The sequence below is a fragment of the Somniosus microcephalus genome, unplaced genomic scaffold (assembly GCF_052327205.1).
Source record: "Somniosus microcephalus isolate GS21.2 unplaced genomic scaffold, FLI_Smic_1.0 unresolved_chr8, whole genome shotgun sequence".
NCBI classification, from domain to species: domain Eukaryota; kingdom Metazoa; phylum Chordata; class Chondrichthyes; order Squaliformes; family Somniosidae; genus Somniosus; species Somniosus microcephalus.
In genome coordinates, this window is record NW_028225186.1 from 35,818,729 (window position 1) to 35,962,907 (window position 144,179).

The following is a 144,179-nucleotide window of genomic DNA, read 5'->3' on the forward strand; positions in this document are numbered from 1 at the left end:
TTCTTCCTGCCTAATAGATTTGGAAGTCTGAAGACTTCCTCCTAATGGATTAGGCAAACGACGAATAGCCACAGTCCTTTACATTTTTGTTTATCGCAAATCATGGTAATATGATATGATTGGTATTACGGAAACATGGCTCCAGTGTGAGCAAGGCTGGGAACTGAACATCCAGGGGTATTCAATATTCAGGAAAGATAGGCAAAAAGGAACAGGAGGTGGGGTAGCATTGCTGGTTAAAGAGGGGATTAACACGATTGAAAGGAAGGATATTAGCTCTGATGATGTGGAATCTGTATGGGTAGAACTGTTGATGCGCTATCAATTACTCATAAAAGACTGAGATTTAAGAGAGTAACTAAAGGCTTTTATTAACAAAAGAATGAAGGTCTGCCTCGAGTGGTCGACCGGTCCAGAAATACAAAGGGCTGGGGAGCAGTCACCTTTATACTAGGACTTGTGGGAGGAGTCAGCCGAGGCATGTCCAGGCATGTACACAGTGGAATACAAACAGTGGTTTACTACATTCACCCCTTGTTTAAAATTGAGTCCGGCGGGGTGAAGTGTATTAAAAGTTAGTGTATTGGAGTCTCTCCGGAGGTCTTGTCTGCCGCTGTGATCGGCGTGGCGACGGCAGGGGTAGCGGAGCGTCTGGCGTCGAGTCCTGCATGGGCTGTGGCACAGGCGTGTCATCCTCGTAGATATCGAGTGGGTCGCGGGGCCCAGGCCTGCCGTCTGCTGGGGCTGGATATCGGATCGTGGGAGGGATGGTAGTGAGTAGTGGGTTACTGCAGCCCCCGAGGGTGCAATGTCTCTTATGGAGACTGTGTCCTCCCGCCCGTCCGGGTATGCAATGTAAGCACACTGGGGGTTGGCGTGGAGGAGGTCGACCCTCTCGACCAGGCTGTCCATTTTATGGGTCCTCACGTGCCTTCTCAGTAGGACCGGCCCTGGGGATGTCAGCCATGGCGGTAGCGATGTTCCCGATGTGGACTTCCTTGGGAAGGCAAACATTTTCTCATGAGGGGTGGCATTAGTGGCAGTGCAGAGCAGTGACCTAATAGAGTGGAGCGCATCGGGGAGCACATCCTGCCAGCGAGAGGTTGGAAGGCCCCTAGACTTTAAGGCTAGCAGGGCGGCCTTCCAAACTGTCGCATTTTCTCTTTCCACCTGTCCGTTCCCCCGGGGGTTGTAACTGGTGGTCCTGCTTGTGGCAATACTCCTAGTTAGCAGGTACTGACGGAGTTCGTCGCTCATAAACGATGAGCCCCGGTCGCTATGGATATAGCTGGGGAAACCGAACAGGGTGAAGAGGTCGTTCAGACATTTAATGACCGTGGCACTGGTCATGTCCGGGCAGGGGATGGCGAACGGGAAACGGGAGTACTCATCAATAATATTGAGGAAGTACACATTGCGTTCAGAGGAGGGGAGAGGCCCTTTAAAATCAACGCTCAGGCACTCGAAGGGGCGAGTGGCTTTTATCAGGTGGGCCCTGTCTGGTCTATAAAAGTGCGGTTTGCACTCAGCGCAGACTTGGCAGTTCCTGGTCATGGTCCTGACCTCCTCAATAGAGTAAGGCAGGTTGCGGGCCTTGATGAAGTGGAAGAACCTGGTGACCCCCGGGTGGCAGAGGTCATTGTGGAGGGCCCGCAGTCTATCGATCTGCGTGCTGGCGCAGGTGCCATGCGATAGCGCATCCGGGGGTTCATTGAGCTTCCCGGGCTGGTACAAGATCTCGTAATTGTAGGTGGAAAGTTCGATTGTCCACCTCAAGATCTTGTCATTTTTGATTTTGCCCCTCTGCTTGTTGTTAAACATGAAAGCAACTGAACGTTGGTCAGTGAGCAGGGTAAATCGTTTTCCGGCCAGGTAGTGCCTCCAATGACGCACAGCCTCCACAATCGCCTGTGCCTCCTTCTCAACAGCGGAGTGTCTGGTCTCCGGGCCTTGGAGGGTTCGTGAAAAGAAGGCCACGGGTCTCCCCGCCTGATTGAGGGTAGCGGCCAGGGCAAAGTCGGACACGTCACTTTCCACCTGGAAGGGGATGGATTCGTCCACTGCGTGCATGTGGCTTTGGCAATGTCTTCCTTGAAACGGTGGAAGGCTAAGCGGGCCTCTGCCGTCAAGGGAAAAGAGGTGGACTTGATCAGCGGATTGGCCTTGTCCGCATAGTAGGGGACCCACTGGGCATAATAGGAGAAAAACCCTAGGCACCTCTTCAGGGCCTTGAGGCAGTGGGCAGTGGGAGTTCCATAAGGGGATGCATCCGGTCGGGGTCGGGGCCGATGACTCCGTGTTCCACAACACAGCCAAGGATGGCGAGGCGGTTTGAGCGGAATATGCACTTCTCCTTGTTATATGTCAGGTTCAGGAGTTGGGCGGTGCGGAGGAATTTTTCGAGGTTTGCGTCATGGTCCTGCAAGTCACGGCCGCAAATGGTCACATTGTCCAGATATGGGAAAGTGGCCTGCAACGCATTTTGATCTACCATCCGGTCCATCTCCCTTTGGAAGACGGAGACCCCGTTGGTGACGCCAAAGGGAACCCTAAGGAAGTGGTAGAGGCGGCCGTTTGCCTCAAAGGCAGTATACTGGCGGTCCTCAGGGCGGATAGGGAGCTGGTGGTATGCTGATTTCAGGTCAATGGTCGAGAAGACGCGGTACTGCGCGATCTGGTTGACCATATCAGCTATGCGGGGGAGTGGGTAGGCGTCCAGCAGGGTGTAGTGATTTATTGTCTGGCTGTAGTCGATGACCAGGCGCTGCTTCTCGCCGGTCTTAACGACCACAACCTGGGCTCGCCAGGGGCTGGTGCTGCCCTCAATAATCCCTTCCTTCGGGAGCCGCTCCACTTCAGTTTTAATGAAAACCCTGTCCCCGGCACTGTATCGCCTGCTCTTTGAGGCGATGGGCTTACAGTCGGGGGTGAGGTTAGCAAACAGTGGGGGGGGGGGTGACTCTGAGTGTGGAGAGGTTGCACCTAGTGCGCGGCGGGCAATTTGGGAGCTGCTGGCTGCGGACTGTGAGTGGGGGTAGGGGTCCACCGTACGCCATCGTAACACTTTTAAGGTGGCACTGAAAATCTAACCCCAGCAGGACGGCAGCTCAGAGGTCGGGCAGGACGAGAAGTTTAAAATGATCATACACGGTCCCGTCTACTACGAGTGTCACTACTCAGTAGTCACCGATGTCCACCGACTGGGACTCGGAGGTCATAGAAATCCGCTGGTGCGCAGGCAGGACTGGGAGAGAGCAACGCCGCACCATGTCGGGGTGGATGAAGCTCTCCGTGCTCCCAGAGCAACGAGGAGGATCTCGGGAGAAAACCCGGCGACCAGCGAGGCCGGAGACCAGTCGGGAGCAGTGAGTCGGAGCCCGGTATAAAAACCGGAGAGAGGCGAGGCCCGAGACCACAGCTGGGGCAGTCGGGAGAGCAGGAGGCCAGTAACTGCTGGGGCAGTCGGGAGAGCAGGAGGCCAGTAACTGGTGAGTTTAAAAGCTCCCCTTTCGCGGGCTTTTTCTTTCACAGCTGGTGCAGTCGGGAGAGCAGGAGGCCAGTAACTCTTATATAGTTGGAGCTGCTGCTAAACCCGAAACACTACAGTGTAGTGTCTCCCACCCTTCCACCTCCTCTAACCTTTTAGGGGTTAGGGGAAGTTGAAAAGGTAGGTCCAATTTATTTTATTTCAGGAGCCTAACCTCGGTGGAAAAGGTTCCAGGACAGGAGGCGGCAGTGAAAATACAACACCAGAAAACAGGTAGGTGACTGGTTGGTGAATACTTTCACAAACTTATTCTAAGTAGAATTCAATAATTAAGCTAAATCGTAGTAAATAAAAGGGTATTGTAAGGGTTAAGTCATGGAAGAGCAGCTCGGATCCGTGTCATGCTTCTCCTGTGCCATGTGGGAAATCAGGGACACTGTCCCTGACAACTATGTGTGCAGGAAGTGTGTCCAGCTGCAGCTCCTAGCAGACCGCATGGCGGCGCTGGAGCTGCGAATGGACTCACTCTGGAGCATACGCGATGCTGAGGATGTTGTGGATAGCACATTCAGTGAGTTGGTCACACCGCAGGTAAAGGCTAGCTCAGACAGTAAATGGGTGACCAAAAGGCAGGGTAAAGGCAGGAAGGTAGTGCAGGAGTCACCTGCGGTCATCTTCCTCCAAAACAGGTTTACCGTTTTGGGTTCTGTTGGGGGAGATGACTTATCAGGGGAAGGCACCAGCAGCCAGGTTCAGGGCACCATGACTAGCTCTGCTGCACAGAAGGGCGGGAAAAAGAGGGATAGGGCTATAGTGATAGGGGATTCAATTGTAAGGGGGATAGATAGGAGTTTCTGTGGCCGAGACCGAGACTCCAAGATGGTATGTTGCCTCCCTGGTGCAAGGGTCAAGGATGTCTCGGAGCGGGTGCAGAGCATTCTGAAGGGGGAGGGGGATCAGCCAGTTGTCGTGGTACATGTAGGTACCAACGATGTAGGTAAAAAGAGGGAGGAGGTCCTACAAGCTGAATTTAGGGAGTTAGGAGCTAAATTGAAAAGTAGGACCTCAAAGGTAGTAATCTCTGGATTGCTACCAGTGCCACGAGCTAATAAGTTTAGAGAGAGTAAGATAGATAAGCTAAATACGTGGCTTGAGCAGTGGTGCAAGGGAGAGGGATTTAAATTCTTGAGGCATTGGAACCAGTTCTTGGGGAGGAGTGACCTGTACCAAGGGGACGGTCTACACCTGAACTGTGAGGGAGCCGATGTCCTCGGGGTAATATTTTCTAGGGCGGTTCGGGAGGATTTAAACTAATTTGGCAGGGGGATGGGAACCTAGGTAGTGGAAAAGAGGGAAGTCATATGAAGTTAGAAATAGATGGTAGAAAGGTGAGAAGCAATAAGCAAAGGAGAGAAACACAAAGGGCCAAACTAATTCATAATGAGAGTGTGAAAAAAGCAAGCCTGAAGGCTTTGTATCTTAATGCTAGAAGCATTAGGAACAAGGTGGATGAATTAGTTGTGGAAATAGAGGTAAACAAGTATGATTTGATTGGGATTACAGAAACGTGGCTGCAGGGTGGGCAAGGCTGGGAACTTAACATCCAGGGATATACAATATTTAGGAAGGATCGGCAAAAAGGTAGGGGAGGTGGGGTAGCATTGCTGGTAAAGGAGGGGATTAATGCAATGGAAAGGAAGGATATTAACTCGGATGAAACGGAATCTGTATGGGTAGAAATGAGAAATAGCAAGGGGAGGAAAACGTTAGTGGGTGTGATATATAGGCCTCCAAATAGTAATATGGAGGTGAGGGAAGGCATAAAAAGGGAAATTAGAGAAGCGTGCGATAAGAGCACAGCTGTCATCATGGGTGACTTTAATTTACATTTTGATTGGACTACCCAAATTAGTAAAAATTCTGAGGAGGAGGAATTCCTGGAATGTTTTCGGGACGGTTATCTGGACCAATATGTCGAGGAGCCGACTCGAGATCAGGCCATTTTAAACTGGGTATTGTGCAATGAGAAGGGACTTATCAGCAATCTTCTTGTACGAGGCCCCTTGGGTCAGAGCGATCATAATATGATCGAGCTCTCAGTCGAGATGGAGAGTGAGGAAATTGAATCAGAGACTAAGGTCCAGAACTTAAATAAAGGGAATTACGAGGGTATGAGACGGGAATTGGGTAAGATTGATTGGGTGGTGTTTCTGGGGGAATTGACAGTGGATAGACAATGGCAAGCATTCAAAGATAGAATGGAAGAATTCCAGAACATGTTTATACCGGCTTGGCATAAAAATAAACCTAAAAAGGTGACTCAACCGTGGATAACGAGGGAAATTAGGGACAGCATAAAATCAAAAAAAAGGGCATATCAACTGGCAAAAAAAAGCACCAGACCGGAAGATTGGGGGCAGTACAGGATACAGCAAAAGAGGACAAAGGGATTAATCAGGAAGGGGAAAATAGAATACGAAATAAACTTGCAGCAAACATAAAGACAGACTGCAAAAGCTTTTATCGGTATATCAGGAGGAAAAGACTGGTAAAATCCCAAGTCGGTCCCTTGCAGTCCGATTCGGGAGAATATATAATGGAGAATAAGGAAATGGCAGACCAATTAAACTCATACTTTGGTTCTGTATTCACAAAGGAGGACACAAATAACCTCCCAGGAATATCGACAAACATAGGGACTAATGAGAGGGAGGAGCTGACAGAAATTAGTATCTCTAGGGATATGGTGTTGGGTAAGTTGAGGGGACTGAAGGCCGACAAATCCCCGGGGCCTGATAAACTACATCCTAGGGTACTTAAGGAGGTGGCCCTGGAGATAGCAGATGCTCTAAGGATCATCTTCCGGAACTCCATTGACTCGGGAACAGTACCCGTGGATTGGAGGGTAGCTAATGTTACCCCAATATTTAAAAAGGGGGGTAGTGAGATAGCAGGGAATTATAGACCAGTAAGCCTTACATCGGTTGTGGGCAAAATGCTAGAGTCCATTATTAAGGATAAAATAGCGGAGCACTTGACAAATGGGGAAAGGATCGGACAGAGTCAACATGGATTTACAAAGGGTAAATCGTGTTTGACTAATCTGCTGGAATTTTTTGAGGAAGTAACTGGTAAAATAGATGGGGGAGAGCCAGTGGATGTGGTGTACCTTGACTTCCAGAAAGCCTTCGATAAGGTTCCACACAAAAGATTATCATGCAAAATTAAGGCTCATGGGATTGGGGGCAAAGTATTAACGTGGATAGAGAACTGGCTGGCGGATAGAAAACAGAGAGTTGGAATAAACGGCTCGTTTTCGGAGTGGCAGGCAGTGACCAGCGGGGTGCCGCAAGGATCTGTCCTGGGACCCCAGCTGTTCACAATATATATAAATGATCTGGATCAGGGAATTGGATGCACTATTTCCAAATTCGCTGACGACACTAAACTAGGAGGAGGGGTGGGCTCTGATGAGGATGTCAGGAGGCTACAGTGCGATTTGGACAGGTTGGGGGAATGGGCGGATACGTGGCAGATGCACTATAATGTGGATAAATGCGAGGTTATCCACTTTGGGGGTAAAAACAGGAGGGTGGATTATTATCTAAATGGCAATAGATTGGGAGATGGGGAAGTGCAGAGGGACCTGGGTGTTCTTGTGCACCAGTCACTGAAGGAGAGCATGCAGGTGCAACAGGCGATTAAGAAGGCAAATGGTATGTTGGCCTTCATATCAAGGGGGTTCGAGTATAGGAATAGGGATACCTTACTACAACTGTACAAGGTGCTGGTGAGACCGCATCTGGAGTATTGTGTACAGTTTTGGTCGCCCCATCTGCGGAAGGATGTTCTTGCCATGGAAAGAGTGCAGCGGCGATTCACCAGGCTGATACCTGGAATGGCGGGAATGACCTACGAGGAGAGATTGAATAGTTTGGGCTTGTACTCACTGGAGTTTAGAAGATTGAGAGGGGATCTCATCGAAACATATAAAATTATGGCAGGCCTGGACAGGCTGAATTCAGAGAGAATGTTTCCAATGGTAGGGGAGCACAGAACCAGGGGCCACAGTCTAAAAATAGCGGGCAAATCATTTAAAACAGAGATGAGAAAGAATTTATTCTCTCAAAGAGTGGTGAGCCTGTGGAATTCCCTGCCACAGAGGGCTGTGAAGGCTAATTCAATAAATATTTTCAAGAGAGAATTGGATATATTTCTGAAGGCTAAGGGGATTAAGGGTTACGGAGAAAAGGCGGGGACGGGGTACTGAACTGGTAAGATCAGCTATGATCTCAGACGAAGATCAGCCATGATCTCATTGAATGGCGGAGCAGGCTCGAAGGGCCGAATGGCCTACTCCTGCTCCTATCTCTATGTTTCTATGTATCGTGGCCATTTACCTTAACGTCCATTGTGGAACTGGCCAGATGGTGCGGTCTCGCTTGGTCCAGTGAAACGGATGCCAGCGTAGGGGTCGGTGTGTCGCTGCGGGTATCAGATGAGGCGGTGTTGGGGGCCTGCTGCGTTCCGGCTGTCATCCAAGATGGTGGCGTCCATGATCCCCATGTGGCTGGAGGCGTCCAAAATGGCTGCAGTACCGGTGGCTCGCACATGGCCGGGGAGGCCCAAGATGGCGGCCCGCATGGCCCACACGCGGCGCTGCTGGGGTTCGGAGTGGCTTTGGCCCTGCAGACTTTAGCGTAGTGTCCCTTCTTCCCGCAGCCCGAGCAGATCGCGTTTTTCGCCGGGCAGCGCGCTCTGGGGTGTTTTGCCTGGCCACAGAAGTAGCATTTCTGGCCTTGGGGCACTGCTGCCTGGCCTTGGGACACTGCTGCGGTAGTTAGGCCGTTGCTGGGGTGTGGCTGGGGTGGCACGGCGCTATGAGGCGGTCCTACGATGTCCCAGGCTGTCATTCCCCGCGGCGTCCACGGTGCAGAGGAGTAGGCATCCATGCCCCGGTAGGCTGCATCCAATGATAGTGCGAGTTCAGAGGCCTTGTTGAGGTCGAGGTCACTCTGCTCCAACAGTCGCTGTCGGGTGTTATTGGATCTGTGGCCTGCTACAAAAGCATCCCGGATAAGTTCCTCTGTGTACACGGCGGCCTTTACATCCTTACAACCAAAGGCCCGGCCAAGCACAGACAGTGCCTGAAGGTATTCCACGGTCGATTCCCCAGGTTGTTGTTTACGACTCCCCAGAAGGTGCCTGGCGTACACTTCGTTCACTGGGCGCGTGTACTGGTCCTTGAGGAGCTTGATAGCGTCCGCATACGAGGTTGCATCTTGGATGACCGAGTACACTCGGTGGTTCACTTTGGAGGTCAGGACATCCAGTTTGTCCTTGTCCGATTTGATTGCTGCGGAGGCGGTCAGGAATTTTTCGAAACACTTAAGCCAGTGAGTAAACTTGGTGGATGAGTCCGCCTCCCGATGATCTAAGTCCAGGCATGCTGGTGTGAGGATCTTCTCCATTATAAAGATTTTGTTAATAAAATTGATGCGCTATCAATTACTCATAAAAGACTGAGAGTTAAGAGAGTAACTAAAGGCTTTTATTAACAAAAGAATGAAGGTCTGCCTCGAGTGGTCTACCGGTCCAGAAATACAAAGGGCTGGGGAGCAGTCACCTTTATACTAGGACTAGTGGGAGGAGTCAGCCGAGGCATGTCCAGGCATGTACACAGTGGAATACAAACAGTGGTTTACCACAACTGTGAAATACCATGGGGCAGAAAACGTTAGTGTGAGTGATATACAGACACCCAAACAGTAATGCAGAGCTTGGGGATGGCATTAAATGGGAAATTAGAGACTCATTCAATAAGGAGACAGCAGTTATCATGGGTGAGTTAAATTTACATATGGATTGGGCTAACCAAATTAATAACAATACCGTGGCGGAGGCATTCCTTGCGTGCATAAGGAATGGTGTCATGGACCAATATATCGAGGAACCAACTAGAGATCAGGCCATCTTAGACTGGGTACAATGTAATGAGAAAGGATTAACTAGCAATCTTACTGTGCGAGGCCCCTTGGGTCGGAGCGATCGTAATATGATCGAATTCTTCGTTAAGATGGAGAGTGAAATAGTTGACTCAGAGATTTGGTCCTGAATTTAAATAAAGGAAACCTCGATGGTATGAGGCGTGAGTTGAGTAGGATTGATTGGCGAATGTTACTCAAAGGGTTGACGGTGGATTGGCAATGGCAAACATTCAAAGTTCGCATGGATGAATGATGTAACTTGGTCTGGCATTAAAATAAAACAAAAAATGTGACTCAACCATGGCGTACAAGGAAAATTAGGGATAGCATAAGATCCAAGGGGCGGACATATAAATTGGCCAGTAAAAGCAGTAAACCTGAGGATTGGAAGTAGTTTAGGATTCAGCAAAGGAGGACAACTGGATTAATTAAGAGGGGGAAAATAGAGTTTGGGAGTACGCTTGCAGGGAACATAAAAACTGACTGTAAAAGCTTTTATTGATATGTGAAGAGAAAAAGATTGGTGAAGCCAAGCATAAGTCCCTTGCAGTCAGAATCAGGGGAATTTATAATGGGGAACAAAGAAATGGCAGGCAAATTAAATACATACTTTGGTTCTGTCTTCACAAAGGAGGACACAAATAACCTCCCAGAGAAGTCGGGGAACTTAGGTTCAAAAGAGAGGGAGGAATTCAATGAAATCAGTATTTGTAGGGAAATGTTGTTAGTGAAATTGACGGCATTGAGGGCCGATAAATCCCCAGGGCCTGATAATCTACATCCTAGGGTCCTTAAGGAAGTGGCCTTAGAAATAATACATGCACTGCTGGTCATCTTCCAAAATTCTATAGATGCTGGAACAGTTCCCATGGATTGGAGGATAGCTAATGAAACCCCACTATTTAAAAAAATGTGGTAAAGCGAAAATGGGGAAATATAGACTGGTAAGCCTGACATCGGAAGTGAGGAAATGATAGTGTCCATTATAAAATATGTAATAGCAGAGCACTTGGATAACAGCGACAGGATTGGACAAAGTCAAAATTCATTTAGCAAAGCTAAATCATGCTTGACTAATCTACTGCACTTTTTGCGGATGTAACTGGCAGAGGCAGAGGCCCGACCAGTTCGGGGGAGGAGCAGCAGCGGAGGAGGTGAGGAGCCCGGTTTAAAAACCGGCGCCAAAGGCAGAGGCCCGACCAGTTCGGGGGAGGAGCAGCAGCGGAGGAGGTGAGGAGCCCGGTTTAAAAACCGGCGCCAAAGGCAGAGGCCCGACCAGTTCGGGGGAGGAGCAGCAGCGGAGGAGGTGAGGAGCCCGGTTTAAAAACCGGCGCCAAAGGCAGAGGCCCGACCAGTTCGGGGGAGGAGCAGCAGCGGAGGAGGTGAGGAGCCCGGTTTAAAAACCGGCGCCAAAGGCAGAGGCCCGACCAGTTCGGGGGAGGAGCAGCAGCGGAGGAGGTGAGGAGCCCGGTTTAAAAACCGGCGCCAAAGGCAGAGGCCCGACCAGTTCGGGGGAGGAGCAGCAGCGGAGGAGGTGAGGAGCCCGGTTTAAAAACCGGCGCCAAAGGCAGAGGCCCGACCAGTTCGGGGGAGGAGCAGCAGCGGAGGAGGTGAGGAGCCCGGTTTAAAAACCGGCGCCAAAGGCAGAGGCCCGACCAGTTCGGGGGAGGAGCAGCAGCGGAGGAGGTGAGGAGCCCGGTTTAAAAACCGGCGCCAAAGGCAGAGGCCCGACCAGTTCGGGGGAGGAGCAGCAGCGGAGGAGGTGAGGAGCCCGGTTTAAAAACCGGCGCCAAAGGCAGAGGCCCGACCAGTTCGGGGGAGGAGCAGCAGCGGAGGAGGTGAGGAGCCCGGTTTAAAAACCGGCGCCAAAGGCAGAGGCCCGACCAGTTCGGGGGAGGAGCAGCAGCGGAGGAGGTGAGGAGCCCGGTTTAAAAACCGGCGCCAAAGGCAGAGGCCCGACCAGTTCGGGGGAGGAGCAGCAGCGGAGGAGGTGAGGAGCCCGGTTTAAAAACCGGCGCCAAAGGCAGAGGCCCGACCAGTTCGGGGGAGGAGCAGCAGCGGAGGAGGTGAGGAGCCCGGTTTAAAAACCGGCGCCAAAGGCAGAGGCCCGACCAGTTCGGGGGAGGAGCAGCAGCGGAGGAGGTGAGGAGCCCGGTTTAAAAACCGGCGCCAAAGGCAGAGGCCCGACCAGTTCGGGGGAGGAGCAGCAGCGGAGGAGGTGAGGAGCCCGGTTTAAAAACCGGCGCCAAAGGCAGAGGCCCGACCAGTTCGGGGGAGGAGCAGCAGCGGAGGAGGTGAGGAGCCCGGTTTAAAAACCGGCGCCAAAGGCAGAGGCCCGACCAGTTCGGGGGAGGAGCAGCAGCGGAGGAGGTGAGGAGCCCGGTTTAAAAACCGGCGCCAAAGGCAGAGGCCCGACCAGTTCGGGGGAGGAGCAGCAGCGGAGGAGGTGAGGAGCCCGGTTTAAAAACCGGCGCCAAAGGCAGAGGCCCGACCAGTTCGGGGGAGGAGCAGCAGCGGAGGAGGTGAGGAGCCCGGTTTAAAAACCGGCGCCAAAGGCAGAGGCCCGACCAGTTCGGGGGAGGAGCAGCAGCGGAGGAGGTGAGGAGCCCGGTTTAAAAACCGGCGCCAAAGGCAGAGGCCCGACCAGTTCGGGGGAGGAGCAGCAGCGGAGGAGGTGAGGAGCCCGGTTTAAAAACCGGCGCCAAAGGCAGAGGCCCGACCAGTTCGGGGGAGGAGCAGCAGCGGAGGAGGTGAGGAGCCCGGTTTAAAAACCGGCGCCAAAGGCAGAGGCCCGACCAGTTCGGGGGAGGAGCAGCAGCGGAGGAGGTGAGGAGCCCGGTTTAAAAACCGGCGCCAAAGGCAGAGGCCCGACCAGTTCGGGGGAGGAGCAGCAGCGGAGGAGGTGAGGAGCCCGGTTTAAAAACCGGCGCCAAAGGCAGAGGCCCGACCAGTTCGGGGGAGGAGCAGCAGCGGAGGAGGTGAGGAGCCCGGTTTAAAAACCGGCGCCAAAGGCAGAGGCCCGACCAGTTCGGGGGAGGAGCAGCAGCGGAGGAGGTGAGGAGCCCGGTTTAAAAACCGGCGCCAAAGGCAGAGGCCCGACCAGTTCGGGGGAGGAGCAGCAGCGGAGGAGGTGAGGAGCCCGGTTTAAAAACCGGCGCCAAAGGCAGAGGCCCGACCAGTTCGGGGGAGGAGCAGCAGCGGAGGAGGTGAGGAGCCCGGTTTAAAAACCGGCGCCAAAGGCAGAGGCCCGACCAGTTCGGGGGAGGAGCAGCAGCGGAGGAGGTGAGGAGCCCGGTTTAAAAACCGGCGCCAAAGGCAGAGGCCCGACCAGTTCGGGGGAGGAGCAGCAGCGGAGGAGGTGAGGAGCCCGGTTTAAAAACCGGCGCCAAAGGCAGAGGCCCGACCAGTTCGGGGGAGGAGCAGCAGCGGAGGAGGTGAGGAGCCCGGTTTAAAAACCGGCGCCAAAGGCAGAGGCCCGACCAGTTCGGGGGAGGAGCAGCAGCCCAGGAGCGGAGCGGAGAGGCAGCAGTCGGCGAGACTCGGGGCCATTTAAAAAACAGCTGAGGCGGAAGTCCAGCTCTTGAGCTTTTTTTCAGAAGCGGACCTGGTGGGAAGCACCCAGGTGAAAGGTATTTAAGGAGGGTGGTGGCTTAAACCCGAGTTCCTACAGAGTAGGAACCCCCACCGCCCCCCTCCTCTAACCTAGTAGTCTTTTAGCAGCTGTATAAAAACAGAGGTCACAAATTTTTTGGTCTCAGTTTCTTTTCAGCAGGGCAGGAACCGGGAGGAGCGGGAAGTCGGCGTAGGACCAAGGGGACAAGACCGGGAAGTCAGTGAAAGACCAGGGAGGTAAGACTAACTAGTAAGTACTTTCCTCAAACCTTCCTAGAAAGTAAAACCAAAACTAGTGGGATTTGGTTAGTTTAAAAAGGAATAAGAGGAGTACAGTATACATTGGTCTAAGTAAGCTTCGGGAAAACAAAAGTCGATAAATAAACTAAAACTAGAAAATTAAAAAGTAATATAAGGGTTAAGTCATGGCAGTAGAGCTCGGACCTGTGTCATGCTCCTCCTGTAACATGTGGGAAATCAGGGACGCTTCCTGTGTCCCTGACGACTATGTGTGCGGGAAGTGTGTCCAGCTGCAGCTCATGTGGGACCGCATGACGGCCCTTGAGCTGCAGATGGACTCACTTTGGAGCATCCACGATTCTGAGAGGGGTGTGGATAGCACATTTAGTGAGTTGGTCACACCGCAGGTTAAGGCCAGCGTAGACAGTACATGGGTGACCAAAAGGCAGAGCAAGGGCAGGAAGGTAGTGCAGAAATCCCCTGGGGTTGTCTCCCTTAGCAACAGGTTCACCGTCTTAGGTACTGTTGTCGGGGGGGGTGACGCATCGGGGGAAGGCACCAGCAGCCAGGCTCATGGCACCATGACTGGCTCTGTTGCAAAGAAGGGAGGGAAAAAGAGTGGCAGGGCTATAGTAATAGGGGATTCGATTGTAAGGGGAATAGATAGGGGTTTCTGTGGTCGCGACCGAGACTCCAGGATGGTATGTTGCCTCCCTGGTGCAAGGGTCAAGGATGTCTCGGCGCGGGTGCAGAACATTCTGGAGGGGGAGAGGGAACAGCCAGTTGTCGTGATACATGTTGGTACCAACGACGTAGCTAAAAAAAGGGAAGAGGTCCTACAAGTAGAATTTAGGGAGTTAGGAGCCAAGCTAAAAAGTAGGACCTCGAAGGTAGTAATCTCTGGATTACTACCAGTGCCACGTGCTAGTAAGAGTACAGAGAACAGGATAGTTAGGCTAAATACGTGGCTTGAGCAGTGGTGTAAGAGGGAGGGTTTTAAATTTTTGAGGCATTGGAACCAGTTTTGTGGTAGGTGTGACCTATACAAAAGGGACGGTCTACACCTGTGCAGAGATGGAACTGATGTTCTCGGGGTAATTTTTGATAAAGCAGTTCGGGAGCATTTAAACTAGTATGGCAGGGGGCTAGAAACCTATGTAGTGAAATAGAGGAAAGTGAAAGGCAGACAGAAATAAATGGTAAAAGGGTGAGGAACAAAAAACAAAGGGCCAAACTAATTCATAAAAAATGTGAGCATAAAAAAAGCCTGAGGGTTTTATACCTTAATGCGAGAAGCATCAGGAACAAGGTAGATGAATTAGCTGTGGAAATAGAGGTTAATAATTATGATCTAATTGGGATTACGGAAACATGGTTGCAGGGTGAGCAGGGCTGGGAGCTTAACATACAGGGGTATTCAGTATTTAGGAAGGATCGACAAAAAAGAAAGGGAGGAGGGGTAGCATTGCTAGTAAAAGAGGGGATAAATGCAATTGAAAAGAAGGATATTAACTCAGTTAATACAGAATCTATATGGGTGGAGCTAAGAAATAGCGAGGGGCGAAAAACATTAATAGGAGTGGTATATAGGCCTCCAAATAGTAAAATAGAGGTTAGGGAGGGCATCACGAGGGAAATTAGAGAAGCGTGCAATAAGAGCACAGCTGTCATCATAGGTGACTTTAACTTACATATAGATTGGACTAGCCTAATCAGTAAAAATAATGAGGAGGAGGAATTCCTTGAGTGTTTAAGGGATGGTTATCTGGATCAATATGTCGAGGAACCAACTCGGGAACAGGCTATATTGGACTGGGTACTGTGCAATGAGAAGGGACTAATCAGTAATCTTGTTGTACGGGGACCCTTGGGTCAGAGCGATCATAACATGATCGATTTCTCACTCGAAATGGAGAGCGAAGAAATTGACTCAGAGACTAAGGTCCTGAATTTAAACAAGGGGAATTATGATGCCATGAGACGGGAACTGAGTAGGTCTGATTGGACAACGTTCCTGGGAGGACTGGAGGTAGATAAACAATGGCAAACATTTAAAGATAGAATGACAAAATTGCAAAAATTGTTTATACCAATCTGGCATAAAAGGAAATCTAAAAAGGTGACTCAACCGTGGATAACAGGGGAAATTAGAGACAGCATAAAATCCAAAGATAGGGCGTATAAAATAGCCAAAAAAAGCGCCAGAGCGGAAGATTGGGAACAGTTTAAGATAGAGCAAAGGAGGGCAAAGGGCATGATCAAGAGGGGCAAAATAGCTTACGAAAACAAGCTGGCGGAAAATATAAAAACTAACTCCAAAAGCTTTTATAAATATATCAAAAGGAAAAGACTGGTGAAAACCAAAGTTGGTCCATTGCAGTCAGATACGGGGGAATATATAATGGGAAATAAGGAAATGGCAGATCAACTAAATGCATACTTTGGTTCAGTCTTTACGAAGGAAGACACAAAAAACCTCCCTGGGATATCGGGAAAAATAGGGACATTGGCAAAGGAGGAACTGACGCAAATCAATATCTCTAAGGATATGGTGTTAAGGAAGCTAAAAGGATTGAAGGTGGACAAATCCCCAGGGCCTGATAACATGCATCCTAGGGTACTGAAGGAGGTGGCCCTAGAGATAGCGGATGCACTAAGGATGATTTTTCAGAATTCATTAGATTCGGGAACAGTGCCGATGGATTGGAGGGTAGCTAACGTTACCCCACTATTCAAAAAGGGGGGTAGGGAAAAAGCAGGTAATTACAGACCTGTAAGCCTTACATCAGTTGTGGGCAAAATGCTGGAGTCCATCATTAAGGATGAAATAGCGGAGCACTTAGCAAATGGGGACAGGATAGGACAGAGTCAACATGGATTTACAAAAGGTAAATCGTGCTTGACTAATCTATTGGAATTTTTTGAGGGAGTAACTGGTAGAATAGATGGGGGAGAGCCAGTAGATGTGGTGTACCTGGACTTCCAAAAGGCCTTCGATAAGGTCCCACATAAAAGATTAGCATGGAAAATTGAGGCTCATGGGATAAAGGGGAAAGTTTTGGCGTGGATAGGGAACTGGCTGTCAGATAGAAAACAGAGAGTTGGAATAAACGGCTCATTTTCTGAATGGCAGGCAGTAACAAGTGGGGTACCACAGGGATCTGTCCTGGGCCCCCAGCTGTTCACAATTTACATTAATGACCTGGATCAGGGAGTCGGATGCAGCATTTCCAAATTTGCAGACGACACTAAACTAGGAGGGGGGGTGGGCTCAGAGGAAGAGACCAGGAAGCTCCAGAGCGATTTGGACAGACTGGGCGATTGGGCGGATAAATGGCAGATGCACTATAATGTGGACAAGTGCGAAGTTATCCACCTTGGGTGCAGGAACGGGAGGGCAAATTATTATTTAAATGGCAATAGATTGGGAGAGGGGGAAGTACAGAGAGACCTGGGTGTTCTTGTACACCAGTCACTGAAGGCGAGCATGCAGGTGCAACAGGCGGTCAAGAAGGCAAACGGTATGCTGGCCTTCATAGCAAAAGGGTTAGAATACAGGAACAGGGATACCTTGCTGCAGCTGTACAGGGCACTGGTGAGACCACACCTCGAGTACTGTGTACAGTTTTGGTCGCCTCATCTGAGGAAGGATGTTCTTGCCATGGAGGGGGTGCAGCGGCGATTCACCAGGCTGATACCAGGAATGGCGGGAATGACCTATGAGGAGAGACTATGTAGTTTAGGGATGTACACACTGGAGTTTAGAAGATTGAGAGGGGACCTCATAGAAGTGTATAAAATTCTGACAGGTCTAGACAGACTGGATGCAGAAGGAATGTTTCCCTTGGCGGGTGAGAACAGAACTAGAGGACATAATTTAAGGATAAGGGCTAAACCATTTAGGACAGAGATGAGGGGGAATTTCTTCACTCAGAGAGTGGTGAAACTGTGGAACTCATTGCCACAGAGGGCAGTGTACGCCAGCTCATTAAATATATTTAAGAGGGAATTAGATATATTTCTACGGGCAAAAGGGGTTAAGGGTTACGGAGAGAAGGCGGGGACGGGATACTGAATTAAAGGATCAGCCATGATCTCATCGAATGGCGGAGCAGGCACGAAGGGCCGAATGGCCTACTCCTGCTCCTATCTTCTATGTATCTATGTATCTATGTAATAGTTAAGGAAGAACCAGTGGATCTTCTGCATTTGGTCTTTCAGAAGGCTTTCGATAAAGTCCTGCCTAAGAGATTAACTTGCAAAGTTAAAGCACATGCGATTTTGGGTAAGGTACTGTCTTGGATAGAGAACTGGTTGGCAGACAGGAAGCATAGAGTTGGAATAAATGAGTCTTTTTCCGAGTGCCAGGCAGTGACTAGTGGGGTACCGCATGGATCGGTGCTAGGACCCCAGGTATTCACAATATATATAAATGATCTAGACGAGTGAATTAGATGTAATATCTCCAAGTTTGCAGACAACACAAAGCTGGGTGGTCGTGTGTGCTGTGAGAAGGATGCAAAGGATCTCCAGTTTGATTTGGACAGGTTGAATGATTGGGCAGATGCATGACAAATGCAGTATTATGTGCAAAAATACGAGGTTATCCAGGAAGACAGATTATGATCTGAACCGCAATAGGTTGTGAAATGGGGAAGTGCAACGAGACCTGTGTGTCCTTGTGAACCAGTTGCTGAAGTTAAGCATGCAGGTGCAGCAGGCGGTTAAGAAGGCAAATGGTATGTTGGCCTTCATAGCGAGAGGATTCCAATACAGGAGCAAGGGTGTCTTGCTGCAATTGTACAGGGCCTTGGTGAGACCACACCTTGAGTATTGTGTGCAGTTTTTGTCGCCTTATCTGAGAAGGATGCACTTGCCATGGAAGGAGTGCAGCGAAGATTCACCAGACTGATACCTGGGATGGCACGAATGACGTATGAAGAGAGATTGGGTCGATTAGTCTTATTTCGCTTGGGTTTAGAAGAATGAGAGGGGAACTCATTGAAACTTTTAAAGTTCTAACAGGACTAGACAGACTAGATGCAGGAACAATGTTCCCAATGGCGGGGGAGTCCAGAAACAGGGGTCACAGTCTAAGGATAAGGGGTAAGCCATTTAGAAATGAAATGAGGAGGAATTCCTTCACCCAGAGAGTGGTGAACCTGTGGAATTCTCTACCACACAGGGAAATTGAGGCCAATTCATTAAATATATTCAAGAAGGAGTTAGATATATTTCTAAAGGCTAAAGGGCTCAAGGGAGAAAGCAGAGTCGGGTAATTAATTTGGAGGATCAGCCATGATCTCATTCAATGGCTGAATAAGATCGAGGGGCCGAATGGCCTACTCCTACTCCTATATTCAATTATATTTTTCTATGCACCTGACATTACCTGGCGGTCACCCAACCTTGTACTGGCCAAAACTGATTCTGCTGAAATTTTGAGATCAGACAAGATCGGGCTTTTTCAAACTAACATGGCCATAGGCATCTGCTGCTTGGCTTTCAATTTACATAAAGGCACCTAGAGCTGTCGTCCTTTTTTCTTCATCTATGTGTTCATCCAACCATACAGCACTCAAGTTCAATTGCTTTATTTTTACTCCCATGCCCCCCAACTCTTCTTGGTGCTCTTTCACCCACATAAGCAAACTACAAGCCCTACCATTCATTGCCTGCTAATATACTGAAAAATACCTTCCTTTCACCATTCACTCACTCTCTCCCAAATTATCGACTGACTATTCATTCCCCCTCCACCCCACCGCAAATTCACTCGCTCAACCAAATCAATCATTTGTGTGAAAATGCTGCTCCCTTATGCCTCAAAATAAAGAAAATCGTGGCACTGTCTTTTCTCGCAAGTCGTGTTGCCAGCTCAGATTGGAGGGATTCCTGGATGTATGGTCGCACCACCATCTCACATCATGACATCTGACCATGTGCTGCCTGATCATGTGACATCTACCAGCTCGACTTCTACCAATATAATTACATTGCAGCCAGGATTGCATATCGAGTCCATGCAGGCTCTCTGTAAAGAAATCCAGTCAGTCCCATTCGCTCAGTCAATCCCCGTGGCCCTGCAAATTTATTTCCCTCAGGTGCCCATTCAATTTCCTTTTGAATTCATTGATAATCTCCGCTTCCACCATCCTCGTTGGCAGTGAGTTCCAGGTTATTAACATTCACTGCATAATAAAATTCTTCCTCACATCCCCGCCGTATCTCTTGCCCAAAACCTTAAATCTGTGTCCCCTAGACCTTGTACCATCAGCTAATGGGGACAGGATTTATTTCTCTATCTTAACAAACCCGTCATAATCTCGTACACCTCTATCAAACCTCCCCACAATCTCCTTTGCTCCAAGGAGAACAACACACGCTTCTTCAACATAACCTTGTAGCTAAAATCCCTCATCCCTGGAAACATTCTCGTAAATCTCCTCTGCACCCTCTCAAATACCTTCATATTCTTCCTAATGTGTGGTGACCAGAACAGGACACAATGATCTAGTTGTAGCCTAAGCAGAGCTTTATAATGGTTCAGCATAACTTCCCTGCTTTTGTACTCAATACCTCTATTTATGAAGCATAGGATGCCATATGCTTTGATCACTATTCTTTCAATATGTCCTGCCACCTTCAAAGATCTATGCATATGAACCCCCATGTCCCTCTGTCGCTGAACACTCTTTAGAAGTGTGCCATTAATCTATATTCCCTCTCGCTATCCTTTCAGCCAAAATGCATCGCCTCATAATTCTCAGTATTAAATTCCATGTGCCTTTTGTCTGCCCATTCTGCTAGCCTATCTATGTTCTGTGGCAATCGATTGGTATCCTCCACACCTCCAAGTATCATCGGCAAAATTCGAAATTTTACTCTGTATTCCTATATTCAAGTCATTTATATATAGCCAAAAGGGCTGTGGTCCTATCACTGATACTTGGGGAAAATTCACAGTCTACCATCCTCCGGTCTAAAATACTACCATTTAGCACGACTCGATGTTTTCTGTCTGAAGCCAATTTGTAATCCAAGCTGTCACTTACCCTCCTATTCCATGAGTCTCAATTTTGTTAACCAGCGTTTTATGTGGTACTTTGTTTGAAATGCTTTCTTAAAATCTATATATACAACACCCGCTTCATTTCCTACATCAACCTTCTTTGTTACTTCATCAGCAAATTCAATTTGATTAGTCAAATACGATCTGCCTTTTACAAATCCGTGCTGGCTCTCCTTCATTAACTTTAACCTCTCCAAGTGCCTGTTAATTGTTTCCCTGATATTTGTTTCTAAAACTTTACCCACCACTGTTGTTAAATTCACCAGTCTGTAGTTACTTGGATTGCCCTTACACACTTTCTTGAACAAGGGTGTCATATTTACCAATTTCCAATCCTCTGGCACCTCCATCGCATCTAGGGTAAGATTGGAAGATTATGGCAAGCCATTCCACTATCTGCACTCCAACTTCCCTTATTAACCTGAGATGCAAGACTGTGTCCAATTATGCCCATTTTTAAGCCAGTTCTCCGTTATAGCCCCTATTTCATAACATTATGTGTCAACTTGTGCCTGTGACTCATCAATCTTATTTGTAACACTCCTTGCATTAACACACATGCATTCCAACTGCATGCTGGTTGGCTCCATCCAAAATGCCTATCCTCGTACTTCTCTGTATTGAATTCCATGTGCCACTAGTCTGCCCATTCTGCTAGCCGATCTATGTGCTGTTGCAGTCGATTGGTATACGCTACATCTCCAAGTTTGGTATCATGGGAAAATTTCGACATATTGTGCTGTATTACCAGAACCAAGTCATTTATGTGTATCAAAAAATGCAGTGGTCCGAACACTGACACTTGGGGAACACCACTGTCTACCATCCTCCAGTCTGAAAACATCCATTTACCTCCACTTGCTATTTTCTGTCCATAAGCCAATTTCTTATCCAAGCTGTCACTGACCCTCCTATTCCATGAGCCTTAATTTTGTTAGCCAGCATTTTATGTGGTATTTTGTCTCAAGTCCTTTAATAAAATCCATATAGATGACATCCACTACATTCTGTACAACAAACTTCTCTGTTACTTCATCAAAAAAATCAATTAGTTTAGTCAAGCACAATCTGCCTTTTAAAAATCCATGCTGGCTGGTCTTAATTAACATTAATTGTTAATGTTTTCCCTCATTAATGTTTCGACAATCTTACCCACCACTGATGTTAAACTGACCAGCCTGTCGTTACTCGGATTGTCTTTACACCCTTTCTTGAACAAGGATGTCACATTTACAAATTTCCCATCCTCTGGTAACTCTCACGCATCTAGGGAAGATTGGAAGATTATGGCAAGTCCTTCTGCTATCTTCACCACAACTTCTCTTAGGAACCTGAGATGCAAGACAGTTTCCAATTATGCCCGTTCTTAAGCCAGGTCCCCGTTAATGTCTCTATTTCATAACCTTGTGTTGCAACTTGCGCCTGCGACTCAACAATCTTATTTGTTACACTCCTCGCGTTATCACACATGAATTCCAATAGCATGTTAGTTGACTTTGCTTTTTTCGTCACTTTAATGCTGTTCTTTCTACATTATTCTCTTTTCTGTTTCTGATTGGCCCTCCTTGTTTTCTATGCATTTTGTCTCTCCTCTCTTCTGCTGCATCGTGGAGACTCACCACCAGTGTGTGTTTTTTTGGTTATCATGTTCTTCTTATGCTTTTCCAGCACTCTGTCTCCACCCCCTTGTCCTTTTGTCACTCCTGCTCAAATGTTTGTGGTCTATCAGCATTATAAATAGAAATTGAAAAGTTAATTGAAAACCTATCTTTACTGCTCTGCTGCTATGATAGCAGCCCGTACACAGTCTGGCCCCACTGTGGCTGTATCACAGACCCCGGGGAGAGCAGACCGGCCCCATTCTGTCTGTATCACAGACCATCGGGAGAGAAGACTGGCCCCACTGTGTCTGTTTAATAGACTCCGGTGAGTGCAGACCGGCCCCACTGTGTGTGTATCACAGGGGACTGCAGACCGGCCGCACTGTGTCTGTATCACAGACCCCGGGCAGAGCAGACTGGCCCCACTGTGTCTGTATCAGAGGCCTGGGGGAGAGCAGATGGGCCCCACTGTGTGTGTTCCACAGACCCCGGGAAGAGCATACCGGCCCCACTGTGTCTGTATCACAGATTCCGGGGACAGCAGATTGGCCCCACTGTTTGTGTATCACAGACCCCAGGGAGAGCAGACGGGCACCACTGTGTCTGTATCATAGACCCCAGGGCGAGCAGAATACTCATCTTACAGATCCTGATAGCTCGATTTCCAGACACAAACATCTCAATTCACAGACCAAGACAGCACCATACCCAAACTTTAAAGCTCATTTCAAAGACACAGACAGCTCCAGTCAAACACCGAGACAGCTCCATTAACAGTCTCAGAGAGCCATTTTGACAGACACAGACAGCTACACTCACAGACCCAGACAGCTCCATTCGCAGACATAGACAGCTTCATTCACAGACTCAGAAAGCTACATTCACAGATACAGACAGCACAATTCACAGACCCAGACAACTCTTTTTACAGACTCAGACATCTCCATTCACAAATAAAGACAGCTCAAATGACGGACCCAGGCAGCGCAATTCACAGACACAGACACGGACAACTCATTTCATAATCACAGACATCTCCATTCACAGACCCAGACGTCTCATTTCAAAGACACTGGCAGCTCATTTCACAGACCCAGGCAGCGCCATTGACACACACAGTCAAATCATTTCACAGACTCAGACAGCTCCATTCATAGACACAGACATCTCAATTCACAGTCTCTTGAAGCTCATTTCACAGAAACAGAAAGCTCCAATCACATACCCAGACATCTCAATTCAAAGACACAGGGAACTCATTTCACAGACCAAGACAGCTTCATTCACGGACAAAGAAAGCTCCATTCACAGACTCAGACAGCGCCATTCACAGACACAGAAAACTCATTTCACAGACGCAGACAAATCCATTCACAGACCCATATATCTCAATTCACAGACTCTTGAAGCTCATTTCAGAGACTCAGAAAGCTCTATTAACAGACCCAGACATCTCAATTCAAAGAGACAGATAGGTAATTTCACAGACCTAGACAGCTCCATTCACAGACCCAGACAACTCATTTCACAGACCGAGACAGCTGCAGTCACAGAACCGTACATCTCAATATAAAGTCCCAGACAACTCATTTCATAGACACAGACTGCTCCATTCATATACACACAGCTCTATATTAGACTCAGAAAGTTCCATTCAAAGACACCGACAGCTCCAATCACAGAACAAGACAGCTCCATTCACAGTCCCAGTCAGCTCAATTCACAGACCCAGACAACTCATTTCACAGACTCAGACAGATTCACAGATACAAACAGCATCATTCGCAGACTGAGCAATCTCCATTCACAGATCCAGGAAGCTCCATTCACAGACCCATACAATTCATTTCCCAGACCCAGACAGCTCCATTCACAAACTCAGTCAGCTCAATTCAGAGGCCCAGACAACTCGTTTAACAGATTTATAAAGCTCCATTCACAGACTCAGACAACTCATTTCACAGACTCAGACAGATTCACAGATACAAACAGCATCATTCACAGACTGAGAAATCTCCATTCACAGATCCAGAAAGCTCCATTCACAGACCCAGACAAGTCATTTCCCAGACCCAGACAGCTCCATTCACAAACTCAGAGAGCTCCATTCACAGGCCCAGACAACTCGTTTAACAGATTTATAAAGCTCCATTCACAGACTCAGACAGCTCCATTCACAGAACAAGACAGCTCCATTCACAGTCCCAGTCAGCTCAATTCACAGACCCAGACAACTCTTTTAACAGACTCAGGCATCTCCATTCAACGACCCAGACATCTTAATTAAAAGAACCAAACAATTCATTTCAAAGTTCCAGGCTGCTCCATTCACAGACACAGGCAGCATCATTCACAGACACAGAAAGCTCCATTCACAGTTCCAGATATCTCCATTCACAGACTCAGACAGCTCAATTCACAGACCCAGACAAGTCATTTCGCAGACCCAGATAGCTCCATTCACAACTCAGAGAGATCCCTTCACAGACCCAGACAGTTCTTTTCACAGATTTAGAAAGCTCCATTCACAGACTCAGACAGCGCATTTCTCAATCTCGGACAGCTCCATTGACAGCCTCAGAAAGCTCCATTGCCAGGCTCACAAACATATTTTCAGAGACTAAGATATCTCCATTCACAGACTCACAAGGCTCATTAACAGACCCAGACAGCTTCAGTCACAGACCCAGAAAGCTCCAATCAGAGACTCAGACAGCGCATTTCTCAGCCCCAACAGCTCCATTCGCGGACACGGAAAGAGCATTTCACAGACCCAGACAGCTCCATTCCCAGAATCAGAAAGCTCATTCCAAGGTCCCAGACAGCTAAGCTCACAGACTCAGACAGCTCCATTCACAGTCCCAGAGATCTCCATTCACAGACTCAGAAAGCTGATTTCACAGAACCAGACAGCTCCAATCACAGACCCAGAAATCTCAATTCAGATACCCAGACAGAACCATTTACACTCAGAAAGCTCATTTCACAGACCCAAACAGCTCCATCCACAGACCCAGACAGAACCGTATACAGCCTCAAAAAGCTCCTTTCACAGAACCGGGCAGCTCAATTCACAGTCTCAGGAAGCTCTTTTTACAGGTCCAGACAGCTCGAATCAGAGACTCAGACACCTCCATTCACAGACCCAGACAGCACTATTCACAGACTCAGACAGCTCCATTCAGAGACCCAGGCAAAGCATTTAACAGACAAAGACAGCTCTATTCAAAGGACAAGACAGCTCCATTCATAATCACAGAAAACTCAGTTCGCAAACGCAGATATCTCCATTCACAGACCAAAACAGCTCCATTCACATACACAGACAGCTCAATTCAAAGACCCAGACAGCTCATTACACAGACCTAGACAGCTCCATTCACAGACCCAGACAGCTCCAGTCACTGTCCCAGACAGCACCATATAGGGACCCAGACAACTCAATTCAAAGACGCAGATAACTCATTCCACAGATGCAGACTGCTCATTCTCAGACACAGACAGCTCCTTTCAAAGTCTCAGAAAGATCCATTCACAGATCCAGACAGCTCCAATCACAGACCCAGGCAACTAATTTCACAGACACAGACAGCTCCATTCACTGACCCAAACATCTCAATTCAGATATCCAGACAGCACAATACACACACAGAAAGCTCATTTCACATACACAGACAGCTCCATTCACAGACGCAGACAGCACCATATACAGCCTCAGCAAGCTCTTTCTCAGATCGGGCAGCTCCATTCAAAGTCTCAGAAAGCTCATCTTACAGATCCTGATAGATCGATTTCCAGACACAAATATCTCAATTCACAGACCAAGACAGCACCATATCCAGACTAAGAAAGCTCATTTCACAGACACAGACAGCTCCAGTCAAATACCCAGACATCTCCATTAACAGTCTCAGAGAGCCATTTTTACAGACACAGACAGCTACAGTCACAGACCCAGACATCGCCATTCACAGACATAGACAGCTTCATTCACAGACTCAGAAAGCTACATTCACCGATCCAGACAGCACAATTCACAGTCCCAGACAAATCATTTCACAGACTAAGACATCTCCATTCACTAATAAAGACAGCTCAATTGACGGACCCAGACAGCGCCATTCACAGACACAGACACGGACAAATCATTTTATAAACACAGACATCTCCATTCACAGACCCAGACGTCTCAATTCAAAGACACTGGCAGCACATTTCACAGACCCAGGCAGCGCCATTGACACACACAGACAAATCATTTCACAGGCTCAGACAGCTCCATTCATAGACACAGACATCTCAATTCACAGTATCTTGAAGCTCATTTCACAGAAACAGAAAGCTCCAATCACATACCCAGACATCTCAATTGAAAGACACAGGGAACTAATTTCACAGACCAAGACAGCTTCATTCACAGACACAGACAGCTCCATTCACAGACCCAGACAGCGCCATTCACAGACAAAGACAACTCATTTCATAGACTCAGACAGATCCAATCACACACACATATATCTCAATTCACAGAATCTTGAAGCTCATTTCACAGACTCAGACAGCTCCACTAACAGACCCAGACATCTCAATTCAAAGGGACAGATAGCTCATTTCACAGACTCAGGCAGCTCCATTCACAGACCCAGACAACTCATTTCACAGACCGAGACAGCTGCATTCACAGAACAGCACATCTCAATTCAAAGTCCCAGACAGCTCATTTCATAGACACAGACTGCTGCATTCAAATACCCGCAGCTCCGTATTAGACTCTGAAAACTCCGTTCACAGACTCGGAGAGCTTCATTCACAGAACAAGAGAGCTCCATTCACAGTCCCAGTCAGCACGATTCACAGACTCAGACAACTCATTTCACAGACTCAGACAGCTCCATTCACAGACACAGACAGCGTCATTCACAGACACAGAAAGCTCCATTCACAGATCCAGAAAGCTCCATTCACAGATCCAGACAAGTCATTTCCCAGACCCAGACAGCTCCATTCACACACTCAGAGAGCCCCATTCACAGAACGGGACAGCTCTTTTCATAGATTTAGAAAGCTCCATTCACAGACTCAGACAGCTCCATTCACAGACCCAGACAGCACCATATACAGACCCAGACAACACATTTCACAGACTCAGATGGTGCCATTCACAGAACAAGTAAACTAAAATCAAAGGCGCAGACAACACATTTCATAGAACCAGACAGCTCCATTCGGAGACTCAGAAAGCTCCATCCATAAACCCAGACCACTCATTTCACAGACACATACAGCTGCATGCACAGACCCAGACATCGCAAATCAGATACCCAGACAGCAACATGCACTCAGAAAGCTAATTCCACCGACCCAGACATCTCCATTCACAGACACAGTGATAACCATATACATGCTCAGAAAGATCATTTCATGACTCAGACAGCTCCATTGACAGTCTCGGAAAGCTCATTTCACAGACCCAGACAGCTCGATTCACAAACTCAGACATCTCCTTTCACAGGCCCAGACCGCACCATACACAGGCTCTGAAAGCTCATTTCACAGACACAGACAGCTACAGCCAAAGAACCAGACAGCTCCATTCACAGTCTCAGAGAGCTCTTTTCACAGACACAGACAGCTCCACTCACACACCCAGAGCGCTCCATTCACAGGCACAGACAGCTCCACTCACAGACTCAGAAATCTCCATTCACAAATCCAGACAGCTCTATTTACAGTCGTTCCAATCAACTGATTTCACAGATTCAGACATCTCCATTAACAGAACAAGACTGCTCCATTCAAGGACCCAGACAGCTCCATTCACAGACAGAGACATCTACTTTCAAAGATTCAGATATTTCCTTCACAGACCCAGACATCTCAATTGAAAGACCATGATAGCTCATTTCTCAGCCCCAGACAGCGCCATTCCCAGATCCAGACTGGTCCATTCACAGACACAGACAGCACCAAATACAGGCAACTCAGTTCACAGATCCAGACAGCTCCATTCACAGGCCCAGACAACTCATTTCACAGACAGGGGCAGCTGCATTCACATAACCGGACATCTCAATTCAAAGACGCAGACAACTCATCCCATAGACACAGAATTCACATACACACAGCTCCATGTTAGAATCAGAAAGCTCCATTCAAAGACTCAGACAGCTCCATTCACAGAACAAGACAGCTTCATTCACAGTCCCAGTCAGCTCAATTTAATGACCCAGATAACTCATTACAAAGTGCCAGACTGCTCCATTCACAGACACAGACAGCATCATTCACAGACTCAGAAAGCTTCATTCACAGATCCAGAAAGCTCCATTCACAGACCCAGACAAGTGATTTCCCAGACAGAGACAGCTTCATTCACACACTCTGAGAGCTCCATTCAGAGACCCAGAGAGCTCTTTTCACAGATTTAGAAAGCTCCATTCACAGACTCAGATAGCTCCCTTCACAGGACAAGACAGCTCCATTCACAGTCCCAGTCAGCTCAATTCACAGACCGAGACAACTTATTTCGCAGACTCAGAGAGCTCCATTCAGAGACCCAGACAGTTCTTTTCACAGATTTAGAAATCTCCATTCACAGACACAGGCAACGCATTTCACAAACTCGGACAGCTCCATTCACAGCCTCAGATAGCTCAATTCACAGACTCACAAACATCTTTTCAGAGACTAAGACATCTCCATTCACAGACACACAAGGCTCGTTTAACAGGCCCAGACAGCTCCATTCTCAGACCCAGGCAGCTCCAATCAGAGACACAGACAACGCTTTTCACAGCCTCAATAGCTCCATTCACGGACACAGAAAGAGAATTTCACAGACCCAGACAGCTCCATTCACAGATACAGGAAGCTCATTTCACGGACAAATACAGCTAAATTCACAGACTCAGACAGCTCCATCCACAGAACCAGACAGCTCCATTCATAGACTCAGAAACATCATTTCACAGACCCAGACAGCTCCATTCGCAGTCACAGACAACATATTCCACAGTCCTAGACATCTCCATTCAAAGACTCAGACAGCTGCATCCACAAACTCAGGCAGCTTGTCATGAATCTTATCATTCATGAAGAAATGACTCGTTAACTAACACTGGGCGGACAAGCTGGTGGTGCCGTCCAAGTGGTATAAATACTCGGGCGCGGGCACAGCTTGCCCAGGAAGATTTTGTAACCAGGAAATAGGGATGTAACTAGAATATCATGGTTGTGAAACAGTTGATAAAAGCCATGTTTTATACTCAACCAAGTGCTCAGTCAGCTTTTTACGTCATAGCTCATTTCACAGACACAGACATCTCCATTGACTGATTCGGACAGCTCCATTCACAGACACAGACATCGCCATTCAAAGACACAAACAGCTCCATTCACAGACCCAGACAACTCATTTCACATTTCTGATATCTGCATTCACAGACCAAGACAGATCAAATCACTGTCCCAGACAGCTCCATTCACAGAAACCGACAACTAATTTCACAGACTCAGACAGCCCCATTCACAGACCCAGACATCTCAGTTCAAAGACCCAGACAGCTATTTTCACAAACCCAGACAGCTCCATTCACAGACTGAGATAGCTCCATTTACAGACCCTGACAGCACCATATACAGACGCAGACAACACATTTCACAGACTCAGACGGTTCCATTTACAGACCCAGAAATCTGAATTCAAATACGCAGACAACTGATTTCATAGAACCAGACAGGTCCATTCTTAGACACAGACAGCTCCATTCAGAGACTCAGAAAGCTCCATTCATAGACCCAGACAAATCATTTCACAGACACAGGCAGCTCCATGCACAGACCCAGACATCTCAAATCAGAGAACCAGACAACACCATACACTCTGAAAGCTCATTCCACAGACCCAGATATCTCCATTCACCGACCCAGACAGCACCATATACACACTAAGAAAGATCATTTCACAGACTCAGGCAGCTCCATTCACAGACTCAGTCATCTCCATTCACAGACTCTGAAAGCTCATTTCACAGACACAGACAGCTACAGTCAAAGAACGAGACAGCTCCATTCACAGTCTCAGAGAGCTCTTTTCCCAAACACAGACAGCTCCGCTCACAGACCCAGACCGCCCCATTCACAGGCACAGACAGCTCCACTCACAGACTCAGAAATCTCCATTCACAAAACCAGACAGCTCCATTCACATTCGTCCCAATCAAATCATTTCACAGACTCAGACATCTCCATTAACTGAACAATGCAGCTCCATTCAAGGACCCAGACAGCTCCATTCACAGACCCAGACAACTACTTTCAAAGACCCAGACATCTGCCTTCACAGACGCAGATATCTCAATTGAACTACCCTGACTGCTCATTTCTCAGCCCCAGACAGCCCCATTCCCAGATCCAAACAGGTCCATTCACAGACAGAGACAGCAGCAAATGCATACCCAGGCAACTCATTTCACAGATCCAGACAGCTCCATTCAAAGACTCAGACAGCTCCATTTACAGGCCCAGACAAATCTTTTCACATGTCAGACATCTCCATTCACAGACCAAGAGAGCTACAATCAGTGACCCAGACAGCTCCATTCAAAGACACAGACACAGACAACTAATTTCACAGACACATACAGACCCATTCACAGACACAGACATCTCAATAAAATGACCCAGAAAGCTCTTTTCACAGACACAGACAGCTCCATTCAAAGACCCAGATAGCTCCATTCAAAGATCCGGACAGCAAAATATACAGACCCAGAAAACACATTTCACAGACTCAGACAGATCCATTCAAAAACCCAGATATCTCAATTCAGATACATAGACAGCACAATACACTCTCAGAAAACTCTTTTCACAGGCCGAGACAGCTCCATTCAAAGACCCAGACAGCTCCATTCACAGGCCCAGACAGCAACACGTACGGACCCAGACAACTCATTACATAGACCCAGACAGCTCCATTCTCAGACACAGACAGCTCCATTCAGAGACTCAGAAAGCTCCATTCACAGACCCAGACATCTCATTTCAGGTACGCAAACAGTACCATACACAGACTCAGAAAGCTCATTTCACAGATACAGCCAGCTCCAGTCAAAGACACAGAAAGCTCCATTCACAGTCTCAGAGAGCTCTTTTCAGAGACCCAGACAGCTCCTTTCACAGAACAGACAGCACAATTCACAGGCTCGGAAAGCTCCTTTCACAAATCCAGACAGCCCCATTCACAGTCCCAGACAACTCATATCACAGATTCAGACATCTCCATCCACAGACCAAGACAGCTCCATTCACGGACACAGACAGCTCCATTCACAGACACAGACATCTCCATTGAATGAGCCTGACAGCTCATTTCACAGCCCCAGACAGTGCCATTCACAGACCCAGACAGGGCGATTCACAGACACAGACAGCACCATATACAGACCCAGACAACTCATTTCACAGACTCATACAGCTCCATTCACAGACCCAGACATCTCAATTCGAAGACCCAGAGAACATATTTCACAGACCCAGACAGCTCCAATCACAGACAAAGACAGCTCCATTCACAGACACAGAATGCTCCATTGACAGATCCAGACAGCTCCACTCATAGACACAGAAAAATCATTTCACAGACAATGACAACTCCGTTCACAGACCCAGACATCACAGGTCAAAGACAGACATCACATTTCATAGAGATCCTAGACAGCTCCATTCACAGACACAGACCGCTCCATGCACAGACCAAGACAACTCATTTCACAGACAAAGACAGCTCCATTCACAGAACCGAACATCTAAATTAAAAGACCCAGACAGCTCATTACATAGAAACAGACAACCCCATTCACAGATTCAGAAAGCTGCATTCACAGACTCAGACAACTCCATTCACAGCCCAACACAGCTCCATTCAAAGAACAAGACTGCTCCATTCCCAGTCCCAGACAGCTGAATTCACAAACCCTGACAAATCATTTCACAGACCCAGGCAGCTCCATTCACAGACCCAGCCAGGTCTATACACAGATCCAGGCATCTCCATTCACAGATCAAGACAACAAATTTCCCAGAACCAGACAGCTTATTTCACAGACTCAGACAGCTCCAAACCCAGACCCAGACAGCACCAAATACAGACTCAGATAGCTCAATTCACAGACCACGGCAGCTCCATTAACAATCTCAGAAAGCTCTATTCACAGACCGAGACAGCTCCATTCACAGAACCCGACAACTCCATTCACAGGCCCAGACAAAAACATATACGGACCAAAACGACCCATTTCATAAACCCAGACAGCTCCTTTCTCAGACACAGACAGCTCCATTCAGAGACTCAGAAAGCTCCATTCACAGATCCAGAAAGCTCCATTCAATGACCCAGACAACTCATTTCACAGACACAGACAGCTCCATTCACAGACCCAGACATCTCAATTCAGATACCCAGATAGCACCATACACAGACTCAGAAAGCTCATTTCACAGATACAGAGAGCTCCATTCACAGACACAGAGAGAACCATACACAGACTCAGAAACCTCATTTCACAAACCCAGATAGCTCCATCCATAGATGCAGAAAACTCATTTGCCAAACCCAGACTGCTACATTCACGGACCCAGGCAGCTCCATTCACAGAGTCAGAAAGCTAATTTCACGGACTCAGACAGCTCAATTCACAGAAAGAGACAGCTCCTTTCACAGTCCAGGCAGCTCGTTACAGAGATTGGAATGCTCCACTCACAGATTCAGAAAGCTCATTTCACAAACTCAGACAGCCCCATTCACAGACTCAGACAGCTGCATTCACAGATGCACAAACATCATTTAACAGACCCAGACAGTTCCATTCACAGACTCAGAAAGAGCATTTCACAGACCCAGACAGCTGCATTCACAGACTCAGAGAGCTCCATTCACAGTCGCAGAAAGCTCCATTCACAGACTCAGAAAGCTAATTTCACAGAACCAGACAGCTGCATTCACAGATAAGAAAGCTCAATTCACAGACCCAGAGAGCTCCATTCACAGATGCTTTAAGCTCATTTCATAGATCTAAACAGATCCATTCACAGACTCAGACAGCTCATTTCACAGACGCAGACATCTCCATTCACAGACGCAGACATCTCCATTCACAGACCCAGACATCTCCATTCACAGACGCAGACATCTCCATTCACAGACCCAGACAGGTCCATTCAAGGACTCAGACAACTAATTTCACAGACTGAGACAGCTCCATTCACAGTCACAGACAGATCAATTCAAAGACCCAGAGAGCTCATTTCACAGACACAGACAGCTCCATTCTGGGACCCAGAAAGCTCCATTCACATTCCCAGACCGCCCCATATAGAGACCCAAAAAAACATTTCACAGACTCAGACACGTCCATTCACAGACCCAGAATTCACAATTTCAAGACCCAGACAACACTTTTGACAGACCCGGCTCTATTCACAAACACAGACTGCTCCATTCACAGACTCAGAAAGCTTCATTCACAGATGCAGACAGCTCCATTCACAGACACTTAATGCTCCATTCACAGACTCAGAAACATCCATTCGCAGATCCAGACAGCTCCATTCACCGATCCAGACAACTCATTTCACAGACACAGACATCTGCATTCAGAGACACAGACGTCACAATTCAAAGACACTGACAGCTCATTTCAGAGACCCAGACAGCGCCATTCACAGGCCCAGACAGCACCAATCACAGACCCAGACGGCACCATATACAGACACAAACAACTCAGTTCACAGACTCAGATATCTCCATTCACAGACACAGACATCTCAATTCATATTATCACAACGCTCATTTCTCTGACCCAGACAGTTTCATTCAAAGATTCAGAAAGCTAATTTCACAGTACCACACAGCTCCATTCACATATTCAGAATGCTGATTTCATATACCTAGACAGCTCCATTCACAGACTCAGAGAGCTCCATTCACAGACCCAGACAACGCCGTTCACAGACAAAGAGAGCTCCATTCAAAGAATCAGACAGCTCCATGCATAGACCCAGACAACTCATTTCACAGACACAGATATCTCCATTCACAGACCAAGACAGCTCCATTCACAGATCCAGACAGCTCAATTCAAAAACCCAGTCAGCTCATGACACAGACCAAGACAGCTCCATTCACAGGCACAGACAGCTCCATTCACAGACCCAGACAGCAACATATACAGACATAGAAAACTAATTTCAGAGGCACAGACAGCTCCATTAATGTAATGTTATCTTAGTAATTACGAGTCTCCCAAGCAGTTGTAGTGGAGTGCCATTTATTCAGTCCTGACTCTGTGTCTCGTAGTACAGCACCTCAAGCATGGCCAAGATGGCGTCGGATCCCGCCCCCGGATCTGACGTCAGCCGTCAACCAGCTGTCAATCAAAACCCGCTGTCTTTACGACAGCTACGGTTATCCGTACAATTAACAAACTCAGACATCTCCATTCACAGACCCAGACAGAACGATTCACAGACTCGGACAGCTACTTGCACAGACCCAGACAATGCATTTCACCGAAATAGACAGCTCCATTCAAAGAATCAGATAGTCCATTCATAGACCCAGACAACTCATTTCACAGACTCAGATATCTCCATTCACAGAACAAGACAGCTCCATTCACTGACCCAGACAGCTCCATTCACAGACCCAGACTGTACTGCCTTCCTTTAGGAATTTATGTTAGTTTTCAAGTTAATTCAGGGGTTTAATTAATTTCGGTCGATTCCCAATGTGTGCCACCACCTAGTGGATATTTGGTACCTAGCAAGTGCAGTAAAGTGCCGTAAAGTAAAGTGATGTAAATTAAATTGCTGTAGATTACAAGACATGCAGCTGGACACATGGTGTTGCAAGTTATTATCCTGTTACGTTTCGGCCTTGGACACTATTTGTCTGTAAGTACTTGAGAATGTTATAGATGATTAGTGTACGCTATATTTTGTAGAAAATGTTTAATTTGTAACCTTTCTCTGTAAGCAAACCTACACAGCTAGCTGTGAATTGCTCGCTATCTGTATCTAACTAGTCAGCTTGTAGCTGTATTTTGATGCACTATGTACAGGGCTAATTTAAAGTGAATGTAATAGAATGCTTCTCAGTTTGCTAAATGAATATTCACAGTAAGCTGTGTTTTCACGTGTTTTGGTAAGTTACATGCCAAATGTACTGTGTAGCTCATGCTCACCTAAATTTGTGTATGCATATCAGTTATGTGCTTGTTTACTAATGTATGCTTCCACTTCTGTATTGTATTTCAGTTTCACAATAAGAATCTTTCAGTAAAGTTTACAAGAAAAGTCAAGCCTTGTGATTTTTATAGGAAGATATCAAGTTGTTAGCTACCTGTCAACTCTGCATAGGAATGCGCTGCAAGGACAGTATAGTGAAAAGACAACAGCACAGCGGGCTCAAGCACAAGAAAATACCACTCAGCTACCATGAGTCTACGCTCAGGAAGGCAATGGGGCAGAAATTCGGGTCGGGGGCTTGCCGCGCGTGCAAGCCCCCGATCTGCACTTACCCGACGCGCCTGCCGTTCACCTCCAGGGACGCCTGGAATTCCTTTTTGAAAGAGTAGAATCCCGGGCAGCGTTTGACGTCACGCTGCCCAGGAGTGCAGCCAGCGCGAAGCCTGTTGCGCGCTGTGCAAGTGAGACACGCCCCTTGAGGTCTCATTGTAACAGGACACGCCCCCAATGTTTCTAAGCAGCTGCAGAGAACTTTGTAGTTACACAGCTGCAGGGAAAGTAAGTTATCTGCTATTTTATGAATGTGTTGTGAACTTTTATCAAATTTTAAAAACATTTAAATTATTTTGATGACTCTTAGATTGATGTAAAGAGAATTGAAGCTATTTAAGCATTTTTTAAAGCCTTGAAAACATTCTATTAATTCTTTTCAGTTAATTAGCAAAGTGAAATGGCTGGAATGAGCACATTTCATGTGATTAAAAGAACTCAGAACTTCACTGATGATGACCTCAGCAATCTCCTCAACGAGGTGGAGGCGAGGCGCCTGCGCATCATGGGGAATGAGCAGTCGAGAGCTCCGCAAATAGGTCAGATGGCAGCGTGGTCGGAAGTTGCACAAGCTGTCAGCGCGACCTCCACCATTCCACGTACAGCGGAACAATGTCACAAGAAATTCAGTGACTTGCTGCGATCTGTCAGGGTTTGTACAGTTATTACTAAAGTGTACTGTAACATTGCTTAGAATTTAAGTTAGCCAGATTTCAAAAGGCTTTCTCAATGCATTTACTGCTGTCAATTTACATCTTGGTAAAGTCACCTGAGGTAGCAATAAAACTTTATGGCTTTGGGGCCAGCTCAGGGATACCTACTGTTCTCTTATCTTGATTCCATTGCTTGGAGCTGTAAAACTTCAATCAAAGATGTAAAGAAACACCCCACCCAGTCTTCAAAGCCTTCGCTCTCCATGTCAGACATGCAGCTGTGTGATTCTCTTATTTCTGGTGTAATTTCAGACTGAAAGTGCTCACAACTCCAGGGAACGCACACTCACAGGCGGTGGTGTTGCCATGCTGTGGGTTTTGACTGAACATGAGGAACGGGTCCAGCAGATGCACGAATTTGCTAGCAATCGCCCCGTGGATGATTCTGAAACAGACATTGCTGACCCTCAATGTGAGTTGGCCTGGCCAGCTATATGTTAAAGAAGGTTAGGTGTGTGCTGAATATCTGTGATGTGGCACATCGTGCTTTACCTTAACAAATGTTTTCTGCTTCCTTCCCACAGCTGGACAGAGTACCTCTCACACACGGGATGAGCAGTGCGTGGAGTCAGCAGCCACAGAGGACATTGGGGAAGGTTTTTCTGATGCAATGGCAGCAGTTACTGAGGTGGCTGAGTTGGCTGAGGAACAGCAGCAACCTGTCCTATGTCAGCAAGTGCAGCAGGAGTGTATAGACCCTGTGTCGCTGCCCACTATCTCACCATCTCATGGCCCTTGTGGCTCTGTGCTAGTCACTGATGACTGTAGCTCCACAGGCAGACACCATATTGACACTTCAGTGCAGGTGGGAGGGGCAGAAGTACAGCAGCACCTACAAGATGAGCAGCAAGATATTGCAGGTTTCAGGCATTGCTGAGCTCTCTCACTGAGAAGGAAGTAAACGCTAGAGACTCTATCAGGCAGGGAATGGAGAATATTGGCATTACACTAAATCAGATGTCATCGCAGTTTGTGGTGCTTAATGATAATTATCTTAATCAGATATCATCGCAGTTGGTGATGCTTAATGATAATTCTCTTAATCAGATATCGCAGTTGGTGATGCTTAATGAAACTGTGATTGCACTAGTTAATTCGCTTGTATCTATCACTACTGGCATAACGCTGACTCCAGCACAAATGCCCTCCCCAGGTCACAGTGCAGAGCCACTTTGGTCCCAGGAGCCAGCAGCTGCGCCAGTCATGATGCAGGGCAGCGTAGAAATGCCTCAGCAACAACCCTTTCCTCAAGCCGCTGCTGAAGAGCAGGAACAATCTGACAGGGCCCTTGCAAATAGATCTGGAGGGCTCCGGTCACGGGTAGTGAAAAGGCGCAGGAAACGTTAGAGTGTCACCTTCAGCTCACTCCGCCACCTTCAACCCTCAGTCACACAGGCCAGTTGGCAAATCGTTAAATAGTTATATTTTTCACTTTATTTAAATGTTAAATGTTTTCTTACATATTTAAATTCAAGTGTTTATTTATGAAGGAAAGGATAGGTAACCTTATCGTTTCAGCAGTACACCCAGTAATCAACGTTGAAAGAAATTAAACTTTTATTTAACTTCAAAAACTTTTACAACAAATGTTACAAAATTGTAAAATAGCTAGTTTGCACTTTGAATGTCTGCATTGCAGAAAGAAAGTGAAAATTACTGTAAAATGTTTACACTTTCTTTTCTAACAGTCACCATTTTGCACATGTTTCAAAACGTTAAAAGAAGTAGTTAGCATCTTAATATTTGTAATTTCACTAAGAATCAAACACAAATTAGTTAAACCTGTTTACAAAGTGATTTCAAAACTGTTAACGTTAACATTTTTAAATTGCATAAAATATGTCCTTAACATCCTTGAACGAAGAAAGAAAGAGAAGTAAAGACAAACTCTTTCCAAGAACACTTCCTCACTGTTCCTGTCCATAAATTTTTTCAAAGTTCATAACTGTTTCTTAAAATTTACAAGTTATTCACTTTAAATATTGAAACTGAATCAGAAAAGTGTTTGATTATGCAATAAAAGGTCACTGTTTCACTTCAATATGTGACTGCTTCTGTCTTTGCCTTGCGGGGGGAGGGGTAGGTACAGGGCGTAACTACCGCGTGAAAGTGTTGGCTACCAGCAGTTCGCGAGCAGCCTTAGATTCGGTGGCACTTGGCTCCTCACCATGAGGCCTGGCAACATGCACATTGCCATCGCCTTCATCCTCCACTTCAACAGGCAGCTGTTCCTCATTGTTAAGGGTCAGTCCTTCCTGCAGGGCAAGGTTGTGCAAAGCACAACAGGCCAGCACAATACTTGCCACTTTCTGGCGAGAGTACTGCAAGGTCCCCTCTGACCGATCCAGGCACCGGAAGCGTGATTTCAGAACTCCTATTGTCCTCTCCACCACTTGACGTGTAGTCACGTGTGCCTGGTTGTATCTGTCCTGAGCCTCATTATTGGTATTGCGGTAGGGGGTCATCAGCCATGGTTTTAGCGGGTAGCCCTTGTCGCCCAATATCCATGCGGATCCTGTAGGCAATTTGCTGAGAGAATCATACAATTTAGAGTTACGGAGGACGAAGGAGTCATGATTACTTCCCCGGTGTCCTGAATTAACGTTTAGGATCCTCAGGTGCGCATCACATAATATCATTACATTCAATGAATGATACCCCTTCCTGTTAATGAATGTCACAGGTGCATCCTTGGGTGCCTTCAATGCAATATGTGTTTCATCGACGGCCCCAATCACTTTGGGGAATCCAGCAATGCGATGAAATTCTAAGGCCATCTCCTTCTGATGACGAGCGGACAAGTCATACATAATGAAATCAAAAATCCTACGGCAAATGGCTGCTGTGACCTGGTGAATGCAGACCCTCGCAGCATTCTTGGAGATGTTGGTTATGTCACCGGTGCCTGCTTGAAATGATCCACTTGCAAAGAAGTTCAATGCTGTGGTTACCTTCATGTTCACTGACAAGGCAGTGCGGGTCTTCGAGCGTGGCTCCAAGTCTGCCTTCAACATGTCACATAGTCGTCCAATTGCCTCTTTACTGAAGCGCAGCCGCCTGATACACAACTCCTCGGACAGCATTTCAAATGATCGCCTCTCCCTGTAAACTCTGCGGGGTGGGTAGTTGTTCCTTCTGATCAAGAGACGTTCATGGTTCCTCAATTGTCTACGTTGCTCCCTGGCATTCCTATTTCTTTGAAGCAAATACACAAATAACATCACGGCAAAATTTCTACAACAGGGCATGTTCCTCGCTCACAGGACTACTCCTCACACAGACGTACCTGTACGGAGTAAATGGAAATAGTTGTTACACTTATTTTAATAAACTGAGTGCCTCTAACATCAACTCGGCCTATGACAGGAAGCATGCTTTAACGGCTTGCAAACACATCCTTCCCGCCTGATGAATATCACAGGCCGACATCTTTCTCTAAATTGCAGAAATTCATTATTACATAAATACATTCATCCACGTACTGAAAGGAATACATACATAAATGCACATCCTAAATGGAAAATATACAGACACACATACAATCATATATACATACTTACTAAATATTACTGATGACAATTTCATTTTGTAAGCATTTTATTATTTTTAAAACATTAAATTTCACATTTTATAAAAATAAATTCAATGAGGCCTTGGCCACAACCACAATTGCTCCTTTTAACTACAGTACTGAAAACCCGTTTTAAACAAAAATCTTTTTTAAAACTTACCTCAGCCTTTCTTAAAATAACTTTCCTCCCTTTCCCAAACAGAAATTGAGTGACTTTCAGAAGCTCCACGAGGCCAGACTTCTTCCTCCGTAGCTTCTCGATAGTTCCACTCCTGCTTTTTTCATGTGTAAGTTGTCAGGACTTACCCTCACTGAATCCATGAATGAAATCGACGAAGTTCACTGCGCACACGCTGCCTGTGCAGTCGCACGCGCTGTGCCCCTGAACCCCTTCGTGCAGAGGACTGGAAATGCCGGTTTTCCCCACATGCACTGTGCATGCTGAAAACAGGCATTTCCTCCGGCCAGACACGTGAGTACCCCGACCGTACTCACGCGTTCAGAGAGGAATTAGTGGGCCATTATACCATAGAGGACGTCGACCAGCCAACCGAGAAGCATGAGCCTCTTCGAGCAAATGATGCCAAGTCACATTCCTCTAAAGCATCCTCTAGAGCATCCCGGCTGTCCAGCAGATCATCGTCATCGACAGCTTCTGCAGCCGCCAAAGCACATGCTAAGGCAAAAACTGCCCAGGCTCAATTGTCCTTCGCTGAAAAAGAAGCTAGTGTGATGAAACAGGGAGCTGACCTCGACGCTAGTGTGATGAAGCAGAGAGCTGACCTCGACTCCAGTCTCCACATTATCCAAAGCCAGAGAGCTGCTGCTTCCGCTGAAGCTGCAGCTGCAGCTTATGAAGAAGGTGAGGAGAATGAAGGCGGGAAGCACAGCTATGAACCATATGTTCTAGAACAGCCCCTCAGTCAAGTCCAATGTACAAGTGAGTATGTCCAACAACACTCCAAATTGTTCTTCAAGGAAGCATCATCGAAACACAAGCCAGCAGACTCATAAGAGAACATAAGAAATAAGAGCAGGAGTAGGCCAATCGGCCCCTCGAGCCTGCTCCACCATTCAATAAGATCATGGCTGATCTGATCCTAACCGCCAATCTACTATCACAGAACCATCTCCTGAATCGAACAGAATTAGACACACGAAATAGGAGCAGGATCAGGTTACACGGCCTCTGGGCCCGCTCCGCTAACTACAGGGCCATGACCGATCTGAATCTTGACTCATGTCCAAATTCCTGCCCGCTCCCCGTAACACTTAATTCCCTTTACTTCTAGGAAACTGTCTATTTCTGGTTTAAATTATGTAATGATGTAGCTTCTACAGCTTTTTGGGGCAGCATATTCCATGGACCTACCACCCTCTGAGTGAAGTAGTTCCTCCTCATCTGAATTTTGAAAGAGCAGCCCCTTATTCTAAGACTATGCCCACTAGTTCTAGTTTCACCCATCATCGGGAACATCCTCCCCGCATCCAACCGATCCAACCCCTTCACAATCTTATATATTTCAATAAGATCGCCTCTCATTCTTCTGAACTCCAATGAGTAGAGTCCCAATCTACTCAACCTTTCCTCATATGTCCATCCCCTCATCCCCGGGATTAACCGAGTGAACCTTCTTTGTACTGACTCGAGAGCAAGTATGCCTTTTCTTAAGTATGGCCACCAAAACTGTATGCAGCATTCCAGGTGCGGTCTCACCAATACCTTGTACAAATGAAGCAATACGTCCCTATTTTTATATTCTATCCCCCGAGCAATAAAATCCAACATTCCATTGGCCTTCTTAATCACTTGCTGCACCGGCATACTAACCTTTTGAGTTTCGTGCACCAGGACCGCCAGATCCCTTTGTACTTCATACTTTCAGTTTCATGCCATTAAGACAATAACTTGCTCTACGATTTTTCCTGACAAAGTGCATAACCTCACACTTTCCAGTATTGTATTCCTTCTGCCAAATCTCTGCCCACTTACTTTGCCTGTCTATGTCTTCTTGCAGGTTTTTTATGTCCTCCTCACTCACTGCTTTCCTTGCCATCTTAGTGTCATCTGCAAACTTTGATATGTTACACGCGGTCCCCTCCTCCAAATAGTTAATATAGATTGTAAAGAGTTGGGGACCCAGCACTGACCCCTGCGGAACACCACTAGTTACTGATTGCCAGTCTGAGAATGAACCATTTATCCCAACTCTCTGCCTTCTATTAGATAGCCAATCCTCTATCCATGCCAGAATATTACCCCCAATCCCGTGATTTTTTATCTTAAGCAATAATCTTTTGTGTGGCACCTTGTCTAATGCCTTTTGGAAGTCTAAATACACTATGTCCACTTGTTCCCCTTTATCCTCCCTATATGTTACTTCCCCAAAGAACTCCAGCAAATTTGTCAAACATGACTTCCCCTTCATAAAACCATGCTGACTTTGTCCTATTAAATTATGTTTATCCAAATGTCCTGTTACTGTCTCCTTAATAATGGACTCCAAAATTTTACCTACCACAAACGTTTGGCTAACTGGTCTATAGTTTCCAGCCTTCTGTGTACTGCCCTTTTTAAATAAGGGTGTTACATTAGCAGTTTTCCAGTCTGCCGGGACCTTTGCTGAGTCCAGGAAATTTTGGAAAATTATTACCAATGCATCCACAATCCCTACCGCCACTTTCCTCAAGACCCTAGGATGTAATCTATCAGATCCATGTGATTTATCCGCCTTGAGTCCCATTATTTTACCGAGTACCACTTCCTTAGTGATTTTGATCGTGTTTAGCTCCTCCCCCCATAGCCCCCTGTTTGTCCAGTGTTGGGATATACTTAGTGTCCTCTACTGTAAAGACTGATACAAAATATTCATTCAGTGTTTTTGCCATCTCCATATTTCCCACCATTAATTTCCCGGTCTCATCCTCTAAGGGACCAACATTTACTTTAGCCACCCTTTTTCTTCTTATATAAATATAAAAACTCTTACTATCTGTTTTTATATTTTTTGCTAATTTACTTTCATATTTTATGTTCCCTTTCTTAATCAATCTTTTTATTATTTTTTGCTGTCTTTTAAAGTTTTCCCAATCCTCTATCCTCCCACTAGATTTGGCTACCTTATATGCTCTTGTTTTTAGTCGAGTACCATCCTTAATTTCTTTACTTAGCCACGGATGGCTGTCTTTTCTTTTACAACCTTTTCTTCTCAGTGGAATATATATTTTTTGGAAGTTGCAAAATAACTCCTTAAATGTACACCACTGATCATGTATCGTCTTACCCTTTAATCTATTTTCCCAATCCACTCTACTCAATTCCGCTCTCATACCTTCAGAGTCTCCTTTATTCAAGCGTAGCACGCTTGTTTGAGCTCCAACCTTCTCACCCTCTAATTGAATATGGAATTCAACCATGTTATGGTCACTCATTCCAAAGGGATCCTTTACTAGGACATTTTTAATTAATCCTGTCTCGTTACAAAGGACCAGATCTAAGGTTGCTTGCCCCCTGGTCGGTTCATTACATACTGCTCAAGAAACCCATCCCTAATACACTCAATGAACTGATCCTCAAGGCAGCCCTGCCCAATTTGATTTTTCCAATTAATATGATAGTTAAAATCCCTCATAATTACAGATGTTCCCTTATTACAAGCCTCAACTATTTCCTAATTGATACTCCGTCCAACAGAGTTGCATCTGTTCGGAGGCCTATAGACTACGCCCACTCGTGTTTTTTTCCCCTTATTATTCCTTATCTCCACCCAAACTGTTTCATTATCCTGATCTATTGATCCAAAAGCAATTCTCTGTATTACAGAGATTCCTTCCTTAATTTACATAGCCACCCCACCTCCCTTTCCTTCCTGCCTGTCATTCCTCATCGTTAAATAACCTGCAGCCATGTTTCTGTAATGGCCACAAGATCATACCCATATGTAGTGATTTGTGCCATTAACTCGTCTATTTTGTTATGAATGCTATGTGCATTCAGATAGAGAACTTTCAAATATGTTTTGTGACACTTAGTTCCTGCTTTTGCCCTTTTTATTACTTTACCTTTTACTCCATACCTTCTGCCCCTTCCTGACACGCTCTGGTTTTTAATTTCCCCACTGCTACCTAAGTGTATGATCTTCTCTGTTGTCATTTTTATTATTTGATCTCTAGGAACCTCCCCCCCACTAGGTAATTTAAGACCCTCTCTACAGCCCTAGTTATATGATTCGCCAGGACTCTAGTCCCAGCACTGGCCAAGTGAAGCCCGTCCCAACGGAACAGCTCCCTCCTGCCCCAGTACTGGTGCCAGTGTCCCAGGAAGCACAAACAATTTCTCCCACACCAGTCTTTGAGCCACGCATTTAACTCTCTAATTTTATTTGTCCTAGCCAAATTCTCTCGTGTTACCCTTGAGGTTCTGTTTTTTAATTTGACCCCTAGCTGCTCATACTTCTTTAACAGAACCGGCTTCCTAGTCCTATCTACGTCGTTTGTGCCAACATGGACCACGACAACTGGGTCCACCCCCTCACACTGCAAGTTAATTTCCAGCCCAGAGGAGATGTCCTTAACCCTGGCACCGGGTAGGCAACACAACCTTCGGGAATCTCGCTCTCGGTTGCAGAGAACTCTATCTATCCCCCTAATAATATTACCCCCTACCACTACAACATTTCTATTTACTCCCCACTGTTGAATGGCCCCCCGTTCCACGGTGCTGTGGCCAGGTTGCTCGTCCTCCCTTCAGTCCCTGCTCCCGTCCCCACAGGGAGGAAAAACCTCGAACCTGTTGGACAAGAGCAAGGGCTGCGGCTCCTCCAACACTACCTCCTGGATCCCCGTACCTGCCTCACTCGTAGTCACAGCGTCCTGTCCCTGACCATGGGCTATATCTGAATTAATTAACTTCATAGGTGTGACCACCTCCTGAAACACAGAATCCAGGTACTTCTCCCCCGCCCTGATGTGTCGCAGTGTCTGAAGCTCAGACTCCAGCTCATCAACACGGAGCTGGAGTTCCTGTAGTAGCAGACAATAGTCACAGATGTAATCACCGTGAGCCTCAATGGGGTCCACCGGCTCCCACATCTTGCAACAGTAACACATCACTTGCTCCATTCTATGCAATTGTTTAAATTTTTTATTGTTAGTTATGGACACCCTCTGCCCAATTATAGATGCTAGGATCCCCTTTAATTATTTAGATTTAAATTAAATCCAGCCCTCTAATTACACCAGTTAAATGGTTCACCAGCAGTCACTCTGCACCAAAAAGGCCTTATTAACAACAACCCACGGAGTTAAAGTTTGAAAAGAGCAACCAGCACCCCACTTACCCTAACTCACACTTACCCAAACTCACAGCACTCTCTGCTGACTCGCACTCAGTGATTGCTCGCACTAGGACTGGTCTTTTTATACTGTTTGTACAAAAAGCATCCAGGTATCTCGACGCAGAACCAGCTACACAGCACAATAACAAACAGCCTGTTTTCGGAGACACTGAGCTTAAAAGAGAAGAAGCAAGTAAGACGTACCTGCAGAGACCTCCACAGCACTCGGCCAATCCAGCCAAGGAGTCCTTACCTGAGCCGCAAATGCACAAGACCTCGCTAGGTACCTCATCCGCCGAGAATTGTTAAGTTCAGGTCTTCGAGAATTTGATGACCGCCCTGAAAATTATTGGTCATGGAAAGTGTCCTTCCTGAGTACCACCAAGGACTTGAATCTGTCAGCCAGAGAAGAACTAGATTTGATGAAAAAGTGGCTCGGAGATGATTCGTCAGAACAGGCGAGGAGAATTCGCTCAGCGCACGTCCGCAACCCCACAGCAGGCCTCAACCTGGTTTGGCAACGTCTCGAAGACTGTTATGGGACACCAGAATTCATTGAACACGCACTACTTAAGAAGATTGAGGACTTTCTGAAGCTAACCAACAGAGATAATGTCAAGCTTCGAGAACTGGGTGACATTCTCCTCGAACTGGAGTGTGCTAAGGGACAAGGTTACCTGACAGGCCTCTCGTACTTGAGAAAGCACGTGGGGTAACCCCAATAGTGGAAATGCTCCCCTACAACCTTAAAGAGAAATGGATAGCTAAGGGATCCAAGTAAAAGCACGAGTACAGAGCGGCATTTCCTCCCTTCACTCTCTTCTGCAGGTTCGCCCAACAACCGGCAAATGTGAGGAATGATCCAAGTTTCACTTTCTCCACCTCCTGCAGTCACGCTCCTTCGAGAACAGAGAAACCATTGCACATTCTCCCCGTGTTGGCGTGGGTTTCCTCCGGGTGCTCCGGTTTCCTCCCACAGTCCAAAGATGTGCGAGTTCGGTTGATTGGCTATGATAAATTGACCCTTAATGTTAGGGGGATTAAATACGTGGGGATAGGGTGGGATATGTGTTGGTGTACAGGGATCGGGTGGGATATGTGTCGGTGCAGGCTCGATGGGCCGAAATGGCCTCTATCTGCACTGTGGGGTTTCTGTGATTCTGTGATTCTGTGAAACCCACAAAGCATAGCAACAAAGCCTCTGTGAGCATGCACAAAACAAAGGTTCCAGCCGAACCCTCAGTCAACCAATCCAGTTCTGCTGGGAATAATGTGGATGATCCAGATCGTCAGTGTCCAATACACAAGAAGCGCCACCCACTCAAAAAGTGTTGAAGCTTTAGAGGCAAGCCTATTGACGAGCGCAAATTATACCTGAAAGTGAATCGCATCTGCTTCAGGTGTTGTGGGTCGATTCTGCACATGGCAAAACACTGTAAGGCGACAATCAAGTGCTTCGAGTGCAACATTGAAAAACACATCGCAGCCCTGCATCCAGGTCCTTCTTCGACCACCAAGAGTGCTGCTGTTGACAAAGAGGATAGCGGGGAGCAAAGTGAAATCGCATCTTCATCAGTCACCTCCAAGTGTACAGAGATTTGTGGAAATGCAAGCAGCCCACGCTCATGCTCCAAAATCTGCTTGGTTAAAGCATATCATGCAGGGAGAAAGGAGAAGGCAATCAAGATGTATGTAGTGCTTGATGAGTAAAGTAACAAGTCCCTAGCGAAGACAGAATTCTTCAATCTCTTTGAAGTCAAGGCCAGTGCAGCTCCAGACACGCTGAAAACGTGTTCATGGCCAACAGAGACTATGGGTAGGACAGTTGGCAACTTCATGATCGAGTCCATGGATAGGAAACTACAGCTTACCCTCCCCAACTTAATTGAGTGTGACAAGATGCCAGATGATAGGACGGAAATTCCCTCCCCAGAGGTCGCATGCCATCAGCCCCACCTACAGCCAGTTGCCAACAAGATTCCAGCTGTGGACCCGGACGCTCCAATCATCCTGCTCTTGGGAAGAGACATCTTAAGGGTGCACAAGGTGCATGAGCAAATCAACGGGCCCCACAATGCTCCTTATGTGCAGCGGCTTGACCTGGGATGGGTCCTCATGGGTGGAGCTTGCCTGGGAACAGTCCAGAAACCAGCGGATGTCAACGTCTATAAAGCAAACGTGCTGCACAACGGTCGCACATCCTTTCTCAGCCCATGTCCAAACAGGGTCCAGGTAAAGGAAGACTACAATGGCATGACGCAGCATCATAGGTCAACCTCTTCTGTCTGTGAGGAAGAGGCAGGCCTCACTGTGAGCATAGACAGCCTAGGATGCTCAGTGTTTGAAAGGTCCAAGGATGATGACAAACCAGCACTATCCATGGATGACAAATCTTTCCAAACCATCATGGATGAGGAGGTTTACCAGGACGATGGACACAGCTGGGTGGCACCCTTACCATTTCGCTCTCCTAGACGCCGTCTTCCAAGCAACAGGGAACAAGCTATGAAGCACCTGTGCTCACTCCGGAGAACACAGCAGAAAAGGCTAGAAATGAAGGGCCATTACATAGAGTTCATGCAGAAGATGCTGGACAACGACCAAGCCTAGCCTGCTCCACCTTTGGAGGAAGGTAATGAACACTGGTACCTGCCAACATTCGGTGTGTATCACCCACAAAAGCCGGACCAGTTACGAGTTGTGTTCGATTCAAGTGCTGAATGTGAAGGAGTGTCTCTGAACGATGTACTCCTCAGCGGCCCAGACTTGAACAACACCTTGTTGGGAGTTCTTTTGCGTTTCAGGAAATAATATGTAGACCTGACAGCAGATGTGCAGCGAATGTTTTATTGCTTTGTCTTCTGAGAAGACCACAGGGACTATCTCCGCTACCTCTGGCATGAGGACAACGACATCAACAAGAATGTGGTGGAGTACAGGATGAAGGTCCACGTGTTTGGAAACAGCCCTTCACCTGCTGTGGCCATCTACTGCATTATGCGAGCCGCTCAGAATGATGAGCAAGAATATGGCTCCGATGCAAAGCATTTTGTTGAGAGACAGTTCTATGTTGACGATGGTCTCACCTCGGTTACCACACCTGAAAAAGCAATAGATCTCCTGACATGAACCAGAGAGATGTTGGCAGAGTCCAACCTGAGACTACACAAGGTAGCATCGAACAGTGGACAGGCTATGGAGGCCTTCCCTGCAGAGGACCGTGCTAAGGATCTGAAGGATTTGCACCTGGGAGTGTATCCTCTCCCCCTTCAACGGTGCCTGGGGCTCTCCTGGAACTTGGAAACAAACAGCTTCACATTCCTGCTGTCCTGTGAGGAAAGGCCATTCACACGGAGAGGTGTCCTGTCCACAGTCAACAGTTTGTACGACCCTTTGGGGTTCGTAGCTTCCATAACAATGCAATGAAAAGCATTAGTACGGGAACTCTCATCTGATCAGAGTGAGTGGGATGCTCGGCTCCTCCCAGAAAAAGGAGCAAAATGGAACCTATGGAAGGAGTCCTTGAAGGCTCTCGAAGACCTGCACATAGAGCTGCTACATTCCAGTCTCGCTGTCTTCAACACAGAGAAGAGAGCTGTGCATCTTAGACGCTTCCACAGTAGCAATAGGAGCTGTGGCCAACTTGAGAGCAGCTGACACTGACGGGAAATACCATGTTGGATTTGTTATGGGGAAGTCCAAGTTGGCCCCTCGGCCTGCCCACACCATTCCACGTCTCATGCTTTGTGCAGCTGTGCTGGCTGTTCAGCTGTATGAGTTGATCAGTAACGAGATTGACATCGATGTGGGCGCTGTCAAGTTCTTCACGGACAGCAAGATTGTACTTGGTTACATCCACAACTCCACAAGAAGATTTTATGTGTATGTTTCCAACCGGGTGACTCGTATCAGACGATCCACTCACCCTGATCAGTGGTGTTATCTCTCCACAGACCTGAACCCTGCAGATCATGCTACCAGGTCTATACCAGCAGCACACCGACAGCAAAGCAGATGGTTCTCGGGCCCCTCTTTCCTGTCTCCTGTCAACACAGAGGAGGCTCCTGAGTCCAATCTCTTCACCCTTGTGGAGCCTGAAGCTGATACTGATATTCGGCCTGAAGTTAGGACTCTGGTCACCAAAGCCTCAGAATCTCAGTTGGGCTCACAACACTTTGAGCGATTCTCAAGCTGGAGAACACTATGTCGAATCACAGCCCGACTCATTCATGTTGCAGCATCCTTCAAGGGGAATTCTGACAATGTAGAATGCAAAGGATGGAAATGTTCTGAAGAAGTATCCAGCAAAAGTGAGCTTTCACAAGCCAAAGGTGTGATCATTCGCTCTGCCCAGCATGATGTCTTCAAGGAGGAACTCAAATGTCTTGAAGAGGGACAGACATTCCTCAAGCAAAGCCCACTTAAGAAGCATAACCCAGTTACAGATGAAGATGTTTTGCTTCGGGTCGGATGTCGCATATCATCCGCAGACTTGTCAAGAGAAGAAAAGCACCCTCTGATCATCCCACGCACCCATCGCATTGCCACACTGCTCGTGAGATACTATCATGAGCAAGTGGCTCACCAAGTACGGCACATAACAGAAGGAGCTATCCGAACAGCCGGATACTGGATAATCGGGAGCAAGCGCTGGGCGGTGCTCTTTACGTGCATGTCTACCAGAGCTGTGCACATTGAGGTGATTGAATCCATTTCAACAGACAGCTTTATCAATGCACTTAGGAAGTTTTTCTCAATCCGTGGTCCAGCTAAACTTCTCCGCCCCGACAGAGGGACTAACTTCGTGTGTGCCTGTAAGGAGTTGGAGATCCACACGGACGATGTTGTGCTACGAAGCTACCTCCAAAAGAAAGGATGCACGTGGGTGTTTAACACCCCGCATTCATCCCACATGGGTGGTTCATGGGAGAGGCTCATCGGTGTTGCCAGGCTTATCTGGACGCTATGCTGCTTCGGACGGGACCCACTCATCTCACACACGACGTCTTGAGCACTCTGATGGCTGAAGTCATGGTAATCATGAATGCAAGACCCCTGGTGCCGGTGTCCTCTGACCCAGGCATGCCTGCAGTCCTCACCCCAGCGATGCTCCTGACTCAAAAGCTGAGTGCTATTTCAGCCCCCTCTGGAAACTTCGACATGGCTGAGCTGCAAGGGAAGCAGTGGAAGCAAGTCCAGTGACTTGCAGACACTTCTTGGAAGAGATGGAGAGGAGAGTATTTGTCCACCCTACAGAGCCGTAGGAAATGGACAGAAGACAAGCCAAATGTCAAAGTGGGAGATGTTGTCTTGCTGAAAGACAGCCAAGCACACAGAAATGCATGGCCAGTGGGACTGGTTTTCAAAACTCTGCCCAGCAGGGACAAGAAGGTCCGCAAAGTGGAGGTGAAGATTGTCAAGGAGGGGACTGTCAAAGTGTTTCTGAGCCCAGTCTCAGAGATCGTAGTCCTCCTTTCTAAAGAAACCAGAGAAAGGATTCTAAGTATGTTTGCAGCCAACGGACGTTTTCTTTAGGTTTTATTTTGTATCTGTAGTGGTACAATGGAATTATACCAAGCGGGGAGTGTGCTGCCTTCCTTTAGGAATGTATGTTAGTTTTCAAGTTAATTCAGTGGTTTAATTAATTTGGGTCATTCTCATTGTCTGCCGCCACCTAGTGGATATTTGGTACCTAGCAAGTGCTGTAAAGTGCAGTAAAGTAAAGTGATGTAAAGTAAATTGCTGTAGATCACAAGACATGCAGCTGGACACATGGTGCTGCAAGTTATTTTCCTGTTACGTTTCGGCCTTGGACACTATTTGTCTGTAAGTATTTGAGAGTGTTATAGATGATAAGTGTACAATTTTTTTGCAGAAAATGTTTAGTTTGTAACCTTTCTCTGTAAGCAAACCTACACAGCTAGCTGTGAATTGCTCGCTATCTGTATCTAACTTATCAGCTTGTAGCTGTATTTTGATGCACTATGTACAGGGCTAATTTAAAGTGAATGAAAGAGAATGCTTTTCAGTTTGCTAAATGTATATTCACAGTAAGCTGTGTTTTCACGTGTTTTTGTAAGTTACATGCCAAATGTACTGTGTTGCTCATGCTCACCTAAATTTGTGTATGCATATCAGTTATGTGCTTGTGTACTAATGTATGCTTCCACTTCTTTATTGTATTTCAGTTTCAGAAGCAGAATCTTTCAGTAAAGTTTACAAGAAAAGTCAAGCCTTGTGATTTTTATGGGAAGATATCAAGTTGTTAGCTACCTGTCTAGCTCTGCATAGGAACGCGCTGCAAGGGCAGTATACAGACAGCTCCATTCACAGACTCAGACAGCACAATATACAGACCGAGAGAACACATTTCACAGACTCAGAAAGTTCAATTCACAGACCGAGACTTCTCAATTCAAAGATGCAGACAACTCATTTCGCAGACCCAGAGTGCTCCATTCACAGTCCAGGCAGCTCGTTACACAGATTGGAATGCTCCATTCACAGACTCAGAAAGCTCATTTGACAAACTCAGACAGCTCCATTCACAGACTCAGACAGCTGCGTTCACAGATGCACAAACATCATTTAACAGACTCAGACAGCTGCGTTCACAGACTCAGAAATAGCATTTCACAGACCCACACAGTTCCATTCGCAGAATCAGAGAGCTCCATTCACAGTCCCAGAAAGCTGCATTCACAGCCTCAGAAAGCTAATTTCACAGAACCAGACAGCTGCATTTGGATAAACATAATTTAATAGGACAGAGTCAGCATGGTTTTACGACGGGGAAGTCATGTTTGTCAAATTTGCTCGAATTCTTTGAGGATGTAACATACAGGGTGGATAAAGGGGAACCAGTGGATGTAGTGTGTTTGGACTTCCAAAATGCATTTGACAAGGTTCCACACAAAAGATTACTGATCAAGATAAAAATCACGGGATTGGGGGTAATATACTGGCATGGGTGGAAGATTGGCTATCTAACTGAAAACAAAGAGCTGCGATGAATGGTTTGTTCTCGGGCTGGCAATCAGTAACTGGTGGTGTTCCGCAGGGCTCAGTGCTGCGAACCCAACTCTTTACAAGCTATATTAATGATTTGGAGGAAGGGACCGAGTGCAACATATCCAAGTTTGCCGATGATACAAATATAGGAGGGAAAGCAGTGAGTGAGGAAGACATAAAAACCTGCATAAGGACATAGACAGGCTAAGTAAATGGGCAGAGATTTGGCAGATGCAATATAATGTTGGAAAGTTTGCGGTTATGCACTTTGGCAAAGAAAATCAAAGCGCAAGTTATTATCTAAATGGAGAGAAACTGCAAAGTGCTACAGTACAAAGGGACCTGGGGGTCCTGGTGCAGCAGTTGATCTTGAAGGCCAATGGAGTCTTGGCTTTTATTGCAAGGGGGATGGAGTATAAAAACAGGGAAGTCTTGCTGCAGTTATACAGGGTATTGTTGAGGCCATATCTAGAATACTGCGTGCAGTTTTGGTTTCCATATTTAAGTAAAGTTATACTTGCTCTCGAGGCGGTTCAGAGAAGGTTCACTCGGTTGATTCCAGAGATGAGGGGGTTGACGTATGAGGAAAGGTTGAGTAGGTTGGGACTCTACTCATTGGAGTTCAGAAGAATTAGAGGCGATCTTATCGAAACATATAAGATTGTGTGGGGGCTTGAATGGGTGGATGCGGTGAGGATGTTTACACTGATGGGTGAGACTAGAACTAGGGGGCATAATTTTAGAATAAGGTGCTGCCCTTTCAAAACTGAGATGAGGAGAAACTTCTTCACTCAGAGGGTAGTAAATCTATGGAATTTGCTACCCCAGAGAGCTGTGGAAGCTGCAACATTCAATAAATTTAAATTGGAGATAGACATTTTCCTAGCAGATAAAGGAATTAGGGGTTACGGGGAGAGGGCAGGGAAGTGGACATGAGTCTAGATTCAGATCAGCCATTATCCTATTGAATGGCGGTGCAGGCCCGAGGGGCCGTATGGCCTACTCCTGCTCCTATTTCTTATGTTCTTATGTTCTTATGCCCTTATTCACAGATAAGAAAGCTCAATTCACCGACCCAGAAAGCTCCATTCACAGATGCTGAAAGCTCATTTCATAGATCCAGACAGGTCCATTCACAGACTCAGACAGCTCATTTCATAGACCCAGACAGGTCCATTCAAAGACTCAGAAAGCTAATTTCACAGACTGAGACAGCTCCATTCACCGTCACAGACATCTCAATTCAAAGACTCAGAGAGCTCATTTCACAGACCCAGACAGCTCCATTCTGGGACCCAGAAAGCTCCATTCACATACCCAGACCGCCCCATATAGAGGCCCAAAAAAATCATTTCATAGACTCAGAGACGTACATTCACATACCCAGAAATCACAATTTCAAGAGCCAGACAACACTCTTCACAGGCCCAGCTCCATTCACAAACACATACAGCTCCATTCACAGACTCAGAAAGATCCATTCGCAGATCCAGACAGGTCCATTCACAGATCCAGACATCTCATTTCACAGACATAGACATCTGCATTCACAGACTGAGACGTCACAATTCAAAAACTCTGACAGATCATTTCACGGACCCAGACAGCGCCATTCACAGACCCAGACAGCACCATTCACAGATCCAGACAGCACCATATACAGACACAAACACGTCATTTCACAGACTCAGATATCTCCATTCACAGACACAGACATCTCAATTCACAGTATCATAAAGCTAATTTCACTGACCCAGACAGTTCCATACAAAAACTCAGAAAGCTAAATTCACAGTACCAGACAGCTCCATTCACATATTCAGAATGCTCGTTTCATATACCTAGACAGCTCCATTCACAGACTCAGGCAGCTCCATTCACAGACCCAGACAAGGCATTTCACAGACAAAGAGAGCTCCATTCAAAGAATCAGACAGTTCCATGCATAGACCCAGACAACCCATTTCACAGACAAAGATATACCCATTCACAGACCAAGAATGCTCCATCCACAGATCCAGACAGCTCAATTCAAATACCCAGTCTGCTCATTTCACAGACCCAGGCAGCTCCATTCAGGGACCCAGAAAGCTCCATTCACATACCCAGACCGCCCCATATAGAGACCCAAAGAAACATTTCACAGACTCAGACACGTCCATTCACAGACGCAGAATTCACAATTTCAAGACCAAGACAACACTTTTCACAGATCCACCTCCATTCACAAACACAGACTGCTCCATTCACAGACTCAGAATGGTTCAGTCACAGATGCAGACATCTCCATTCACAGACACATACAGCTCCATTCACAGACTCAGAAAGATCCATTTGTAGATCCAGACAGCTCCATTCACAGATCCAGACAACTCATTTCACAGACACAGACATATGCATTCACAGACCCAGACGTCACAATTCAAAGACACTTACAGCTCATTTCACAGACCCAGATAGCGCCATTCACAGACACAGACAGCATCATTCACAGACCCAGACAGCACCATTTACAGACACAAACAACTCATTTCACTGACTCAGATATCTCCATTCACAGACATCTTAATTCAAAGTATCAGAAAGCTCATTTCACTGACCCAGACAGGTCCATACAAAGACGCAGAAAGCTAATTTCACAGTAGCAGATAGCTCCATTCACATATTCAAAATGCTAATTTCATATACCTAGACAGCTCCATTCACAGACTCAGACAACTCCATTCACAGACCTAGACAACGCATTTCACAGAAAAAGAAAGCTCCATTGAAAAAATCAGACAGCTCCATGCATAGACCCAGACAACTCATTTCACAGACACAGATATCTCCATTCACAGACCAAGACAGCTCCATTCACAGATCGAGACAGTTCAATTCAAAGAACCAGTCAGGTCATTTCACAGGCCAAGATAGCTCCATTCACAGACCCAGACAGCAACATATACAGAACCAGACAACTAATTTCACAGGCACAGACAGCTCCATTAAAAGACTCAGACAACTCCATTCACAGAGCCAGACTGCACTTTACACAGACTCAAATAGCACATTTAAAGACCCAGGCGGCTCAATTCACAGTCTCAGGAAGCTCATTTCACAGAGCCAGACATCCCGATTCACAGGCTCAGACATCTCCATTCACAGACCCAGACAGAAGCATTCACAGACTCAGATATCTCCATTCACAGACCCAGACAACGCATTTCACTGAAATAGACAGCTCCATTCAAAGAATCAGACAGCTTCATTCATAAACCCATACAACTAATTACACAGACTCAGATATCTCCATTCACAGAACAAGACAGCTCCATTCACAGACCCAGACAGCTCCATTCACAGACCCAGACAGCTACATTCACAGACTCAGAAAGCATGATATACAGGCCGAGGCAACACATTTCACAGACTCAGACAGTTCAATTCACAGACACAGACAGCACCATATACAGATCCAGACATCTCAATTCACATACTCAGGCAGCTCCATTCTCAGACCAAGTCATCTCAATTCACGTTATCGGAAAGTTTATTTCACTGACCCAGACAGCTCCATTCAAAGACTCAGAAAGCTAATTTCACAGAACCAGACAGCTCCATTCATATATTCAGAATGATCACTTCATAGGCCTAGACAGCTCCAGTCACCGACTCAGACAGCTCATTTATCAGACCCAGAGAGCAGCATTCACAGACGCAGGCAGCTCCATTCACAGACCCAGACAATGCATTTCACAGACAACGACAGCTACATTCATAGACACAGAAGCTCAATTCAAAGACAGAGGCAGCTCATTTCGCAGACCAAGACAGCTCCATTCACAGAACAAGACACCTCATTTCAAAGACCCAAACAGCTCATTTCACAGACCAAGACAGCTCCATTCAGAGACTCAGACAGCTCCATTCACAGACCCAGACAACTCATTTGACAGACACAGACAGTTCCATTCACAGAATCAAACATCTCCATTCAAAGACCCAGACAGCTCAATTGAAAGACACAGACAGTCCATTTCACAGACCAAGACAGCTCCATTCAGAGACTCAGACAGCTCCATTCACAGACCCAGACAACTCATTTGACAGACTCAGACAGTTCCATTCACAGAACCAAACATCTCAATTCAAAGACGCAGACAACTTATTTCACAGATCCAGACAGATCAATTCTCAGACATAGACAGCTTCATTCAAAGACTCAGAAACCTCCATTCACAGATCCAGACAGCTTCAATCACAGACCCAGATGTCTAATGTCACAGAACCAGACAGCTCCATTCAGAGACACAGACGTCTCAATTCAGGACACCGACAGCTCATTACACAGACACAGACAGCTCAATTCACAGACACAGGCAGCTCCATTCAAAGACCAAGACAACTCATTTCACAGACTGAGACAGCTCCATTCACAGAACCGGACATCCCAGTTCAAAGACCCAGTTAGCTCCATTCACAGAACAAACAGATCCATTCAAAGTCCAAGAAAACTCAATTCACAGATTCAGACAACTTAGTTCACAGACCCAGACAGCTCCATTCACAGACAGCTCCATTCACAGACTCAGAAAGCTCAATTGACAGACCAAGGCATCGCCATTCACAGACAGACAAAACATTTCCCAAACACAGATAGCTCCATTCACAGACTCAGACAGCTCCATTTACAGAGCCAGAAAGCAGGCAGCTCCATTCACATTCTCAGAAAGCTCATTTCACAGAGCGAAATATCTCGATTCAGAGACTCAGACATCTCCATTCACATACCCAGGCAGTACCATTCACAGACTCAGACAGCTCCATTCACAGACACAGGAAAAGCATTTCACAGACAAAGACAGCTCCATTCAAAGAATCAGAAAACTCCATTCATAGACCCAGACAATTCATTTCACAGATTCAGATATCTCCATTCACAGACCAAGAACGTTCCATTCACAGACACAGACAGCTCCAATCACAGACGCAGACAGCACCATATATAGACACAGACAACTCATTTCACAGACTCAGACAGTTCCATTCACAGACCGAGACATCTCCATTCACAGTCTCGGAGAGCTCATTGCACAGTCACAGACAGCTACACTCACAGACACAGACAGCTCCAATCACAGACGCAGACAGCACCATATACAGACCCAGACAACTCATTTCACAGACTCAGACAGTTCCATTCACAGACCGAGACATCTCCATTCACAGACTCGGAGAGCTCATTGCACAGTCACAGACAGCTACACTCACAGACACAGACAGCTCCATTCACAGTCTCAGAAAGCTACATTCACAGATACAGGCTGCACAATTCACATTCCCGGAAAATTCAATTCACAGACTCAGACATCGCCATTCACAAACCAAGACAGCTCAATTGACGGACACAGACAGCTCCATTCCCAAACACAGACAACTCTTTTCACAGACACAGACATCTCCATTCACAGACCACGACGTCTCAATTCAAAGACTCTTACAGCTCATTTCACAGACGCAGACAGCGCCATTCACAGTCATAGACAGCTCCAATCACAGACACAGACAGCACCATATATAGACCCAGACAACTCATTTCACAGACACAGAGAGCTCCATTCACCGTCTCAGCAAGCTACATTCACAGATCCAGACAGCACAATTCACAGTCCCAGAAAACTCAATTCACAGACTCAGACATCGCCATTCACAAACCAAGACAGGTCAATTGACAGACACAGTCAGCTCCATTCCCAGACACAGACAACTCTTTTCAGAGACACAGACATCTCCATTCACAGACCCAGACGTCTCAATTCAAAGACCCTTACAGCTCATTTCACAGACACAGAGAGCGCCATTCACAGTCATAGACAGCTCCATTAATAGACACAGACAGCATCATATACAGACCCAGACAACTCATTTCACAGACTCATACAGCTCCATTCACAGACCCAGACATCTCAATTCACAGTATCAGAAAGCTAATTTCACTGATGCAGACAGCTCCATTCAAAGACTCAGAAAGCTAATTTCGCAGAACCAAACAGCTCCATTCAAAGATTCAGAAAGCTTATTTCACTGTATCAGACAGCTCCATTCACATATTCAGAATGCTCATATCATAGACCTAGACAGCTCCATTCACGGACTCAGAGAGCTCATTTCAAAGACCCAGACATTTCCATTGAGAGTCTCAGACAGCTCCATTCACAGACTGAGGCAGCTCCATTCAAAGACCAAGACAACGCATTTCATAGACACAGACAGCTCCATTCTCAGTCTGCTCCATTCACAGACACAGATAGCTCATTTCAGAGATCCAGGCAGCTCAATTCACAGTCTCAGAAAGCTCATTTCACAGAGCCAGGCATCTCCATTCACAGACCCAGACAGCACAATTCACAGAGTCAGACATCTCCATTCACAGACCCAGAAAACGCATTTCACAGACAAAGACAGATCCATTCAAACAATCAGAAAGCTCCATTCATAGAACCAGACAACTGATTTCACAGACTCAGATATCTCCATTCTCAGACGAAGACAGCTCCATTCACAGACCCAGAAAGCTCAATTCAAAGAGCCATACTGCTCATTTCACAGACCCAGACAGCTGCATTCACAGACACAAACAGCTCCATTCACAGACCCAGACAACTAATTTCACAGACTCAGACAAGTACATTCACAGACACAGATGTCACAAATCAAAGACCATGACAGCTCCAATCACAGACCCAAACATCGCCGTTCACAAACCCCAAAAGCTCCATTCACAGACCCTGACAGCATCATATACAGTTCTAGTCAAGTCATTTCAAAGACTCAGACAGCTCCATTCATAGAACCAGACATCACAATTCGAAGACCCAGAGAACTCTTTATACAGATGCAGACAGCTCCATTGACATACACAGACAGCTCTATTTTCAGACACAAAAGCTCCATTCACAGACCCAGACAACGCATTTCACGACCCAGACAGTTCCATTCTCAGACACAGGCAACACATTGCACAGATTCAGACAGCTCCATACACTCGCAGAAAACAATTTCAAACACCCAGACAGCTCCATTCACAGACCCAGACAGCACGATATACAGAATCAGAAAGCTCATTTCACAGACCCAGCAAGTTCCGTTCACAGTGTCGGAAACCTTATTTTGCAGACCCAGACAGCTGGATTCACAGACTCAGACATGCCATTCACTGACCCAGAGAGCATCATACACAAACAATGAAAGCTCATTTCACAGACACAGACAGATCCAGTCAAAGTCCCAGACAGTTCCATTCACAGTATCGGAGAGCTCATTTCACAGACACGGACAGCTCCACTCTCAGACCCAGACCACTCCATTCACAGACACAGGCAGCTCCATTCACAGACTCAGAGAGCTCCATTCAGAGATCCAGACAGCTCCATTCACGTACCCAGACAACTCCATTCACAAACCCAGACAACTAAGCTCACAGACTCAGACAACACAATTCAGAGATTCAGACATCTGAATTCAAAGATCATGACAGCTCCATTTCACAGACCCATACAGCGCAATTCACAGACACCGATAGCTCCATTCATAGACCCTGACAGCACCATATACAGTCCCAGACAAGTCATTTCACAGATTTAGAAAGCTCCATTCACAAAACCAGACATCACATTTCGAAGACCCAGAGAACTCTTTATACAAATGCAGACAGCTCCATTCACATACACAGACAGCTCCACTCACAGACAAAGACAATTCATTTCACAGACTGAGACAGTTCAATTGACAGACCCAGACATCTCTGTTCAAAGACACAGACAGCTCATTTCACACACCTAGAGAGCTCCATTCACAGACACAGACAGCTCAATTCACAAACCGAGACAACTCATTTCACAGACCGAGACAGCTCCATTCACATAACCGGATATCTCAATTCAAAGACCCAGACAGCTGATTTCGTAGGCACTGCCAGCTCCATTCACATGCAGATTGCTCCATTCACAGACTCAGAAAGCTCCATTCACAGACTCAGACAATTTATTTTACAGACCCAGACAGCTCCATTCACAGCCCCAGACTTCTCAATTCGAAGAACCAGACTACTCATTTCACAGACCCCGACAGCTCCATTCATAGACTCAGAAAGCTCCATTCACAAATCCAGAGAGCTCCATTCAAAGACCCATACAACAAATTTCACAGAATAAGACAGCTTTATTCACAGATCCACACAGCTCCATTCACAGACACAGGCAACTAATTTCAGACTCATGCAGCTCCATTCACAGACCAAGATGTCTCAATTCAAAGACACAGACAGCTCATTTCACACGCCTAGTCAGCTCCATTCACAGATACAGACAGCTCCATTCACAGATACAGACAGCTCCATTCACAGACCAAGACATCTCATTTCACAGACCGAGACAGCTCCATTCACAGAACCGGACATCTTAAGTCAACGACGCAGACAGCTCATTTCATAGACACAGACAGCTCCATTCATATACAGACAGATCAATTCACAGACTCAGAAAGTTCCATTCACAGAGACAGGGAGCTCCATTCACAGACCAATATATCTCAATCCACAGACTCAGACGACTCATTTCACAGAGCCAGACAGCTCAATTCACAGACCCAGACATCTCAATTCAAATACCCAGACTACTAATTTCACAGACTCAGATATCTCCATTCACAGATAACTCCATTCGCAGACTCAGAATGCTCCATTGACAGACCCAGACATCTCCATTCACAGACACAGGCAACAGATATCCCAGACCCAGAGAGTTCCATTCACAGACTCAGACAGCTCCATACACAGACTCAGATAGCTCATTTCACAGATCCAGGCAGCTCCACTCACAGTCGCAGAAATCTCATTTCACAGAGACAGACATCTCCATTCACAGACACAGACAGCACCATTCAAAGACACAGACAACTCCATTCACAGACCCAGACAACGCTTTTCACAGACAAAGACAGCTCCATTCAAAGAATCAGACAGCTCCATTCATAGACCCAGACAAACCATTTCACAGATTCAGATATATCCATTCACAGACCAAGACAACTCAATTCAAAGAGCCTGAAAGCTCACTACACAGACCCAGTCAGCCCCATTCACAGCCCCAGGCAGCTGCATTCACAACCCCTGACAGCAGCATATACAGACCCAGACAACTCAATTCAGAGAGGCAGACAACTCTTCTCACAGACCCAGACAGCTCAATTCACAGACACAGACAGCTCAATTCAAAGAATCAGAAAGCTCCTGTCACAGATCCAGACAGCTCCATTCATTGACCCTGACAACTAAATTTCACAGACTCAGACAGCTCCATTCACAGACCCAGACATCTCAATTCAGATGCGCAGACAGCACCATACACACTCAGAAAGCTAATTTCACGGACTCAGACAGCTCCATTCACAGTCTCAGAAAGCTCATTTTACAGATCAAGACAGCTCGATTCCCAGACTCAGATTCCCATTCACAGAGCCAGACAGTACGATGCACAGACTCAGATAACTCATTTCACAGATCCAGGCAGCATAAAGGCTCCAGACCAAAAGTTGGAAAGTGGGGTTAGGCACAAACACGATGGCCAGAATGGCCTCCAGTGCAGCAAATTTCTAAAATTATATGGTTATATTGTACACGATATTCCTAAGTTGCGATCCCAATTATTATTGACACAGTTATAATCATTTCAAATTCAGCGCAGGACTCAAAGTTCTCAAAAATAACACTCGTGTACACATACATAGAGAAAACAATTAACAAACTTAAAACCGAATGTGCTTCTGGATACTGAAACCGGAAACATACATCAAACAGACATTTTTACAGAGATTTACAAACAAAACAAATGAAGTAGAAACATTCTTAGCATTCTTAATGTTAATCAATCAGCTATTTACACATCCACACACACTGTCCTACACACTAAAACCACAAACAACAGCCTTTGCCTTCTGTTACAGGACTGATGTTAATCTTTGTTTCTAACCCATTTCTTCCTTCTACCTCACTATCTTTAGCCGATCTTCTAACATGCGCACCTACTCATCAGCACATGTTCAAAGTGCGTGGTCTGTTGGACAGTTTCCGGGTGCTTGGTCAGTTTCTCGACAATTGCTCATTTGCTTGCTGCTTGGTAAGATTTTGGTCAGTTTCCGGGAAATCAGTTATGTGATTGTCAATTGGTTAATTTCTCAGTGATCAGTCAGGTTGTGGTAAATAGGTCAGTTTCTGGGGACTCGGTCAGGCTGTCATCAGTTAGTCAGTTTCTGGATAGTAGTCAGGTTGAGTGCAACTGGTCAGTTTCTGAGTATTCGTTCATGTAGTGGCCAAATGATCGGTTTCTGTTTGCTCGATCAGCTTCTTGTTAGCTGGTCAGTTTCTGTGTGCTTGGTCTCGATGTGGTCGTTTGGTCAGTTTCTGTGTGCTCAGTCACGATGTGTTGAGTTGATCAGTTTCTGTGCATTTTGTCAGGTTGTGATCAGCTGGGCTCTTTCTCTGTGCTCAGCCAAGATATTGCCAGTTGCTCATTTTCTTGGTGCTCGGTCAGGTTGTGGTAATAGGTCAGTTTATGGGTGTTCGTTCAGGTAGTGGTCAATTGGTCAGTTTCTTGCTGTTGGGTGATGCAATAGGAACTTGTCTGGATGTTCCATCAGATTGTGATCAGTCGGTCACAGTGTGGATGTTCGGTCAGTTGTTCAATTTCTACTGCTTAAGCAATTTCTAGACAGTTGATCAGTGTCTGGACATTCCAGTTAGTGGTCAATTGGTCAGTTTCATGGTGTTCGGTCAGGTTGTGGTCAGTTGACCAGTTTCTGGGCGCTCGGTCAGTTTGTGATCAGACTTTCAGTCAATCGGTGCTTGGTCAGATTGTGGTCAATTGATCAGTCTATGGGTGATCGGTTTGGTTGTGGTCTGTTGGTCAGTTTCCGGGTTTTAGTTCAGGCTGTTGTGTATAGGTATGTTTCTGGGTGTTTGGTAAGATAGTGATCAGTAGGCCAGTTTCTGGGAGCCCAGTCAGGCTTCATTAGTTGGTCAGTGCCTTGGTGCTCGGCAGTTTGTGATCAATTTGCAAGATACTTGGTATGGGATTAGATTTGGTCAGTTAGTCAGTTTGTGTGCGCTTTTTCAGTTAGTGGGTCTTTCTTCTGTTTGGCAGGCAGTGCCTAATGGTTTACCGCAGGAATCAGTGCTTGGGCCCAAGCTATTCACAATATATATCAATGATTTGGATGAGGGAACCAAATGCAATATTTACAAGTTTGCTGATGATACGGAACTAGGTGGGATTGTATGTTGTGAGGAGGAAGCCAAGAGGCTTCTAGGCGATTAAGACAAGTTGAGTGAGTGGGAAAATACATGGCTGATGAAGTATAACGTGAATAAATATGAAGTTATCCACTTCGGTAGCAAAAACAGAAAGGCAGAGTATTATATAAATTGTGATAGTTTGGGAAATGTTGATGTACAGAGGGACCTAGTTGCCCTTCTACACCAGTCACTGAAAGCAAACATGCAGGTGCAGCAAGCAGTTAGGAAGGCAAATGGTATGTTGGCCTTCATTGCAAGAGGGTGTGTGTACAGGAGAAAAGAAGAATTACTACAGTTATACAGGGCCTAGTTGAGACCACACCTGGAGCACTGTGTGCAGTTTTGGTCTCCTTACCTAAGAAAGGATATACTTGCCATAGAGGGAGAGCAGCGAATGTTCAGCAGACTGATTCCTGGTATGGCAGGACTGTCATATGAGGAGAATGGGTCGACTAGGCCTGCATTCACTAGTGTTTAGAAGAATAGGAGGGATCTCATTGAAACGTGTACAATTCTGACAGGGTTAGACATACTGGATGCAAGGAGAATGTTTCCCCTGGCTTGGGGTCTAAAGAAAGAGTCAGAGTCTGAGGATACGGGTTAGGATATTTAGGACTGAGATGAGGAGAAATGTCTTCACTCAGTGAGTGAAACTGTGAAATTCTCTTTCACAGAAGGCTGTGGATGCCAATTACTGAATATATGTAAGATGGAGATAAATAGATTTCTAGACACAAAAGGCATCAAGGGATATGGGCAGACAGCAGATGGGCCAGAAATTCCAGGCCAGAAGCGTGAGCACGGTCGGGTTACTCACGCATCTGGCCGTTGGAAATGCCGGCGTTCAGCAGGAACAGCGCATGCGGGGAACGCCGGCATTTCAAGACCCGAGGTCTATTCACAGCGCGTGCGACTGCACAGGCAGCGCTTGCGCAGTGAACTTTGTAGATTTCACTGATGGATTCAGTGAGGGTAAGTCCCTAGAACTTGCACTTAAAAAAAGCAAGTGTAAAGTTGTTCATTGGCTGGGGAAAGAGATATATTTTATGGAGGAGCTTATGAAATGCAATATTTAGGTTTGGGAAAGGGAGGGAAGTTATTTTAAGAAATTTTAACTAAGTTTTAAACTTTATTTTTTTTTTTTTAAACGGGTTTTCAGAACGGTAGGTAGAAGGAGCAATTGTGGCTGTGTGAATGGAATGTGAGAATGAGTTATGTATGTATGTCCACATATATTCCTTTACATATATGTATGTATGTTTTATATTCCTTTACTAATGTGTATGAATGTATATTTTTAATTATGATTTTCCAATAAGTTACTTTCTCTGAAAGTCATAATTAAATAATACATTCATACACATAAGTAAAGGAATACATACATAACACGCAAAGGAATATATACAGACATACATACTTTCAGAAGCTCCATGATAAGAAATATCTTCCTCCGCAGCCTCTGGAGCAAATGTACCCATGCTTTTTTCATGTGTAAGTTGTAATGACTGGACCTCACTGAAAGCATTAATGAAAGCGGCGAATTATACTGCGCACGCGCTGCCTGTGCAGTCGCACGCGTTCTGCCTCTGAACCCCTTCGTTCAGAGGACAGGAAATGCCGGTTTTCCCCACATGCACTGTGCATGCTGAAAACCAGCATTTCATCCGGCCAGATGCGTAAGTACCCCGACCGTACTAGCGCATTTGGAAGGGAATTACTGGGCCAACATTTTACATGTCAATAAAATAAAAAATTTAACAATTGCACAACATGCCCCCTCGCATCTGCGACTGAGGGTCCAAGGAGGTGCATTGCGCAAGAGGTCATCATCATACATATCCTCACACTGTTCCCTTTGGGGAACTGTATGAAGTGGTGGAAGGATTTATGGCCGTGATTAACGCTCATTCCGTGACCGTAACCATCTTTGAACCAGCCATTAGTGTGGTTAGTCCTATGGCGGGCGGGTTTTAAGGGCTCCCACAACCATCTGAGGGGGGGGGGGAGCCACCAACACCCACGGACGCAAGTATCCCGCTGGATGTCCACCCAGAATTTAAAGTTGGAGCTCTGACTCCACTTGCCGGGACTGTCTGGAGTGGGGTTCAAAATCCTACTCCTTCTGGCCCAGCGGCGGGGATGCTTACTGCTACGCAAAAGGCCCACTCCGCACAAAAGGTGACACCCATACGTTTCCTGCGCCTTTTCCCTCCCCGTGACTGGAGCCCTATGCTGCCATTTCACGTTGCTAATTGGATTGGGCCTTTGTCATAGCAGTAGGATCCCCGCCGCTGGGCCAGATCAGGGTAGGGTTTCGATCCCCGCTCCAGACAGTCCCGGCAAGTGGAGTCGGAGCTCCGGCTCTAAATTCTGGGTTGACATCCAGTGGGATATTTGCATCCGTGGGTGTGGGTGGCCCCCCCTCCTTGTATAGCTTGTGGGTGCCTGTAAAACCCTCCCGCCATAGGACTAACCGCCCGAATGGCTGGTTCAAAGATGGTTACGGTCACGGAATGAGCGTTAATCATTGCCATAAATCCTTCCACCACTTCATACAGTTCCCCAAAGGGAACAGTGTGAAGACACGTATGACGACGACATTGCTAAATAAATAAATGGAATTAAAGAAATTCTGTTAGGGCTTTTAAAAGTCTTTAAATTGCTTTAATTCTCTTTAAAACTACTTCAGATTACTCAAAATAATGTAAACATTTAAAAAAGTTTATGAAAGTTACCAAAATATTCAAAAAACTTCCAAAAACCTATTTAAGCTGCTGCTTTACATGTAAAAATGGTTAGCAGCTTGACAGAAACATTGGGGGCGTGTCCATTGAAACTGAGACCTCAAGGGGCATGTCTCACTTGCACTGCACGCTCCTGACTTCGCGCTGGCTGCACTCCTGGGCGGCGTGACGTCATACGCTGCCCGGGATTCTTCTTCTGGAAACACCAATTCCAGGCGTCCCTGGAGCTGATCGGCAGTAGCGCGGGGTAAGTGTAAATACGGGACTTGCACGTGCTGCAAGCCCCGTTCTGGAATTTCTGGGCCATTGAGACAGCAACAGCAGCGGCGGCAGCAGCGGAACTAAGTGGAACGAGGCAACAGCGGTGAGTTTAAAGAGCGGGTGAGGATCGAGAGGCTTATCAATCTTCGAGCTCAGAGGGAGGGAGAGAGAAGTAAAACGTAATCGACGTGTGATGTCACCAGAAAGCAGGTAATTGATTGGTTGGTGAGTATTTCTCTCCTTCTCCAAATTTAAACTCTCTGGTTTACAGCTTCTAAACTCTGTGGTGTAGCGGGGGCTGTTGGTACACCAGGGCCCTTAAGTATATCAGATAACTATAGTGTAATTGGTGTGATTGATTCAATTTAATTCAATTTGAATTAATTAAAGGGTAAGTCATGGCAGAGGAGCTCGGCCCCATGGTATGTTCCTCCTGCACTATGTGGGAACACGGGGACAGGTTTGCAGGAAGTGTATCCAGCTGCAGTTTCTGGCAGAACGCATTGCGGCGCTGGAGCTGCGATTGGATACATACTGGATCATTCATGATGCTGAGGAAGTCGTGGATATCACGTTTAAGCGGTTGGTCACATCACAGGCAAAGCTTGCACAGGCAGAAGGGGAATGGTTGACCAACAGGCAGAGTAGTAGGCGCAGGCAGGTAGTGCAGGAGTCCCCTATGGACATCCCCCTCTGAAACAGATATACCGCTTTGAATACTGTTGAGGGGAATGGCTTATCAGAGGAAGGCAGCAGCAGCCAACTTCCTGGCAACAGGGGTGGTTCTGCTGCACAGGACGGGAGGAAAAAGAGTGGTCGAGCTATAGCAATAGGGGACTCTATTGTAAGGGGAATAGATAGGTGTTTCTGCGCCCGCAAACGAGACTCCAGGATGGTGCATTGCCTCCCTGGTGCAAGGCTCCAGGATGTCTCAGAGCGGCTGCAGAACATTTTGAAAGGGGAAGGTGAACAGCCAGTTGTCGTGGTGCATATAGGTACGAACGATATAGCTAAAAAAAGGGATGATGTCCTAAAAGCTGAATGTAGGGAGCTAGGAGGTAAATTTAAAAATAGGACCTCGAAGGTAGTAATTGCAGGATTGCTACCAGTGCCACGTGCTAGTCAGAGTAAAAATAGAAGGATATTTCAGATGAATTCATGGCTAGAGGAATGGTGCAAGTGGGAGGGAATCAAATTCCTGGGGCATTGGAACCGGTTCTGGGGGAGGTGGGAGCAGTACAAACCAGATGGTTTGTGACTGGGCAGGGCCGGGACCGATGTCCTAGGGCTAGTGATCTGCGGGAGGGTTTAAACAATAATGGCAGGCGGTTGGGAACCTGAGCAGGGAGACAGAGGAAAGGGAAACAAGGATAAAAGCAAAACATAGGACGGAGAAAATCAGAAGTGGCAGTCAGAGAAATCAATGGTTTAAATCAAACATGGCCACATTAAATAATAATTTTCTTAGGTCTAAGAGCGTTAAGAAAACAAGCCTGTAGGCTTTGTGTCTTAATGCGAGGAGCATTCATAATAAAATGGATGAATTAGCTGCCAAGTAGAGGTAAATGACTATGATTTGATTGGGATCATGGCTACAGGTGGCCAAAGCTAGGAACTCAACATCCAGGGGTATTCGATATTCAGGAAAGATAGGCAAAAAGGAAAGGGAGATGGGGTAGCTTTGCTGGTTAAAGTGGGATTTACACAATTGTAAGGAAGGATATTAGCTCTGATCATGTGGAATCTGTATGGGTAGAACTGAGGAATACCATGGGGCAAAAAACGTTAGCGGGTGTAGTAGATAGACCTCCAAACAATATTGCAGAGGTTGGGGATGGCATTAAAAGGGAAATTAGAGAAGCGTGCAATAAGGGCACAGTAGTCATCATGGGTGACTTTAATCTTAATATAGATTGGGCTAACGAAATTGGTAACAATACTGTGGAGGAGGAATTCCTGGAGTGTTTACAGGATGGTTTCCTGGACCAATATGTCGAGGAAACAACTAGGGATCGGGGCATTTTAGACAGGGTATTATGTAATGAGAAAGGATTAACTAGCAATCGTATTGTGCGAGGCCCCTTGGGTCGCAGCGATCATAATATGATAGAATTCTTCATTAAGATGGAGAGTGAAGTAGTTGACACAGAGACTAGGGTCCTGAATTTAAATAAAGGAAACAACGATGGTATGAGATGCGAGTTGGGTAGGGTTGATTGGGGAATGTCACTCAAAGGGTTGAAGGTGGATAGGCAATGGCAAACATTCAAAGATCGCATGGATGAACTACAGAATTTGTTCATCCCAGTTTGGCTTAAAAATAAAGCAACAAAGGTGACTCAAACGTGGCTATCAAAGGAAATTAGGGATAGCATAAGATCCAAGGAGAGGACATATAAATTGGCCAGAAAAAGCAGTAAACCTGTGCACTGGGAGCAGTTTAGGATTCAACAAAGGAGGACAAAAGGATTAATTAAGAAGGTGAAAATAGAATATGCGAGTAAGCATCCAGGGAACATAAAAATTGAGTGTAAAAGCTTTTATAGATATGTGAAGAGAATAAGATTGATGAAGTCAAGCGTAAGTCCATTGCAGTCAGAATCAGGGGAATTTATAATGGGGAACAAAGAAACGGCGAACCAATTAAATACATATTTTGGTTCTGTCTTCACAAAGGACGACACAAATAGCCTCCCAGAGATGTCGGGGAACATAGGGTCTGATGAAAGGGAGGAACTGAAAGAAATCAGTATTTGTAGGGAAATGGTGTTAGGGAAATTGACGGGATTGAAGGCCGATAAATCCGCAGTGCCTGATAATCTACATCCTAGTGTCCTTAAGGAAGTGGCCCTAGAAATAGTAGATGCATTGCTGATCATCTTCCAACATTCGATTGAATCTCTAACAGTACCCATGGCTTGGAGGGTAGCCAATGTTACCCCAATGTTCAAAGAAGGTGGTGGAGAGAAAACGGTGAATTACACACCGGTAAACCTGACATCGGTAGTGGGGAAAATGCTAGGGACCATTATAAAAGATGTAATAGTAGAGCACTTGGAAAACAGTGACAGGATCGGACAAAGTCAACATGGATTTACAAAAGGTTAATCATGCTTAACTAATCTACTGCAATTTTTTGAGGGTGTAACTGGTAAAATAGATAAGGGAACCAGTTGATGTTGTGTATTTGTGACATGCCTTCGTCCGAAACTAGGGTTTTAGACTTTAGTGAAGCCAGTTAAGGTTATGAGGGTCGAGTAGGCTATGATAGATTGGAAAATAGATTAAACGATATGTCGGTAGATAAGCAGTGGCTTGCATTTAAAGAAATAATTCATAATTCTCAAAACAAATATATCCCATTGAGAAACAAAAACTGCACTGGAAAAGTGATCCAACCGTGTCTAACTATATAAGTTAAGTGTAGCATTAGATTGAAAGAGTAACCTTATAATGCTGAAAAGAGAAATGGTAAACCTGACGATTGGGAAAGTGTCAGAAACCAGCAAAGGTTGAACAAAAAATTGATTAAAAGGAAAAAAAAGAACGTGAGAGAAAACTAGCAAGAAATATAAATGCACATTGGAAGAGTTTCTACATGTATTTACAAAGGTAAAGAGCAGCAAAAGTAAACTTTGCTCCCTTAGAGGCTGAGAAGGGAGAAATTATTATGGGGAACAAGGAAATGGCAGAAATATAAACAAATATTTTGTATCTCTCGTCACAGTAGGATTCACAAAAAAATTCCTAAAATGGTGGGGAACCAAGGGTCTGATGAAGTTGAGGAATTTAACGTAATTAATATAAATCGTGAAAAATTACGAGAGAAACTAATGGGATTAAAAGCCTACAAATCGGCTGGACCTGACGGCCGACATGTCATGGTTTTAAAGAGGTGGCTGAAGAGATAGTGGATGCATTGGTTTAGATCTCCCAAGATTCCCTTGATTCTGGAATTGTCCCGGTGGATTGGGCAGTTGCAAATGGAGCACTGTTTTTCAGGAAAGGAGGGAGAGGAAAAACAGGGAAATACAGGCAAGTTAGCCTAACATCCGTCGTCGGGAAAATGCTGGAATCCATTTTTAAGGAAGTGTTATCAAGCCACTTAAAAATCATAACATGATTAGGCATGGTTTTATTAAAGGGAAATCGTGTTTGACTCATTTATTAGAGATTTTTGAGGATTTAACTAGCAGGGCATAAACGGGAACCAGTGGATGTCGTATATTTGGATTTCCAAAAAGCATTCGATTAGGTGCCACATTAAAGGTTATTGCACAAGATTAGTGCTCATCGAGTTGGGGGTAATATATTAGAATGGGTAGAGGATTGGTTAACGGACAGAAAACTGAAAGTAGGGATAAACGGTTCGATTTCAGGGTGGCAGACTGTAAATAGTGGGGTGCCACATGGATCAGTGTTGATGCCTCAGCTATTTACAATCTATATTAATGAGCTACGTGAAGTGACGGAATGTAATCTATCCAAGTTTGCTGATGATACAAAGCTAGGTGGGACATTAAGCCGAGAGGAGAACAAAGAGAGTCTGCAAAGGTATATATATCAACTAAGTGAGTGGGCAGTAAGTTGGCAGATGGAGTATAATGCAAGGAAATGTGAGGTTATTCACTTTGGCAGGAAGAATGCTGAAATAGAATATTTTTCAAACGGTCAGAAACTTTCTAATGTTGGTGTTCAGAGAGATTTGGGTGTCCTCGGGCAAGAAACACAGACAGCTTGCATGCAGGTACAGCAAGCAATAAGGAACGCAAATGGCATGTTGGCCTTTATTGCAAAGGGGTTGGAGTATAAGAAATAGGATGCCTTGCTACAATTACACAGGGCCTTGTTGAGACCACAACTGGAGTACTGTGCACAGTTTTGGTCTAGTTATCTATACTTGCCTTGGTGGCAGCGCAACGAACGTTCACTAGATTGATTCATGGGATGAGAGTGCTGTCCTATGATGAGAGATTGTGCAGAATGGATCTAAACTCAGGAGTTTAGAAGATTGAGAGAAGATCGCATAGAAACATACAAGATTCCAAAAGAGATTGACAGGGTAAATGCTGAGAGGTTGTTTCCCTGGCTGGAGTTTCAAGAAGTAGGGGGCATATTCTCAGTAAAAGAGTTGGGCCATTTAAGATTTAGATTAGGAGGAATTTCTTCACTTAGAGAGTTGTGAATCTTTTGACTTCTCTGCCCCAGAGGGCTGTGCATGCTGAGTCTTTGAGTATATTCGTGGCTGGAATAGTTAGATTTTTGGACTCTCGGGGAATTATTGGTTATGGCTGTCGAGTGGGAAAGTGGGTTTGAGGTCGATGACCAGCCATGATCTTATTAAATTGTGGAGCAGGGGTGAGGGGCCGTATGGCCACTCCTAATCTATTCTTATTTTGTTCTTATGTCCTTTTGACACCAGTCTGTAGCAGGATGAATGCCTCATGCCTGCTGTCAGGATGGCGGGCATTGACGGCGAGGGTGATCTGCCTGTGGTCGCACACCAACTGAACGTTCAGAGCGTAGTGGCCTTGGCTTTTACGGAACACGTTGCATTGTAATCGAGTGCCCGCAATGCCACGTGGGTGCAGTCAATGGCGCCCTGACACATGGGGAAGCCCGCTTTCCTTGAAAAGCCACATGAGCATTAGTCCTGCTTATCTCTGGTGATGGGGAATTAGATGTACACGCTTCTCCTTCTGCACAGAGCGTCTGTTACCGCGTGGATGCAGCAACGGCCGGCGAAATGCGAAGCATTTGCAATATCCCCTGTTAACAACCAGTGTATCCATTATTTCCATGGCTACTTCTTTAAGTACGCTGGAATGCAGATTCTCAGGCCCTGGGGATTTATCTGCATTCAGTCCCAGTCATATCTCCAGCACTATTTTTTATTTCAACTAATTTCCTTTAATTCCTCCTTCTCACTAGACGCTTGGTTCCTCAGCATTTCTGGGAGTTATTTGAGTCCGCTTCCGTGAAGACAGAACCAAAGTATTTGTTTAATTGTCCAGCCATTTCCTTGTTCCCCATTATATATTCTCCCGTTTCTGAGTGTAAGGGACCTACGTTTGTCGTCACTAATCTTTTTATTTTTACATACTTGTATAAGCTATAATAGTCCACTTTTATGTTCCTTTCAAGTCCCCTCTCAAAATCGACTTTTCCCCTATTAATCAATCTCTTGGTCCTTTTTTGCTGAACGCTAAACGGCTCCCAGTCATCAGGCTTGCTACGTTTTCTGGCAACCTTATATGACTCCACTTTGGATCTAATATTTTCTTTAATTCCTTTTGTTAGCAATGTTTGTGCCACTTTTCCTTTTGTGTTTTTGCACCAGAAAGAAATGTATAACTGTTGCAATTCATGCATTCGTTCATTAAATTTTAACCATTTCCTATCTACCGTCATTCTTTTAATGAGGCTCTCCAATTTATCATAGCCAACTCCCACCTCATACCTTCGTAGTTTCCTTTGTTTCGATTTAGGATACTAGTTTCGGATTGGAGTACTTCACTTTCCATCTTAATGAAGAATACTATCATGTTATGTTGACATTCCCTGAAGCACCATGCACAACAAGACTATTAATTAACCACTTCTCATTGCACAATATCCAATCCAGTCTAGCCTGTTCGCTAGTTGGCTCCTCAAAGTACTGGTCTAAAAAAGCTATCTCGTACATACTCCAGAAATTTATCCTCCATAGAATTATTGCTAATTTGGTTTAGCGAGTCTATATGTAGGTTAAAGTCACCCATGATTACCGTAGTACCCTTGTTACGTGCATCTCTAATTTCCTCTTTATTACCTTCCCACACATTACCACTACTGTTTGAACACCTATAGACAACTCCCTCCAATGTTTTCTGCCCCTTGGTGCTCCTTAGCTCCAACCAGACTGATTATACACCTTGATTTCCTGAGCCAATATGCTCTCTCTATATTGCTCTGATTTCAATCTTCACTAACAACGCCGCCCCACCAACTTTTCCTTTTTGCCTGTCCATCGTAAATTTCGATTATCCTTGGATATACAGCTCCATGGTCAATGATTCACTCTCCAACCCAGCTCCCTATTTCTGGGCTGGATATTGGTCCACACTCCCGGTTCACTGCTTCATTCTCCTACCCAGCTCATCAGGACTTGTTATTCGTCTTGGGCGTGGCGATAAATGTGTGGTGTCGCATCAACCGCCTTTTATATGTTTACTTTTAAACTCTAGGAATGGAGTCTTGTTACTTCAGGGCCATCATACCCGACACAACCCACCCGCATCAGTCAGCCACATCCACACTTTCCAAAGCAGCAACTGTGCAATGACTGACAGCTCAACCCTGGACTGATGTTGCGTCAGTACACAGAATCACCGAGCAGAGATCAAAAGGAGACACTTAGTCTGATTCTCTCCGTAACCCAGGTTCACTGAGTAAAGATCAGGATCAAGGACTTTGGCTGATTCCCCCAGACTAGCTCAGGGTCATTGTGTAATGCTCAGGAGCAGGAACCGGGGTTGATTCCCCCATACAAACCAGGGTTACTGGGTAATGATCAGGAGCAGGAACCGAGGCTGATTCCCCCACACTAATCCAGAATTACTGGGTCATGATTTGTAGCAGGAACCTGGGCTGATGCCACCCAAACTAATCCAGAGTCGGCCGTTAATGATCAGTAGCAGGAACCTGGGCTGATTCCACCCGCACTAACCCAGAGCCATTGGGTATTGATTAGGAGCAGACTGAATCCAGCACACTAACACAGGGTCACTGGGTAATGATCAGGAGCAGGAACCTGAGCTGATTCCACCCACACTAACCCAGAGGCATAGGGTAATGATCAGGAACAGGAGCCTGGTTTGAACCCACCAGCCCAACACACGGTCCCTGAGTAATGATGAGGAGCACAAACCTGGGCTGCTCCTATACTAATCCAGGATCACTGGGTAATGAAAATGAGTAGGTACCTGGCCTGATACCTTATAATATCGCCAGGTCACTGTTGTGATCAGGAGCAGTAAAGCTGGAATTAATCCCCCTCACTCACCCAGTGTTACTGGGTAATGAACAGGAGCAGTAATCTGGGCTGATTCCCCTACAGTAACCCAGTGTAACTGGGGAATAATCAGTAGCAAGAACCTGGTCTGATTCCCCCACACTAACTCTGGATCACTGTGTAATGATCAGGAGCAAGAACCTGGGCTTATTCCCCTACACTAACACAGGATCACTGTGTAATCATCAGGAGCAGGAGCCTGGACTTATTCCCCCACACTAACTCAGGATCACTGTGTAATCATCAGGAGCAGAACCCTCGTCTGATTACCCCACAGTAACTCAGGGTCAATAGGTAGTGATCAGGAGCAGGAACCTGGGCTGATTCCCCCACACTAACACAGGATCACTGTGCAATCATCAGGAGCAGGAGCCTGGACTTATTCCCCCACACTAACTCAGGATCACTGTGTAATCATCAGGAGCAGAACCCTCGTCTGATTACCCCACAGTAACTCAGGGTCAATAGGTAGTGATCAGGAGCAGGAACCTGGGCTGATTCCCCCACACTAACTAAGGATCACTGTGTAATCATCAGGAGCAGGACCCTCGCCTGATTACCCCACAGTAACTCAGGGTCAATAGGTAGTGATTAGGAGCAGTAACCTGGGCTGATTCCCCTACACTAACTCAGGATCACTGTGTAATCATCAGGAGCTGATTCCCCCGCACTAACTCAGGGTCAATAGGTAGGGACCAGTAGCAGGAACCTGGGCTGATTCCCCCACACAGGCCCAGTGTCACTGGGTTGTGATAAGGGTCACTGAGCTCCGTTCTGCTTCCCTCAACTGAAGCTTGGCTCTTGTGGTCTTTATTTGTTGCCGAAACACTCCGCTCTGTTTACTGTAGCGTGAAAGAAACTCTCAGCTCAGAAGCGACCTTTACCTGATTTCTTATAAACGGCTATTCTGCGTGTGCTATTGCATCCCCAATATTAATAACCTTGTACAGGTAATATTAGTAAAGTTGAATGCCAACCTCTTTCCAGCAGATAAACCTGTCACATTTACCATCATTTCAATAAATCACTGGATACAGTAACGCATTTGCAAATCTCAATAATTACTCTGGCAAACTGATAACTTTTCTCCCAGCCTGATTTATAATTTCCCTTTTTATTTCCCTTCCTCTCATATAACATAGTGACCGTTGTGATCCTTACTCGTGGAAAGTGCAGTCTCTCAAAATGGTGGCCATGGCCGCGGCGGATCTACTGGTCGTTAGACTTGAACTGATATTGAGGCAGATTCCGGCAGCTTTATTTCGTGCAGTGCATCCAAATGTGTAATATCCACGCCGCCCTGCTTGATGCAGCCACATACTGTTCGGTCACAGTCACTTTCACCTTTGATTGATTTGTGGCCATTTGTTGCCAGAAACTGAAAATTAAAAATTGCACCGAGAAAACGGCTGTAGTTGTTTTGGGAACAGTGAATGTGATGAGCTGTTTAAAGGACATTAGCTGGTATTTTATATACACAGGTCAATATTTGCTTATGGACTACGCCTGGTTTTCAGATGTAACAAGCGATGTTGTGGAATCACCGGTCAGGAACAATCGAATTCCTTCATAATATTCTCACTCTTTGTGTCCCATTTGTTCTGATTCTGTTCATCAATGTTTTAACCGTCAAACACAATTTAGTGGCTAGAAGAGCCCGCAGGATAGTCCGGGGTCCCAGCGGTGGGGAGAGTCCCAGAGACCCAGAGATGGAGAGTCGGAGGAAATCCATCATTTTACTTCTTGTTATCTCGGGGATTATCAAATTGTTATGGTCATTGCTGATGGTGTATTCCATGTGGTAGCAAATGTGGATTTTGCAGTATAGGTCTTTGTCTCTACCACTTTTTGTACAAGAAATGGCATTGACGCTCCAGCTCCTGAGCTGCGACACAAACAATTGTTTTTATTCCGTGCCCCACAGTGGTTATGCTAGTGGAATAATATTCCAGAGGCCTGGATAAATGTTAATTAAATAAATCTGAAATAAAAATATTGTATCATTAATGGTAATCATGAAACAATCCGAATTTTGTAAAATAATCTGCCTTACTTACCTGGTCTGGACTGTATGTGACTCCAGACCCCCAGCATGTGGTTGACTCTTAACTGCCCTCTGAAATGGTCCAGCAAGCCATTCAGTTGCACACAACCGCTATGACTAATCACAATAAGATTAACATCTGATGCAACACCCGGCATCGGCCTCAACACCGGCTACGGACACAAAAATGGTACACCCAGCCCAGTCGACAATGCAAAGACTTCCTCACTAACATGTGGGGCCTTACGAATTAATTGGGAGATCTGTCAAACAGACTAGTCAAGCAACAGCCTGACATAGTTACACTCACAGCTTCATATCTTTCAGCCAATGTCCCAGAGTCCTCCATGCGTGGGTATGTACAGTCCCAGCGTCAGGGCAGAAAAACCAGAGATAGTGGCACAATGGGTGGGGACTTCAAAGTCCATCAGCAAGAGTCACTCGGTAGCAACACTACTGACCGAGCTGCCCGAGTCCTGATGGACAAAAGTGCCAGATTAGGACTACGGCAGGTAGTGAAAGAACCAACAAGAGGGAAAAATCTTACTTGAGATCATCCTCCCCAATCCACCTGTCACAGATGCAGCTGTCCATTAATGAATTGGTAGCAGTGACTACCGCACGGATCTTGTGGAGACGAAGTTCGCTTTAAAACTGAGAACCCCCTCCATCGTGTTGTGGGGCACTACCACCGTGCTAATTGGGATAGATTCTGGACTGATCTAGCAGCTTAAAACTGCGCATCCATGAGACGCTGATGACCAACAGTACTTCACCATTAAATGGCTACCCACGGTTGCCCTTTTCCCTGCTGTGGGTGAAACCACAATACATCCCAAGGCACAGCGACCGTGACTCGTGGTTTCTGAACATGGATCCGGGCTCCAGCTCCACGCCCAGATTGTTCCACCTGTGACACCTGACCCGAGGCTGCAAAGCACTTTCGGGAACTCCTAAGGTGTTCAAAGGCAGAACTATCCCATAAACAAGAACAACAAATCTATAAAAATATGTGATAGAGTGGATAGCAAAGACCTATTTCCCTTAACAGTGCGGTCTATAATCAGGTGACATAGATTAAATTAATTGGTAGAGGGATTTGAGGGGAGTTCAGTAGAAATGGGTTCACCCAGTTAGTTGTTGGGGTCTGAAACTCACTGCCTGGAAGTGTGGTCGAGGCAGAAACCTTCAGTGCATTTAAGAAGCACTTGGATATGCACTTTAAGTGCTGCATTCTACAAGGCTATGGACCAAGAGCTTGAAAGTTGGACGAGCTTGATGGCTGTTTTTCGGCCAGCACAGACATGATGGCCTAGAAATTCAGTAAGGCCCCGCCAGGTCTTCAGCGCCCGAAATTTAGCGCTCGCCCGGATTCCCGCAGCGCCCGCCTGAAATTCGTTTGCCACGGGCAAAGACGGAGGCGGGCGCTACTGCAGGGTTTGGCCACCTCGATTGGGGCGATGAACGTCTATTTCAGCCGTCCAGCTGCCGCTGCGCCACCCGATGCGGTGCGGCAGGCTGGAATACTGCAGGCCTCCTCCTTCTCTTGAAGAGGAGCTGCCTGCAGCCGTGAGATCGCCGTTGGATTCTCCCGGCAAATGAGCCCGGCACCACGGAGAAGTGCCGGGCTCGCGGGAGTCAGACAGCAATGCAGCGGGGGGGTGGTGCAGGAGTCTGGGGAGGGACGTGCAGCCATGCGGCCGCCGGGAAAGTGGCCGGCCGCCCCTCCACCTTTATGCGCCGGCCTTTCGGAGCTGCAAGGCACCATTTTCAAAACGTTGTTTGCGGCCGCTGCGGGCGAGGCGGCCGCAACTGAAGTTGGCTTCGGAGCGGAATCGCGTTGTAACCGGGGCGCTGTGCACACCGATGACGTCATCGGTGCCAGTGCAGTGCTACTGGCTAACGCCGACGTTAGGGCCCAACTTAATTTCGGGCACTAAAAAACTTCCGGCGCAACCCACTCTTTCGCCCCTAAGTGGGCGCAAACGCAACTGAATTTCTAGGCCAATGTGTCGAATGTCCTCCTTCTGTGCCATAAACTTCTATGAGACTATGATTGCAAGTGGGGTTGTGGAGCAGAGGAATTAGCTGCTGGGGTTGGGAGGAGCTGATGATATTTGGTGGGCGTTGGGTGGAGCTGCAGATAGAAGGTGTTAGGAGCCGTGGAAATTAGATGGACGTGGGGGTGAGTTGAAAATAGTAGGTGGTGGACGGGCTTAGCATATTCACTGGAGGAGCTAATGGTATTAGGTGTGGTTTGGAGAAGCTGATGTCATTATTTGGCATGGAGAGGAGCAGTGGATATTAGATGGGGTGGGGAGGAGATGAGGATATTAGGTGGAGTTTGGAGAAGCTGATGTCATTATTTGGTATGGAGAGAAGCAGATGATATTAGATGGGGTGGGGAGGAGATGAGGATCTTAGGTGGGGTTTGGAGAAGCTGGTGTAATTTTGTTGCATGGAGAGGAACAGAATATATTAGGTGGTGTAAGAAATAGCTATTAGATTCATAGATGAAGTTTGACTCTTAGAACAGAAATTAAAATGCATTAAGGAGCAGATGGTTGAATTGTCAGCAAGATGAATTAAAAAACACCAAAATACAAATGAAAATGTTAAGAGAATCGTTAAATGCAAGGAAACACAGTATAATAAAGGCGTAGCTAGACAATAAGGAGCCACGAAGTCATGAAATGTCATTACAGACACATCACAAAACATTCCTCAGGAAGATAAGAGAAAGGTCTCGTCAGCCATGCAGAAAGGGACAGTGAGAAATGTATTACCACAACACACTTTGATTATAGATGATTGACACTAGATAGATCAAAGCCCTCCAAACTATCTATAAAGATAGAGGGCTGAGAGCGCATATAAGACAGCGAGGGGCCAAGACTTCTTCGAGGTGGAAATCAATGTTGGCTCGGGCCTAACACCATGACTAATTTTAGCCTCTGAGGTGGATCATTGCTGGCCTATGCCTAACACCTCCAACAGCTCGAGGGACGCATTAGCAGAAGGGACTGCTGTTACTGGCTGCGGAGACCCGCTGACCCGAGACCTTCACGCTGTCTCATTGGGCATCTATCCAACCTTCCATCCGGTCGGGCATTCCAATTCGGGAGTTGTAGACCGCTCTCTACTGTCACGGGTTGTATGTCTATTATACTTAGCTTAAACCATATGTAATATCTGATTATGCTTTAAAACTGTAGCTCTTTAATATAAAGCCTTGCAACTCCTAAGACTCTTTGGATAATCTGTGTGTGACCTGTGAACCTAAACAGGGGTGGGGAGTAGCTGAGGATATTAGGTGGGGTGGGGAGGAGCTGAAGATATTAGCTGGGTTGGAGGTAGCAGAAGATATTCGTTGTGGGTGGGGAGGAGCTCAGGAAATTAGGTGGGGAGTGAGGAGCTGTGGACATTAGTTGGGATGGGAGGAGCTGGGGATATTAGTTGGGGTGGGGAGGAACTCAAGGTATTCGTTGTGGGTGGGGAGGACCTCAGGAAATTAGCTGGGGAGGGAAGAGCTGATGATATTAGGTGGGGTGGGGAGGAGCTGATGATAAAAGGTGGGAGTGGGGTCGAGCTGAGGATATGAAGTGGGCGTGGGGAGGAGCTGGGAACATTAGTTTGGGTGGGAGCGGCTGAGGATATTAATGGGGGGAGGAGCTGGTAATTTTAGGTGGGGTGGGAGGAGCTGGGGACATTAGTTTGGGGGAAGAGCTGAGGATCTTAGGTGGGCTGGGAGGAGCTGAGAATATTAGGTGGGGTGGGGTGGAGCAGAGGGTATTAGGTGAGGTGGGGTGGAGCAGACGGTATTAGGTGGGGTGGGGAGGAGTTGGAGTATTAGGTGGGGAGTGCTGAATATATTAGGTGGGGTGAGCTGGAGCTGAGGGTTTTAGGTGCAATGGGGAGGAGCTGACGAAAGTAGGTGGGGTGGGGTGGAGCTGACAATATATGAGTTGTGGGTTGTAAGGAGCACAGGATATTAAGTGCGGAGGGAGGTGCTAAGGATATTATATCGAGTTGTAGAGAATCTGATGACATAAGTTGGGTTGGGGAAGAGCTGAGGAAATTAAATGGCATGGGGAGGATCTGTGGATATTTGTTGGGCTGTGCAGGAGCTGAGAATATTAGGTGCTGTGGGGAGGAGCTGAGGATGTTAAAAGTGGGTGAGGTGGAGCTGAGGATATTAGGTAGGGTTGGAAGGTACTGAAGATAGGAGTTGATGTTAGTCGGGGTAGGTAGGAGCTAATGAAATTCTTTGGAATATAGTGGATCGAGGATATTTGATATGGGTTAGGAGTAGCTGAGGATATTCGGTGGTCATGGTGCGTTGTTGTCTCTGTTAGATGGGGTGGGTGGAGCTGAGGATTTTAAATGGGGTGAGGAGGAGCTGTGGATACTTGGTGGGTGTGGAGTATCTGAGCATGTAAAGTGGGAGTGGGGAGGAGCTGAGGATATTAGTTGGGGTGAGGAAGAGCTGAGGATATTAGGTGGGGTGGGGAGGAGCTGAGGATATTAGGTGGGGTGGGGAGGAGCTGAGGATATTTGGCGGGTTGTGGTGGAGCAGAGGATATTGGTGGGGTGGGGAGGAGCTGAGGATATTAGGTGGGGTGGGTAGGTGCTGAGGATATTAGGTGGGGTGAGGAGAAGCTGAGGATATTTGCTGGGGTGGGGAGGAGCTTAACATATTTGTTGGGGTAGGCAGGTGCTGAATATATTAGTTGGGGTGCGGAGGAGCAGAGGATATTGGGTGGGGTGAGATGAGCTGAGAATATTAGGTGAGGTCGGGAGGAGCTGATGATATTAGGTGGGGTGGAGTGGGGTGGGCCAGAGGATATTTGGTGGGAGGGAGGAGCACAGGATATTAGGTGGGGTCGGGAGGAGCTGAGAATATTTGGTAGGGTGGGGAGGAGCTGAGGATATTAGGTGGGTTCGGGAGGAGCTGAGGATATTTGTTGGGGTGGGGAGCAGCTGATGATATTAGGTGGGTTCGGGAGGTGCTGAAGATATCAGGTGCGGTGGGGAGGAGCTGAGGATATTAGGTGGGGTCGGGAGGAGCTGAGGATATTTGCTGGGGTGGGGAGCAGCTGATGGTATTAGGTGGGTTCGGGAGGTGCTGAAGATATCAGGTGCGGTGGGGAGGAGCTGAGGATATTAGGTGGGGTCGGGAGGAGCTGAGGGTATTATGTGGGCCGTGGAGGAGCAGAGGTTATTTGATGGGGTGGGCAGCAGGTCAGGATATTAGGTGGGATCGGGAGGAGCTGAGGATATTAGGAGGGTTTGGGAGGAGCTGAGGATGACAATGTTGGGTGGGATATTATGTGCTGTTGTGGTGGTGCTGACGAAGTTTTGTGGTATGGGGAGGAGCTGAGGATTTTTGATGGGTGTGGGGAAATGATGAGGATATTGAGCGAAAGTGGGAGGTGCTTTGTATGATAGATGCATAATTAGACACCGAAAGACACAAAGAGAGGCTGAAGAGGGACAGCGCTCCTGTTAGTTGACATAATTAATAACTTCACCCATTTTATCCAAAAGCTGTAGGACAAAGTGACAAGAAAAGTGTTTCCTCTGCAACGAATCTTCAGATTTTCTGATAAAATTCAAAACCTCACAAATTTTGAGATGGCTGCATTTATTAATTATTATTGCTCATTTTTAATTTGGAAGCAAGTCATCCTCGGCTCCTAGGGACTGCTTAAGAAGAAGACAGACAAGATTACTGCACAAGATAAAAAATCACGGGATTGGGGGCAATATACTGGCATGGGGGAAGATTGGCTATCAAACAGAAGACAGAGAGTTGGGATAAATGGTTCATTCTCGGGTTTGCAATCAGTAATTAGTGGTGTTCCGCAGGGGTCAGTGCTGGGACCCCAACTCTTTACAATCTATATTAACAATTTGGAGGAAGGGACGAAGTGCAACGTATCCAAGTTTGCTGATGATACATAGATAGGAGGGAAAGCAGTGAGTGAGGATGACATAAAAAACCTGCAAAAGGACATAGACAGGCTGGGTGAGTGGGCAAAAATTTGGCAGATGTAATATAGTGTTGGAAAGTGTGAGGTTATGCACTTTGGCAGGAAAAATCAAAGAGCAAGTTATTATCTAAATGGAGAGAAACTGCAAAGTGTTAAAGTAAAAAGGGATCTGGGGGTCCTGGTGCAAGAAACACAAAAGGTTAGTATGCAGGTGCAGCAGGTGATCAGGAAGGCCAATGGAATCTTGGCTTTTATTGCAAGGGAGATGGAGTATAAAAGCAGGAAAGTCTTGCGGCAGTGAGGCCACACCTGGAATACTGCGTACAGTTTTGGTTTCCATATTTAAGAAAATATATATTTGCTCTCGAGGCAGTTCAGAGAAGGTTCACTCGGTTGATTCCGAAGATGAAGGGGTTGACTTATGAGGAAAGGTTGAGTAGGTTGGGCCTCTACTCATTGGAATTCAGAAGAATGAGAGGCGATCTTATCAAAACATAGAAGAGGGGCATTGATCGGGTGGATGCGGTGAGGCTGTTTCCACTGATGGGTGAGACTAGAACTAGGGGTCATAATCTTAGAATAAGGGGCTGCCCTTTCAAAACTGAGATGAGGAGAAACTTCTTCACTCAGAGAGTAGTAAATCTATGGAATTTGCTACCTCAGAGAGTTGTGGAAGCTGCGACATTAAATAAATTTAAAACGGAGGTAGACAGTTTCCTAGCTGATGAGGGAATAAGGGGTTACGGGGAGAGGGCAGGGAAGTGGACGTGAGTCTAAGTTAGGATCAGCCATGATCCTATTGAATGGCGGAGTAGGCCCGACGGGCCATATGGCCTACTCCTGCTCCTACTTCTTATGTTCTTATGTTCTTACAGACGAATTGGTCCGAATGGCCTGTTTCGCTGCATATTCTACGTTATATAATCATCTAAACTACAGATCAGCTCTTTTTGCTTAACTATTTTGGACGCTCTTACTCTTGAAGCTGCAAAAGAGTTGCGGCACTAAATAGCTGAATTGACGCTTTACAGAAGAGCTCAGACGGAGTGCAACAAACTAGTGGTCCTGACACGAAAGGCAATGCATGAACTGTCTATCAGGAATAGTGCCGTGTCCTAAACACAGTGGTTGCCTTCTGCTGGTTGTATTTTCAAATTAAAAGCGATTCCCAGCGTAATTCAGTTGATAGTACCTTTGTCTAAATATTTCATTCATGGACTCAAACCCTGGGACCCACCTATGGGCTGCGCTCAGTTGTTTTGTTTATTAATGAATTGAATAATTGAGGTAACCGGATATTTTACCGCACTCTTGACCTGCCCTCTGAACTTCGACTGGGTCACCCCATAAATAAATGTGTTTGTGCAGCAATTTAAAATCTGCAGCATATATCCGACATGTTGAAAGATATACAAATAATTATTGGAATCTCCGGGATCTGTTCTGGAAATGTTATAGTACAAGAAAAACATAATGTTTGCAAACAACAGAAGTATGAAGCTGCCGGATATGCTGAAGAGTAAAATCACAGACTTCCTTCTATTCTCCATCTCTGGGTCACTGCGAGTCTCTCCCTTGCTCTGACCCCTCAGTCCCTTACGGACTCGACTGGCCACTAAAATATGTCTGACTGTCAGAGTGTTGAGCAACAAAATTAACGTGAATCGGAGCAATGGGGTTATAACCGTATCAATCCAATCAAATCCCACCCATCCAGGCTCAGTTTAATAGCTTGAGATTGTAATACAGAGCAATGGCACATTGTCTATAATCTTTCCAGGTTCATATACGATGTAGTGGGGAACATTTTTTAAACAGAGCACAAGGCAGGTTGTTGTCAGAACCACATGGTGCAGGATGATCCATTGAATATGTAGGCAGGTGAGGAAAAGAGGAACCGTATCATGGTTCTGGGAAGGAGGGGAAAGGTGAGAGCAGAAGTGCAGGAAATGGAACGGATACGGTCGAGGGCCGTGTCAACCATGGTAGAGGGAATCCCTCATTGAGGAGCAAGGAAGACACACTGGAAGTACTATTATGGAACGTGGCATTATCAGAACAGATGCAGCGGAAATGGAGAACGTGGGAGAATGGAATAGAGTTGGTACAGAAAGCAGGGTGGGAGGTAGTTTAACCCAGGTAGCTGTGGGAGTCAGTGGCATTATAGTGTCAGAGTTCTCGCTCAGGCCAACATCCCTAGCATCGAAGCTTTGGCCACGCTCGATCAGCTCCAATGGACGGGTCACATCGTCCGCATGACCGATACGAGAGTCCAAAAACAAGTGCTGTAATCGGAGCTGCAACACGCCGAGAGAGCCCGAGGTGGGCAGAGGATACGCTGCAAGGACACCTCAAATCCTCCTTGAAACAGTGCAATATCCCAACGACATCTGGGAATCCCTGACCCAAGACTGCACAAAGTGGAGTAAAACATCCGGGAAGGCACTGACCACCTCAAGCCTCTTGGCCGGAAGCAATTGGAAGCCAACGCGCAGCAGCGCAAGGAGCGCACGTCAACCCAAGCACCCGACCCACCCGCCCCTTCAACCACCGTCTGCCCCACCTGTGACAGAGCCTGTAGGCCCCGCATTGGACTCAGTCACTTGAGAACTCATTTTTAATGTGCAAACAAGTCATCCTCGGTCCCGAGTTTCTGCAAAAGAAGAAGAAGAGTGGATGTTGGTCGAAAGCCTAACCCCAGAAATGGAGACAGAGAAGTCGAGAAAGGGAAGGGCAGAGTCGTAGATGGGCCATGTGAAGGTGAGGGAAGGATGCAAATCGGAAGCAAAGTGATAGAAATTATCTAGTTAACGGTGAGAGCAGGAAATGGCACCGATACACTCAGCAACGTGAAAGAAAAAGAGGTGAGGGAGGGGACCTGAGTAGGACTGGAACAAAGAATGTTCCACATAGCCCATGAAATGCAGGCATAGATAGGACCCATGCGGTTACCCATTGCAGCACTGTTAATTTGGAGGAAGTGAGTGGAGTCAAAGGAGAAGATGTACAATGTGAGAACAAGTTCAGCCAGACAGAGCAGGGCGCTGGCAGACGGGAACTGGTCAGGCCTCTTTTCAAAGAAGAAGTGGAGCGGCTTAAGGAAAGGATTAACAGGCTGGGTCCGTTTTCTCTTGAAAAAAGAAGGCTGAGGAGTGACCGAATAGAGATCTTTAAAATTATGAACGCTTTTGAAAGAGAGAATACAAAGAGAATGTTTCTACTTGTGGGGAAGGGCATAACTAGACGACATGAATATAAGATAGTCACCAAGAAATAAAATAGGGAATTCAAGAGAAACTCATTTACCCGAAGAGTGGTGAGAATGTGGAGCTCGCTACACCAGAGAGTAGTTGAAGCAAATAGTATAGATTAATTTAAGGGGAAGCTAGACAAACATATGAGGGAGAAGGGAATAGAGGGTTATGCTGATAGATTTAAATGAGGAAAGACGGGAGGAGGCTCGAGTGGAGCATACACGCCGACCTGGACTGGTTGGCCAAGTGACCTGTTACTGTGCGGTTTGGTAATAATGAGTGATTAAACCCAGGGATTGTATTGGTTTCAGTTCTATTCTTTGCACTCCAAACCGATTACTGGCTGTGAACCATTCACTGATTGTAATACGAGAATTCCCTTTGGATCTGGAATTGTGCATTTAACACTGGAACACTCCGCAGGTCAGAACTCAGTATTAACAGATTTGCTTCAAATTAATGCTGGTCCTGTGTGAATTTCTATCCAAACTTTTTAAGAAATAACAAAATTAAGAAACTACCCTCCCCCCACAAAATCAAATAGCCCGTATGTGGATCGAACCTGCGTTGTTAACACCACGCTGTATGCAGCTGAGCTACCCGGCCTTCATGATTTGCTCTTCCCGTCAAACTCTACCCAAGCTTATATTTTCGAGACACTATCTGACAATTTCCTGCATTAATCTTTCAGCATACAACCTCTGGTTGTCAATCATACACTATCCGATCAGCAAACACTGTACATATGTCACTGTGTGCCACACATAACCACAGCTAACACAAGTGCCAGACAATGGCCAGCTCCATAAAGCGAAAGTCTAACCACCACCCCTGGACAGTCAACAGCATGACCGTCACCGAATCCCCCATCATGTTAAACAACAACAACAACGTGCATTTATATAGTGCCTTCAACGTAGTAAAACTTTCCAAGTCGCTGCACAAGAACATTTTCTGAAAAAAATTGACACCATTCCACATAAGGAGAAATTAGTGCAGGAGACCAAAAGCTTCGGCAAAGAGGTAGTTTTTAAGCAGCGTTTTAAAGGAGGAAAGAGAGGCGGACAGGTTTAGGAAGGGAAATCCAGAGCTTAGAGCAACAGAAGGCACGGCCAGCAAAGGTTGAGTGATTATAATCAGGGATGCTCAAGAGGGCAGAATTAGAGGAGCGCAGTTATCTCAAGGGGGGTTGTGGGGTTGAAGGGGATTACAGAGATAGGGAGGGGCGAGTCCAAGGAGGGAGTTGAAAACAAGGATGAGAATTTTGAAATCGTGGCGCTGCTTAACCGGGAGCCAATGTACGCCAGGCAGCGCTGGTGGTGATGTTTGAACGGGACTTGGTGCATTTTAGGACAAGGGCAGCCGAGTTTTGGATTACCTCAATTTACGTAGCGTGGAATGTGGGAGGCCAGCCAGGAGTGCATTGGAATACTCAAGTCTAGAGGTAACAAAGGCATGGATGAGGTTTTCAGCAACGGATGAGCTGAGCAATTGACGGAGATGGGTGATGTTACGGAGGTGGATGTAGGCGATTTTTGTTAAGCTGCGGATATGTGGTTGGAAGCTCAAGTCAGGGTCAAATATGGCAACAAGGTTGCGAAAAGTGTGGTTCAGCTTCAGACAGATGTTAGGGAAAGGGATAGAGTCAGTGGCTAGCAAATGTAGTTTGTGGTGGGGGCCAAAAACAATGGTCGAAAACAGTCGAAAATATCAACATCATATGGGTTACCATTGACCAGATCCTTAACTGGACCAGTCACATAAATAGTGTGGTTAGAAAAGCAGGTCAGAGGCTGGGTATACTGCGTCGAGTGTCTCGCTTCCTGACTCCCCAAAGTGGAATACTCTCCACTTGCTTGGATGAGTGCAGCTCCAACAACACTCAACAAGCTCGCAAACATCCAGGACAGAGCAGCACGCTTGATTGGCACCCCATCCACCACCATAAACATTCACTTTCTTGACCACCAGCACACCGTGTCTGCAGTGTGTACCATCTACAGGATGCACTGCAGCAACTCACCAAGGTTCCATCGACAGCACCTCCCAATCCCGTGACCTCTACCACAACCAAATCTGCTGATGATACAAAGATATGTGGGAAAGCAAGTTGTGAAGAGAATACAAAGAGTCTTCAAACGGATTTAGATAGATTAATTGAGTGGGTACACATTTGGCATATGGAGTGTAATGTGGGGAAATGTGATGTTATCCACTTTTGTAGGAAGAATAGAAAAGCGAAATATTATTAAAACGGAGAGAGACTACAGAATGCTGCGGTAAAGATGGATATCCCTTACTCTGGCTCCAGGTAGGCAACACACCCTCCAAGATTCTCGTTTTTGGCTGCAGAGTACGCTATCTATCTCCCTAATTATAGAGTTCCCTATCACTATCACATGTCTATTCTGCTCTTCCGCCCTTGGACAGCCTTCTGAGCCACAATGCCTTGGTTTGCATTGTGGCTGTCCTTCCTGCAGTCTTTCTCCTTGCCCTCACAGGTAGCGAGTATATTGTACCTGTTGGACAGGACCAGTGTCTGCGGGACCTTCTTCTCGAACTCTCCTAAATTTCTGCTACCAGTCTCTCGAACAGTCACACCCCCACCTTTTCTGAACCTGTGCTATCCTCTGGGGTGTGACGATACACCTCCTGCAGACGTGCTCATGCGTGATAGTCTTGCTGTCCAAAAACTGCTACTCGCTGCAGTCCCGACAGAAACCCAGCCCCGCCATATATATTCTAGCCTTATTTTATTCATTTAATTTGTTGAAATCCTAAGTCACCGATTATTTATAGTTGTATATTTTATTTTACTTGTTAATATATATGAATTGAATACAATATGTTATTGTTACCTGCACCTCGTTTTAACCACTGTCCTAGGTTGGAAAAGAAAAAAACCTTAATACTCACCAACCAATCATGGATCTGCTGTCCTGCGACATCACACCTTGCTTTTTGGAAATCATGGACGGTCCCACCGCCACTGATACCACCTCCGTTAAGGTCAGCGCTATTTCTCTGCCCTTTCCTTTATGACCCGCCACCACTGGTGTCTCTCAGAGCAAGTTTCAGCCGGGGAACATTTAGGCAACAGTGATCATAGAGCCTCAGATTTACATTTGCAATGGAAAAAGACAGGGAGCAATCTCGAGTCAAATTACTGGGCAAGTTCAGTGGATTGAGATTATATCTGGCCCGGGTGAACTTGAATCAAGGATTGGCAGGCTAAACTGTAATCAAACAATGTGCTGCATTAAAGAGGAGATGGTTCGGTACACTCAAGGTACATTCCCAAAGCCAGACTTCTCTGGATCAAGAAAGAGATAGAGAGAAAGATGAAGTAGAAAAAGGGCGTGTATGCCAGATGCCAGGTTGAAAATACAAGTGAGCACAAGTTTGAATATTTGAAGTTCAGAGCAGAAGTGAAAAAGGAAATAAGAGCGGAACAGAGAGATTATGGGAATAGATTGGCAGCAAACATAACAGGAAATGAAAAAGTCTTCTTTCAGCTGATAGATAGTAAACGGGTATTAAGAGGGGGGTGGGGACGATTAGGAACAAAAATGGAGACCGATGCATGCAGGCAGTGGTCATATATGAGGTACTATACGAGTGCTTTGCCTCTGTCATTACCATGGAAAAATATGTTGGCAAAGTCACTGTGAAAGAGGAGGTAGTAAAATACTGGATGGGATAAAATGTGATTAAGTGCAGATACTGGAAAGGCTGGCTGTACCTAAAGTAGATAAATCAGCAGTAAGAAGGAGATGCATCCTACGATGCTGAGGGAAGTAAAGGTGGACATTGTGGAGGTACTGGCCATAATTTTGCAATCCTCCTTGGATACGGGTGTGGTGCCAGAGGACTGGAGAATTGCAAATGATACACCACTTTTCAAAAAAGTGTGTAAGGATAAACCCAGCAACTACAGGCTAATCAGTTTACCTCCATATTGGGGAAGCTTTTAGAAACGAATATCCAGGACAAAATTAAATGTCACTTGGATATGTGTGGATAATTAAGGAAAGCCAGCCCGGATTTGTCAAAGGCATATCGTGTTTAACTAACTTTATTGTGTGTTTTGTTGAGGTAACAGAGAGGGTTGCTGAGGGCAAAGCGGTTGATGTGGTGTACATGGACTTCCTAAAGACGTTTGACAAAGTGCCACGTAATTAGCTTGCTAGCAAAGTTGAAGCCCATGCAATAAAAGGGATATTGGCAGCATGGATACAAAATTGGCTAAGTGACAGGAAACAGAGAGCAGTGGTGAACGGTTCTTTATCAGACTGGAGGAAGGTACAGAGTGTTGTTCCTCAAGGATCGGTAACAAGACCATTGCTTTCCTTGATATATGTTTCTAGCTTGGACATGTTTGTAAAGGGCACAATTTTAAAATTTGCAGATGACACAAAACTTGGAATTATAGTGAACAGTGAGGCCGATAGGGTTAGACTACAAGAGGAGATAGACAGGCTGGTGAAATGGGCTGATACGTGGCAGATGAAATTTAACGAAGAAAAGTGTGAACTTATACATTTTGCAAAGGAAGAACGAGGCGAGGCAATATCAACTAAATGGTTCAATTATAAAGTGTGTGCTTCAACAGAGAGGCTTGGGGGTATATGTTCACAAATCGATGGAGGTGGCAGGACAGGTTACTAAATCGGTTAAAACAGCTAACGGGATCCCGGGCTTCATAAATAGAGGTACAGAGTACAAAGGCAAGGAGGTTATCTTGCAGCTTTATTAAACACTGGTCCGGCGTCAACTGGAGCATTGTGTCCAATTCTGGTCACTGCACGTTAGCAAGAATGAGAAGGCCTTAGAGACGGTTCAGAAAAGATTTAGCAGAATGGTTCCACGGATGAGGGTTTCAGGGATGAGGGACTTCAGTTACATGGTTAGACTGGGGAATCTGGGGCTCTTCACCTTAGACCAGATAAGATTGAGAGGGCATTTCACAGTTGTGTTCAAATTCATGAGGGGTCTGCACAGAGCAGGATTGTTTTCTACATCAGTATGTTGTCGAACCAACTATGGAACCGACTATTTTAGATCGAGTATTGTGCAATGAGAAAGGGTTAATTAATAACTTTGTAGTAAAGGAGGGGCCTTTCCGATGTCCCTACGGGTGTGTACAAAGCCCATACGCATCCGTAGGCATGGGAAAATAGGGGCCATTATTATTACTAGAAAAGTATTACTGGAGAAATTAAAGGAACTGAAAGCGGATAAAACACCTGGACCTGTTGACCTACATCCAAGGGGTTGGAAAAAGTTGGCTATAGAGCTAGTGGATGCATTGGTTGACATTTTCCAAAATTCCATAGATTCTAGAATGGTTCCCGTGGATTGGACGGTAGCAAATGTAACCCCACTATTTATGAAAGGAGGGAGGGAGAAAACGGGGAACTACAGGCCAGTGATCCAGACATTAGCAGTCGGGCAAATGCTAGAATCCATTATTAAGGACGTGGTAACAGGGCACTTAGAACATCATATTCGGATTGTACAGAGTCAACAAGGATTTAGGAAAGCGAAATCGTGTTTGACAAATCTGTTGGAACTTTTTGAGTTTTAACAGCAGAATAGAAAATGTGGAGCCAGTGGATATGGTGAATTTTGGATTTTCAGAAGGCATTCGATAAGGTGCCACACCAGAAATTATTAAACAAAATTAGGGCTCACGGGATTGGGATTAATGTAGCAGCTTGGTTAGCGGATTGTTTACGAGACAGAAAACAGAGTGTAGGAACAAACCAGTCATTTTAGGGTGGGAAGGCTGTAACTAGTGGGGCACCCCAAGGATCAGTGCTCGGGCCTCAGCTATTCACAATATACATCAATGATTTGGATGAGGGAACCTACTGTAATAATCCAAGTTTTTTGATGACACAAATCTAGCGTGGGAATGTAAGTTGTGGGAAAGATGCAAGGAGGCTGCAAGGGGAAATAGGCAGGCTAAATCATAGAATCATAGAAAGTTTCATCATGGAAGGAGGCCATTTCGGCCCATCGTGTCTGCGCCAGCAATCACAGAGCTATTCAGCCTAGTCCCAGTTCCTAGCTGTTGGTTCATAGCCCTGCAAGTTAAAGCATCCCAAGTGCACATCCATGTACGTTTTAAATGTGGTTAGGATTCCTGCTTCTAGCACCCTTTCAGGCAGTGAGTAGCCAAGCACATGTCAAAAGGAATATGATGCGGAGAAATGTGAAGTTATCCACTTTGCTAGGAAAAATAGAATTGAAGAGTATTTTTTCAATGGTAAGAGATTGGAAAATGCTGTTGTTCAGAGGGACTTATGTGTCCTTGATCCCGAATTACTGGAAGTTAACGTGCAGGTAGAGAAAGCAATTAGGAATGCAAATGGTTGTTTGGTCTTTATTACAAGAGGATTTGAGCATAAGAATAAATACGTTTTACTGAAATTTTATAGGGCACCGATTAGACCACAGCTGGAGTATTGTGTACAGTGTTGGTCTTCATAGCGAGAGGATTCGAGTACAGGAGCAAGGAGGTCCTGCTGCAGTTGTACAGGGGCTTGGTGATACCACACCTTGAGTATTGTGTGCAGTTTTGGTCGCCTTATCTGAGGAAGGATGTTCTTGCCATGGAGGGAGTGCAGCAAAGATTCACCAGACTGATACCTGGGATGGCAGGAATGATGTATGAAGAGAGATTGGGTCGATTAGGCTTGCATTCACTAGAGTTTAGAAGAATGAGAGGGGATCTCATTGAAAATTACAAAATTCTAACAGGACTAGACCGACTAGATGCAGGAAGGCTGTTCCCAATGGCGGGGGAGTCCAGAACCCGAGGTTACAGTCTATGGATAATGGGTAAGCCATTTATGACTGAGATGAGGAGGAATTTCTTCACCCAGAGAGTGGCGAACCTGTGGAATTCTCTTCCACAGAAGGCAGATGAGGCCAATTAATTACATATATTCAAGAAGGTGTTAGATAATTTCTTAAGGCTAAGGGGATCAAGGTATATGGGGAGAAAGCAGTGACAGGGTACTGAATTTGGAAGATCAGCCATGATCACATTGAATGGTGGAGCAGGCTCCAAGGAACAAATGGCCTACTCCTGCTCCTATCTTCTATGTTTCTATGTTTCTATGGAAGGGTACAATTGTCATATAGCGAGTGCACTGACGGTTCACCAGACCTGTTCCTTGGAAGGGGGATTGTCCTATGAGGCGAGATTGAGTAGACAAGGCCTATATTATATAGAGTTTAGAAGACTGAGAGCTGATCTCATTGAAACACACAAAATTCTTACAGTGCTTTACAGAGTGAATGCATGGAGGATGGTTCCCCTGGCTGGGAGTCTAGAACTAATGGTCACAGTCTCAGAATAAGGGGTTGGCTGTTACTGACTGAGATGAGGAGAAATAGCTTCATCAGAAGGTAGTGAATCGTTGATATTCTATACGCAGAGGGCTGTGGGTTGAGTAGATTCAAGACACAGATCGATAGATTATTGGATATTAAGGGAATCAAGGGATATGGGGGCAGCTCAGGAAAGTGGAGATGAGGAAGAAGATCAGCCATTATTTTTTGAATGGCGCAGCAGGCTCGTGTGGCCAAATGGCCTAGTCTTGCTCCTATTTCTTATGTACTTATGTTATGTTAAGTAGATAGATAGAAACTGTTCCTATTCGCGGAAGGGTTGAGAACAAAAGGAAACAGATTTAAGGTGAGTGGCAGATGAACCAAAGGTGATTGAGGAAAAACATTCTTTATGCAGCGAGCAGTTAGGATCTGGGATTCATTGCCTGAAAGTGTCTGGAGGCAATTTTATTCGTGGTTTTCAGAAGTGAATTGAATATAACTGAAGGAAAACATTTGCACGGCTATGGGGAAAGGGCGGGGGAGTGGGACTAGCTGAAGTGCTCTTGCAGAGATCCGGCACGGGCTCGGTGGGCCGAATGCGCTCCTTCTTTGTATTAACCATTCTATGATACTCTGATTCTATGACTTATCTCATTGGTTAATATTATAAGCGTTGTCCTTTGAATCCTTGTTATCAATACTTTGCTCCTTTCATGTATAATTCCCCTCGGTAAAGCATCGGTAAAGCAGCATGACATATTTGGCTGGGTAAGGCAATTCTTCAGAAACAACTTGTTCATGTTCTTGTTTTAGATTCAGGCAGCAGAGAATGCGCAGGGAATGAGATTCCTGGACTGAGGCACGAGCAGTGTAATCTAGGCGGCCCAGGGATTATATTCCCAAACTGCAGCAGGAGCAGTGTCATGTAGGCTAGTCCCATCGTTCCATCACTGGGATCATTTCTAAGACCCTGTCATTTAGGAACATTTATTTCTGGTGAATGATTTTGCTCTGACGGCCTAGCATGGAATAAACCAGAAAACAATTTTGGGGCAATCCAGCTTTGTTTTTCTGTTAGTCATTCCTTATTCCTGTCACTTCCTCGTCTTCGGCTCTCAGTTTCACTTCAATAGGACAAGGAAGGAGGTTCTGCTGAGGGAGTTTGAGCAGCTAGGGGCCAAATTAAAAAGCAGAACCAGAAGGGTAATAATCTATGGATTATTACCTGAGTCACGAGCGAATTTGGCTAGGACAAATAAAATTAGAGAGTTAAATGCGTGGCTCAAAGACTGGTGTGGGAGAAATGGGTTTTGCTTCTTGGGACACTGGCACCAGTACTGGGGCAGGAGGGAGCTGTTCTGTTGGGACGGGCTTCACTTGGCCAGTGCTGGGACTAGAGTCCTGGCGGATCATATAACTAGGGCTGTAGAGAGGTCTTTAAACTAACTAGTGGGGGGCGGAGGTTCCTAGAGAGTAAATAATAAAAATGACAACAGAGAAGGTCATAGACTTAGGTAGCAGTGGGGAAATTGAAAACCAGAGCGTGTCAGGAAGGGGCAGAAGGGATGGAGTAAAAGGTAAAGTAATAAAAAGGGCAAAAGCAGGAACTAAGTGTCACAAAACATATTTGAAAGTTCTCTATCTGAATGCACGTAGCATTCGTAACAAAATAGACGAGTTAATGGCACAAATCACTACATATGGGTATGATCTTGAGGCCATTACAGAAACATGGCTGCAGGGTGACAATGGCTGGGAATTAAACATACCAGGTTATTTTACGATTAGGAAGAACAGGCAGGAAGGAAGGGGAGGTGGGGTGGCTAAGTTAATAAAGGAAGGAATTACTGTAATACAGAGAAATAATATTGGTTCAAAAGATCAGGATAATGAAACATTTTGGGTGGAGGTAAGGAATAATAAGGGGAAAAAACACTAGTGGGCGTAGTCTATAGGCCTCCAAACAGTGGCAACTCTGTTGGACTGAGTATCAATCAGGAAATAGTTGAGGCTTGTAAGAAGGGAACATCTATAATTATGGGGGATTTTAACTATCATATTAATTGGACAAATCAAATTGGGCAGGGCTGCCTTGAGGATGAGTTCATTGAGTGTATTAGGGATGGGTTTTTTGAGCAGTATATAACTGAACCTACCAGGGGGCAAGCAACCTTAGATCTGGTCCTGTGTAACGAGACAGGATTATTTAAAAATGTCATAGTAAAGGATCCCCATGGAATGAGTGACCATAACAAGGATGAATTCCATATTCAATTATCGGATGAGAAGGTTGTATCTCAAACAAACGTGCTAAGCTTGAATAAAGGAGACTATGAAGGTATGAGAGCGGAATTGAGGAGAGTGGATTGGGAAAATAGATTAAAGGGTAAGACGATACATGATCAGTGGTGTACATTTAAGGAGTTATTTTACAACTTCCAAAAAAATATATTCCACTGAGAAGGAATGGGTGTAAAAGAAAAGACAGCCATCCGTGGCTAGGTAAAGAAATTAAGGAAAGTAGTCGACTAAAAACAAGGGCATACAAGGTAGCCAAATCTAGTGGGTGGATAGATGATTGGGAAAACTTTAAAAGACAGCAAAAATAACAAAATGATTGATTAAGAAAGGGAAGATAGATTATGAAAGTAAATTAGCAAAAAATATAAAAACAGATAGCAAGAGTTTTTATAGTTATATAAAAAGAAAAAGGGTGGCTAAAGTAAATGTTGATCCCTTAGAGGATGAGACTGGGAAATTAATGGTGGGAAATATGGAGATGGCAAAAACACTGAATGAATATTTTGTATCAGTCTTTTCAGTAGAAGACACTAAGAATATCCCAACACTGGACAAACAGGGAGCTAAAGGGGGTGGAGGAGCTAAACACGATCTAAATAACTAAGGAAGTGGTACTCGGTAAAATAATGGGACTCAAGGCAGATAAATCACCTGGACCTGATGGCTTACATCTTGGGTCTTGAGGGAAGTGGCGGTAGGGACTGTGGTTGCATTGTTAATAATTTTCCAAAATTCCCTGGACTCAGCAAAGGTCCCGGCAGACTGGAAAACTGCTAATGTAACACCCTTATTTAAAAAGGGCAGTAGAAAGAAGGCTGGAAACTATAGACTGGTTAGCCTAACATCTGTGGTAGGTAAAATTTTGGAGTCCATTATTAAGGAGACAGTAACAGGACTTTTGGATAATCATAATTTAATAGGACAAAGTCAGCATGGTTTTATGAAGGGGAAGTCATGTTTGACAAATTTGCTGGAGTTCTTTGAGGAAGTAACATATAGGGTGGATAAAGGGGAACCAGTGGACATAGTGTATTTAGACTTCCAAAAGGCATTTGACAAGGTGCCACACAGAAGATTATTGCTTAAGATAAAAAAATCACGGGATTGGGGATAATATTCTGACATGGATAGAGGATTGGCTATCTAACAGAAGGCAGAGAGTTGGGATAAATGGTTAATTCTCAGACTGGTAATCAGTAACTAGTGGTGTTCCGCAGGGGTCAGTGCTGGGTCCCCAACTCTTTACAATCAATATTAACGATTTGGAGGATGGGACCGAGTGTAACATATCAAAGATTGCAGATGATACTAAGATGGGAGGGAAAGTAGTGAGTGAGGAGGACATATAAAACCTGCAAGGGGACATAGACAGACTAAGTAAGTGGGCAGAGATTTGGCAGATGGAATACAATACTGGAAAGTGTGAGGTTATGCACTTTGGCAGGAAAAATCGTAGAGCAAGTTATTATCTTAATGGCAAGAAGCTGGAAAGTACTGAAGTACAAAGGGATCTGGGGGTCCTGGTGCACGAAACTGAAAAGGTTGGTATGCAGGTGCAGCAAGTGATTAAGAAGGCCAATGGAATGTTGGCTTTCATTGCTAGGGGGATAGAATATAAAAATAGGGAGGTATTGCTTCAGTGGTATAAGGTATTGGTGAGACCGCACCTGGAATACTGCGTACAGTTTTGGTGCCCATATTTAAGAAAGGACATACTTGCTCTCGAGTCAGTACAAAGAAGGTTCACTCGGTTAATCCCGGGGATGAGGGGATGGACATATGAGGAGAGGTTGAGTAGATTGGGACTCTACTCATTGGAGTTCAGAAGAATGAGAGGCGATCTTATTGAATCATATAAGATTGTGAAGGGGTTGGATCAGGTGGATGCAGGGAGGAATTTCCCGATGATGGGTGAAACTAGAACTAGGGGGCATTGTCTTAGAATAAGGGGCTGCTCTTTCAAAACTGAGATGAGGAGGAACTACTTCACTCCGAGTGTGGTAGGTCCATGGAATATGCTGCCCCAAAAAGCTGTAGAAGCTACATCATTACATAAATTTAAAACAGAAATAGACAGTTTCCTTGAAGTAAAGGGAATTAAGGGGTATGGGGAGCGGGCAGGAATTTGGTCATGAGTCTATGTTCGGATCGGTCATTGCCCTCTGGGTAGCGGAGCGGGCCCAGGGGCCGTGTAGCCTGATCCTGCTCCTATTTTGTGTGTCTAATTCTGTTAGATTCAGGAGATGCTTATGTGATAGTGGATTGGCGGTTAGGATCAGATCAGCCATGATCTTATTGAATGGCGGAGCAGGCTCGAGGGGCCGATTGGCCTACTCCTGCCCCTATTTCTTATGTTCTTATGTTCTTATGTTAATACAGGAAGAGAAACTCCGTTCTCCCTATTCTGAGCTCGACATTTGATGGGCGGGTGAAATATTTCAGATTCCCTCACCTTTAATTTAAAACTGTGTACAGTAAGATGAGCTAGAGTGTGATGCTGTAAAGTGTTGTTGTGACATTGGTTCAATGAGTCTGTTTTTTCAATGTCTCTAATTAAGGCCAGTTACAGTGAAGCCTAATGATGGCTCTCGGGGGTTTACTCTCTGCTCTAGATAAGAAGCACCCTTCACTGTTCACCTCACACGATCCAGCATAGCTATCAGCAGCCACTCACAGAAGTGATATCATGGTTGTTCCACCCGCCCCACTTCTTCCTGATAATTTTGTTGAAGAAGTGCGGATAACTTTAATATTTGGTGATATACAACGTATCTACTTTCCCCTCTTCGCTGTTTTTGGTGTTCCGAGTAAGTATCTATATCCAGTGATTATTTGTATCAACCATGTTACACTGCGCTATTATTCTTGCTATTTAACGTTGTATACTCAATTATTAATGATATTCTGTGTTCCAAGTTGTTGCACCATTGTCAATGCTTGGTTTGTTATATAAAAATACTGGCACGTTCTTTCTGCAGTTTGTCTTCCTGATAACCTCAATATCAATAATTAATTCTGTAAATCGTTACTGTCTGTATTACTGTTCATGTCATTTCCTCCCGCCTCCTCCGCCCTCGCTGCTGTTGGTGTCCCTGGTAAATGTCTGTATCCTGCTATTAATTCTGTAAATGATGCTTAACTGTATTTCTCTCCTTGTCATTCACTATCCCACCCGCGCTACTCTCGGCTATTGATTTTGTGCATGCTAAAGTGTTAATAAGCTAAAAAATACTCTACATTCAACTCAAGCAATGATACTGGACGAGACTCTTTATTTACCGAATTTCAGACTGCTATTGATAGTGAACATTTGTAACAGATCAGAAGAATGGGTTCTTTGTTCAGGATTTTTTTTTCAACTAATGCCGACAGGTCATCGATCTAACATATTAACTCTGAAACTCTCTCCACAGATGCTGCCTGACCTGGTGAGTATTTCCAACATGTTCCGTTTTCATTTTAGATTTTCAGCATCCGCAGTATTTTGCTTTGATTTACACCTAATGCTCGGTGTGGTTCCTTACATAGAGTCACGTGAACAAATCCTGGCAGATCACATACACGTCTTCAAATGTCCGAAATATGCGCTAATCATTCAGTTGCAGTAAGTGTCTCCATTCACACCATATCCTGTTCTGCATTACTGGCTCTGCTTTTGATGGTTAGAATAGGTTTATGAGGGTAATTTACATTCTCACAAAATATTCATTCAGCCAAATTTCAATATATTTATTTTCAACCTTTGTTTTGAATTTAAAATTGGATGCCGTGCCCGTCTGTCACAGTTCAGTAGATCTCTCAGTGAGACCCAGAGTGATTCAATTTTTCCTCCTGCTATACTTCAGGATAACCGATCCCAGCTGATTGTAACTGAATTACTGAGGATAAGAAAATCCTCTGACCTTCCTCGACAAAATTCTCTGCACAAGTTGGCAACCAACAAGTGAAAAAGTGCAAGGATAATTTTCTTCAATTTGTTTTCAGCTCCTTTACAAAAGCAATCAGCGGCACTTTGCCTGTGGGATAATTCGTCTGATTTCACTGTTAATAAATGCATTCAGTTGGACATTACCTGGTAAATGATAACTGATTATTTTAATCTAGAATCCATTCGTTGTAATGTTAATTGGAAAATCTTCCTTTCAATAAGCTGCAATTTTGTATTTCAAAATAATGCACAACTGTAAAGGTTCAAAACACATCGGGCTAGATTTTCAGTTGATAGTGCCAGCAGTTAGCACCTTAAGAGAAGTGATTTTCGGGCGCTATGCGTGTAGCGCCCGTGCGCAGCGCAGTTTGCACCCCGCCCCAAATTAAGTTAAAATTGTGTTAAAAGGCTCCGATTCCGAAAGGAGGTGATTGCAGAGATCTGCCACCTGCTTCGCCGAGATCTGCGGCCAAAGCTCAGGTGCAGGACGTCTCTGTCGGTGGAAGTGAAGGTGACGGTGGCATTGAACTTCTATTCCACCGGCTCCTTCCAATACACTGCTGGGGACATAGCAAACATCCCCCAGTACGGCACGCATCGCTGCATCTGCCAGGTGACCGAAGCACTGTTCAGAAGGAGAAGCCAATTCATCTCCTTCTCCATGGCCCTGGAGAGCCAGCATCAGCGCGCATTGGGATTTTCCAGACTCGGGGAATTCCCCTTGGTGCAGGGTGCCATTGACTGTATGCATGTGGCTTTGCGGGCCCCTCTGGAGCATGGCGAGCAGTATTGCAACAGGAAGGGCTACCATTCTCTGAATGTGCAGCTGGTCTGTGACCACAAGCAGTGCATCATGGCAGTCAAAGCCAGCTTCCCAGGCAGCAGCCACGATGCCTTTATCCTGCGGCAGAGTACTGTGCATGACATGTTCCAGGCACAGCCTCCCCCAAGAGGATGGCTACTCGGGGACAAAGGCTATCGTTTGTGCACCTGGCTCATGACCCCGCTCCGCGCGCCCAGGACCACTGCTGAAGAGGCCTACAACGAGAGCCATCATACCACCCGCAACCTCATCGAGCTAACTATTGCGGTCCTCAAGCAGCGGTTCCGCTGCCTTGATCGCTCCGGAGGAGCTCTCCAGTATTCGCCAGACCGGGTCTCCCAATTTGTGGTGGTTTGCTGCATGCTACACAACCTGGCTATCCGCAGGACTCAGGCACTGCCACCTGACGTTGAACCAGCACCTCAGGAGGAGGAGCAGGAGGAGCATGAGGAGGAGGAGGAGGAGGAGCAGGAGTACGTTCCCAGGAGGGAGCGACCAGGGCCAAGGGCCGCACGACGCCACCTTATTACACGGTACTTCTAAGCCCCCTGTCAGGGAATGGCCAGGGGCCATGAGGGAAGATGAATGCAGCCGCTCTGCAACCTCTCAGCCGGCGAAGCCAACAAACACTAAGAAGAACAACCATGGAGACTGCGTGAATAAAGATAATTTTTTATTACACAAAAATGAAAAGCCCTTCCCACATGAATCCCCCAAAACAATAAACGGGCCCCACAAAAAGCCCAACAAACGAGTCACTCCCACAAACTGGGGAGGAGTCACTCCACCTTTCTTCAAACCGGGCCTCAACGTCGGCCTAACGCAAAAAATAAGCCCTCCAACAACACAACCATGGGCAAAATAAAGATGGCCACTGCCATATAAAAGGAAAGCTGGCCACACCCTCTACTGAGTGGCCCGTGAGGGTGAGACATTGCCCAGCCTTTTGCCTCCCCTGCCCGGCCTGCTGCTCCTTCGCAAGCTCTGCCCAGTGGCTGCTGCGAGGCTGGGGGAAGGTGCCTGAGGCTCAGATGCCCTTCCGCCAGATGCCACTGGGGGGCGGCCTACATGGCGTTTGGGCCTCGAGGGGCCGTCGGCTGAGTGGCGCACCTGAGCCTGGCCACCATCAGCTGCAGCCGCTTGCCCTTGACGCCCCAGTGGGGGAATGGCGGCGACGGATGGCACAATGTGGGCCAGCTGGCACCTGGGATGCGCTGGCTGGTGCTGTGGCACGGTGGCACTCGGTCGGGCCCGCACTGCAGGATGCGCAACAATCAGCCGAGGGGCGGCTTGCTGGGATGGTCCAGCGCGGCGGCTGCCCTGGCGATGCCGGCCTGAGACAGCGCGTGTGGCAGCAGTGAGTGCCCCTGTTGTCCTGGTGTGCGTGCGCATCACATCCGTCAGTGTCTTGATGGCATCAGTCAGCATGCGGCCACTCGCGGCAGTTGCTGCCCCGAACTCGCGCACACTGGTCGCCAGCGACTCGATGGCCTCAGGCATGCGCCCCACCACGCTCATGAGCTCCGTTTGGCGCCGGTCCGAATCCTCAGCCATCTTATCCAGCTTCCGCATCTCCTCCGAGGTGAAGGTGTCCGGACTGGAGTCGCGACTCTCCCGCTGGGGAGGAGGGGGCCGAACTAAAGGACCCTTCCCACGTTGGTGGCGGCGAGTGTGCCGATCAGCAGCACTCCCCTCTGATCCTTGCCCCATTTGGGGGGAAGGCCACGGGCCACGCACACGGCTCCTGGGTGGCTGGACGCCACTGGTCCCAGAAGCTGCATTGCCCTGCGACAGTTCCTCCAGGCACTCGTCCAGTGAGGAGGTGTCAAGCATTTCCTCCTCTCCCGCGGGACGTGACTGTTCCCCCGATGGTCCGGCTTGCTTCTCCTCCTCCTCCTGCTCAGAGGTGCTGTCACTGGCAGCTTCAGGGTCCTGGTCGTCACCAGCTGAAAGCAGGAATGCACAAGAGTAGCTTCAGAGTGAGGAGACGGCGTCAGCGAGGGAGTTAGGACTGGTGGCATTCAGCGCATTGGTGGGACAGTGGCAAAGGAGGTAGCTCGGATGGGCCAGTGCGACACGAGAGGGCCAAAAGGCGAGGTCCTTACCATTGCCGGGCAGTGGAGGGTCGGATACTCCGCACGCTGTGGGGACGATCACACGGGCTCTCATGAGCACACACACGCGCTCCTCCAGCCGAGTGAGCCTCTGCAGCTTGGCGCGGCCACCCCTGGCACGGGCCTGGCGATTAAAGGCTACTTTAGCCTTCAAGAGAAAGAACGGGCTGTAAGTGCGCTGTGTAGCCCTGATGTAGTGTGCACTGCCTCCCATGGTGGAATAGCTTGGCCAGAGTGAAGCCCTGATGTAGTGTGCACTGCCTCCCATGATGGAATAGCTTGGACAGAGTGAAGCCCTGATGTAGTGTGCACAGCCTCCCATGGTGGAATAGCTTGGCCAAAGTGAAGAGTGCCGAATGGCCATTTGATGCTCATGACTGTCCCAATGCTGCTGGCTGAGGGCTGGCCAATAGGACTTTCAGCTCCCTTTGCTCATCATGTCAGGTGTACATGCAAGAATGAGGAGGAGATTGGAAAGGCTACTCACCTTGACAATCCTGGTCAGGTCGTTGTATTTTTTACGACATTGTTTGTGGGTCCTGGGGGCATCGCCGGTGAACGTCACCCTCTGGGCGAACTGCTTCCAGGCTTTGGTGTAGTCGTGGTGGGTTGGATTCCTCCCACTCTCTGGGTACAAGATCTTGCACCTCACCTCCAGAGCTGTGACCATTATGTCCAGATCACCCTCTGAGAAGCGCAGGGCACGCTGACGGGCCTTCTCTGGCGTTGCCATGAATCCCTGGGGCTGAGCAGCAGTGTTGAGGCCTCTTTGCAAGGCTGCAGTGGGCAGGGCGTGGCAGCAGACCAATTCGTCCCTTTTCCCTTTAAGAGCTGGTCGGCGCCACGGGGTCTGCTGTCAGTCCAAAAATGACCGCACCCGCGCTGCGCCCCGCCTGGGCACTATCCCTCTGGACCGCCGGCTTAGCACCTAAAGAGAGTAGTGGAATGCCTCTTTTAGCGCTCCACCAACCTCTTAGGGCGAAGCCACTGAATTCCCGGCAACGGGGCGCTACTTTGGGGCGGGCGCTAACTTCGGGCGGGCGCTAAGGTTAGCGCCCCAAAACTGCCTATACTGAAAATCTAGCCCATCGTACAGCCCAGTTATATTTATAACTGCAGTGCACTTGTAGATAGTATCGTAGCATTTGCATATTACAGCCGTTCAGTTTAAATATAATTGCCTGTAATTATTACATGTCAAGGGATGCAGTTTCCCTATTTTGCGGTTGCAATCATTTTCTGTTCTAAATATAATGGATATTCTAAACAGGAGCAGGAATCCAAGCAGAAATTCCCCCCTCACTGATGCAGCGGCGTAGAAGTGAATTGCACTGCTCCAAATGCTGACTGATCCTGGGACACAAAGGCTTCCTGAGGGGCTCTAGTCCATTGTATCTGCTACCTTGGGTGGTGCTTTTGTCTGCTGGGTTGAAGGCACATCCAGCATTTAAAATCACATTGATGAAACATCTGTAAATGTGATGTTTTATTTATTCCCATTTAATTTATTGATGGATCATTCTTACAATAATGCTTGAATTCAGCTGTACATTGATAATAGAATTAGATTATGTCTTTGAATATCTCTAATGATTTACACATTTCACACCGAATTCCCGAAGGCTGTGTTGCTTGTCCGGTGCTAGGTTTAAGGACATCTCCCCTGGGCTGGAGAGAAACTTGGAGTGGGAGGGGAAGGATCCAGTTGTCGTGGTCCATGTTGGTACCAACGATATAGATAGGAGAAGGAAAGAGATTCTGCTGAGGGAGTTTGAGCAGCTAGGGGCCAAATTAAAAAGCAGAACCACAAGTGTCATAATCTCTGGATTTCAACCTGAGCCACGTGCAAATTTGGCTAGGGTAAATAAAATTAGGGAGGTAAATGCGTGGCTCAAAGACTGGTGTGGGAGAAATGGGTTTTGCTTCTTGGGCCACTGGCATCAGTACTGGGACAGGAGAGAGCTGTTCCGTTGGGATGGACTTCACTTGGCCAGTGCTGGGACTAGAATCCTGGCGAATCGAATAACTTGGGCTGTAGAGAGGGCTTTAAACTAATTAGTGGGGGGGGGTATTTTTAAAGAGCTAAAAATAAAAATGACAGTGGAGAAGGCATTAGAGCAAGGTTGCAGTGGAGGAATTAAAAACCAGAGCGTGTCAGGAAGGGACAGAATGTAGAATGATAAAGGTAAAGTAGTAAAAGGGGAAATAGCAGGAATACATTGTCAGAAAACATATTTGAAAGTTCTTTATCTGAATGCACGCAGCATTCATAACAAAATAGACGAGTTGACGGTACAAATAACTGCACATGGTTATGATCTGGTGGCCATTATGGAAACATGGCTGCAAGATGATCATGACTGGGCACTAAACATACAAGGGTATTTGATAATTAGGAAGGACAGACAGGAAGGAAAGGGAGTTGGGGTTGCTATGCTAATCAAGGATTGAATCACTGCAATAGTCAGAAATGTTATTGGGTCAAAGGATCAGGATAGTGAAACAGTTTGGGTGGAGATAAGGAATAATAGCGGGAAAACGTCACTAGTGGGTGTAGTCTATAGGCCTTCTAACAGTTGCAACTCTGTTGGTCGGAGTATATATCAGGAAATAGTTGGGGCTTGTAATAAGGGAACAGCTATAATCATGGGGGATTTTAACTTTCATATTGACTGGACTAATCAATTTGGGCATGGCAGCCTGGAGGAAGAGTTCACAGAATGTGTTAGGGACAGGTTACTTGAGCAGAATTTAACTGAACCAACCAGGGGGCAGGCAATCGTAGATCTGGTCCTGTGTAATGAGACAGGATTAATAAAAAATATCCTAGTAAAGGATCCCCTTGGAATGAGTGACCAAAATATGGTTGAATTCCAAATTCAGTTTGAGGGTGAGAGTGTTGGATCTCAAACCAGCATACTGAGCTTAAATAAAGGAGACTATGAAGGTATGAGAGTAGAATTGACTATAGTGGACTGGCAAAGCATATTAAAGTGTAGGACGGTACAAGAGCAGTGGTCTACAGTCAAGGAGATATTTCACATCTTTCAAGAAAAATATATTCACTGAGGAAAAAGGGGAGTAAAAGAAAAGACAGCCATCCGTGGCTTAGTAAAGTAATAAAGGATAGTATCAGACTGAAAACAAGGGCATATAAAGTAGCCAAATCTAGTGGGAGGATAGAAGATTGGGAAGCATTTAAAAGCCAGCAAAGAATAACTAAAAGATTAATTAAGAAGGGGAAGATAGATTATGAAAGTAAACTAGCAAAAAACATAAAAACAGATAGCAAGAGTTTCTACAGCTGTAGAAAAAGAAAAAGGGTGGCTAAAGTTGGTCCCTTAGAGGATGAGACCGGGAAACTAGTGTTCAGGAACATGGAGATGGCAAAGACGCTGAACAAATATTTTGTATCAGACTTTACAGTAGAGGACACTAAAAATATGCCAACACTGGACAAACAGGGGGCAATGGGGGGGCGGGGGGAGGAGCTAAACTCGATTAAAATCACTAAGGGGATAGTACTCGGTAAAATAATGGGACTTAAGGTGGATAAATCCCCTGGACCTCATGGCCTACATCCTGGGGTCTTGAGAGAAGTAGCGGTAGGGATTGTGGATGCATTAGTGATTATTTTCCAAAACTCCCTGGACTCAGGAAAGGTCCTGGCAGAATGGAAAACTGCTAATATAACACCCTTATTTAAGAAGGGAAGTAGACAAAAAGCTGGAAACTATAGACCAGTTAGCCTAACATCTATGGTTGGAAAACTGTTGGAGTCCATTATTAAGGAAACAGTAACAGAGCATTTGGATAAACATAATTTAATAGGACAGAGTCAGCATGGTTATATGAAGGGGAAGTCTTGTTTGACAAATTTGCTCGAATTCTTTGAGAACGTAACATACAGGGTGGATAAAGGGGAACCAGTTGATGTAGTGTATATCGACTTCCAAAAGGCATTTGACAAGGTGCCACACAAAAGATTACTGTTCAAGATAAAAAATCACGGGATTGGGTGTAATATACTGTCATGGGTGGAAGATTTGCTATCTAACAGAAAACAAAGACTTGGGATAAATGGTTCCTTCTCGGGCTGGCAATCAGTAACTAGTGGTGTTCTGCAGGGGTCAGTGCTGAGACCCCAACTCTTTACAATCTATGTTAATGATTTGTAGGAAGGGACCGAGTGCAACATATCCAAGTTTGCCGACGATACAAAGATGGGAGGGAAAGCAGTGAGTGAGGAGATCATAAAAAATCTGCAAAAGGACATAGACAGGCTAAGTGAGTGGGCAGAGATTTGGCAGATGGAATATAATATTGGAGAGTATGAGGTTATGCAGTTTGGCAGAAAAAAATCAAAGAGCAAGTTATTATCTAAATGGAGAGAAACTGCAAAGTGCTACAGTACAAAAGGATCTGGAGGTCCTGGTGCATGAAACATAAAGAGTTAGTATGCAGGTGCAGCAGGTGATCAGGAAGGCCAATGGAATCTTGGCTTTTATTGCAAGGGAGATGGAGTATAAAAACTGGGAAGTCTTGCTGCAGTTATACAGGGTATTGGTGAGGCTACACCTGGAATACTGCGTGCAGTTTTGGTTTCCATATTTAAGAAAAGATTTTCTTGCTCTCGAGGCGGCTCAGAGAAGGTTCACTCGGTTGATTCTGGAGATGAGGGGGTTGACGTATGAGAAAAGGTTGAGTAGGTTGGGCCTCTACTCATTGGAGTTAAGAAGAATCAGAGGCGATCTTATCCAAACATATAAGATTGTGAGGGGAATTTATCGGGTGGATGCGGTGAGGAAGTTTCCACTGATGTGTGAGACTAGAACTAGGGGGCATAATCTTAGAATAAGGGCTTCCCTTTCAAAACTGAGATGAGGAGAAACTTCTTTACTCAGAGAGTGGTGAATCTATGGAATTTGCTACCCCAGAGAGCTGCGGAAGCTGGAACATTAAATAGATTTAAAACGGAGATAGACAGTTTCCTTGCAGATAAGGGAATTAGGGGTTATGGGGAGAGGGCAGGGAAGTGGACGTGAGTCTAGGTTCGGATCAGCCATGATCCTATTGAATGGCAGAGCAGGCCCGAGGGGCCGTATGGCCTAATCCTGCTCCTACTTCTTATGGTCTTTTGTTCTTATGTAATTCCAGAAAACTGCTGCGTTTGGTCCCAGCCTGATTTATAATTTCTCTCTTTATTTTCCTTCCTCACAGTTAACTTAGTGATGATTGTGATCTTGTCTCGGGGATAGTGCGGTCTCACGAAATGTGTCACTCGCTACCTGGTGACAATGGCAGCGGCGGATCTACTGGTCATTATCCTCGACTTGATATTGAGACAGATTCCGATTGTTTATGTGAGACAGTTTGGTTTCATGCACTATATCCCCCTGTGTAACTTACACGCCATCCTGCTTTATGCAGCCACAGACTGTTCTATCTGGTTCACCATCAGCTTCACCGTTGATCGATTTGTGGCCATTTGTTGCCAGAAGCTGAAAACTAAATATTGCACCGAGAAAACAGCAGCTGTGGTTTTAGGAACACTGATTGCGCTGAGCTGTTTAAAGGACATCCCCTGGTATTTTATGATGACTGGTAAATATGTGTTTACGAACACTCCCTGGTTTTGTAGTGTAACATTCGATGTTATGTATTCATGTGTCTGGGCAACAATCGAACTCCTTCATTATATTCTCACCCCGTGTGTCCCATTTGTTCTGGTTCTGCTGCTCAATGCTTTAACCGTCAGAAACATTTTAGTGGCCAGTAGAGCCCGCAGGAGAGTCCGGAGAAACAGTAGTGGGGAGAGCCCCAAAGACCCAGAGATGGAGAGTCGAAGGAAATCCATAATTTTACTGTTTCTTATCTCGGGAAATTTCATACTCTTATGGGCAATCTTCATGTTGTATTCTGTATGGAGCCGGATGCGGCATTTGGGGTATCAGTCTGTATCTCTATCTATTTACATGCAAAAAATTGGATTCATGCCCCAGCTCCTGAGTTGCTGCACAAACACTTGTATTTACGCCGTGTCCCAGACTAGGTTCAGAGAGCAGTTGAAGGATGCGATGAAATATCCGTTTACTCTAATTGCTAAATTAATTAAATGATGAGAAGAACTTTCCAGCATCATAGCTATATCCCGCCTCATAAGCTGTCCAAACCAAGGGGCCAGTGACACATGTTAATATTAACACACACACGTTCACACTGTGTGTATCATAACCAACCACCAGAGACACCCTGTGAACCATGAAGCTTCCCACTTCCCTCAGGGCGATTAACACTCTGACAGAGACAACAGCGTAATATTAACACAGTTCTCTGCCAAGCTCCGACAGTAATCACTAAAACCCTCCCACATATCCGTGACTCATATACACGGATTGGGTGAGATACCCACTCTAAATCTAAACCCAGTCCCCATGACAATATTAGTGGAATCACTGAAAACCCTGCAGAAATTAGAACACTACTAAAGGCATTCTTTGTGCAATACAATACTCCCACAAAGCAAAAATGAATATGAAGACACGTATATATAGAATCATTGATCATAGTAACACTGTAGGAATATATCACTCCTGCCTGGCTTGCTTCACCTCTCCCTCTCTCACAGTGACCCATTCTTTCGCCGGTCCCCTCTCACTCTCACCTGGCCCGTCTCTCTCTCTCTTTCTCTCTCTCCCTCACTCACTCATATACACTCTCGCCTGGCCTACCTCACCTCTCTCTCTCTCTCTCTCTCTCTCTCTCTCTCCCTCTCTCTGTGTCTCTCGCTCGCCTGGCCTACCTTACCTCTCTCTTTCCCTCTCCCCGAATCGACCTCACCTCTTTCTCTCTCTCTTTCTCGCCTGGGCTCCCTAGCCGCACCCCCTCTCATCTGAGCAGTCCCCCTCTCTCTCTCTCTCACTCCCACACTCTGTAGTCTGGCCTATTATCTCCCTCTCTCTCTTTCTCTCTCTCTCTCACACACACACACACACACACTCACTCACATACTCACTCACCTGGCCTACCGCTCCTCCCTCTCTCTCTGACTAATGCTGTTGCCTAGCCTGCATCACTCTCACTCACTATATTTTATCCAATGTTCACATTAGAGACAGGAGTTGCTGCTGAGAAACACAGGGGCCATACATTAGCAGAGGGGAGTTAATTGTTCCCTATTACCAGCTGTGTGCTATACATGTACAGGAGGTGGCACTGACATGCACGATCAATACATTGCCAGGCGGAAGTGAGCAGTTCCATTTTACCCGCTGTGTGCTGTTCATGTACAGGAGACGACACTGAGAAAAGAAGAACATAAGAACATAAGAAGTAGGAGCAGGAGAAGGACATTCAGCCCTTCTAAGATATGCCGCCATAAAATGAGATCATGGCTGATCTTCTGCTTCAATTCCTTTCATCGGTCCTATCAGCATATCCCTTGATGCCCTTACTAGTCAGCAATCTGTCGACTCCTGTTTTGCATATACCCAATGTCTGAGCCTCCACAGCCCTCTGGTAAAGAATTCCAAAGAGTCACCACCCTCTGTGTGAAGAAATGTCCCCTCATCTCCGTTCTGAATGGGCTACCCTTTTATGCTGAGGCTGTGGCCCCTGGTTCTAGACTGCCCAGCCAAGGGAAACATTCTTCCAGCATCCACCCTATCAAGCCCTGTATTAATATGGTATGCTTCAATGAGTTCCCCTCTCATTCTTCAGAATTCAAGAGAATGCAAGCCTAGTTTACTCAATCTCTTTTCATATGAAAGCCTCGCCATCCCAGGAATCAATCTCCTGAACATTCGTTGCACTCCCTTTATGGCAAGTATGTCCTTCCTTAGGTAAGGAGACCAACATTGTACACAGTACTCCAGGTGCGATCTCACCAACGCCCTGTATAGTTGGAGTAAGACTTCTTTACTCCTGTACTCAAATCCTCTAGTAATAAAGGCCCGCATACCATTTGCCTTCCTAATGACTTGCTGCACCTGCACATTCACTTTCAGTGATTCATGTACAAGGACAGCCATGTCCCTTTGAGCATCTGCATTCCCCAATTTTTCACCATTTGGGAAATACTCTGCCTTTCTGTTTATTCTACCAAAGTGGATATCTTCTGATTTTTCAACATTATATCCCATCTGCCATGTTCTCGCCCACTCCCTGAGCCTGTCGAGAGCCCCTTTAAGCGTCTTCCCATCCTCTTCGCAACTGACACTGCCACCTAGCTTTGTGTCATCAGCAAATTTGGAAAAGTTACCTTTAGGCCCCTCATCCAAATCATTGATATAGATTGTAAATAGCAGGGGCCCAAGCACCAAACGTTGTGCTACCCCACTAGTCAGAGCCTGCCATCCTGAAAAAGACCCGTTTATCCCTACTCTTTGATTTCTGTCTGTTAACCAATTCTCAATCCATGCTAGTATATTACCCCCAATTCCATGTGCCCTAACTTTGTTCAAAAACCTCTTGTGTGGGAATTTATCGAAGGCCTTCTGAAAATCCAAATACACCATATCTACCGGTTCCCTTTTGTCTAGTCCACTACTTACATACTCAAAGAACCCCAATAGGTTTGTCAAACAGGATTTCCCTTTCATAAATCCATGTTGACTCCGTCCAATCTTACTATTAGTTTCATATGCCCAGTTATTGCATTCTTTATAATAGAATACAGCATTTTCCCAAATACTGATGTGAGACTAACAGGTCTGTCGTTCTCCGTTTTCTCTTTCCCTCCTTTCATAAAAAGCGGGGTTACATTTGCTATCCTCCAATCTGCAGGACCGGTTCCAGAACCTATTGAATTTTGGAAGATGACAACCAATTCGTCCAGTATAACAGTGACAACCTCTTTCAAAACCATAGGATGTTGGTCTTCTGGTCCTTGGGAGTTATTGACTTTTAGACCCATTAATTTTGCTGGTACATAATTTTTACTGATAAGTTGATAAGTTCCTCATTCTCGCCACACCCTTGGTTTCATCATAACTCTGAGGTTTTATGTGTCTTCCTCCATGAACACAGAAACAAGTCTTTCTTTAATTACCCAGCCATTTCCTCATTCCCCATTATAAATTCTCCCGTCTCCGACTGTAATGGACCTACATATACCTTCGCCAGTCTTTTCCTTTTGAAATACCTGTAGAAACTTTTACAATCCGTTTTAATATTTTTTCACTAGTTTGTGCTCATATTACATTTACCCTTTGTTTATATATCAACTTCTTGGTCCCCCTTTGCTGATTTCTAAAATATCCCAATCATCATGCTGACCGCTTTTTCTGGAATCTTTATATGCTTCCTCCTTTGACTTAATACTAGCTTTAATTTCTTTTGTTAGCCATGGCTGGATCACTTTAACTTTTGGGTTTTTATGCCTTAGAGGAATATATGTTTGTTACAAACTATGCATTATTTCCTTGATTATTAGCCATTGTATGTCCACCTTCATACCTTTTAGTGTAGCCTCTCAATCTACCATGGCCAAATTATCCCTCGTGTAGTTTCCTCTGTTTAGATTGAAGATCTTACTTTCAGATTGGTCGACATCACTCTCAAACTTGATATCAAAAAAAATCAAATCAAATCAAATCAAATCAACATTTATTGTCATTGTTAGTGCACAAGTGCAGTACAACAAAATGTAGGCTTGCGGCTCCCGAGAGTGTACATTTAGATTGAGACATTTAAACATTCAACATACATTTGGCTTGTAATACATAAACATAACTATAATAAAGTGCATTGGCAGATGTGCAGGCTTTAGAGTTTATTTGTGGAGTTCAGTAGGATGACAGCCCTGGGAAAGAAGCTGTTCTTAAATCTGGTCATACGGGTGCGAATGCATCTGTAGCGTCTCCCAGATGGCAGGAGGGCGAACAGACTGTGGCTGGGGTGGTCAGGTTCTTTGATGATGGACCGTGACCTCCGTAAACAGCGTTTCTGGTATATGTGCTCTATGGTCGGCAGCCGGGTGCCGGTAATGCGTTGGGCAGTTTTGACTACACTCTGCAGGGCTTTACAGTCATAGTAGCTACAGCTGCCATACCATACTGTGATACAGTTCGTCAGGATGCTCTCTATTGTGCAGCGGTAAATGTTAGAGAGGATCAGGTGTGACAGGTGACATCCCTTCAGCCTCCTTAGGAAATATAGGCGCTGCTGGGCCTTCTTCACCAGAGAGGAGGTATTGAGGGGCCAGGAGAGGTCTTCCGTGACGTGGACTCCGAGGAACTTAAAGCTGTCCACCCTTTCCACCACAGCTCCATTGATGTGGATGGGGGTGTGACTTCTGCCTTTAGACTTCCTGAAGTCCACAATGATTTCTTTGGTTTTCTTGATGTTAACGGCCAGGTTGTTATCGGCACACCACTTCCCGAGATGCTGGACCTCCTCACTGTAGGTTGACTCATCGTTGTTGGTGATCAGGCCGACTACCGTGGTATCAGCCGCAAACTTGATGATGGTTTTGGAACCATGAACAGCCACACAGTCGTGGTTGAAGAGGGGGTAGAGGAGCGGGCTCAGCACACATCTTTGTGGGGCCCCCGTGTTCAGGGTCAGGGGGGGAAGGTGTGGTTACCTAATTTGACAGACTGGGGTCTGTTTGTTAGGAAGTCCAGGGTCCAGTTGCAGAGGGAAGTGTTCAGACCAAGAGTTTGGAGTTTGGTGGCCAGCTTGTTGGGGACGATAGTGTTGAATGCTGAGCTGTAATCTATGAACAGCATTCTGATGTAGGTCTCCTTACCATCTAAATGATTCAGTGCCGAGTGTAGAGCAGTTGGGATTGCATTCTCCGTTGATCTGTTTGCACGATAGGCAAACTGGTGTTGGTCAAGTGAGGCGGGAACACTGGCTTTGATGTGAGCCAGGACCAGTCTCTCGAAACACTTCATTATGATGGGTGTGAGTGCAACAGGTCGATAGTCGTTCAGGCACGCCACGGCCGTTTGTTTTGGCACAGGAATAATGGTGGCGGTCTTGAAGCATGTAGGGACTACTGCCTGGGCCAATGACAGATTGACGATGGCGGTGAAGACATCAGCCAGCTGATCAGCACATTGCTTGAGCACCCGTCCAGGGAAGCTAGCTGGTCCAGCAGCCTTTCGTGTGTTCACTCCGCGTAGAACACCCCTTACGTCGGAGGTCGACAGAGTGAGCACCTGGTCTTCCGGGGGTGGCAAGGCTTTGGTAGCTGGCTTCCTGTTGTCCCTGTCGAAGCGAGCGTAGAAGTTGTTAAGCTCCTCCGGAAGGGAGGCATCGTAAACCGGGGGGCTGGTTTTTTTGCCCTTGTAGTCAGTGATGGACTTGATGCCTTGCCACATGCACCGGGGGTCCGAGTTGTTGTGGAAATGATCCTCTATCCACAGTTTCTGTTTCCTTTTGGCAGTCCTGATACCCTTTTTTAGGTTGGTCCTAGCTGCACTGTTAGCCGCCGCGTTACCAGATGTAAATGCTGCGTCGCATGCTTTCAACAGCGAGCGGACCTCCCCGTTCATCCAGGGTTTCTGGTTGGGTATGTCCTGATATTTATATGGGTCGTGACGACCTCACGCAAATGTTAATATAGAATAGCACTGCGGATGCGTATTCGTCGATGTCATTATGGGCAAACATGCCCCAATCAGTGCGTTCGAAGCAATCCTGAAGCTGCGAGACTGCCCCCTCTGGCCATACTTTCACTGATCTCACTGATGTTCTCAATCTTTTGATGAGCGGTTTGTATGCCGGGGCTAGAAACAGGGAGAGTTGGTCAGATTTCCCAAGGTGGGAATGGTGTACATAAGCGTGTACAATGGTCATATAGACTTGATCCAGTGTGTTCTCCCCTCTTGTCGGGCAGGAAACATTCTGGTGGAAATTCGGTAGTACACTTTTTCGGTTTATGTGATTGAAGTCCCCCGCGATGATAAAAGCTTCGTCTGGGTGCGCAGTTTGTTGTTCGCTGATGGCCCTGTAGAGGTCCTTCAGTGCTAGTTTGGCATTAGCATGTGGTGGGATGTAGGCCCACAAAATTCAATCATATTATGATCACTTGTCCCTAAATGCCCCTTTACCACAAGATTATTGATTAGCCCTCTCTGATTACACAGTACCTGATTGAGGCTAGCCTTTTCCCTGATTGGTTCCTCCACATCCTGATCCAGGAAACCATCTCGCATGCATTCCAATAATTAGTCCTCCACACCAGTAGTGGTAATTTGATTTGCTCAATCAATATGTAGATTAAAGTCCCCCATGATTACCGTATTGCCCTTGTTACATGCAATTCTATTCTCTTGATTGATACTGTGCCCTGCATTATCACTACTGTTTGTGGCCTATACACAACACCCACCAATATTTTCCACCCTTTGCTGTTTCTTGCTGCACCAAACTGATACCAGACCTACACCATGACCTGGCAAGCCAATACATTTTATCACGACCTTACATGTCTTTTCCCTTATTAACAGCACTACACCACCTCCTTTCCCTTTTTATCTATCCTTCCTAAATGCTGAGTACCCTGGAACATTCAGTTCCCAGCTTTGGTTAACCTACAGCCATGTCCATGTAAAGGCAATTACATCATACACATTTACTTATATTAGTGCCATTAATGCATTCACCTTGTGGCGAATGCTACATGCATTTAGATGAAGTGCGTTCAAATTTGCCTGTTTAATATTTTTCTGCACTTTGTCCCTCTTTACGGTTGGCCTTTGTTTTTGCCCCCTACTAGTTTTGCTGACTACTTTTCTAACTTGCAATTCCACCTTGGTTTTTCTCTGTTCTGGGCCCGCACGTAGCTTCCCAGGCTCCTGTCAAACTACTTTAAATGCTTCCCAATAGCACTAGCAAATCCCGCTGCATGGATATTTATCCCGGTTCGGTCGAGGAGTAACCCGTCCAGCTTGTATGGGCCCACCTTCCCCAGAATCGGTCCCAATGCCTCAGGAATTTATATCACTCCCTCCGACAGCATCTCTCCAGTCACGCATTCATCTGGTCTATTCTCCTATTTCTTCTCTCACTGGCACGTGGCACTGGATGTCATCCTGTTATTACTACCTTTGAAGTCCTGCTCTTTAACTTAAATCCTAGCTCCCTATATACTGCTTGCAGGACCTCGTCCCTCTTTCTACCTATGTCATTGGTAGCGATATAGACTACGACCTCTGGCTGTTCACCCCCACCCCCCGCTTCAAAATGTCCTGCAGCCTCTCAGTGACATCCTTGACCCTGGCACCAGGGAGGCAACATATATCCTGCAGTCACGTCTGCGGCCACGGAAATTTCTATCTGTTCCCCTTATGATAGAATCCGCTATCTCAAGTGCTCTCCAACTCCTTTTCCTCCCCTCCTGTGTAGCTGAGCCACTCATTCTGCCATGGACTTGGCGCTTGCTGCATTCCGCTTTCGGTGTCTGTGAATGGACTTGTCTGAGTCTGTGAATGGATCTGCCTGAGACAGTGAATGGAGATCTCTGAGTCTGTGAATGGAGCTCTCTGAGTCTGTGAAATGAGATTTCTGAGTCTCTGAATGGAGTTCTCTAAGTCGGTGGAATGAGCTTTCGGTCTCTGTGAATGGAGCTGTGCCTGGGTCTGTGAATGGAGCTGTCTGAGTCTGTGAATGGAGCTGCCTGAGTTTGTGAAATGAACTTTCCGATTCTAGCAATTAACTTTCTGACTCTGTGAATGGAGCTGTCTAGGTCTGTGAATGGATATGTCTGTATCGGTGAAATAAGAACATAAGAAATAGGAGCAGGAGAAGGCCAAACGGCCCTTCGAGCCTGCTCCACCATTCAATAAGATCATGGCTGATCTGATCCTAACCTCAAATGTACTATCACTCTACATCCCTCCAGAACCCATGTGATCTCCTGGGAGATGCGAATAAACAGGTAAAAAACCCAATGGCCAAGTTGTGGGAAAAAATCTGGGAAATTCCTCTCCGATCCATCTAGGCGATCAAAACTCGTCCAGGAGGTCACTGTCCCTATATTTTCTACAGTACTTACCTTCTGTAAATGGTGATCTCCACCCCAGCCAGGAACAGGAATAGAACCATCTCCTGAAATCTAACACATAATTAGAACACAAGAAGTAGGAGCAGAACCAGGCTACACGGCCCCTGCGCCCGCTCCGTTACCCACAGGGCCATGAACGTTCCAAACATTGACTCATGCCCAACTTCCTGCCCGCTCCCCATAACCCTTAATTCCCTTTACTTCTAAGAAACTATCTATTTCTGTTTAAAATGTATTTAATGATGGAGCTTCCACAGCTTTCTGGGGCAGCAAATTCCAAAGACTTACTACCGTCTGAGGGAAGAAGTTTCTCCTCATCTCAGTTTTGAAAGAGCAGCCCCTTATTCTAAGATTATGCCATCTAAATCTAGTTTCATCCATCATTGGGAACATCCTCACCACATCCACCCGATCAACCCCTTCTCAATCTCATATGTTTCAATATGATCGCCTCTCATTCTTCCGAACTCCAATGAGTAGAGTCCCAATCTTCTCAACCTCTCCTCATATGTCCACCCCCTCATCCCCGGGATTAACCGAGTGAACCTTCTTTGTACTGACTCGAGAGCAAGTATGTCTTTTCTTAAGTATGGACACAAAAATGTATGCTGTATTCCCGGTGCGGTCTCACCAATACCTTGTACAACTGCAACAATACTTCCCTGTTTTTATATTCTATCCCCTTAGCAATAAAAGCCAACATTCCATTGGCCTTCTTGATCACTTGCTGAACCTGCATACTAACTTTTTGTGTTTCGTGCACCAGGACCCCCCAGATCCCTTTGTACTCCAGTACTTTCCAGTTTCTTGCCATTAAGATAATAACTTGTTCTATGATTTTTCCTGCCAAAGTGCATAACCTCACACTTTCTAGTATTGTATTCCATCCGCCAAATTTCTGCCCACTTACTTTGCCTGTCTATGTCCCTTTCCATGTTTGTTATGTCCTCCTCACTCACTACTTTCCTTCCCATTTTTGTAACATCTGCAAACTTTGATATGTTACACTCGGTCCCCTACTCCAAATCATTAATATAGATTGTAAAAAGTTGGGGACCCAACACTGACCCCTGCGGAACACCACTAGTTACTGATTGCCAGACTGAGAATGAACCATTTATTCCAACTCTCTGCTTTCTCTTAGATAGCCAATTCACCACCCATGCCAGAATATTATCCCCAATCCCATGATTTTTATCTTGAGCAATAATCTTATGTGGCACCTTGTGAAATGCCTTTTGGAAGTCTAAATACACTACGTCCACTGGTTCCCCTTTATCCACCCTGTATGTTACTTCCACAAAGAACCCAAGCAAATTTGTCAAACATGACTTCCCCTTCATAAAACCATGCTGACTTTGTCCTATTAAATTATGCTTATTCAAATGTCCCGTTACTGTCTCCTTAATAATGAACTCTAAAATTATACTAACCACAGATGTTAGGCTAACAGGTCGATTGTTTCCAGCCTTCTGCCTACTACCTTTTTTAAATAAGGGTGTTACATTAGAAGTTGTCCAATCTACCGGGACCTTTGCTGAGTCCAGTGAGTTTTGGAAAATTATTACCAATGCATCCACAATCCCTACCGTCAATTCCCTCATGACCCTAGGATGTAAGCCATCAGGTCCAGGGGATTTTTCTGCCTTGAGTCCCACTATTTTTCCAAGTACCACTTCCTTAGTGATTTCAATCGTGTTTAGCTCTTCCCCCCCTAGAGCTCCCTGTTTGTCCAGTGTTGGGATATTCTTAGTGTCCTCTACCGTAAAGACTGTTACAAAATAATTGTTCAGCGTTTTTGCCAACTCCATGTTTCCCACCATAATTTCCCGGTCTCATCCTCTAAGGGACCAACATTTAGTTTAGCCACCCTTTTTCTTTTTATATAACTATAGAAACTTTTGCTATCTGTTTTTATATTTTTTGCTAATTTACTTTCATAATCTATCTTCCCTTTCTTAATCAATCTTTTAGTTATTTTTTGCTGTCTTTTAAAGACTTCACAATCTTCTATCATCCCACTAGATTTGGCTACCTTATATGCCCTTGTTTTAAGTCGGATACTATCCTTAATTACTTTATGTAGCCGCGGATGGCTATCTTTTCTTTTACACACTTTTTTACTCAGTGGAATATATTTTTTTTGGAAGTTGTAAAATAACTCCTTAAATGTACACCACTGATCATGTACCGTCTTACCCTTTAATCTATTTTCCCAGTCCACTCTAATCAATTCCGCTCTCATACCTTCATAGTCTCCTTTATTCAAGCTCAGCACGCTTGTTTGAGATCCAACCTTCTTACCATCTAATTGAATATGGAATTCGGCCATGTTATGGTCACTCATTCCAAGGGGATCCTTTATTAGGACATTTTTAATTAATCCTGTCTCATTACACAGGACCAAATCTAAGGTTGCTTGCCCCTTGGTCGGTTCAGTTACATACTGCTCAAGAAACCCATCCCAAATACACTCAATGAACTCATCCTCAAGGCTGCCCTGCCCAATTTGATTTGTCCAGTTAATATAATAGATTAAATCCCCTTAATTATAGCTGTTCCCTTATTACAAACCACAACTATTTCCTGATTAATACTCCGTCCAACAGATTTGCAAATCTTCGGAGGCCTATAGACTACGCCCACTGGTGTTTTTTCCCATTATTATTCCTTATCTCCACCCAAACTGTTTCACAATCCTGATCCTTTGACGCAATATCATTTCTCTGGATTACAGTGATTCCTTCCTTTATTAACATAGCCACCCCACCTCCCCTTCCTTGTTGTCTGGGTCTGTGAATGGAGTTGTCAGAGTCTGTGAATGGATATGTCTGAGTCTGTCAATGGAGATGTCTGGTTCTGTGACATGAGCAGTCTGGTTCTGTGAGTGGAACTATCTAGGTCTATGAAATGCGCTTTCTGAATCTGGAATGAAGCTGTCTGGGTCTGTGAAATGAACTTCCTGAGTCTGTGAACGGAACTGTCTGGTTCTGTAAAATAAGTTGTCTTGCTCTGTGAAAGGAGCTGTCTGGGTCATTGAATGGAGCTCTCTGTGTCTGTGAATGGAGAAGTCTGGTTCTGTGAATGGAGCTGTCTGCCTAGGGAATTAATCTCACTGGTCCGTGAAAAGAGCTGTCATGGTCAGTGAATGGAGCTGTCTGGGTCTGTGAATGGAGCTGTCTCTGTCTCTGAATTGACAGATCTATGTCTATGAAATGAGCTTAACGAATCTGGAATGGAGCTGTCTGGGTCTGTGAAATGAACTTCCTGAGTCTCTGAATCCATCTGTCTCCTTCTGTGAAATTTGTTTCTGAGTCTGTGAATCGATCTGTCTGGTTCTGTGAAATGATGTTTCTGAGTCTGTATATGGTGCTGTCTACTTCTGTGAATGGAGCTATCTGGGTTTGTGAAATTAACTTTCTGACTCTGTGTATGGTGCTGTCTGGGACTGTGAATAGAGCTCTCTGGATCCGTGAATGGTGATTTCTGAATCTGTGAATGGAGCTGTCATGGTCTGTTAATTGGGCTGTCTGGGTCTGTGAAATGAATTTTCTGGGTCATGGAATTGAGATGTCTGGTCCGTGAACGGAGCTCTCTAGGTCTGTGATTGTAGCTGTCAGAGTCTGGGAATGGAGATTTCTGAATCTGTGAAATGTGTTGTCTGGATCTGTGAATGGAGCTGTGTGTGTTTGTGAATGGAGCTGTCCTCGTCTGTGAATGGAAATGCCTGAGTTTGTGAATGAAGCTGTCTGGGTCTGCGAAATGAGCTGTCTGGTTAATTTGAAATGAGATGTCTTGGTCTGTGAATGGAGCTGTCTGAGTCTGTGAAATGAGCTGTCTGGGTCTTTGAATTGAGATGTCTGGTTCTGCGAATGGAGCTGTTGGAGTCTGAGAAATGAGTTGTCTGGATCTGTGCATGGAGCTGTCTGGGCCTATGAATGGAGCTGTCTTGGTCTGTGAAAGGAGATGTCTGAGTTTGTTATTGGAGCTATGTGAGTCTGTGAATGGACTTTCTGGGTCTGTGAATTGAGCTTCATGAATCTGAGAATTGAGATATTTAAGTCGATGAAATGCACTTTAGATGTCTGTGAATCTATCTGTCTGTGTCTGTGAATGTAGCTGGCTGGGTCTGTGAAATGCGTTTTCTGAAACAGTGAATGCAGCTGTCTGGGTCTCTGACTGGAGCTGTCTGCGTTTGTTAAATGAGCTTTCTGTCTGTGTATGGTGCTGCCTGGAACAATGAATGGAGATGTCTGAGTCTATAAATGGAGCTGCCTGGGGCTGAGAAATGAGTTGTCCATGTCTGTGAATGGAGCTTTCTGGGTCTGTGAATGGAGTTGTTAGAGTCCGTGAAGTGAGTTGTCTGTGCCTGTAAAATGAGCTTTCTGAGTCTGTGAATCGAGCTGTCTGAGTCTGAGAAATGAGATTCCTGAGTCTCTGAATGGAGTTCTCTAAGTCGGTGAAATGAGCTTTCGGTGTCTGTGAATGGAGCTGTTTCTGGGTCTGTGAATGGAGTTGTTAGAGTCCGTGAAATGAGATGTCTGTGCCTGTAAAATGAGCTTTCTGAGTCTGTGAATGGAACTATCTGGTTCTGTGAAATAAGTTGTCTTGCTCTGCGAAAGGAGTTGTCTGGGCATTTGAATGGAGCGATCTGTGTCTGTGAATGGAGAAGTCTGATTCTGTGAATGGAGCTCTCTGCGTAGGGAATGGAGCTCTCTGGTCTATGAAATGAGCTGTCATGGTCAGTGAATGGAGCTGTCTGGGTCTGTGAATGGAGCTGTCTGGGTCTGTAATTTGAGATATCTAGGTCTATGAAATGTGCTTAACGAATCTGGAATGGAACTGTCTGGGTCTGTGAAATGAACTTCCTGAGTCTGTGAATCCATCTGTCTGGTTCTGTAAAATGATGTTTCTGAATCTGTATATGGTGCTGTCTACTTCTGTGAATGGAGCTGTCTGTGTCTGTGAAATTAGCTTTCTGAGTTTGTGTATGGTGCTCTCTGTGTCTGTGAATGGAGCAGTTATGAGTCTGTGAAGGAGGCTATCTGGGTCTATGAAATGCGATGACTTGGACTGTGAATAGAGCTCTCTGGATCCGTGATTGGTGATTTCTGAATCTGTGAATGGAGCTGTCATGGTCTGTGAATGGGGCTGTCTTGGTCTGTGAAATGACTTTTCTGGGTTTTGAATTGAGATGTCTGGGTCTGTGAACGGAGCTCTCCAGCTCCCTGACTGGAGTTGTCTTTGTCTGTGAATGGACCTTTCTGAGTCTGTGAATGGTGGTGACTGTGTCTGTGAATGGAGTTGTCTGGGTCTGTGAAATGTGCTGTCTGGGTCTTTGAAGTGAGATGTCTGGGTCTGTGAATGGAACTGTCTATAACTGTGAAATATGTTAAAAATAACAACAGAAAATGCTGGAAAAACTCAGCAAGTCAGGCAACATCCGTGGAGAGAAATTTGAGTTGACGTTTCGGGTTTGACCCTTCTTCAAAAAGAAATATGTTGTCTGGATCTGTGAATGGAGCTGTCTGGGTCTTTGAATGGAGCTGTCCTGGTCTGTGAATGGAGATGCCTGAGTTTGTGAATGGAGCTGTCTGGGTCTACGAAATGAGCTGACTGGTTATTTTGAAATGAGACGTCTTGGTCTGTGAATGGAGCTGTCTGAGTCTGTCAAATGAGCTGTCTGGGTCTTTCAATTGAGATGTCTGGGTCTGTGAATGGAGCTATCGGAGTCTGTGACATGAGTTATCTGGATCTGTGCATGGAGCTGTCTGGGTCTGTGAATGGAGTTGTCTTGGTCTGTGAATGGAGATGTCTGAGTTTGTGAATGGAGATGACTGGGTCTGCGAAATGAGCTGTCTCGTTATTTTGAAATGAGATGTCTGGGTCTGTAAATGGAGCTGTTGGAGTCTCTGAAATGAGTTTTCTGGATCTGTGCATGGAGCTCTCTGGGCCTGTGAATGGAGTTACCGTGGTCTGTGAATGGAGATACCTGTGTTTTTTAGTGGAGCTAGCTGAGTCTGTGAATGGAGTTGCTGGGTCTGTGAATTGAGCTTCCTGTTTCTGAGAATTGAGATTTCTAAGTCGATGAAATGAGCTTTATATATCTGTGAATGTAGCTGTCTTTGTCTGTGAATGGAGCTGTCTGGGTCTGCGAATGGAGCTGCCTGCGACTGTGAATGGAGCTGTCTGGGTCTGTGAAATGCGATTTCTGAAAATGTGAATGCAGCTGTCTGGGTCTCTGTCTGGAGCTGTCTTGGTTTGTTAAATGAGCTTTCTGTGTCTGTGCAGTGTGCTGTCTGGGACAATGAATGGAGCTGTCTGTGTCTATTAATGGAGCTGCCTGGGGCTGAGAAATGAGTTGTCCATGTCTGTGCATGTAGCTTTCTGAGTCTGTGCATGGAGCGCTCTGTGTCTGTGAATGGAGCTCTCTGGGTCTGTGAATGCAGCTGTTAGAGTCTGTGAAATGAGTTGTCTGTGCCTGTGAAATGAGCTTTCTTAATCAGTGAATGTAGCTGTCGGAGTCTGTGAAATGAGTTTTCTGAGTCTTTGAATGGCGTTCTCTACGTCGCTGAAATGAGCATTTGTTGTCTGTGAATGGAGCTATGCCTGGGTCTGTGAATGGAGCTGCCTGAGTCTGTGAATGGAGCTGCCTGAGTTTGTGAAATGAACTTTACGATTCTGAGCAATTAACTTTCTGAGCCTGTGAATGGAGCTCTCTGGGTCTGTGAATGGAGATGTCTGTATCGGTGAAATGAGTTGTCTGGGTCTGTGAATGGAGTTGTCTGGGTCTGTGAATGGAGTTGTCTGAGTCTGTGAATGGAGCTGTCTGAGTCTGCCAATGGAGATGTCTGGGTCTGTGAAATGAGCTCTCTCAGTCTGTGAATGGCGCTATCTAGGTCTATGAAATGAGCTTTCTGAATCTGGAATGGAGCTCTCTGAATCTGTGAAATGAACTTCCTGAGTCTGTGAATGGAACTGTCTGGTTCTAGAATTAATTTTCTTGCTCTGTGAAAGGAGCTGTCTGGCTCCTTGAATGGAGCTGCCTGCGTCTGTGAATGGAGAAGGCTGGTTCTGTGAATGGAGCTGTCTGCGTAGGGAATGGAGCTCTCAGTTCTGTGAAATGAGCTGTCATGGTTAGTGAGTGGAGCTGTCTGGATCTGTGAATGGAGCTTTGTGTGTCTGTGAGTTGAGATATCAAGCTCTATGCAATGAGCTTAACGAATCTGGAATCGAGCTGTCTGGATCTGCGAAAAGAAGTTCCGGAGACTGTGAATCGATCTGTCTGGTTCATTGAAATTATGTTACTAAGTCTGTATATGGTGCTGTCTACTTTTGTGAATAGAGCTGTCTGGGTCTGTGAATGGAGCTCTCTGGGTCTGTGAAATTAGTTTTCTTTGTCTGTGTATGGTGCTGTCTGTGACTGTGAATGGAGCTCTTATGAGTCTGTGAAGGGAGCTATCTGGGTCTATGAAATGCGATGTCTGGGATTGTGAATAGAGCTCCCTGGATCCGTGAATGGTGATTTCTGAATCTGTGAATAGAGCTGTCATGGTCTGTGAATGGGGCTGTCTGGGTCTATGAAATGAGTTATCTGGGTCTTTGAATTGAGATGGCTGGGTCCGTGAATGGAGCTCTCTAGGTCTGGGACTGGAGTTCTCTGAGTCTGGTAACGGAGCTTTCTGAGTCTGTGCATGGCGCTGACTGTGTCTGTGAATGGAGCTTTCTGAGTCTGTGAAATGTGCTGTCTGGGTCTTTGAAGTGAGATGTCTGGGTCTGTGAATGGAGCTTTCTAATCTGTGATATGTGTTGTCTGGATCTGTGAATGGAGCTGTTTGGGTCTGTGAATGGAGCTGTCCTGGTATGTGAATGGAGATGCCTGAGTTTGTGAGTGGAGCTGTCTGTGTCTTTGAATGGGCCTGTCTGGGTGTGAAATGAGCTGTCTGGGTCTTTGAATTGAGATGTCTGGGTCTGTGAATGGAGCTGTCGGTGTCTGCTAAATGAGTTATCTAGATCTGTGCATGGAGCTGTCTTGGCCTGTGAATGGACTTGTCTTGGTCTGTGAATGGAGACGTCTGAGTTTGATAATGGAGCTATCTGAGTCTGTGAATGGACTTGATGGGTTGGTGAATTGAGCTTCCTGTGTCTGAGAATTGAGATTTCTAAGTCGGTGAAATGAGCATTAGATATCTGTGAATGGAGCTCTCTGTGTCTGTGAATGGAGCTGTCTGGGTCTGTGAATGGAGCTGTCTGGGTCTGTGAATGGAGCTGTCTGGGTCTGTGAATGGAGCTGTCTGGGTCTGTGAATGGAGCTGTCTGGGTCTGCGAAATGCGATTTCTGAAACTTTGAATGGAGCTGTCTGGGACTCTGACTGGAGAATCTGGGTTTGTTAAATGAGCTTTCTCTGTCTGTGCATGGTGCTGTCTGGGACTATGAATGGAGCTGTCTGAGTTTATGAATGGAGCTGCCTGGGGCTGAGCAATGAGTTTTCTGTGTCTGTTAATGAAGCTTTCTGTGTCTGTGAATGGAGCTTTCTGGGTCTGTAAATGGAGCTGTTAGAGTCTGTGAAGTGAGTAGTCTATTACTGTGAATGGAGCTTTCTAGGTCTGTGAATGGAGTTTTCTGACTCTGTGCAATGTGTTTCCTGGTCTGTGAATGGATTTGCCTGAGTCTGTGAATGGAGCTGTTTGCATCTGTGAATGGAGAGGTCTGATTCTGTGAATCGAGCTGTCTGTGTCTGTGAATTGAGATGTCCAAGTCTATGAAATGAGCATTCCAAATCTGAAATGGAGCTGTCTGGGTCTGTGAAATGAATATCCTGAGTCGGTGAGTGGAGCTGTCTGGGTCTGTGAAATGACCTTTATGAGTCTGTGTATGGTGCTCTCTGAGTCTGTGCATGGAACTGTCTGGATCTGTGAAATGATTTGTCTGGGTCTCTGAAAGGAGCGCTCTTTCTCTGTGAATGGTGTTGCCTGGGTCGGTGAAATGACTTGTCTGGGTCACTGAATTGAAATGTCTGGTTCTGTGAATGTAGCTGTCATGGTCTGCGAATGGAGCTGTCTGTGTCTGTGAATGGAGCTGTCTGGATCTGCGAATGGAGCTTTCTGAATCTGTGAATGTAGCTGTCTGTTTTTCTGAATTGATCTGTCTGGGACTGTGAAATGATTTTTCTGTGTGTCTGAATGGAGCTCTCTGGATCTGTGAAAGCAGCTTTCTGTATCTGTGAATGGAGCTGTCTGGGTTTGTGAAATAGCTGCCTGGGTTTTGAATTGTGATGTCTGTGAATGGAGCTGCCTGAGTTTGTGAAAGCAGCTTTCTGATTCTGAGCAATTAATTTTCTGAGTCTGTGAATGGAGCGCTCTGGGTCTGTGAATGGAGATGTCTGGATCCCTGCAATTCGCTGTCTGGTTCTGTGAATGGATTTATCTAGGCCCATGAAATGAGCTTTCTGAATGTGGAATGGAGCTCTCCGGGACTGTGAAATGAGCTTTCTGAGTCTCTGAATGGAACTCTCTGGTTCTGTGAAATGAGTTGTCTTGCTCTGTGAATGGAGTTGCCTGCGCCTGTGAATGGAGAAGTCAGGTTCTGTGAATGGAGCTGTCTGAGTAGGGAATGGAGCTGCCAGGTTTGTGAAATGAGCTGCCATGGTCAGTGAATGGAGCTGTCTGGGTCTGCGAATAGAGCTCTCTGTGTCTGTGAATTGAGATATCTAGTTCGATGAAACGAGCTTTCTGAATCTGGAATGGAGCTGTCTGGTTCTGTGAGATGAACTTCCTGAGTAGTTGAATCAATTGTTCTGGTTCTGTGAAATGAGGTTTCTGAGTCTGTAGATGCTGCTGCCTACTTCTGTGACTGGAGCTGTCGGTGTCTGTGAAATGAGCTTTCTGTGTATGTTGCTGTCTGGATCTGTGAATGGAGCTGTCTGAAAATGTGAATGGAGCTGTCTGTGTCTGTGGATGGAGCTGTCTGGGACTGTGAAATGAGCTGTCTGGGTATTTGAATTGTGATGTCTGTGTCTGTTAATGGATCTGTCTTGGTCTGTGAAATGGAACTGCCTGGTTCTGTGAATGGACCTGTCTTGGTCTGTGAATGGAGATGTCTGAGTTTGTGAATGGAGTTATCAGAGCTTGCTGGGTCTGGGAATGCAGCTTTCTGGGTCTGTGAATAGTGTTGTCTGCGTTTGCGAATGAAGTTGGCTGAGACTGTGAAATGAGTTGTCTGGGTCTCTGAATGGATTTGCCAGAGTCTGTGAAATGAGTTGTCTGGATCTGTGAATGGAGCTGTCTGTGTCCGTGAATGGAGCTCACTGAGCCTGTGAAATGTGTTGTCTGGGTCTATGAATGGAGCTGTCTGGGTCTGTGAATTAAGATGTCTGAGTCTGTGATTGGAGATATCTAGGTCTATGAAATGAACTTTCTTAATCTGGAATGGAACCGTTTGTGTCTGTGAAATGAACTTCCGGATTCTGTGTATTGAGCTGTCGGGTTCTGTGAAATGAGTTTACTGAATCTGTATATGTTGCTGTCTGGGTCTGTGAATAGTCCTGTCTGATTCTACGAAATGAGTTTTCTGAGTCCGTGAAATGAGTTCTCTAGATCTGTGAATGGAGCTTTCTGAATCTGGGAATCGAGCTTTCTGTGTCTGTGAATGGAGCTGTCTCGGTCTGTGAAATGAGTTGTCTGGGTCTTTGATTTGAGATGGATGGGATTGTGAATGGAGCTGTCCTGGTCTGTGAAAAGAGTTGTCTGGATTTGTGAATGGAGCTGAATGGGTCTGTGAATTGAGCTCCCTGAGTGAGAGAATTCAGCTTTCTATGTCAGTGACATGAGCTTTAGATGTCTGTGAATGGAGCTGTATGGGTCTGTGAATGGAGCTGTCTGAGTCTGTGAATGGAGCTGTCTGGTCTTCGAAATGAGTTGTCTGGGTCTCTGAAAGGAGCTGTCTAGATATGTGAATGGAGCTTTCTGAAAATGTAAATAGAGCTGTCTGTGCCTGTGAATGGAGCTGTCTGGATCAGTGAAATGAGTTGTCTGGATCATTGAATGGAGATGTCTGTGTCTGTGTCTGTGAATGGAGCTGTCTTGGTCTCTGAATGGAGCTGTCTGTGTCTGTGAAGGTAGCTTTGAGTCTGTGAATGGAGCTGTCTGTGTCTGTGAATGGAGCTGACTGCATCTGTGAAATGAGCTGTCTGTGTGTTTGAATTGAGATGTTTGGGTCTGTGAAAGTAGCTTTCTGAATCTGTGAATGGAGCTCTCCGTGTCTGTGAATGGAGCACTCTGGGTCTGCGAAATGAGTTATCTGGCTGTGTGAATGGAGCTCTCTGGATCTGTGAAATGAAGTTTCTCAGTCTGAATATGGTATTTCTGGGTCTCTGAATGGAGCTCTCTCGGTCTTTGAAATGAGGTTTCTGAGTCAGTGTATTCTGCTGTCTGGGACTGTGAATAGAGCTGTCTGAGGCCCTGAATAGAGATGTCTGGGTCGGTGAAATGAGTTATCTAGTTGTGTTAATGGAGCTGTCTGTGTCTGTGAATGGAACTCTGTGTCTGTGAAATTAATTGTCTGGGTATGTGTATGGAGCTGTCTGGATCTGTGAAATGAGTTGTCTGGTCTGGTGAATGGAGTTTGGAGTTGTCTGAGTCTGTGAATGGATCTGTCTGTGCCTGTCAATGGAAATATCTGGATCTATGAAATGAGCTTACTGAATCTGGAATGGAGCTGTCTGGGTCTGTGAAATGAACTTCCTGAGTCTGTGAATGGAACTGTCTGGTTTTGTGAAATGAGTTGCCTTGGTCTGTGAAAGGAGCTGTCTGGGTCCGTGAATGTAGCTGTCTGCGTCTGTGAATGTAGAAGTCTGGTATTGTGAATGGAGCTGACTGTGTAGGGAATGGAAATATCTGGTCTGTGAAATGAGCTGTCATGGTCCGTGAATGAAGCTGTCTGGGTCTGTGACTGGAATTGTCTGAGTCTGTGAATTGAGATATCTTGTTCTATGAAATGAGATTCCCGAATCTGTAATGGAGCTGTCTGGGTCTGTGAAATGAACTTCCTAAGTCTGTGAATCGATCTGTCTGGTTCTGTGAAATGATGTTTCTGAGTCTGTATATCTTGCCGTCTACTGCTGTGAATGGAGCTATCTGTGTCTGTGAAAGGAGCTTTCTGAGTCTCTGTATGGTGCTGTCTGGGTCTGTGAATGGAGCTGTCTGAAACTGTGAATGGAGCTGTCTCGGTCTGCGAAATCAGATGTCTGGGTGTGTGAATGGAGCTGTCTGGATCTGTGAAAGGAGCTTTCTGAACAGGTGAATGGAGCAGTCTTTGTCTGTGAATGGAGCTGTCTTTGTCTTTGAAATGAGATGTCTGAGGTGTTGAATTGAGATATCTGGGTCTGTGAATGGAGCTGTCATGGTCTGTTAATGGAGTTGTCTGTGTCTGTGAATGGAGATGTCTGGGTCTGTGAATGGAGATTTCGGTGTTTGTGTATGGAGATGTCTGAGTCTGTGAATGGAGCTTTCGTGGTCTCTGAATTGAGCTTCCTGAGTCTGGGAATTGAGATTTCTATGTCTGTGAAATGCTCTTTCTATGCCTGTGAATGGAAATATCTGGTTCTGTGAAATGAGATTTCTGTGTCTGTATATGGGGCTGTCTGGGTCTCTGAATGGAGCTGTCTGTGCCTGTGAAATGAGATTTCTGAGTCTGTGCCTGCTGCTGTCTGCGTCTGTGAATGGAGCTGCCTGAGACTCTGAATGGAGCTGTCTGGATCTGTGAAATGTGTTGTCTGGGTCATTGAATGGAGATGTCTGTGTCTGTGTCTGAGAATGGAGCTGTCTTGGTCTCTGAATGGAGCTGTCTGTGTCTGTGAAGGTAGCTTTGAATCTGTGAATGGAGCTGTCTGTGTCTGTGAATGGAGCTGACTGCATCTGTGAAATGAGCTGTCTGTGTTTTTGAATTGAGATGTTTGGGTCTGTGAAAGTAGCTTTCTGAATCTGTGAATGGAGCTCTCTGTGTCTGTGAATGGAGCACTCTGGGTCTGTGAAATGAGTTGTCTGGCTGTGTGAATGGAGCTCTCTGGATCTGTGAAGTGAAGTTTCTCAGTCTGAATATGGTATGTCTGGGTCTCTGAATGGAGCTATCTCGGTGTTTGAAATGAGGTTTCTGAGTCAGTGTATTCTGCTGTCTGGGACTGTAAATAGAGCTGTCTGAGGCTCTGAATGGAGATGTCTGGGTCGGTGAAATGAGTTATCTAGTTGTGTTAATGGAGCTGTCTGTGTCTGTGAATGGAACTCTGTGTCTGTGAAATTAGTTGTCTGGGTATGTGTATGGAGCTGTCTGGATCTGTGAAATGAGTTGTCTGGTCTGGTGAATGGAGTTTGGAGTTGTCTCAGTCTGTAAATGAATATGTCTGTGCCTGTCAATGGAAATATCTGGATCTATGATATGAGCTTACTGAATCTGCAATGGAGCTGTCAGGGTCTGTGAAATGAACTTCCTGAGTCTGTGAATGGAACTGTCTGGTTTTGTGAAATGAGTTGTCTTGGTCTGTGAAAGGAGCTGTCTGGGTCCGTGAATGTAGCTGTCTGCGTCTGTGAATGTAGAAGTCTGGTATTGTGAATGGAGCTGACTGTGTAGGGAATGGAACTATCTGGTCTCTGAAATGAGCTGTCATGGTCCGTGAATGAAGCTGTCTGTGTCTGTGACTGGAATTGTCTGAGTCTGTGAATTGAGATATCTTGTTCTATGAAATGAGATTCCCGAATCTGTAATGGAGCTGTCTGGGTCTGTGAAATGAACTTCCTAAGTCTGTGAATCGATCTGTCTGGTTCTGTGAAATGATGTTTCTGAGTCTGTATATCTTGCTGTCTACTGCTGTGAATGGAGCTATCTGTGTCTGTGAAAGGAGCTTTCTGAGTCTCTGTATGGTGCTGTCTGGGTCTGTGAATGGAGCTGTCTGAAACTGTGAATGGAGCTGTCTCGGTCTGCGAAATCAGATGTCTGGGTGTTTGAATGGAGCTGTCTGGATCTGTGAAAGGAGCTTTCTGAATAGGTGAATGGAGCAGTCTTTGTCTGTGAATGGAGCTGTTTTAGTCTTTGAAATGAGATGTCTGAGGTGTTGAATTGAGATATCTGGGTCTGTGAATGGAGCTGTCATGGTCTGTTAATGGAGTTGTCTGTGTCTGTGAATGGAGATGTCTGGGTCTGTGAATGGAGATTTCGGTATTTGTGTATGGAGATGTCTGAGTCTGTGAATGGAGCTTTCGAGGTCTCTGAATTGAGGTTCCTGAGTCTGGGAATTGAGATTTCTATGTCTGTGAAATGCGCTTTCTATGCCTGTGAATAAAAATATCTGGTTCTGTGAAATGATATTTCTGTGTCTGTATATGGGGCTGTCTGCGTCTCTGAATGGAGCTGTCTGTGCCTGTGAAATGAGATTTCTGAGTCTGTGCCTGCTGCTGTCTGGGTCTGTGAATGGAGCTGTCTGAGACTCTGAATGGAGCTGTCTGGGTCTGTGAAATGAGTTGTCTAGGTGTGAGAATGGAGCTGTCTGGATCTGCGAATGGATCTTTATGAATCTGTTAATGGAGCTGTCTGTGTTTGTGAATGGAGCTGCCTGTGTCTGTGAAATGAACTCTCTGTGTGTGTGAATGGAGCTGTCTGGTACAGTGAATGCAGCTTTCTGATTCTGTGAATGGAGCTGTCTGTGTCTGTGAATGGAGCTGTCTGGGTTTGTGAAATGAGCTGTCTTGGTTTTAGATTTGTGATGTCTGGGTCTGTGGTTGGAGCTGCCTGAGTCTGTGAAATTAGTTCTCTGGATCTGTGAATGGTGCTGTCTGGGTCTTTGAATGGAGCTGTCTTTGTCTGTGAAAGGAGATGTCTGTGACTGTGAAAGGAGCTGTCAGGGCCTGTGAATGAAACTGTCTTAGTATTTGATTGGAGACATTTATGTCTATGAAATGAGCTTTCTTAATGAGTTGACTGGGTCTCTGAATGGATTTCCCTGGGTCTTTGAATGGAGCTATCTGTGTCTTGAATGGAGCTGTCTGGGTCAGTGAAATGAGTTGTCTGGTTCTGTGAATAGAGCTGTCTAGGTCTGTGAATGAAACTGTCTGAGTATATGAATGGAGATATCTAGGTCTATGAAATGAACCTTCTTAATCTGGAATGGAGCTGTCTTGGTCTGTGAAATGAACTTCTTGAATCTGTGAATGGAATTGCTGGTTCTGTGAAATGAGGTTTCTGAGTCTGTGTATGCTGCTGTCTGGGTCTGTGAATTGAGCTGTCTGAACCTGTGAATGGAGCTGTCTGGGTCTGTGTAATCAGATGTCTGAGTGTATGAATGGAGCTGTCTGAATCTGCGAAAAGAGCTTTCTGAATATGTGAATACAGCAGTCTTTGTCTGTGAATGGAGCTGTCTTTGTCTGTGAAATAAGTTGTCTGAGGTGTTGAATTGAGATATCTTGGTCAGTGAATGGAGCTGTCATGGTCTGTTAATGGAGTTGTCTTTGTCTGTGAATGGAGATGTCTGGGTCTGTGAATGGAGATTTCGGTTTGTTTGTGTATGGAGATGTCTGAGTCCCTGAATGGAGCTTTCGGGGTCTCTGAATTGAGCTTCCTGAGTCTGGGAATTGAGATTTCTATATCTGTGAAATGAGCCTCTTGTGCCTGTGAATGGAAATGTCTGGTTCTGTGAAATGCAGTTTCTGTGTCTGTATATGGGGCTGTCTGGGTCTCTGAATGGAGCTGTCTGTGTCTGTGAAATGAGTTTCTGAGTCTGTGCCTGCTGCTGTCTGGGTCTGTGAATGGAGCTGTCTGAGTCTGTGAAAAGTGTTCTCTGGATCTTTGAATGGTGCTGTCTGTGTCTTTGAATGGAGCTGTCTTTGTCTGTGAAAGGAGATGTCTGTGTCTGTGAATGGAGCTGTCAGGGTCTGTGAATGAAACTGTCTGAGTATGTGAATGGAGATATCTAGGTCTATGAAATGAGCTTTCTTAATGAGTTGTCTGGGTCTCTGAATGGATTTCCCTGAGTCTTTGAATGGAGCTATCTGTGTCTGGAATGGAGCTGTCTGGGTCGGTGAAATTAGTTGTTTGGTTCTGTGAATAGAGCTGTCTTGGTCTATGAATGAAACTGTCTGAGTATGTGAATGGAGATATCTAGGTCTATGAAATTAGCCTTCTGAATCTGGAATGGAGCTGTCTGGGTCTGTGAAATGAACTTCCTGAGTCTGTGAATGGAATTGCTCGTTCTGTGAAATGAGGTTTCTGAGTCTGTGTATGCTGCTGTCTGGGTCTGTTAATGGAGCTGTCTGTGTCTGTGAATGGAGCTGTTTCAGTCTGTGAAATGATTCGTATTTGTGTGTGAGTGCAGCTATCTGGATCTGCGAATGGTGTTGTCTGAGTTTGTGAATGGAGCTCTCTGTGTCTGTGAATTAAGATGAATGAGTCTGTGAATGAAGATATCGACGTCCATGAAATGAGCATTCTTAATCTGCAATGGAGCCGTCTGGGCCTGTGAAATGATCTTCCTGAGTCTGTGAAATGAATTTTCTGGGTCTGTGAATGGAGCTGTCTGGATCTGTGAATGGAACTCTTTGTTTCTGTGGAATGAGGTTTCTGTGTCTGTATATGGTGCTGGCTGAGTCTCTGAATGGAGCTGTCTGGGTCTGTGAAATGAGTTACCTGCTTGTGTGAATGGAGCTGTCTCGATCTGTGAATGGTGATGTCTGAATCTGTGAATGGAACTCTCTGTTTCTGTGGATGGAGCTGTCTGTGTCTGTGAAATGAGCTGTCTGGGTATTTGAATTGTGATGTCCGGGTCTGTGAATGGACATATCTTGGTCTTTGAAAGGAGATGTCTGTGTCTGTGAGTGCACCTTTCTGGGTCTGCGAATGGTGTTGTCTGACCTTGTGAATGGAGTTGTCTGAGACTGTGAAATGAGTTGTCTGGGACTCTGAATGGATTTGCCTGAACCTGTGAAATGAGTTGTCTTGGCGTGTGAATGGAGCTGTCTGGGTCCTTGAATGGAGCTCTCTGCATCTGTTAATGGAGATGTCTGGTATGTGAATGGAGCTGTCTGCGTCTGGAATGGAGCTGTCTGTGTCTGTGAAGTGAGTTTTCTGGGTCTGTGAATGGAGCTGTCTGGGTCTGTGAATGAAGATTACTGAGTCTGTGAATGGAGATATATAGGTCCATTAAATGAGCTTTCTTAATCTGGAATGGAGCCGTCTGGGTCTGTGAAATAAACTTTCTGAGTCTTAGTATCGAGCTGTCGGGTTCTCTGAAATGAGTTTTCTGAATCTGTATATGGTGATGTCTGTGTTTGCGAATGGAGCTGTCTGGGTTTGTGAAATGAGTAGTCTGTGTCTTTGATTTGGAGCGGTCTGGATTTGTGAATGGAGCTTTCAGAATCTGTGAATGGAGCTGTCTGTGCCTGTGAATGGAGCTGCCTGGATCTGTGAAATGAGTTGTTTGGGTTTTTACAGTGAGATGTCTGGGTCTTTAAATAGAGCTGCCTTGGTCTGTGAATAAGAACATAAGTACATAACAAATAGGAGCAGGAATAGGCCAATCGGCCCCTCGAGTCTGCTCCACTATTCAATAAGATCATGGCTGATCTGATCCTAACATCAAATCTTCTATCACTCTCCATCCCACCCGAACCCATGTGATCTCCCAGGAGATGCGAAAAACCAGATAAAAAACCCAATGGCCAATTTGGGAGAAAAAATCTGGGAAATTCCTCTCCGACCCATCTAGGCGATCGAAATTCGTCCAGGAAATCACACTGTCCCTATATTTTCTACAGTACTTACGTCTGTAAAGGCGATCTCCACCCCAGCCAGGAACAGGAATAAAACCATCTCCTGAAATCTAACACAGAATTAGAACACAAGAAGTAGGAGCAGAACCAGGCTACACGGCCCCTGGCCCGCTCCACTACCCGCAGTGCCATGACCATTCCAAACTTAGACTCATTTCCAATTTCCTGCCCGCTCCCCGTAACCCTTACTTCCCTTTACTTCTAGGAAACTATTTATTTCTGTTTTAAATTTATTTAATGATGTAGCTTCCACAGCTTTCTGGGGCAGAAAAAACACAAACCTACCACCCTCTGAGTGAAGAAGATTCTCCTCATCTCAGTTTTGAAAGAGCAGGCGCTAATTCTAAGATCATGCCTCCTAGTTCTAGTTTCACCCATCATTGGGAACATCCTCACCACATCCACCCGATCCAGCCCCTTCACAATCATATATGTTTCAATAAGATCGCCTTTCATTCTTCTAAACTCCAATGAGTAGAGTCCCAATCTACTCAACCTCTCCTGATATGTCCACCCCCTCATCCCCGGGATTAACCAAGTGAACCTTCTTTGTACTGACTCGAGAGCAAGTATGTCTTTTCTTAAGTATGGATACCAAAACTGTATGCAGTTTTCCGGGTGCGGTCTCAACAATACCTTGCATAACTGCAGCAATACCTCCCTGTTTTTATATTCTACCCCCTAGCAATAAAAGCCAACATTCCATTGGCCTTCTTGATCACTTGCTGCACCTGCATACTAACTTTGAGTTTCTTGCACCAGGGCCCCCAGATCCCATTGTACTACAGTACTTTCCAGTTTCTTGCCATTAAGATAATAACTTGCTCTATGATTTTTTCTGCCAAAGTGCATAACCTCACATTTTCCAGTATTTTATTCCATCTGCCAAATCTCTGCCCACTTATTTAGCCTGTCTATGTCCCTTTGAAGGTTTTTTTTGCCCTCCTCACTCACTACTTTCCCTCCCATCTTTGTATCATCTGCAAACTTTGATATGTTACACTCGGTCCCCTCCTCCAAATCGTTAATATAGATTGTAAAGAGTTGGGGACCCAGCACTGACCCTTGCAGAACACCACTAGTTACAGATTGCCAGTCTGAGAACGAACCATTTATCCCAACTCTGCTTTCTGTTAGAGAGCCAATCCTCCACCCACGCCAGAATATTACCTCAATCCCGTGATTTTTTATCTTGAGCAATAATCTTGTGTGGCACCTTGTCAAATGCCTTTTGGAAGTCTAAATACACTACGGACACTGGTTCCTCTTTATCCAACCTGTATGTTACTTCCTCAAACAACTCAAGAAAATTTGTCAAACTTGACTTCCTCTTCATGAACCAAGCTGAGTTTATCCTATTAAATTATGTTTATCCAAATGTCCCATTACTGTCTCCTTAATAATGGATTCTAACATTTTACCAACCACAGATGTTAGGCCAACAGGTGTATAGTTTCCAGCCTTCTGCCTACAACCCTTTTTAAATAAGGGTGTTACATTAGCAGTTTTCCAATCTGCCGGGACCTTTGCTGAGTCCAGGGAGTTTTGGAAAATTATTACCAATTCATCCACAATCCCTAACGACACTTCCCTGAAGACCCTAGGATGTAAGCCATCAGGTCCAGGGTATTTATCCGCCTTAAGTCCCATTACTTTACCAAGTACCACTTCCTTAGTGATTTTAATCGTATTTAGCTCCTCCCCCCCTAGAGCCCCCTGTTTGTCCAGTGTTGGGATATTCTTAGTGTTCTCTAGCGTAAAGACTGATACAAAATATTTGTTCAGCGTTTTTGCCATCTCCATGTTTCCCACCATTAATTTCCCAGTCTCATCCTCCAAGGGACCAACATTTACTTTGGCCACCCTTTTTCTTTTTATATAACTATAGAAACTTTTGCTAGCTATTTGTATATTTTTGCTAATTTACTTTCATAATCTATCTTCCCTTTCTTAATCAATCTTTTCGTTATTTTTTGCTGTCTTTTAAAGACTTCCCAATCTTCTATCCTCCCACTTGATTTGGCTACCTTATATGCCCTTGTTTTTAGTCGGATACTACCCTTAATTACTTTACTTAGCCACGGATGGCTATCTTTTCTTTTGCACCCTTTTTTCCTCAGTGGAATATATATTTTTTGGAAGTTGTAAAATCACTCCTTAAATGTACACCACTGATCATGTACCATCTTACCCTTTAATCTATTTTCACAGTCCACTCTAATCAATTCCGCTCTCATACCTTCATAGTCTCCTTTATTCAAGCTCAGCACGCTTGTTTGAGATCCAACCTTCTCACCCTCCAATTGAATATGGAATTCAACCATGTTATGGTCACTCATTCCAAAGGGATCCTTTACTAGGACATTTGAAATTAATCCTGTCTCATTTCACAGGACCAAATCTATGGTTGCTTGCCCCCTGGTCGGTTCTGTTACTTACTGTTCAAGAAACCCTTCTCTAATACACTCAATGAACTCATCCTCAAGGCTGCTCTGCCCAATTTGATTTGTCCAGTTAATATGATAGTTAAAATCCCGCATAATTATAGCTGTTCCCTTATTACAAGCCTCAACTATTTCCTGATTAATACACCGTCCAACAGAGTTGCAACTGTTTGGAGGCCTATAGACTACGCCCACTAGTGTTTTTTTCCCCTTATTAATCCATATCTCCACCCAAACTGTTTCACTATCCTGCTCCTTTGACCCAATATCATTTCTCTGTATTATAGTGATTCCTTCCTTTACTAACATAGCCACCCCACCTCCCCTCCCTTCCTGCCTGTCCTTCCTGATTGTTAAATAACCTGGTATGTTTAATTCCCAGTCATGGTCACCCTGCAGCCATGTTTCTGTATGGCCACAAGATTATACCCATAAGTAGTTATTTATGCCGTTAACTCATTCATTTTATTACGAATGCTACATGCATTCAGATAAAGAACTTTCAATATGTTTTGTGACACTTAGTTCCTGTTTTTTCCCCTTTTCCTACTTTACCTATTAGTCCATACCTTCTGTCCCTTCCTGACACGTTCTGTTTTTTTATTCCCCCACTGCTACCTAAATCTATGACCTTCTCCGTTGTCATTTCTATTATTTGCTCTCTAGCAACCTCCCCACCACTAATTAGTTTAAAGCCTTCTCTACAGCCCTAGTTATATGATTCGCCAGGACTCTAGTGCCAGCACTGGCCAAACGGAGTCCGTCCCAACGGAACAGATACCTCCTGTTCCAGTACTGGTGCCAGTGTCCCAAGAAGCAAAACCCATTACTCCCACAACAGTCTTTGAACCACGCATTTAAGTCTTTAATTTTATTTATCCTAGCCAAATTCGCTCGTGGCTCAGGTAATAACCCAGAGATTATTACCCTTGAGGTTCTGTTTTTTAATTTGACCCCTAGCTGCTCATACTCCTTTGACAGAACCGCCTTCCTTGTCCTATCTACGTCGTTTGTCCCAACATGGTCCACGACAACTGGATTCTCCCCCTCCCACTCCAAGTTTCTTTCCAGCCCAGAAGAGATGTCCTTAACCCTGGCACTGGGCACGCAACACAGCCTTCGGGACTCCCGCTCTTGACTGCAGAGAACTCTATCTATCCCCCTAATGAGACTATCCCCAACCACTACAAAATGGCTTTTTACTCCCTCCACTTGAATGGCCCCCTGTACCACGGTGCTGTGGCCAGGTTGCTCATCCTCCCTGCAGTCCCCGCTCCCGCCCTCACAGGGAGTAAGAACCTCGATACTGCTTGACAAGAGCAAGGGCTGCGGCTCCTTCAACACTTCCACCTGGATCCCTGTACCTGCATCACTCGTAGTCACACCGTCCAGCCCCTGACCACGGACTACATCTGCATTAATTAATTTCATAGGTGTGACCACCTCCTGAAATATAGAGTCCAGGAAATGTTCCCCCTCCCTGATGTGTCGCAGTGTCTGAAGCTCTGTCTCAAGCTCTTTGACCTGGAGCTTGAGTTCCCCTAGCAGCAAACACTTATCGCAAATGTATTCACCGTGTGCCTCAATGGGGTCCACCAGCTCCCACATTTGGCAACAGTGAAACACCACCTGTTCACCCATATCTATGTAATTAATTAAATTTCTTATTATTAGTTATGAAGACCCTCTGAACCGATATACTTGATAATATTATTCAATAGGACTTACCAACTTAAAGGTATAAAAGAGAAGGAAGAGAACCAACCAACCAGCTGATCGCCAACCTCCTCCTTGAATACTGTCTGTGGGGCCTATTTGGTTGACTCTTATTGCTGCTCTGCTTCCGCAGTGCTGCCTAAGCCTGGGAGAGGGGAACAAAACAGAGCAAAAAACACACCCTCACCTCCCACTTGCCCGAGCTCTCCCACTTACCAAACTGTCGCAGCACTCAATGCACAGCACTCTTTGCACCAGCACTAGTCCCGCCCCTTTTATACCCGGATTCTACTTCCGGTTTAAACTCCCCAGCAGTTTAATATACACTTAAGAAATTAAATTCACTTCAAATAATTATCTTTTTAACACAGTAACATTCACAAAATACATTTAAATGACTTTTCTCCCAATTACCAAACTCTCGCAGCACTCAATGCACAGCACTCTGTGCACCAGCACTAGTCCCGCCCCTTTTATACACGGATTCTACTTCCGGTTTAAACTCCCCAGCAGTTTAATATACACTTAAAAAATTTAACTCACTTCAAATAATTATCTTTTTAACACACTAAAATTCACAAAATACACTTACATGACTTTTCTCCCAATTACCAAACACTCGCAGCACTCAATGCACAGCACTCTGTGCACAAGCACTAGTCCCGCCGCTTTTATACCCGGATTCTACTTCCGGTTTAAACTCACCAGCAGTTTAATATACACTTAAAAAATTAAACTCACTTCAAATAATTAACATTTTAACACACTAAAATTCACAAAATACACTTAAAAGACTTTTCTCCCACTTACCAAACTCTCGCAGCACTCAATGCACAACACTCTGTGGAGCTGTCTGTGTCTGTGAAGGTAATTTTCTGAGTCTGTTAATGTAGCTGTTTGTGTTTGTGAATGAAGCGGTCTGCGCCTGTGAAATGAGCTGTCTGTGTGTTTGAATTGAGATATCTGGGTCTGTGAATGGAGCTTTCGGAATCTGTAAATGGATCTGTCTGTGTCTGTGAATGGAGCTGTCTGGGTGTGTGACATGAGTTTTCTGGGTGTGTGAATGGAGCTGTCTGGATCTGTGAAATGAGGTTTCTGAGTCTGTATATGGTGCTGTCTGGATCTCTGAATGGAGCTCTCTGGGCCTTTGAAATGAGCTTAATGAGTCTGTGTATGTTGCTGTCTGGGACTGTGAATGGAGCTGTCTGAGTCACTGAATGCAGCTGTCTGGCTCCGTGAAATGATTGTCTAGTTTTGTGAATGGAGCTGTTTGGATCTGTGAATGGAGTTTTCTGAATCTCTGAATGGGGCTGTCTGTGTCTGTGAATGGATCTGTCTGGGTCTGTGAAATGAGTTGTCTGGGTGTGTGATTCCAGCTGTCTGTGTCTGTGAATTGTTCTGTCTGAATCTGTGAATGGAGCTATCTGTGTCTGTGGATGGAGCTGTCTGTGCTAGTGAAATGAGCTGTCTGGTTATTAGAATTGTGATGTCTGGACCTGTGAATGGATCTGTCTTGGTCTATGAAAGAAGATGGCTGAGTCTTTGAATGCAGCTGACTGTGTCTGTGAATGGAGTTGTCTGAGACTCTGAAAATAGTTGTCTGGGTCTCTGAATGGATTTGCCTGAGCCTGTGAAATGAGATATCTGGATCTGTGAATGGAGCTGTATGAGTCCGTGAATGGAGCTCACTGAGTCTGTGAATGGAGCTGTCTGGTTATGTGAATGGAGCTTTCTGCGCCTGGAATGGAGCTGTCTGTGCTTGTGAAATGAGTTGTCTGTGACTGTGATTGGAACTGTCTGTGTCTGTGAATTAAGCTGACTGAGTCTGTGAATGGAGATATCTAGGTCTATGAAATGAGCTTTTTTAATCTGGAATGGAGCCGCCTGGGTCTGTGAAATGAACTTCCTGAGTCTTTGTATCGAGCTGCCGGGTTCTGTGAAATGAGGTTTCTGAATCTGTATATTGTGCTGTCTGGGTCTGTCAATGGAGCTGTCTGGTTCTGTGAAATGAGCTTTCTGAGACTGAAATAATTTTTCTAGGTCTGCGAATGGAGATGTCTGGATCTGTGAATGGAGCTTTCTGAATCTGTGAATGGAGCTGCCTGCGTCTGCGAATGGAGATGTCTGGGTCTGGGAAATGAGTTGTCTGGGTCTTTGAATTGAGATGCCTGCGTCTGTGAATGGAGGTGGCTTGTTCTGGGAAAGGAATTGTATGGATCTGTGAATGGTGATGCCTGGGTCTGTGAATGGAGCTGTCTGAGTCTGTGAATGGTGCTGTCTGGGTCTGTGACATGAGTTTTCTGGGTGTGTGAATGGAGCTTTCTGGATCTGAGAAATGAGGTTTCTGAATCTGTAAATGGAGCTGTCTGGAACTGTGAATGGAGCTTTCTGAATCTTTGAATGGAGCTATCAGTGCCTGTGAATGGAGTTTTCTGGATCCGTGAAATTAGTTGTCTGTGTCTTTGAATTGAGATGTCTGGGTCTGTGAATGGAGCTGTCTTGGTCTATGAATGGAGCTGTCTGTGTCTGTGAAGTTAGATTTCTCAGTCTGTGAAAGGAGCTGGCAGTGTCTGTGAATGGATTTGTCTGCACCTGTGAAATGAGCTGTCTGTGTGTTTCATTTGAGATGTTTGGGTCTGTGAATGGAGCTTTCTGAATCTGTCAATGGAGCTCTCTGTGTCTGTGAATGGAGCTGCCTGGGTCTGTGTCATGAGTTTCCTGGGTGTGTGAATGGAGCTGTCTGGATCTGTGAAATGATGTTTCTGAATCTGTATATGGTGCTGTCTGGGACTCTGTATGGAGCTGTCTGGGTCTTTGAAATGAGCTTTCTGAATCTGTATATGCTGCTGTCTGGAATCTCTGATGGAGGTGTCTGGGTCTGTGGAATGAATTGTTTGGGTATGTGAATGGAGATGTCTGGATCTGTGAATGGAGTTGTCTGAATCTGTGAATGGAGCTGTCTCTGTCTGTTGATGGAGCTCTCTGTGTCTGTGAAATAAGCTGTCTGGGTATTTGAATTGGGATGTCTGCGTCTGTGAATGGATATGTCTTGGTCTGTGAAAGAAGATGCCTGTGTCTGTGAATGGAGCTGTCTGGGTCTGTGAATTGTGTTGTCTGATTTTGTAAATGGAGATATCTGAGTCTGTGAATGGAGCTGTCAGGGTTTGTGAAATGAGCAATCTGAGTCTGAGAAATTAAACATAGAAACATAGAAACTTAGAAGATAGGAGCAGGAGTAGGTCGTTCTTCCCCTCGAGCCTGCTCTGCCATTCAAAGCGATCATGGCTGATCATCAAAATTCAGTACCCTGTCCCTGCTTTCTGTCCATATCCCTTGATCCCCTTAGTCTTAAGAAATATATCTAACACCTTATTGAATATAGTTAATGAATTGGACACAACTCTCTTCTGTGGTAGAGAATTCCACAGGTTCACCACTCTCTGGATGAAGAAATTCCTCCTCATCTCAGAGCTAAATGGCTTACTCCTTACCATTATACTCTGACCCCTGTTTCTGCACTCCCCCGCCATCGGGAACAGCCTTGCTGCACCCAGTCTGTCTGGTCCTGTTAGAATTTTATAAGTCTCATTCTTCTAAACTCTGGCGAATATAAACCTAATCGACCCAATCTCTCTTCATATACCCTTACTGCCATCCCAGGTGTCAGCCTGTTGAATCTCCGCTGCACTCCATGGCAAGAATATCCATCCTCAGATAAGGCGAACAAAACTGTACACAATACTCAAGGTGTGGTCGCACCAAGGCCCTTTGCAACTGCAGCAAGACACCCTTGCTCCTGTACTCGAACGCTGTCGCTATGAAGGCCAGCATACAATTTGCATTCTTAACTGCATGCTGCACCTGCATGCTTACCTTCAGCGAGTGGTGCACAAGGACACCCAGGTCTCGTCGTACTTCCCTTTTTCCCAATCTGTTGCCGTTCAGATAATAATCTGCCTATCTGTTTTTGCCACCAAAGTGGATAACCACGTATTTATACACATTATACTGCATCGGCCATGAATCTGCCCAATCGCCCAACCTGTCCAAATCGTACAGGAGTTTCTCTGCATCCTCCTCACAGCACCCACCACCACCCAGCTTTGTGTCATCTGCAAACTTGGAGATATTACATCCAGTTCCCTCGTCTAGATCATTAATATATATTGTGAATAACTGGATCCTAGCACCGATCCCTGCGGTACCCCACTAGTCACTGCCTTCCACTCGGAAAAAGAGCCGTTTATTCCAAGACTTTGCTTCCTGTATTCAAAGCAGTTTTCTATCCAAGTCAGTACCTTACCCTCAATCCCATGTGCTTTAATTTTGCACGCTAGTCTCTTAAGCGGGACCTTATCGAAAGCCTTCTGAAAGTCCAAATACACTACATCCACTATTTCTCCCTTATCTATTCTGCCTGTAACATCCTGAAAAGATTCAAGTAGATTAGTCAAGCATGATTTACCTTTTGTAAATCCATGTTGACTTTTTCCGATACTGTCTCTGTTTTCCAAATGCTCTAATTTTACATATTTTATAATGGACTCTAGCATTTTCCCCACTCCTGATGTCAGGCCTACAGGTCTATAATTCCCCGTTTTTTCTCTACCAACTTTTTTAAATAGAGGTTTTACATTAGCTACCCTCCAATTCATGGGAACTGCTCCAGGGTCTATAGAGTTTTGGAAGATAGGATGTACATTATCACACCCTGGGAATGTATCGGCCTTCAATCCCGTCAATTTCCCTAACACCATTTCCCTACAATGCTGATTTCATTCAGTTCCTCCCGCTCATTAGACCTTGTGTTCCCAGACATCTCTGGGAGTTTACTTGTGACTCCTTAGTGAAGACAGAACCAAAGTATGTAATTAATTGGCCTGCCATGTCTTTCTACCTCATTTCAAATTCCTCTAATTCTGATTGCAAGGGACCTTCGCTTCGCTTTACCAATATTTTTCTCTTCACATATCTATAGAAGCTTTTACAGTCAGTTTTTATGTTCCCCACAAGCTTACACTCAAATTCTATTTCCCCCCTCTTAATTAATACATTTGTCCTCCATTGCTGAATCCTAAATTGCTTTTTCTGGCCAATTTATATATCATCTCCTTTGATCTTATGCTATCCTAAATTTCCTTGTTAGTCACGGTTGATTCACCTTTTTTGTTTTATTTTTTATGCCAAACAGGGAGGAACAAATTCTCTAGTTCACCTATGCCATCTTTAAATGTTTTCCATTTCATTTCACCGTGAACCCTTTAAGTAACATTCCCCAATCCATCCTAGCCAACTCCCGCCTCATACCATCGTAGTTTCCTTTATTTAAATTCAGTACCCACGTCTTTGAAACAACTACTTCACTCTCCATCTTATTGAAGATTTTTATCATATTATGATCGCTCCTCCACAAGGGGCCACGCACAACATGATTGCTAAGTATTCCTTTCTCATTAATTAATACCCAGTCTAATATGGCCTGATCTCAAGTTGGTTTATCGACATATTGGTCCAGGATGCCATCTCGTATACACTGTAGGAATTCCTCATCCACAGTATTGTTACTAATTTGGTTAGACCAAGCAATATGTAGTTTAAAGTCACCCAAGATAACTGCTGTGCCCTTTTGCACGCATCTCTACTTTACCGTTTAATGCCATCCCCAACCTCAGCATCACTGTTTGGGGATCTGTATACAACTCACAGTAACGTTTTCTGCCCCTTGGTATTTCTCAGCTCTACCCATACAGATTCCGATACAGATCAGAGCTAATGTCCTTCCTTACTATTGTGTT